The following is a 144,179-nucleotide window of genomic DNA, read 5'->3' on the forward strand; positions in this document are numbered from 1 at the left end:
TTTTTAACAAACCTGGGGCGTTATTATTATTGTTTCTACTGCTGATTGTCGCTTTAAAGGGATACTTCAGGATTTTGGCAATGAAGACCTTTATCTACTACCCCAGAGTCAAATGAACATTTATGTCTCTGTGTGCTGGAAAAGTAGCTGAAGGGCTTCATTGCCAAAATCCCGAAGTAAATCCCAAAGTATCCCTTTAAGGTTAGGTTTATGGTTTTGGGAAGTCTTACAACAAAATAATAAAATAACAACTCATTATTACCACCAAGTATCATCAAGTATTCTCACGGCTCTCTAGAGCATTGTGAACTGTGGTGGGGCAGTGGTCTGAGCAACATGCTTCGGCTCTGAGCATCACGAGTCCCTGCCCAGCGCTGTGCAATTGTATTTTTATTGTTTTTGTGAGTGCCGAGGAAGGCATATATCGATGTTCTCAGGACCTTTTCAAACGCCCAAAATCGAAGTCTATTTCTAGTGATCAGGCTGAGAAAACAAACAACAGGAAGAAAAGCTGAGAAAACCAGAGCTGACAGACAGTGGCTTGATAAAGCCAGAGCGGTTTGTGTTCCTGCTCCATGTGCTATGCGTGGGATCAGTGCGAGGTGGGGTTAGGAGAGGTGAGGAGGCGAGTGAGCACGGGGTTTGTAGGAGGGGGAGCTCTGAGCAGTCTGGTGGTAGGAGGGGTGGGGGGGGGGCTCTGAGCATTCTGGCGGTAGGAGGGGTGGGGGCAAACGAGAAAGACCTTTTCCTGGACCACTGAGGACATTCACCAGAAACCTCAATCAGAGAGAGAGAGAGAGAGCAAGAGAGAGGAACAGAGAAAGAAAGAGAAATAGACAAGAACAGAGAGAAGAGGGGGAGCGGGAGAAAGATAAAGTTGCAATCAGTTGTGCAACTGACTAGGTATCCCCTTTCCATCGCCCCTGAGAGAGGGCGCAGAGAGCGAGAGAGAGCGAGTGTGAGAGAGAGCGAGAGAGAGGGCACGTGAGAGAGAGATGGCACGTGCGAGAGAGAGAGAGCGCTGCTATCCTCCCACACAATTGCTGTACCAACACTTGTATGCCATCCAGACAGTTACTGTAAGATATTATATTCTGAATACTGTAGTTTCCAGTCCAATACATGCTCATTCTAACTCTTAGATAGATATAGTTCAGTGTTCATCGTCATTGTGTACTGGTGAAGTGGGCTTTCTGCCATAACAGCTGACAGAAGACAGACTTTAAAGAGTTAGCTTGTGCCATAACAGAGGACCCTGCAGTGGCCAGAAGACAGACTGTAAAGAGTTATCTTGTGCCATAACAGAGGACCCTGCAGTAACCAGAAGACAGATAGTGAAGCCTTATCTTTGCCCTTGGTGTCACGTCTACTCTCGCTCCTCCCCTCCGGCATTCTACGTGGCCGGTATGCTAACCACCTGTCCTGGCATCCATCATTACGCACACCTGGCATCCATCATTATGCACACCTGGCATCCATCATTACGCACACCTGTCATCCATCAATACGCACACCTGGCATCCATCATTACGCACACCTGGCATCCATCATTATGCATACTTGCAGATCATCATGATACTCACCTGGACTTCATTACCTTCCTGATTACCTCCCCTATATCTGTCACTCCCTTGGGTTCCTTCCTCAGTCAGTATTGTTACTGTGTTCATGTGTAAACGCCACTGTTATGTTGTCTCATTTAATGTTTGTTGTTTTATTAAACGTTTCACCTGCACTTGCCTCTCGACCCACAGCGTCTCCGTTACAGAATACTGACTCAAGCAATGGAAGTAGCAGGAAAACCGAATATAAGACTCTTTCTCTGTCTCTTGATAACTCTTTATCAATAAAATCAATTTAGCCTCAAATAAATAATGAAACATGTTCAATTTGGTTTAAATAATGCAAAAACAAAGTTTTGGAGAAGAAAGTAATATGTGCCATGTAAAAATGTGTGCCATGTAAAATATGTGCCATGTAAAAAAGCTAACGTTTAAGTTCCTTGCTCAGAACATGAGAACATATGAAAGTTGGTGGTTCCTTTTAACATGAGACTTCAATATTCCAAGGTAAGAGGTTTTAGGCTGTAGTTAATATAGTATTTATAGGACTATTTCTCTCTATACCATTTGTATTTCATATACCTTTGACTATTGGATGTTCTTATAGGAACTATAGTATTGCCTGTGTAACAGTATAGCTTCCGTCCTCCTCCTCGCCCCTACCTGGGCTCGAACCAGGAACACATCGACAACAGCCACACTCGAAGCAGCGTTACCTATAGCTCCACAAAAGCCGCGGCTCTTGCAGCGCAAGGGGAATAACTACTCCAAATCTAAAGGCGAGTGACGTTTGAAACGGTATTAGCGCACACCCAGCTAACTAGCTAGCCATTTCACATTGGTTACACCAGCCATTAGGCTGATAGGCTTGAAGTCAAAAACAACGCTGTGCTTGCGAAGAGCTCCTGGCAAAACGCACAAAAGTGCTGTTTGAATGAATGATTACGGGCCTGCTGCTGCTCAGTGAGACTGCTCTATCAAATCAGACGTAATTATAACATAATAACACACAGAAATACAAGCCTTTGGTCATTAATATGATCGAATCTGGAAACTATAATTTCGAAAACAAAACGTTTATTATTTCAGTGAAATACGGAACCGTTCGGTATTTCATCTAACGGGTGGCATCCCTAAGTCTAAATATTCCTGTTACATTGCACAACCTTCAATGTATGTCATAATTATGTAAAATTCAGGGAAATTAGTTCGCAATTAGCCAGGCAGCCCAAACTGTTGCATATACCCTGACTCTGCGTGCAATGAACGCAAGAGATGTGACACAATTTCACCTGGTTAATATTGCCTGCTAACCTGGATTAGTAGTTATAACTAGTGATTATGATTGATTGTTTTTTATAAGATAAGTTTAATGCTAGCTAGCAATTTACCTTGGCTTCTACTGCACTCGTGTAACAGGCAGGCTACTCGTGGAGTGTAATGGTTAGAGCGTTGGACTAGTTAACCGTAAGGTTGCAAGATTGAAACCCCTGAGCTGACAAGGTGAAAATCTGTTGTTCTGCCCCTGAACAAGGCAGTTAACCCACAGTTCCTAGGCAGTCATTGAAAATAAGAATGTGTTCTTAACTGACTTGCCTAGTTAAATAAAAAGGTATAAAACGTTTTTTAATTTAAAAAAAAAATTATAATCGGAAATCGGCGCCCAAAAATACCGATTTCTGATTGTTATGAAAACTTGAAATCAGCCCTAATTAATCGGCCATTCGATTAATCGGTCGACCTCTACTCTAGAGAGTTGAAAACAGCAGGTCTGGGACAGGTAGCATGTCCGGTGAACAGGTCAGATTTCCATAGCCGCAGGCAGAAGAGTTGAAACTGGAGCAGCAAGGAGTCATCAGGCTAGGTAGTCCTGAGGCATGGTCCTAGGGCTCAGGTCCTCAGAGAGAAAGAATTAGAGAGAGCATCCTTAAATTCACACAGGACACCAGATAAGACAGGAGAAATACTCCAGATATAACAGTGACCCTAGCCCCCGACACAAACTAATGCAGCATAAATACTGGAGGCTGAGACAGGAGGGGTCGAGAGACACTGTGGTCCAATGATACCCCCGGACAGGGCCAAACAGGCAGGATATAACCCCACCCACTTTGCCAAAGCACAGTCTCCACTACAGAGGACTCAATGAGACTACCAAGACGTACCGTTACCCACTCCCGTTGGTGCCGGCAGCCATCGAACAGTTCGGCGGGGCCCAGTACTTTACCAGACTGGACCTGCGGAGTGCTTGCAATCTCATCTGCATCCGGGAGAGGGATGAGTCAAAGACTGCTTTTAGCACAATGGCTGGTCACTACGAGTACTTGGCAATGCCATTTGGCTTAGCCAATGCTCCATCAGTGTTCCAGTTGATGAGTTGTTCAGGGACATGCTTGGACATCAGGTGGTCGTGTATATCGATGACATCTTGATCTACTCGGCTACCCTGGAGGATCACATCAAGTACCATGGAGAGTGGAGAGGTGTGTGTTGTGGTCGAGGAGACGGGAACACAAGGAGGAGGAGAGGAGAACTAGGGTGGATTACAAGAAGGAAACATTAACGGCACATTATTAACTAAATATTGATGAAGTCATATCAAGAGATTCTTGTTCCATTATTCAGAGTTACGGGGGATGTGGGATTTGGGTGGAAAGGGGGATGAGTGGAGGGGGGGAAGGGGGATGAGTGGAAGGGGGAAGGGGGTGAGTGGAGGGGGGAGGAGTGAAGGGGGGAAAGGGGGATAAGCGGGATAAGCGGAAGGGGGAAAGGGGGATAAGTGGAAGGGGGAAAGGGGGATAAGTGGAGGGGGGAAAGGGGGATAAGTGGAGGGAGGAAAGGGGGATGAGTGGAGGGGGGAAAGGGGGATGAGTGGAAGGGGGAAAGGGGATGAATGGAGGGGGGGAAGGGGGATGAGTGGAAGGGGGAAAGGGGATGAGTGGAGGGGGGGAAGGGGGATGAGTGGAAGGGGGAAGGGGGGTGAGTGGAGGGGGGAAGAGTGGAGGGGGGAAAAGGGGGATAAGTGAAGATGGGGAGGAGTGAAGGGGGGAAAGGGGGATAAGTGGAAGGGGGAAAGGGGGATGAGTGGAAGGGGGAAAGGGGGGTGAGTGGAAGAGGGGAAGAGTGGAGGGGGGAAAGGGGGATGAGTGGAAGGGGGAAAGGGGGTGAGTGGAAGGGGGAAAGAGGGATGAGTGGAAGGGGGAAAGGGGATGAGTGGAAGTGGGAAAGGGGGATAAGTGGAGGGGGGGAAGGGGGATGAGTGGAAGGGGGAAAGGGGATGAGTGGAGGGGGGGAAGGGGGATGAGTGGAAGGGGGAAGGGGGGTGAGTGGAGGGGGAAGAGTGGAGGGGGGAAAGGGGGATAAGTGGAAGATGGGGAGGAGTGAAGGGGGGAAAAGGGAGGATAAGTGGAAGGGGGAAAGGGGGATGAGTGGAAGGGGGAAAGGGGGGTGAGTGGAAGAGGGGAAGAGTGGAGGGGGGAAAGGGGGATGAGTGGAAGGGGGAAAGGGGGGTGAGTGGATGGGGGGGAGAGGGATGAGTGGAAGGGGGAAAGGGGATGAGTGGAAGGGGGAAAGGGGATAAGTGGAGGGGGGAAAGGGGGATGAGTGGAGGGGGGAAAGGGGGATGAGTGGAAGGGGGAAAGGGGGATGAGTGGAAGGGGGAAAGGGGGATGAGTGGAGGGGGGAAAGGGGGATGAGTGGAAGAGGGGAAGAGTGGAGGGGGGAAAGGGGGATGAGTGGAAGGGGGAAAGGGGGGTGAGTGGAAGGGGGAAAGAGGGATAAGTGGAAGGGGGAAAGGGTGATAAGTGGAGGGGGAAAGGGGGATGAGTGGAGAGGGGAAAGGGGGATGAGTGGAAGAGGAAAAGGGAGATGAGTGAAGGGGGGAAAGGGGGATGAGTGGAAGGGGGAAAGGGGGATGAGTGAAGGGGGGAAAGGGGGATGAGTAGAAGGGGGAAAGGGAAAGCTGGAGGTGAGTGGAGAAAGGCTTGACTGACAGTGTGCTAACATTACATACATCTGGGCTACACAAATCTACACACTGACACACACACACCTAAATAATAAAATATGAATCTAAAGCACACCCACACACATATAGCAACCGTTATATAAACACAAAACAGGCATACAGTAACTTACAGTATGTATCATCATACAAGCTCACGCACACATATACACACACATATATACACACTCACACACACACACACCACACACACACTAAAACGCATTGAGGGGGAGCTTTTTCCAAACCAGTGATGAGGAAATAACACATAATTGATAACATTTCTACATCATTTTTACCATTACAGAAAGATGAGTGTACAGCTCTCTGCACCTCTAAATATAATTGTTATATCTTTGCCACTCTCTCTCTCTCTCGTTTCACCACCTATCTTTCTCCTCCTTCCCTCCTTCTTGTCTTGCCTAGTTCCTGTCCTTCTGGCTGGGTAAAGCTCAGCGGTGGCCCTGTGCTCTAGTGACTCACTCTGTGTGTGTTCATTGCTCTGGAATGGGGAAACAAATTGGTTTGTTTTCACTTCTCTGCTCCGTACCCTGTGCGATTTTCTAGGCAACTGTCAGAACACGGCTATGTAACCTTAAGCAGGCTTCCCTGCGTGAGTGTGTTTGTGTATGAGGACAATTTCCATCAGAACAGCAGGTTAGAGTCCACAGTAGCCTTCAGATCTAAGACAGCCAGATTCATACTGCAGCACCTTATATCTGGCCTGTTGATGGGCTGTTCTTGATCATCTGAAAGATCATAAGAGCATCTGTATTAGAATGCTTCTGCTCCACTTCTCACAGCCACCTCCCCTAGTGCACACACAATCACACATGCACACGCACACTGCCAGGAAAAGAGAGGAACTATACCACCACCTACAAACACAACCCTCCCCCCACACACATTTCTCTCCCACCCCTCCCTGTTCATCTGTGTCAGCTATGTAAAAAGCAGCGGTGATATGAGAAAGTTCCCTGGAGACTGAGTTTGCCATCATACATGAAACAGCACCCCAGGTCTGACTAAACACTTCTCAGTGGTAAAAAATGAAGAGATGTTAAATATAGATCCTGTCCCCCTCCATCACATATGGAAAGCAGAGGCCGCTTCAGCACTGTGGAGAGCGCCAGTGTGAGGGGTGAGAGCTGGGGGGGTGTGTGTGTGTGTGTGTGTGTGTGTGTGTGTGTGTGTGTGTGTGTGTGTGTGTGTGTGTGTGTGTGTGTGTGTGTGTGTGTGTGTGTGTGTGTGTGTGTGTGTGTGTGTGTGTGTGTGTGTGTGTGGACAGCCCGCCAGGTGTCCTCTCAGTATGTGTTCAACAGTAAACACAGAGGCTGATGACGATGATGTCAAACCCACACCTGACCTTATCTCCTATAACAATCTCTCTCTCCATCTCTCATTCTCTCCATCTTATCTGATTCTCCATCTCTCTCCCTCACCCATCTCTACAACATTCCCTCCTTGTTTTTTCTCCATCCCCTTTTAGCATCACTCACTTTCTCTACCTATTCTCTCTTTACAAACTGTTCCTCCATCCATATTCTCCACTTTACCACTCCATCCCTCCACCTCTGTCCTTTCCCCCCTCACCCTCTCATGCCTTCTTTGTCTCTCATCCTCCATCTCGCTCTTGCTCTTTCCATCCCACTTCTCCATTCTCTCCTCTACCCTCCTCTCCCCAAGCCCTCCTCTCCCCTCCTCTACCCTCCTCTCCCCAAGCCCTCCTCTCCCCTCCTCTACCCTCCTCTCCCCAAACCCTCCTCTCCCCTCCTCTCCTCTACCCTCCTCTCCCCAAGCCCTCCTCTCCCCTCCTCTACCCTCCTCTCCCCAAACCCTCCTCTCCCCTCCTCTCCTCTACCCTCCTCTCCCCAAGCCCTCCTCTCCCCTCCTCTACCCTCCTCTCCCCAAGCCCTCCTCTCCCCTCCTCTACCCTCCTCTCCCCAAACCCTCCTCTCCCCTCCTCTCCTCTACCCTCCTCTCCCCAAGCCCTCCTCTCCCCTCCTCTACCCTCCTCTCCCCAAACCCTCCTCTCCCCTCCTCTCCTCTACCCTCCTCTCCCCAAGCCCTCCTCTCCCCTCCTCTACCCTCCTCTCCCCAAACCCTCCTCTCCCCTCCTCTCCTCTACCCTCCTCTCCCCAAGCCCTCCTCTCCCCTCCTCTACCCTCCTCTCCTCTAACCTCTCCCCAAGCCCTCCTCTCCCCTCCTCTCCTCTACCCTCCTCTCCCCAAGCCCTCCTCTCCCCTCCTCTCCCCTCCTCTCCTCTACCCTCCTCTCCCCAAGCCCTCCTCTACCCTCCTCTCCCCAAACCCTCCTCTCCCCTCCTCTCCTCTACCCTCCTCTCCCCAAGCCCTCCTCTCCCCTCCTCTACCCTCCTCTCCTCTACCCTCCTCTCCCCAAGCCCTCCTCTACCCTCCTATCCTCTACCCTCCTCTCCCCAAACCCTCCTCTACCCTCCTCTCCTCATCCCCTACCCTCTCCTCCTCTCCTCCCCTACCCTCCTCTCCCCAAACCCTCATCTACCCTCCTCTCCTCTACCCAGTGGTGTAAAAAGTACCCAATTGTCATACTTGAGTAAAAGTATAGATACCTCAATAGAAAGTTACTCAAGTAAAAGTGAAAGTCACCCAGTAAAATACTACTTGAGTAAAAGTTTTAAAGTATTTTGATTTAAATATACTTAAGTATCAAAAGTAAATCTAATTGCTAAAAAATGCTTAGGTATTTAAAGTAAAAGTAAAAGTATAAATAACTTAAATGGGCAGATAAATGTATTTTCTCCTTCCTAAAATAGTCAGATAAATGTATTTTCTCCTTCCTAAAATAGTCAGATAAATGTCTTTTCTCCTTCCTAAAATAGTCAGATAAATGTCTTTTCTCCTTCCTAAAATAGTCAGATAAATGTCTTTTCTCCTTCCTAAAATAGTCAGATAAATGTCTTTTCTCCTTCCTAAAATAGTCAGATAAATGTCTTTTCTCCTTCCTAAAATAGTCAGATAAATGTATTTTCTCCTTCCTAAAGGGCAGATAAATCTATTTTCTCCTTCCTAAATGACAGATGTATCTCTTTTCATGAGACCAGAGAGAGGGCAAGAGACAGAGGGGTGGAGCCCAGAGAGATAGAATTTGAGACAGACAAATATAGAAATATGGATAGATACTATTCTGTACAGTTATGTGCAGATAAGGACAGTACATAAGGACACAGTGCATAAGGACATTACATATGGACAGTACACAAGGACAGTACATAAGGGCCCAGTACATAAGGAAACGGTGTATAAGGACATTACAAAATTACACCATGCATAAGGACACCGTGCATAAGGATAGTAGATAAGAACGCAATGCATAAGGACAGTACATAAGGGCATAAGTACATAACGACACAGTACATAACGACAGTGCATAAGGACAGTACATAAGGACACAGCGCATAAGGACAGTACATAATGACACAGTACATAAGAACAGTACATAATGGCAGTGCATAAGGACAGTACATAAGGACACAGTGCATAAGGACAGCACATAACGATACAGTGCATAAGGGCACAGTACATAAGGACACTGTGTATAAGGACAGTACAAAAGGACACAGTGCATAGGGACAGTACATAAGGTCACAATACATAAGAACACAATGCATAAGGACAGGACATAAGGGCACAGTACATAATGACACAGCAGCACTTAATGACAGTGCATAAGGACAGTACATAACAACACAGTACATAAGGACACAGTGCATAAGGACAGTATATAAGGACACAGTGCATAAGGACAGTACATATGGGCACAGTAGATAATGACACAGCACATAAGAACAGTACATAATGACAGTGCATAAGGACAGTACACAAGGATACCGTGCATAAGAACAGTACATAAGGACACAGTGCATAAGGACAGTACATAGGACACAGTACATAATGATACAGTGCATAAGGACAATATATAAGGACACAGTGTATAAGGACAGTACATAAGGACACAGTGCATAAGGACTTAGTGCATACAGACACAGAACATAAGGACACAGTACGTTCTGAGACCGTGCCTCTATGCTTGGATCATAACACTCTTCGTCTGAGCAGATGCTTCTGTGAACACCTGGAGACTTTCAAGGTCAAAGCTCCACACTAGGGTGGCAGCCAGCTGTCTGGCCAATCAACTGGGCGGGCGGGGTAGGGTAAGGTGGGTTCTCTCCCATCTTCAGGGCTTATAGGAGAGAGGGTAAGGTGGGTTCAAAGTCCACAGAAAGCATAAGGCTGAGGGGGTGGGGTAAGGGATTAGAGGGATAGGGTTGAGGGGGGTGGAGTAAGGAGTAGAGGGATAGGTTTGGGGGGGGTGGGGTGAGGAGTAGAGGGATAGTGGTGAGGGAGATGGGGTAAGGGGTAGAGGGATAGGTGTGAGGGGGGTGGGGTAAGGGGAAGAGGGATAGGGTTGAGGGGGTGGGGTAAGGGGAAGAGAGATAGGGGTGAGTGGGTGGAGGAAGAGAGGGTATTACTGGGAGAAGGAGAGGGTGATGGCGGAGGCAAAGAGGAGGTGAGCCAATCATCTTGCTCACTTGACCCCTTCAATTACCAGGGTGACGGTTAATTATCATGGAGGTAAACTCCAGTAATTACTGCGTTGAGTCTCGGACAAAAGGCCACACATACACACAAACACACTTGCAGCTCGCACACAAGTTGCTATGGATACATACAAACTGGAAGACACAGATAGAAAGAGAAATAGGAGAAGATAAAGAGAAGGGAGGAAGAAAGAATACGGAAAAGAGCGAGAAAGCAAACCAGAGGATACAAAGGTGAAATGTCATGGTAACAACCTACATCAGCCTACAGTAGCAGTGTGGTGTAACAACCTACATCAGCCTACAGTAGCAGTGTGGTGTAACAACCACATCAGCCTACAGTAGCAGTGTGGTAACAACCTACATCAGCCTACAGTAGCAGTGTGGTGGTAACAACCTACATCAGCCTACAGTAGCAGTGTGGTAACAACCTACATCAGCCTACAGTAGCAGTGTGGTGTAACAACCTACATCAGCCTACAGTAGCAGTGTGGTAACAACCTACATCAGCCTACAGTAGTAGTGTGGTAACAACCTACATCAGCAGTGTGGTGTAACAACCTACATCAGCCTAGAGTAGTAGTGTGGTGTAACAACCTACATCAGCCTACAGTAGCAGTGTAGTGTAACAACCTACATCAGCCTACAGTAGCAGTGTGGTGGTAACAACCTACATCAGCCTACAGTAGCAGTGTAGTGTAACAACCTACATCAGCCTACAGTAACAGTGTGGTGGTAACAACCTACATCAGTCTACAGTAGTAGTGTGGTGGTAACAACCTACATCAGCCTACAGTAGTAGTGTGGTGGTAACAACCTACATCAGCCTACAGTAGTAGTGTGGTGGTAACAACCTACATCAGCCTACAGTAGCAGTGTGGTGGTAACAACCTACATCAGTCTACAGTAGCAGTGTGGTGTAACAACCTACATCAGCCTACAGTAGCAGTGTGGTGTAACAACCACATCAGCCTACAGTAGCAGTGTGGTAACAACCTACATCAGCCTACAGTAGCAGTGTGGTGGTAACAACCTACATCAGCCTACAGTAGCAGTGTGGTGTAACAACCTACATCAGCCTACAGTAGCAGTGTGGTAACAACCTACATCAGCCTACAGTAGTAGTGTGGTAACGACCTACATCAGCAGTGTGGTGTAACAACCTACATCAGCCTACAGTAGTAGTGTGGTGTAACAACCTACATCAGCCTACAGTAGCTGTGTAGTGTAACAACCTACATCAGCCTACAGTAACAGTGTGGTGGTAACAACCTACATCAGTCTACAGTAGTAGTGTGGTGGTAACAACCTACATCAGCCTACAGTAGTAGTGTGGTGGTAACAACCTACATCAGCCTACAGTAGTAGTGTGGTGGTAACAACCTACATCAGCCTACAGTAGCAGTGTGGTGGTAACAACCTACATCAGTCTACAGTAGCAGTGTGATGGTAACAACCTACATCAGCCTACAGTAGCAGTGTGGTAACAACCTACATCAGCCTACAGTAGCAGTGTGGTAACAACCGACATCAGCCTACAGTAGCAGTGTGGTAACAACCTACATCAGCCTACAGTAGTAGTGTGGTGGTAACAACCTACATCAGCCTACAGTAGCAGTGTGATGGTAACAACCTACATCAGCCTACAGTAGCAGTGTGGTGTAACAACCTACATCAGCCTACAGTAGTAGTCTGGTGGTAACAACCTACATCAGCCTACAGTAGTAGGGTGGTGGTAACAACCTACATCAGCCTACAGTAGCAGTGTGGTAACAACCGACATCAGCCTACAGTAGCAGTGTGGTAACAACCTACATCAGCCTACAGTAGCAGTGTGGTGGTAACAACCTACATCAGCCTACAGTAGCAGTGTGATGGTAACAACCTACATCAGCCTACAGTAGCAGTGTGGTGTAACAACCTACATCAGCCTACAGTAGTAGTCTGGTGGTAACAACCTACATCAGCCTACAGTAGCAGTGTGCTGGTAACAACCTACATCAGCCTACAGTATCAGTGTGGTGTAACAACCTACATCAGCCTACAGTAGCAGTGTGGTAACAACATACATCAGCCTACAGTAGCAGTGTGGTAACAACCTACATCAGCCTACAGTAGCAGTGTGGTAACAACCTACATCAGCCTAGAGTAGCAATGTGCTGGTAACAACCTACATCAGCCTACAGTAGCAGTGTGATGGTAACAACCTACATCAGTCTACAGTAGCAGTGTGGTGGTAACAACCTACATCAGCCTACAGTAGTAGAGTCGTGGTAACAACCTACATCAGCCTACAGTAGCAGTGTGGTGTAACAACCTACATCAGCCTACAGTAGTAGTCTGGTGGTAACAACCTACATCAGCCTACAGTAGTAGGGTGGTGGTAACAACCTACATCAGCCTACAGTAGCAGTGTGGTAACAACCGACATCAGCCTACAGTAGCAGTGTGGTAACAACCTACATCAGCCTACAGTAGTAGTGTGGTGGTAACAACCTACATCAGCCTACAGTAGCAGTGTGCTGGTAACAACCTACATCAGCCTACAGTAGCAGTGTGGTGTAACAACCTACATCAGCCTACAGTAGTAGTCTGGTGGTAACAACCTACATCAGCCTACAGTAGCAGTGTGCTGGTAACAACCTACATCAGCCTACAGTATCAGTGTGGTGTAACAACCTACATCAGCCTACAGTAGCAGTGTGGTAACAACCTACATCAGCCTACAGTAGCAGTGTGGTAACAACCTACATCAGCCTACAGTAGCAGTGTGCTGGTAACAACCTACATCAGCCTACAGTAGCAGTGTGATGGTAACAACCTACTTCAGTCTACAGTAGCAGTGTGGTGGTAACAACCTACATCAGCCTACAGTAGTAGAGTCGTGGTAACAACCTACATCAGCCTACAGTAGCAGTGTGGTAACAACCTACATCAGCCTACAGTAGTAGTGTGGTGGTAACAACCTACATCAGCCTACAGTAGCAGTGTGGTAACAACCTACATCAGCCTACAGTAGTAGTGTGGTAACAACCTACATCAGCCTACAGTAGCAGTGTGGTAACAACCTACATCAGTCTACAGTAGCAGTGTGATGGTAACAACCTACATCAGCCTACAGTAGCAGTGTGAAGGTAACAACCTACATCAGCCTACAGTAGCAGTGTGATGGTAACAATCTACATCAGCCTACAGTATCAGTGTGATGGTAACAACCTACATCAGCCTACAGTAGCAGTGTGGTGTAACAACCTACATCAGCCTACAGTAGCAGTGTAGTGTAACAACCTACATCAGCCTACAGTAACAGTGTGGTGGTAACAACCTACATCAGTCTACAGTAGTAGTGTGGTGGTAACAACCTACATCAGCCTACAGTAGTAGTGTGGTGGTAACAACCTACATCAGCCTACAGTAGTAGTGTGGTGGTAACAACCTACATCAGCCTACAGTAGCAGTGTGGTGGTAACAACCTACATCAGTCTACAGTAGCAGTGTGATGGTAACAACCTACATCAGCCTACAGTAGCAGTGTGGTAACAACCTACATCAGCCTACAGTAGCAGTGTGGTAACAACCGACATCAGCCTACAGTAGCAGTGTGGTAACAACCTACATCAGCCTACAGTAGCAGTGTGGTGTAACAACCTACATCAGCCTACAGTAGTAGTCTGGTGGTAACAACCTACATCAGCCTACAGTAGTAGGGTGGTGGTAACAACCTACATCAGCCTGCAGTAGCAGTGTGGTAACAACCGACATCAGCCTACAGTAGCAGTGTGGTGGTAACAACCTACATCAGCCTACAGTAGCAGTGTGATGGTAACAACCTACATCAGCCTACAGTAGCAGTGTGGTGTAACAACCTACATCAGCCTACAGTAGTAGTCTGGTGGTAACAACCTACATCAGCCTACAGTAGCAGTGTGCTGGTAACAACCTACATCAGCCTACAGTAGCAGTGTGGTAACAACATACATCAGCCTACAGTAGCAGTGTGGTAACAACCTACATCAGCCTACAGTAGCAGTGTGCTGGTAACAACCTACATCAGCCTAGAGTAGCAGTGTGCTGGTAACAACCTACATCAGCCTACAGTAGCAGTGTGGTGGTAACAACCTACATCAGTCTACAGTAGCAGTGTGGTGGTAACAACTTACATCAGCCTACAGTAGTAGAGTCGTGGTAACAACCTACATCAGCCTACAGTAGCAGTGTGGTGTAACAACCTACATCAGCCTACAGTAGTAGTCTGGTGGTAACAACCTACATCAGCCTACAGTAGTAGGGTGGTGGTAACAACCTACATCAGCCTACAGTAGCAGTGTGGTAACAACCGACATCAGCCTACAGTAGCAGTGTGGTAACAACCTACATCAGCCTACAGTAGTAGTGTGGTGGTAACAACCTACATCAGCAGTGTGATGGTAACAACCTACATCAGCCTACAGTAGCAGTGTGGTGTAACAACCTACATCAGCCTACAGTAGTAGTCTGGTGGTAACAACCTACATCAGCCTACAGTAGCAGTGTGCTGGTAACAACCTACATCAGCCTACAGTATCAGTGTGGTGTAACAACCTACATCAGCCTACAGTAGTAGTGTGGTAACAACCTACATCAGCCTACAGTAGCAGTGTGGTAACAACCTACATCAGCCTACAGTAGCAGTGTGCTGGTAACAACCTACATCAGCCTACAGTAGCAGTGTGATGGTAACAACCTACATCAGTCTACAGTAGCAGTGTGGTGGTAACAACCTACATCAGCCTACAGTAGTAGTGTGGTGGTAACAACCTACATCAGCCTACAGTAGCAGTGTGGTAACAACCTGCATCAGCCTACAGTAGTAGTGTGGTGGTAACAACCTACATCAGCCTACAGTAGCAGTGTGATGGTAACAACCTACATCAGCCTACAGTAGCAGTGTGGTGTAACAACCTACATCAGCCTACAGTAGTAGTCTGGTGGTAACAACCTACATCAGCCTACAGTAGCAGTGTGGTAACAACCTACATCAGCCTACAGTAGCAGTGTGGTAACAACCTACATCAGCCTACAGTAGCAGTGTGCTGGTAACAACCTACATCAGCCTACAGTAGCAGTGTGATGGTAACAACCTACATCAGTCTACAGTAGCAGTGTGGTGGTAACAACCTACATCAGCCTACAGTAGTAGTGTGGTGGTAACAACCTACATCAGCCTACAGTAGCAGTGTGGTAACAACCTACATCAGCCTACAGTAGTAGTGTGGTAACAACCTACATCAGCCTACAGTAGCAGTGTGGTAACAACCTACATCAGTCTACAGTAGCAGTGTGATGGTAACAACCTACATCAGCCTACAGTAGCAGTGTGAAGGTAACAACCTACATCAGCCTACAGTAGCAGTGTGATGGTAACAATCTACATCAGCCTACAGTATCAGTGTGATGGTAACAACCTACATCAGCCTACAGTAGCAGTGTGGTGCTAACAGCCTACAGTAGCTCTATGGTGTGTTGTTGGACACAGTGGCAGACACTTCATAAGACAAACTAAGATCTCTAGGGATATAAAGGTGTTTCAGCTTTAAAAACAACTTTCTTCTGTTAGGAAGGAGAATGTAAGGTGATCCAGAAAATGACTCCGACAGAGATGGTCGCTTCGCTTCGCGTTCTTCGGAATCTATGCAGTTTTTAGTTTTATTATTTCTTACATTGTTACCCCAGGAAATCTTCAGTCTTATTACATACAGCTGGGAAGAACTATTGGATTTGAAAGCAACGTCAACTCACCAACTTTATGACCAGGCATACGACTTTCCAGAAGCGGATCTTCTGTTTGGACCTCCACCCAGGACAATGGATCGGATCCCAGTAGGCGACCCAAAACAACGACGCCGATGAAGGGGCAGACGGAGCGGCCTCCTGGTCAGGCTCCGCAGACGGGCACATTCTTCAACACTCCCGAGTATACTACTTGCCAATGTCCAGTCTCATGACAACACCGTAGACGAAATTCAAACAAGGGTTGCCTTCCAGAGAGACATCAGAGATTGCAACATTCTCTGTTTCACGGGAACATGGCTCACTCGGGATATCTCGGGATATCTGAGTCGGTACAGCCACCCGATTTCTTCACGCATCGCGCTGACAGAAACAAACATCTCTCTGGTAAGAAGAAGGGCAGGGGTGTATGCCTTATGATTAACGAGTCGTGGTGTGATCATAACAACATACAGGAACTCAAGTCCTTTTGTTCGCCTGACCTAGAATTCCTTACAATCAAATGCCGACCGCATTATCTACAAAGAGAATTCTCTTCGATTATAATCACAGCCGTGTATATCCCCCCAAGCAGACACCTCGGAGGGCTTGAGAGAACTTCATTGGACTCTATGTAAACTGGAAACCATATATCCTGAGGCTGCATTTATTGTAGCTGGGGCTTTTAACAAGGCTAATCTGAAAACATCAGCATATCAAATGCGCGACCCGGGCTGGCAGCATTCTGGATCATTGCTACTCTAATTTCCGCAATGCATACAAAGCCCTCCCTCGCCCTCCTTTTGGCAAATCTGACCACGACTCCATTTTGTTGCTCCCAACCGATAGACAGAACCTAAAACAGAAAACGCCTGTGCTCAGGTCTGTTCAATGCTGGTCCAACCAATAGGATTCCACTCTTCAAGATTGCTTTGATCACATGGACTGGGATATGTTCTGGATAGCCTCAGACAACAACGTTTATGTATACGCTGATTCGGTGAGTGAGTTTATTAGCAAGTGCATCGGTGATGTGTAAGAATGGTGTTCATCAGCACTTAACACCATAGTACCGTCCAAACTCGTCAGACCCTGGGTCTCGACCCCGCTCTGTGCAACTGGGTCCTGGACTTTCTGACGGGCTGCCCCCAGGTGGTGAGGGTAGGCAACAACATCTCCACCCCGCTGATCCTCAACACTGGGGCTCCACAAGGGTGCGTTTTCAGCCCTCTCCTGTACTCCCTGTTCACCCATGACTGCGTGGCCATGCACACCAACTCAATCATCAAGTTTGCAGACGACACAACAGTGGTAGGCTTGATTACCAACAAAGACGAGACGGCCTACAGAGAGGAGTTGAGGGCTCTCGGAGTGTGGTGTCAGGAAAATAACCTCACACTCAACATCAACAAAACAAAGGAGATGATTGTGGACTTCAGCAGAGGGAGCACCCCCCTATCCACATCGACGGGACAGTAGTGGAGAAGGTGGAAAGTTTTAAGTTCCTCGGCATACACATCACGGACAAACTGAAATGGTCGACCCACAAAGACAGCGTGGTGAAGAAGGCAACAGCACCTCTTCAAACTCAGGAGGCTGAAGAAATTTGGCTTGTCATCAAAAACATTCACAAACTTTTACAGATGCACAATCGAGAGCATCCTGTCGGGCTGTATCACCGCCTGGTATGGCAACTGCTCTGCCCACAACCGCAAAGCTCTCCAGAGGGTAGTGAGGTCTGCACAACACATCACCGAGGGCAAACTACCTGCCCTCCAGGACACATATAGCACCCGATGTCACAGGATGGCCAAAAAGATCATCAAGGACAACAACCAACCGAGCCACTGCCTGTTCACCCCGCTATCATCCAGAAGCCGAGGTCAGTACAGGTGCATCAAAGCTGGGACTGAGAGACTGAAAAACAGCTTCTATCTCAAGGCCATCAGACTGATAAACAGCCATCACTAAAATTGAGTAGCTCCTGCCAACATACTGACTCAATCTCTAGTCACTTGAATAATTAAAAATTGGATGTAATAAATGTATCACTAGTCACTTTAAACAATGCCACTTTATATAATGTTTACATACCCTACATTACTCATCTCATATGTATATACTGTACTCTATGCCATCTACTGCATCTTGCCTATGCCGCACGGCCATCACTTATCATTATATTTATATGTACATATTCCTTATTCATTCCTTTACACTTGTGTGTGTATAAAGTAGTAGGTGGGAAATTGTTTGATTACTTGTTAGATATTACTGCACGGTCAGAACTAGAAGCACAAGCATTTTGCTACACTCGCATTAACATCTGCTAACCATGTGTATGTGACCAATAAAATTTGATTTGATTTGTAACAGCTTGACTGTATAATCAATAGCTATGATTTGCATGTATATACTATGATGAGAATGTGTGGACAAGGTAACTATGAAATGTAAAGAACACAGACGCATACAATTTAACACTTCTCATTACTTCGCTCTCTCTCTCGTTAGTTGGCAGTAGGTGTTGCGTGGCCCTCCACAGCACAGAGCCCAGTAGCTGATGGAATAGGACAGAACAGACTACAGTAACTCCACAACACTACATGTTGCCATGAGCAATCAGGAAGACATGTCACAATGGTGAAATGAGCAACCAGGTGGACTTGTCTGGAAGATTACAAAAGCAACCAGAAAGACTTGTCTGGAAGTTTCAAGAAGCAAAATGATTCAACAAGATACACCCTGGCATATTGACCCTACCCTGCATACATCCTTACAGAGTAGACACCTAACACACACACACACACACAGTTAAACTTTAGACAGATGGGTTAGAGTGTCAAGACCCATCTCCTTACCCCCATGCCAACACCCTTAAACACACACACACACACACACACACACACACACACACACACACACACACACACACACACACACACACACACACACACACACACACACACACACACACACACATTTGAACTTTAGACAGATAGGTCTTGACACTCTAACCCATCTCCTTACCCCCATGCCAACACCCTTAAACACACACACACGATATGCTTAACACGTTGCATAAGCCATCACTGAGCGTATCTCTCCTAAACGGAGTGTATTGGTAACCGTAGTGGATGCTCTTCAGATGCACTTCTAGGAAGTCTATTACCGACTAGATCTGAAGGCTTGTGGGGTATTTATTAAGGTATGAGAAACACAAAGCTTAGCTTCGTTCTTAGCTGTTAGGTTGTGGATGTTTTGCTAGTTGAAAGTGTTTAGGAGAAGGTTAGTTAGACTAAGCAACAAAAGATGCTGTAAAATAAAAAGTACCCATTTACCATACTCTTGATCCAAACTTCCAGGTAAAACTAAGAATAGGCTGTGAAGAGCCTCATTTCATCATTCCTGACAAGACACTTGTCCAATACACTGGATATAGGGATGGCGCATGCCAGGGTATATTCTGCCACCTAGAGACGACATCACTTCTCTTCCAACTTGCCTCCATTCTCTCTCTCCTTAGCAAAGAGCGCCACCTAATGTTCACTCTTCAAACTGAGTGATGTGCGGTGGAACTGAGGATGATTCAGTCAGTACAGAACTGAGGCTGGGACGATTCAGTCAGTACAGAACTGTCATTTCGGTAACTTACTCTTATATTATGAGTATATTTACTAAGAGTTTGCGCCAGTACCAATGCACATATCGTTTCCACGCCTCTATAAGGTGCTATTGTTGTGTTCTGGATTATATGATAGAACCACTTGCACTAAAGCACTGATAGGTAGTGCTCTTTCACACACAGGACCTGTAATCAATATGCTATTTCTACCAAGACTCATAGATCCATGGATATAATCACATTCACAACAGGAGTACAGAGCTATTAACACTGTGGATGGTTACGCAAAAAAATGCAGACCATTACAAGTGTGCTCGGACTAAAATAACAGCACGATTAGTCTGGGTTCACTGTACAGCTGGGTTCACTGAAAAGGAATCTCCAGTCTTTCACTGTTGATCATGATTATTTTATAGTCTTTAAATAGAAGCCTCATAACCTGTGTCTACAAGGAGGGACTCTCCCTCTGGCCTCTCCTCTCCCAGGCAGTCAGTAGTGGGCTGGAGCGGGATGCTCCTCAGCAGCTGTTGTGCAACTGGGGTTTTCTCCCTGATGTCAGCATAGGATCCCCGATACTCACTGCAGCGCTGCAGTGTCAACAGGGAGGACAGGTGGAGGAATGGGGGGATAAACCAAGGAGAGTTGGAGAGAGGTGGGAGGAGGAATGGAGGAGGGAGACACAGGATGAAGGGATATTCCAAAGAGGGGAGAGAGACAGATGAGGGAGCGGTTGAGATGGGGGAGGAGGCATACACCATGGAGAGCTGCTGAGCAAGGATAATTATGAAGGAGAGTAGAGAAAGAGGTCCAGTTGCCAGAACCACAAACACAAATTCCATCGAGACTACATTGCCCTAGAGCACAAAAAAACTATACAGTCGTGGTCAAAAGTTGAGAATGACACAAATATGAATTTCCACAAAGTTTGCTGCTTCAGTGTCTTCAGATATTTTTGTCAGATGTTACTATGGAATACTGAAGTATAATTACAAGCATTTCATAAGTGTTGAAGGCTTTTATTGACAATTACATGAAGTTGATGCAAAGAGTCAATATTTGCAGTGTTGACCCTTCTTTTTCAAGACCTCTGCAATTCACCCTGGCATGCTGTCAATTAACTCCTGGGCCACATCCTGACTGATGGCAGTGCATTGTTGCATAATCAATGCTTGGAATTTGTGAGTTTTTGTTTTGTCCTCTTGAAAATGCTCAATGGGATTAAGGTCTGGGGAGTTTCCTGGCCATGGACCCAAAATAACGATGTTTTGTTCCCCGAAACACTTAGTTAGTTAGTTAGTTATCACTTTTGCCTTATGGCTCCATCGCAAAGTTCAAGGGGGCCGAATACTTTCGCAAGGCACTGTATATTTCCCTCAGATTACACCAGACCCACAAAGAATTTGAAAACAAACCCAATTTTGATAAACTCCCATTCTACTGGATGAAATACCACAGTGTGCCATCACAGCAGCAAGATTTGTGACCTGTTTCCACAAGAAAAGGGCAACCAGTGAAGAACAAACACCATTGTAAATACAACCCATATTTATGTTTATTTATGTTCCCTTTCATACTTTACTATTTGCACTTCATTACAACACTGTATATATACATAATATGACATTTGAAATGTCTTTATACTTCTGGAACCTTTGTGTGTGTAATGTTTACTGTTCACTTTTTATTGTTAATTTCACTTTTGTTTGTTTTCTATTTCACTTGCTTTGGCAATGTTAACATGTTTCCCATGCCAGTAAAGCCCTTTGAACTGAATTGAACTGAGAGAGAGAAACTTCTGTATGTGTAATGTTTACTGTTAATTTTTATTGTTTATTTCACTTTTGTATATTATCTACCTCACTTGCTTTGGCAATGTTAACACATGTTTCCCATGCCAATAAAGCCCCTTGAATTGAATTGAATGGCATGAGGGAGGTGTTGTGTGAGAGAGAGGAGTGATAGTGATTTTTTTCCCCACACCCTTTCATCAACCCCCCTTAGAGGTGAGAGAACAGCAGGGGAGAAGCAGTGATGGTGCCTCGTCATCCTCCCCCTCATCACCGCCTCCTCGCTGAAGAGAAAATAGTGGAATTCCCCCCATCTACAGACTCATACAACACTCCTTCCATGGCCTCCAACTGCTCTTAAACGCTAGTAAAACCAAATGCATGCTTTTCAACCGTTCGGTGCCCACACCCGCCCGCCCGACTAGCATCACTACCCTGGACGGTTCTGACCTAGAATATGTGTACACCTACAAATACCTAGGTGTCTGGCTAGACTGTAAACTCTCTTCCAGACTCATATTAAACATCTCCAATCCAAAATCAAATCTAGAATCGGCTTTCTATTTCGCAACAAAGCCTCCTTCACTCACGCCGCCAAACTTACCCTAGTAAAACTGACTATCCAACCGATCCTCGACTTTGGCGATGTCATCTACAAAATAGCTTCCAATACTCTACTCAGTAAACTGGATGCAGTCTATCACAGTGCCATCCGTTTTGTTACCAAAGCGCCTTATACCACCCACCACTGCGGCCTGTATGCTCTAGTCATCTGGCCCTCGCTACATATTCGTCGCCAGGCCCACTGGCTCCAGGTCATCTACAAGTCTATGCTAGGTAAAGCTCTGCCTTAGCTCAGCTCACTGGTCACGATAACAACACGCACGCGCTCCAGCAGGTATATCTCACTGGTCATCGCCAAAGCCAACACCTCCTTTGGCCGCCTTTCCTTACAGTTCTCTGCTGACAGTGACTGGAACGAATTGCAAAATCTTGCAAAATCGCTGAAGCTGGAGACTTATATTTCCCTCACTAACTTTAAACATCAGCTATCTGAGCAGCTAACCGATCGCTGCAGCTGTACATAGTCCATCTGGGGCAGCAGGTAGCCTAGTGGTTAGAGCGTTGGGCCAGTAACCGAAAGCCACTGTTCCTAGGCCGTCATTGTAAATAAGAATTTGTTCTTAACTGACTTGCCTAGTTAAATAAAGGTGAAAAAAATCTGTCAGTCTCTCTCCTCCCTGCTCTCTCCCTCTCTCATACACACTCTTACTCTATAACACCATTTATTATGGTTGTCTGGCATGACCTCAGGGGTTTTCAGTATCAATCTGACCAAGATCAAAATTAACCTGTGTTGTTCCCCATTTTCAGATTTAGTTGCTTGTTGCTTTTGGATGAAATCTTACACTCACAAAAAATAAAGTTGATTAATTTCTATGAAGCCAATTTGTAATTGTAATAGTATGGTTCAAAACCCTCTATTGAGAGGTTAAGGGGGTTTGGTGTGAGTGGAGTGAGTGGAGTGAGTGGAATGCAATTTAGGGCTGTAGTTTCCTTAAATGTTTGTTACAAATACTTTGGTTGCGTCGCCCAGCTTAGACATTGTATTCATCAACCAATGGTTGCATGCCACGTCCCCGACGGTGCCATCGGGCACCAGGTTGCTATAACATACCGAATGATGTAGTTAGGTGATGCGGAAAATACTAATCCAGGTGTTATAAGATCTGACATGACTCAGCAACTGTCTCACACCCGGTATCAGGACAGGACAGGCAGCATTCCATTCCATGTACTGACACCTGTAGGTCAGGTGATACAAAAAGGAAGATGTGGATCACTAACATAAACATTGATTGGTCAAAATGAGAATGACATTATAATGGGCCAATGGGGAAAAGTAGGTGGAAGGTGGGTATACTCTAGACTGACAGCGAACCGAATGACAAACATGAACGAGATGCCAAGTGTAGACACAAGCGTAACATTTTTGTTTTCAGTGGCAAACAAAAATCCACAATCGAACTTGGAAATGCCAAGCCTTCTGGAGGAACCTAAAAGTGTTGTGATGGCTCACTTTCAGTAAGTATATAAATATATCTTTCCTTTGATTCCTTTCTACAGAAACCCCCCCCCCAAAAATGACAATATGGGTCAACACTACTTGGGGTTTTTCTAAAATTAAAATTGTTTCGTGTCATAACCAGATTATAGCTCCCATCCAAACATTGTGATGAATATATTTGCATGTCATAGTCATCAGTCAACAAATATGTTATATGAGACATTTCAAAGAACATTTCCAACTAATGTGAAAACAGTAATTGAACAGGGCAAACTTGGGCAGATTGTTACTTCTGTTCTCCATTGACCACAGAAACCTCATGCTGGATGTGCTACAGCATCTGATATCATAAAGATTGTCGTTATGACCAATCCTAAAATGACAAAGAAAGATGTTGTTCCTTGTATTTCTGAAAAATGTTTTACTAGATCAAATGTGTGTATGGTGGCACCTGCTACACCTTGAGTAATGACAGCACTGGTGTTATCTTGAAAGTGGAAAAGATCTCTGAGTGACACAGCAGTTTAAAGGTACTACCGCCATCTTAGTAGCACTTTACATTACAGCACGGCATAAAGTGGTGGTGACATGGTTACTCACCATCAAAATAATGCTATTGTGAGTTACAAAACATTGTAACTATACTATTACCATGTTATTACTGTAATGTAAAGTGCTACCAAGATGGCTGTAAAGCAACACATGTAAAGTGCTACCAAGATGGCTGTAAAGCAACACATGTAAAGTGCTACCAAGATGGCTGTAAAGCAACACATGTAAAGTGCTACCAAGATGGCTGTAAAGCAACACATGTAAAGTGCTACCAAGATGGCTGTAAAGCAACACATGTAAAGTGCTACCAAGATGGCTGTAAAGCAACACATGTAAAGTGCTACCAAGATGGCTGTAAAGCAACACATGTAAAGTGCTACCAAGATGGCTGTAAAGCAACACATGTAAAGTGCTACCAAGATGGCTGTAAAGCAACACATGTAAAGTGCTACCAAGATGGCTGTAAAGCAACACATGTAAAGTGCTACCAAGATGGCTGTAAAGCAACACATGTAAAGTGCTACCAAGATGGCTGTAAAGCAACACATGTAAAGTGCTACCAAGATGGCTGTAAACCAGGTGTGCAGGGAACAAGACAAAACAAATGGAACAATGGAAAAATGGAGCGCCGATGGTTAGAAAGCTCCTTCACTCACGCCGCCAAACTTACCCTAGTAAAACTGACTATCCAACCGATCCTCGACTTTGGCGATGTCATCTACAAAATAGCTTCCAATACTCTACTCAGTAAACTGGATGCAGTCTATCACAGTGCCATCCGTTTTGTTACCAAAGCGCCTTATACCACCCACCACTGCGGCCTGTATGCTCTAGTCATCTGGCCCTCGCTACATATTCGTCGCCAGGCCCACTGGCTCCAGGTCATCTACAAGTCTATGCTAGGTAAAGCTCTGCCTTAGCTCAGCTCACTGGTCACGATAACAACACGCACGCGCTCCAGCAGGTATATCTCACTGGTCATCGCCAAAGCCAACACCTCCTTTGGCCGCCTTTCCTTACAGTTCTCTGCTGACAGTGACTGGAACGAATTGCAAAATCTTGCAAAATCGCTGAAGCTGGAGACTTATATTTCCCTCACTAACTTTAAACATCAGCTATCTGAGCAGCTAACCGATCGCTGCAGCTGTACATAGTCCATCTGGGGCAGCAGGTAGCCTAGTGGTTAGAGCGTTGGGCCAGTAACCGAAAGCCACTGTTCCTAGGCCGTCATTGTAAATAAGAATTTGTTCTTAACTGACTTGCCTAGTTAAATAAAGGTGAAAAAAATCTGTCAGTCTCTCTCCTCCCTGCTCTCTCCCTCTCTCATACACACTCTTACTCTATAACACCATTTATTATGGTTGTCTGGCATGACCTCAGGGGTTTTCAGTATCAATCTGACCAAGATCAAAATTAACCTGTGTTGTTCCCCATTTTCAGATTTAGTTGCTTGTTGCTTTTGGATGAAATCTTACACTCACAAAAAATAAAGTTGATTAATTTCTATGAAGCCAATTTGTAATTGTAATAGTATGGTTCAAAACCCTCTATTGAGAGGTTAAGGGGGTTTGGTGTGAGTGGAGTGAGTGGAGTGAGTGGAATGCAATTTAGGGCTGTAGTTTCCTTAAATGTTTGTTACAAATACTTTGGTTGCGTCGCCCAGCTTAGACATTGTATTCATCAACCAATGGTTGCATGCCACGTCCCCGACGGTGCCATCGGGCACCAGGTTGCTATAACATACCGAATGATGTAGTTAGGTGATGCGGAAAATACTAATCCAGGTGTTATAAGATCTGACATGACTCAGCAACTGTCTCACACCCGGTATCAGGACAGGACAGGCAGCATTCCATTCCATGTACTGACACCTGTAGGTCAGGTGATACAAAAAGGAAGATGTGGATCACTAACATAAACATTGATTGGTCAAAATGAGAATGACATTATAATGGGCCAATGGGGAAAAGTAGGTGGAAGGTGGGTATACTCTAGACTGACAGCGAACCGAATGACAAACATGAACGAGATGCCAAGTGTAGACACAAGCGTAACATTTTTGTTTTCAGTGGCAAACAAAAATCCACAATCGAACTTGGAAATGCCAAGCCTTCTGGAGGATGTGTTGTGATGGCTCACTTTCAGTAAGTATATAAATATATCTTTCCTTTGATTCCTTTCTACAGAAACCCCCCCCCCAAAAATGACAATATGGGTCAACACTACTTGGGGTTTTTCTAAAATTAAAATTGTTTCGTGTCATAACCAGATTATAGCTCCCATCCAAACATTGTGATGAATATATTTGCATGTCATAGTCATCAGTCAACAAATATGTTATATGAGACATTTCAAAGAACATTTCCAACTAATGTGAAAACAAACTTGGGCAGATTGTTACTTCTGTTCTCCATTGACCACAGAAACCTCATGCTGGATGTGCTACAGCATCTGATATCATAAAGATTGTCGTTATGACCAATCCTAAAATGACAAAGAAAGATGTTGTTCCTTGTATTTCTGAAAAATGTTTTACTAGATCAAATGTGTGTATGGTGGCACCTGCTACACCTTGAGTAATGACAGCACTGGTGTTATCTTGAAAGTGGAAAAGATCTCTGAGTGACACAGCAGTTTAAAGGTACTACCGCCATCTTAGTAGCACTTTACATTACAGCACGGCATAAAGTGGTGGTGACATGGTTACTCACCATCAAAATAATGCTATTGTGAGTTACAAAACATTGTAACTATACTATTACCATGTTATTACTGTAATTTAAGTGCTACCAAGATGGCTGTAAAGCAACACATGTAAAGTGCTACCAAGATGGCTGTAAAGCAACACATGTAAAGTGCTACCAAGATGGCTGTAAAGCAACACATGTAAAGTGCTACCAAGATGGCTGTAAAGCAACACATGTAAAGTGCTACCAAGATGGCTGTAAAGCAACACATGTAAAGTGCTACCAAGATGGCTGTAAAGCAACACATGTAAAGTGCTACCAAGATGGCTGTAAAGCAACACATGTAAAGTGCTACCAAGATGGCTGTAAAGCAACACATGTAAAGTGCTACCAAGATGGCTGTAAAGCAACACATGTAAAGTGCTACCAAGATGGCTGTAAAGCAACACATGTAAAGTGCTACCAAGATGGCTGTAAAGCAACACATGTAAAGTGCTACCAAGATGGCTGTAAAGCAACACATGTAAAGTGCTACCAAGATGGCTGTAAAGCAACACATATAAAGTGCTACCAAGATGGCTGTAAAGCAACACATGTAAAGTGCTACCAAGATGGCTGTAAAGCAACACATGTAAAGTGCTACCAAGATGGCTGTAAAGCAACACATGTAAAGTGCTACCAAGATGGCTGTAAAGCAACACATGTAAAGTGCTACCAAGATGGCTGTAAAGCAACACATGTAAAGTGCTACCAAGATGGCTGTAAAGCAACACATGTAAAGTGCTACCAAGATGGCTGTAAAGCAACACATGTAAAGTGCTACCAAGATGGCTGTAAAGCTACAACATGTAAAGTGCTACAGATAATGCATTTTAAACTATTACCACTCAGTACAGTTATTTTTTAAAGACAGTATAAATTAACGACTTGTTACATTTATATATTTTCTTTACGAAGGACAAAATAGAAACCTACTCAACCAGGAGGAGGGGGGCACTGAGTGTTTGTGAGTTTGTAATAATGATGGATTTGTTTTTATTTCTCCTTCATGTTTTTCTACAGTAAGAAGAGGCCCCTGTCTGAGGGGAGTGATGTGAACTCTCCCAGCAACACAGACAGTTCTTCTGATAGATGCCCTCCTGAGGAGGATGTGGCTGCTACATCAACCAGATCCCAGAGTGAGGAGAATGAGAACCACCAATGGTATGACCCATTTGTGCCCTCCCACATTGGGAACAGACAATATTGGCAGTCTTGGCTGTAAGCAGGAAGTTAACCCACAGGGTGTGATGATCTATGATCATCTGGTTGTAACTCACCAGGCCAAGTTTACCTTGGCAAATCTGACCATAATTCTATCCTTCTGATTTCTGCTTACAAGCTAAAAATTAAAGCAGGAAGCACCAGTGACTCGGCCTATAAAAAAAAGTGGTCAGATGAAGCAGATGCTAAACTACAGGACTGTTTTGCGAGCACGGAATGGAATATGTTCCGGGATTCTTCCAATGACATTGAGGAGTATACCACATCAGTCACTGGCTTTATCAATAAGTGCATCAAGGATGTCTTCCCTACAGTGACTGTATGTAAATACCCTAACCAAAAGCTGATGTATGACCTTTAAACAGGTCAACATTCACAAGGCCGCAGGGCCAGACAGATTACCAGAACGTGTACCGCGAGCATGTGCTGACAAACTGGCAAGTGTCTTCACTGACATTTTCAACCTCTCCCTGTCTGAGTCTGTAACACCAGCATGTTTTAAGCAGACCACCATAGTCCCTCTGCCCAAGAACACTAAGGTAACATGCCTAAATGACTACCGATCCGTAGCACTCATGTCTGTAGCCATGACGTGCTTTGAAAGGCTGGTCATTGCTCACGTCACCACCATCATCCCACAAACGCTAGACCCACTCCGATTTGCATACCGCCCCAACAGATACACAGATGATGCGATCTCCATTGCACTCCCTTGCCCTTTTCCACCTGGACAAAAGGAACACATATGTGAGAATGCTATTCATTGACTACAGCTCAGCGTGACTACCATAGTACCCTCAAAGCTCCTCACTAAGCTAAGGATCCTTGCACTAAACACCTCTCTCTGCAACTGGATCCTAGACTTCCTGACGGGCCGCCCCCAGGTGGTAAGGTTAGGTAACAACACATCCGCCACGCTGATTGTCAACACGGGGACCCCTAAGAGGTGCATGCTCAGTCCCCTCCTGTACTCCCTGTTCACTCATGACTGCACGGCCAGGCATGACTCCACCACCAACATTAAGTTTGCTGATGACACAACAGTGGTAGGCCTTATCACCAACAACAATGAGACAGCCTATAGGGAGGAGGTCAGAGACCTGACGTGTGGTTAAAGGACAACAACCTCTCCCTCAACGTGATCAAGACAAAGGAGATGATTGTGGACTACAGGAAAAGGAGGACCGAGCACCCCGCCATTCTCATCGACGAGGCTGTAATGGAGCAGGTTGAGGGCTTCAAGTTCCTTGGTGTGCACATCACCAACAAACTAACATGGTCCAAGCACACGAAGACAAGAGGGCAAGACAAAACCTATTCCCCTAAGGAAACTGAAAGGTTTTGGCATGGGTCCTCAGATCCTCAAAAGGTTTTACAGCTGCACCATCGAGCGCATCCTGGCAGGTTGCATCACTGCCTGGTATGTCAACTGCTAGGCCTCTGACCACAAGGCACTACAGAGGACCCCGGTGATGTACGGCCCAGTACATCACCGGGGCCAAGCTTCCCGCCATCCAGGACCTCTATACCAGGCGGTGTCAGAAGAAGGCCCTAAAAATTGTCAAAGACTCCAGCCACCCTAGTCATAGACTGTTCTCTCTGCTACCGCACGGAATGTGGTACCGGAGCGCCAAGTCTAGGTCCAAGAGGCTCCTAAACAGCTTCTACCCCCAAGCCATAAGACTTCTGAACAGCTAATCAAATGGCTACCCAGACTATTTGCATTGCCCCCCTCCCCGGAACGCTGCTGCTACTCTCTGTTATTATCTATGCACAGTCACTTTAATAACTTTACCTACATGTACATATTACCTCAATTACCTCGACACCGGTGCCCCCGCACATTGACATTGGCTCTGTACCGGCACCTCCTGTATATAGCCCCGCTATTGTTATTTACTGCTGCTCTTTAATAATTTGTTATTCTCATCTCTTACTTTTGGGGGGGGGGTGGGTATTTTCTTAAAACTGCATTGTTGGTTAAGGGCTTGTAAGTAAGAATTTCACTGTAAGGTCTACACCTGTATTCTCTGTTATTCATCGAATTTTGACCTTGAGTTCAATTGCAAGAAACGCTGTTTTAAAAACCAAATATTTACAAGTTGTATTTGAAACCATCTAAAAGTATTTAAAACTTACTAAATTGCTTTCAACAACTAATAGTTTGTGACATTGATGGTGAATAACATCATTATATTTCTCTACAGTAAGAAGAGGCACCTATCACTGTCTGAGGGAGGCGATCCTGTGTACCATGAGGATGATGTGAACCCTTCCACCAACACAAACTTTTTTTCTAACGGAGGGCCTCCTGAGGAGGATATGGATGCTAATTCAACCAGTAAGGGGATTGAGATCCACCAGAGGTATGACCTACATTTTCACAATATGCTTATTGGCATCAGGAGACAGAAAACAATATATTTTTAAATCTTGAAGCTGATATGCAACATTTTTGACACTGTACCAAAAGTGGACTAATGTTAAACATACTAATTGTGGAGGACATGGTAGTCCTATTGTTATACATTTCCTGTGTAAATCCAGAGTCCATAGTTGTTTTCTGAATCTTTACTAGAAGTTACTATCTTTAGCTCTCTTTTATCTCTTTTGATTCCCCTTACAGAGGAAGCCCCAGTCCTGCTATCATCAACGTTCCAGACCAGTCAATGGACCTCGCAAATCAAGTTGAAAACAAATGTCATGATACATTTTACCTTCTACAAAAAAAAGTTTGCATTCATCTTAAAATGACATGGGCATTCTTAAAGTCAACTGGTGATGTGTTTGTTGCAATTCTGGAACCTAACAATATAGAGAATATGAAAAACAAACCTCCAATAATTAGTCATACCAAAGAGTTACTTCTTGAGGAAACAAAAATAATGTTGGAAAACGAAGAGCAATTGCAAAATACAACATTTTCTATATATTCGCTCAACTCTCCTTCGCAAATTACAGGTCATAAAATAACAGATTTAGCAGAACTGAACAAGTATGGCATAACAACGATTTTTACGGACTGTCCGACGGAAAACCAAAACATCCCAAATCATTTTGAAAACATTTATGAATTTCTTGATAAGTTCTACTCATTACAAACAAAAGGTTGCAAGCAAAAGTTTGATACGCAACATGCATGGGCATTTATAGAGTCACCTTGTGGTGGAGAACCGGTTTTTGTTGGTTTATTTAAATTAGAAGATTGCAAGAAGATGGGTAATGGCAAACATTTAAATATTCATACCGAAAAGTTACTTCTTGAGGAAGTAAAACAAATATTGAAAAACAATGAGAAATTGCAAAATACTAAATTGTTTATCTATACGCTCAATTCTCCTTGTTTGCGAAATTCAGGTCATGATTCATGCATGGATTTACTGATTAAGGATTCAGCAGAACTGTACAAATCTTATGGTATAAAAACTATTGTTGGATACAGCAAATGGTACGGTTTGACTGGAAAGTTGACAACCTTTGTAGATCAATATATCAGCTCATTCAATCACTTTAATTTGATAATCAGTAGTCCTAATTATGAAAACTATTGTGACGAATTTGCCATTTTTAACACTGAGTATAACAATAAGAAAAGCCATGACTCTAAATCAAATTTTGAAGACAGAGAACTTCCCAAGGAACTTTATAATTCGAGTAAACAATTTCTGCCCAACAACATTTCAGAAGTACCTTTCAGATTGCAAACTGATAAAGACATCCATAAGCATGTGATAAAAAAATTTATGTCAATTAGCAATTATCATAAAAAAAGCGATAAGAAAAAAAGTATTGACCTACATTTTTCCATACCCCATTTTGAAACTCTTAATCAATTCCAAAAAGTTGGAGAGTCTCTAGCTGAAAAATTTGACTTGATAAAACACATTGGTAATAAATTAGATCAATCTAAAGTAAATTTCATAAACTGGTGGACTAAAACAATTGAGGACGAATATACTACTTTTCTTCGAGTTTCCATTAATAGACATCTCAGTGAAGATAAACACAGAATCATGGTCCTCGATCACATCAAGAAAAACCCTGCAGAATATTTACAGTTTTGTCACTTACCACTAAGCCCTTTCCACAAACTATTTAATTAATACATGCAGCTTATTCATTTGAGGTTGTGAACTAATGTCACTAATGTCACTAATGTCACTAATGTCACTAATGTCAGGTGCAGAAGAGCAGAGAGTTGTGAACAAGCACACACTTTATTGGGCAGAGGCAATAAAACAGACAGATGCCACTGTGTCAAAACCTCCAGCCAAAGGATAAAGTGCAAGGCACGAAACAGTCACAAAAAATGAGTAAATGTTACAACAAACAACCTTCCTGAAACACCACGGAAATAACGGGAAAAACCCAGCCTGGTGCGTACACACGAAACACATAACAAATACAATTTCACAAAGACATGGAGGGGAACAGAGGAATAAATACATGCAGTGTGATTAGGGAATGTAAACCAGGTGTGCAGGGAACAAGACAAAACAAATGGAACAATGGAAAAATGGAGCGCCGATGGTTAGAAAGCCGGTGACGTCGACCGCTGAACGCCGCCCGAACAAGGAGACTGATTTTCTCCTCGTGACCCCCTGTATCACTATGGCCAAATGGAACAATGGAAAAATGGAACGCCGATGGTTAGAAAGCCGATGGCTCCCTGATTAGCCCGGACCCTAATGGTCGACTATCCAGAGCATGTACCGGGAAAGGTCTAACCACAGGAGTAATGGGGATCCCTAAACTAAGGGCGAAAGCTCTGTCGATAAAATTCCCAGCCGCGCTCGACGAGCACCTTATGCTGGGAATGAGGGGAAAACTCAGGAAAACAAACAGGTACAAACAGGTGGACAAAAGAGGACCCTGGATGAGAGTTGTGCAGACTCACCTGGGGTGATGCCAGAGTGCACTGCCTGCTGCCTCGACTCCCAGAGGAACCAACCCAGCACCGACCGGCAGTGTACCCTCTGCGGCCACAGATGGTGCACGTGACGGCCCCTCCTCCAGCCTCCCTAAGCACAGCCCCTCCCAGCTCCATGGGCACCGGAGCGGGGGTGCTGGAAGATGTACATGACAGAGCCCTCTCAGGACGTCCGCTGGTGACCAGCAGGTTATCCAACCTAATGGACAGATCCATCAGTTGGTCAAAGGTGATGGTGACATCCCTGCAGGCCAACTCCCGTTGGACATCCTCGCACAGGCTGCATCGGTACTGATCGATAAGGGCCCTGTTGTTCCATCCTGTTCCGGCAGCCAAGGTCCGAAATTCCAGGGCGAACTCCTGGGCGCTCCTCGTCCCCTGCCTCAAGTGGAAGAGCCGTTCCCCTCGAAGTGGTCCAATGCCGCGTCTCCTTCTCCCCACACGACGTTTGCCCACTCCAGAGCTCTCCCCGAGGGGAATGAGACGAGGGCGAACACGCTCTCCCTTCCCGAGGGAGCTGGGTGAACGGTGGCCAGGTATAAGTCCAACTGTAATAGGAACCCCTGGCACCATGCTGCCGTCCCATCATACTCCCTGGGAAGGGAGAGACGCATCCCACTGGGACTGGATCCAGGATGGAAGGGTAGAGGTAACCCCGGTTGCGCTGTTCGAGGCTTCCGGTCTCTCCCAGCGGTCCATGGGCTGGACAACGAGATCCATTGTGGCACCGAGATGCTGCAGAATTGCAGAGTGTTCCCGGATGCACTCCTCGACTCCTCTGTCCTGGAGGGGAACAGAGGAATAAATACATGCAGTGACTCAAGGTGGCTGGGAATGGTTATGGGAGCAGGACACGCAGGGACCCAGGTCCTCGGAATGGTTATGGGGGCTGGATATCATAATGATGTCTCCACTCCCTCTATGATGAATTGCTGTACTGGAAACATATGCTTTAATACTAATAAAAATATAATTGATTAAAAAAAGTGTTTGTTTCCTCATTTAGCGCTATATGTGGATTTTTTTTATATACAGTTCGCAAAGTCTGCTGCCTCAGTTTGTATGATGGCAATTTGCATATACTCCAGAATGTTATGAAGAGTGGTCAGATGAAATGCAAAGTCCCTCTTTGCCATGCAAATGAACTGAATCCCCAAAAAACATTTCCACTGCATTTCAGCCCTGCCACAAAAGGACCAGCTGACATCATGTCAGTGATTCTCTCGTTAACACAGGTGTGAGTGTTGACAAGTACAAGGCTGGAGATCAGTCTGTCATGCTGATTGAGTTCGAATAACAGACTGGAAGCTTCAAAAGGAGGGTGGTGCTTGGAATCATTGTTCTTCCTCTGTCAACCATGGTTACCTGGAAGAAAACATGTGCCGTCATCATTGCTTTGCACAAAAAGGGCTTCACAGGCAAGGATATTGCTGCCAGTAAGATTGCACCTAAATCAACCATTTATCGGATCATCAAGAACTTCAAGGAGAGCGGTTCAATTGTTGTGAAGAAGGCTTCAGGGCACCCAAGAAAGTCCAGCAAGCATCAGGAGCTTCTCCTAAAATTGATTCAGCTGCGGGATCGGGGCACCACCAGTACAGAGCTTGCTCAGGAAGGGCAGCAGGCAGGTGTGAGTGCATCTGCACGCACAGTGAAGCAAAGATTTTTGGAGGATGGCCTTGTGTCAAGAAGAGCAGCAAAGAAGTCACTTCTCTCCAGGAAAAACATCAGAGACAGGTTGATATTTTGCAAAAGGTACAGGGATTGGACTGCTAAGGACTGGGGTAAAGTAATTTTCTCTGATGAATCCACTTTCCGATTGTTTGGGGCATCTGGAAAAAAGCTTGTCCAGAGAACACAAGGTGAGCGCTACCATCAGTCCTGTGTCATGCCAACAGTAAAGCATCCTGAGACCATTCATGTGTGGGGTTGCTTCTCAGCCAAGGGAGTGGGCTCACTTACAATTTGCCTAAAATTGGAAATTAATATTTGTGTCATTCTCAAAACTTTTGGCTACGACTGTACATGTCAATTCTACCATTGTACTGATTGATAAATACAATTGGTCCTCCAAAGCGGGGCTGGTAGGGGGGGGGGGGGAGTTATGTAATCATTGCCATTTTCTCAAGTAGAAAGGAGCAGTCAAGATTCAGTAACTGTCAAAAGGGAAGTTCAAGAAATAGTTTTTAGCTAAAAAGCTAAATTTTTAAAGGAAACTATTACTTGTGTCGGGGGTCTAGGGTTAGTCTGTTATATTTGGAGTACCTCTCCTGTCTTATCCAGTGTCCTGTGTGAATTTAAGTATGCTCTCTCTAATTCTCTCTTTCTTTATCTCTCTTGGAGGACCTGAGCCCAAGGACCATGCCTCAGAACTACCTGGCCTGATTACTTCTTGCTGTCCCCAGTCCACCTGGTCATGCTGCTGCTCCAGTTTCAACTGTTCTGCCTGTAGCTATGGAACCCTGACCTGTTTACTGGACGTGCTACCTTGTCCCGGACCTGACTCTCTCTACTGCACCTGCTGTCTCGAGTGATCGGCTATGAAAAGCCAACTGACATTTACTCCTGAGGTGCTGACCTGTTGCACCCTCTACAACCACTGTGATTATTATTATTTTCATCTATGAACATTTGGAGGGGCGCTGTTGGAAGCCAAGGATGTAGAACGCGTTTCCCTATCGCTCCTGAGTGACCAAATTGATATATTTAACCTTGCAAAATTTTTGGGCGAGGCATCTGAAGAGACCCATAAACAATTCAGATCAGGTTTGAGAAATGTAAGTTTGTAATGTTGTCTACCCGGCCAAAAACGGAGTCTGCGAGAGCAGGCCGCAGCTAGCCCCCACCCTCTCCTGATTCACCCCCGCCACCGGACACTGCTAATGCCGGCCCCACGGAAACACTGACAGTGTCCCTGATTGGCACCCTCAAAACCGATATTTCCGGCAAAATTGACTCTCTACGAATCTCAGGTCAGAGATATCAACGGTCAAAGATGAGCTTCAAAAATCTATTGAGATTATACAGAATAAGCTCGACGCACACGGAGTGGCCTTATCGGATTTGGAACGAGGTGCTACAGACCACAGCACTCGCATTAGCGAGCTAGAGGCTAATGTTGACTCATTGATAACTAAGGTGGCATACCTCGACAATCGATGCGAAGATATGGAAAGTAGAATGTGGAGGAACAACATTCATCTACTGGGAATACCGGAGGGAGTGAAGGGCCCAAGACCCACGGAGTTCAAGGCCCAGCTGCTTCAGGAGCTGCTCGGTCTGGAGGAGAAGCCACTGCTAGACCAGGCCCACCGCACTCTGTGTAGCCGAGCCCAGGATGGAGAACCCCCGCAACCATTTGTCATCAGGGTGCATTTCTTTCATGTCCGCAGTGACATACTGAGGAAATCGGGAGAAGCATCCCCTCTCCTCTATAAGAAACGGCTCCACGCACAGATTCGAGGACCCGGCCTTAGTGGCAGATTCCATCAACAAGAACGTGAAAGCGGCTGTTGTACTGCATGGGGTGGAACAGATGGTTGGTTAGCAGGATAGTTAGCAGGCCGAATGGTTTGCTAGCGAAGCCAATTTTGCTGGGTTCATCGACATTTGAATGTCATTCTCTCTTTTTTTTTCATTTCTAACCCAGGTTGCCGCCTCTAATGCCAATATCTGGCTGTTTTCATGGTTCAGTCGTAGTTTTACCATCTGTATTGCTGTTAAACTGCTCTTAACCGAGGTTAGTTTTCCTTAGACTCTGTTGGGGACCAATCCATGTATGCTTGGCTTACTCTAGTTAAATGGTCACAAATCTCAGGTAGCACAGAGTAAGAGTTATCATGCTTTGCTCTAAACTTTTTGTTTTATCCAGCTGGAGGGAATAGCTTTCATTTTCTCACTTGGAACTGCAGGGGCATAAATAATGCAGTTAAACAAAGTAAGGTGCTACACTACCTTCATCAATTGAAAGCTCACATCATCTTTCTCCAAGAAACTGAGGGTATCATCTGAGGGTATCACAACACTCAAATGACTGCCTTGCCTGGTTCACCAATTACTTTGCAGACAGAGTTCAGTGTGTCAAATCGGAGGGCATGCTGTCCGGTCCTCTGGCAGTCTCTATGGGGGTGCCACAGGGTTTAATTCTCGGGCCGACTCTTTTCTCTGTATATATCAATGATGTTGCTCTTGCTGCGGGCGATTCCCTGATCCACCTCTACGCAGACGACACCATTCTATATACTTCCGGCCCGTCCTTGGACACTGTGCTATCTAACCTCCAAACGAGCTTCAATGCCATACAACACTCCTTCCGTGGCCTCCAACTGCTCTTAAACGCTAGTAAAACCAAATGCATGCTTTTCAACCGTTCGCTGCCTGCACCCGCACGCCTGACTAGCATCACCACCCTGGATGGTTCCGACCTTGAATATGTGGACATCTATAAGTACCTAGGTGTCTGGCTAGACTGTAAACTCTCCTTCCAGACTCATATCAAACATCTCCAATCGAAAATCAAATCAAGAGTCGGCTTTCTATTCCGCAACAAAGCCTCCTTCACTCACGCCGCCAAACTTACCCTAGTAAAACTGACTATCCTACCGATCCTCGACTTTGGCGATGTCATCTACAAAATTGCTTCCAACACTCTACTCAGCAAACTGGATGCAGTTTATCACAGTGCCATCCGTTTTGTCACTAAAGCACCTTATACAACCCACCACTGCGACTTGTATGCTCTAGTCGGCTGGCCCTCGCTACATATTCGTCGCCAGACCCACTGGCTCCAGGTCATCTACAAGTCCATGCTAGGTAAAGCTCCGCCTTATCTCAGTTCACTGGTCGCGATGGCAACACCCATCCGTAGCACGCGCTCCAGCAGGTGTATCTCACTGATCATCCCTAAAGCCAACACCTCATGTTCATATAATCCAAGTGTTGTATCTGACCACGCCCCTGTTACTATGGCTCCACCATTCCATATCTTCATGTTCATATAATCCAAGTGTTGTATCTGACCACGCCCCTGTTACTATGGCTCCACCATTCCATATCTTCATGTTCATATAATCCAAGTGTTGTATCTGACCACGCCCCTGTTACTATGGCTCCACCATTCCATATCTTCATGTTCATATAATCCAAGTGTTGTATCTGACCACGCCCCTGTTACTATGGCTCCACCATTCCATATCTTCATGTTCATATAATCCAAGTGTTGTATCTGACCACGCCCCTGTTACTATGAAAGTAGCCTTTCAAAATGTTGTCAATCTGCGACGGCCTTGGTGGCTAAATACCCAACTGCTCAGCAATGAACACTCTGTCAATTTTGTTTTGAGTCAAATCAACTTTTTCATTATTACAAATAGAACCCCGAACATCTCTGCGTCTACTCTCTGGGAAACTTTGAAAGCTTATATCAGAGGTGAAATTATTTCCTACACCGTACATGAGAACAAACTGAAATGGGATAGGCTATCTATGTTAACACGCTGTATTGCCCAATTAAATGACATTTATGCCGTTTCACCATCCCCGGATATTTATAAGGAGCGTTTAACTCTGCAAGCAGAATTTGACACATTATTAACAGACCGGGTTACTGAACTGCTTGTCAAGTATAGGAGCACTTACTATGCACAAGGAGTTACGTCAATTTTCATCATCATTTCAGATTCCTGAAATTCGTAGATCATCTGGAATATCATTAGATCCTAGGGGGATCACTGATGAGTTCAAGAGATTTTACAAGTCTCTATATACAGTGGGGCAAAAAAGTATTTTGTCAGCCACCAATTGTGCAAGTTCTCCCACTTAAACAGATGAGAGAGGCCTGTAATTTTCATCATAGGTACACTTCAACTATGACAGACAAAATGAGAAAAAAAATCCAGAAAATCACATTGTAGGATTTTTTATTAATTTATTTGCAATTTATAGTGGAAAATAAGTATTTGGTCAATAACAAAAGTTTATCTCAATACTTTGTTATATACCCTTTGTTGGCAATGACAGAGGTCAAACATTTTCTGTAAGTCTTCACAAGGTTTTCACACACTGTTGCTGGTATTTTGGCCCATTCCTCCATGCAGATCTCCTCTAGAGCAGTGATGTTTTGGGTCTGTTGCTGGGCAACACAGACTTTCAACTCCCTCCAAAGATTTTCTATGGGGTTGAGATCTGGAGACTGGCTAGGCCACTCCAGGACCTTGAAATGCTTCGTACGAAGCCACTCCTTCGTTGCCTGGGCGGTGTGTTTGGGATCATTGTCATGATGAAAGATCCAGCCACGTTTTTCAATGCCCTTGCTGATGGAAGGAGGTTTTCAAAATCTCACGATACATGGCCCCATTCATTCTTTCCTTTACACGGATCAGTCGTCCTGGTCCCTTTGCAGAAAAACAGCCCCAAAGCATGTTGTTTCCACCCCCATGGTTCACAGTAGGTATGGTGTTCATTGGATCTAACTCAGCATTCTTTGTCCTCCAAACACGATGAGTTGAGTTTTAACCAAAAAAGTTATATTTTGATTTCATCTGATCATATGACATTCTCCCAATCTTCTTCTGGATCATCCAAATGCTCTCTAGCATTAACTTCAGACGGGCCTGGACATGTACTGGCTTAAGCAGGGGGACACGTCTGGCACTGCAGGATTTGAGTCCCTGGCGGCGTAGTGCGTTACTGATGGTAGGCTTTGTTACTTTGGTCCCAGCTCTCTGCAGGTCATTCACTAGGTCCCCCCGTGTGGTTCTGGGATTTTTGCTCACCATTCTTGTGATAATTTTGACCCCACGGGGTGAGATCTTGCGTGGAGGAATGGGCCAAAATACCAGCAACAGTGTGTGAAAACCTTGTGAAAACTTACAGAAAACGTTTGACCTCTGTCATTGCCAACAAAGGGTATATAACAAAGTATTGAGATAAACTTTTGTTATTGACCAAATACTTATTTTCCACCATAATTTGCAAATAAATTCATAAAAAATCCTACAATGTGATTTTCTGGATAATTATTTTTCTCGTTTTGTCTGTCATAGTTGAAGTGTACCTATGATGAAAATTACAGGCCTCATCTGTTTAAGTGGGAGAACTTGCACAATTGGTGGCTGACTAATTACTTTTTTGCCCCACTGTACTTCTGAAAGTAAAGCGGATACAATGGAATTGGATGATTTCTTCCACTCACTTGCTGTGCCTTCTGTCAGCCGGGATTTGGTTAAAAAAATAGAGCAGCCGATCACTGTTGAAGAATTGTCTAATGCTGTCAAATCCCTTCAATCTGGGAGAAGCTCAGCGCCTGACGGCTACTCAGCAGTTTTCTAAAAAATGTATCTCCAAAATAGCCCCTATTCGAATTGAAATGTACAATAAAGCATTTGTAAATTGTGCTCTTCCACAGACTCTCGCTCAGGGAACCATTTGTCTTACTCTTAAAAAAAAACATAGACCCTCTTGACTGTGCATCATACTGTCCAATTAGCCTGCTAAATGTTGACTATAAAATTCTAGCCAAACTTCTGGCAACGCGTCTGGAAACAGTCCTCCCATCAATTATCTCACTGGATCAAAAAGGATTTATTAAAAATAGACACTCATTCTTCAATCTTCGAAGATTATTTAATATTATATAATCCTTCTGTCGTCAATACCTCTGAAGCCGTTATATCCCTGGATGTGGAGAAAGCGTTTGATCGGGTGGAATGGAAATACCTTTTTTCATTCCAAATAAATGTGCTTTTGGCTCCAAATTCATGGCTTGGATAAGACTTCTGTACTCGTCCCCTCAAACCTCTGTCAGGACTAATAACAGTCAATCAGACCGCTTCCATTTTGCAACGATCGACACGCCAGGGTTGCCCTTTAAGTCCCTTACTGTTTGCCCTCGCCATAGAACCACTTGCAATAGCACTTCGCTCCAACCCTTTATCAAAGGTATAGTCAGATATACGGACACGAACACAAACTGTCTTTATATGCAGATGATTTATTATTATACACATCCAACCTTTCTGTTTCTGTTCCTGCTGCCCTTGCCACTTTTGCATCGTTCGGTCACTTACCAGGGTCTCAGTAAAATCGAATTGATGCCGCTGAATATGGCCACAAAAAATTCCCCTCTACATAACTTAACATTTAACATGGCTCACAATAGTTTTATCTAGGGGTACATGTCACAATCAGATTTGAAAACCTTTTTCATGCCAACTTTGCTCCTCTTTTAACCCGTCCTAAGGATGATTTGGAATGCTGGTCTTTGCTACAACTCTCCTTAGTCGCAATAATAATTCAATTAAAATGAATACTCTCCCTAAATTCTTATTTCTATCAGTGCCTTCCGATTTTTCTTCCCAATACATTTTTCAAAAAGATCGACAGCCTAATACTACCCTTTATATGGGACAAAAATCCCCCCAGGATGCGAAAACAGCTTTTGCAGAGGCCCAAACCAGACAGCGGTCTAGCTCTAACGGACTTCAGAATCTATTGTTGGGCCACTAACCTTAGGATCATTCACATACTGGTTGCAGAGCAGAGAGAAATTCCCACCCCTAATTTGGCTAGAGATGGAGGCCGCCTCGTCTATACCAGCATCATTGTCTTCCCTCGCTCACTCCTCCGTTACAGACCCTTACTCCTCCTTCACCAAAAATATGTGTCAAGACAACATTGAAGATCCGGAATCAATTTAGGCGCCACTTTGGGTTTCAAACAACCTCTTCTTTGGATGCGGTGGCCTCAAACCCAGTCTTTCCCCCATCTATGGTTGATGGTGCTTTCTCAACATGGTCTAGTCCCAGTATTAAAAGATTCCGAGATCTATATATTAACAATACATTTAGTACGTTTGAACAATTATCAACCAAATTTGGTCTCCCCAGCCATCATTTTTTTTAGGTTCTTACAAGTCTGGAATTACATCAACAGCATAGATCCAGGATTCCCACCCTTCCTTGTGAAACCCAGTTCGACATTTCTTGTCCCACTTCGTACTCTAAAAGGCACCTTGTCAATAATCTATAGGCAAATTTGCTCACTACAAGTCATCTCATTAAACAATATTAAATCCTCATGGGAGGAGGAACTGGGTGAGGAAATATCTGATGAACTATGGGAAGGGGCACTCAAAATAGTACATAGCTCTTCTATTTGCGCTCGACACGGCCTCATTCAATGCAAACTCATTGGGCCGACTGGACCAAAGCAAGATTATCCCAAATTTACAAGGATGCGAACCCTAATTGTGTACAATGTAATCAGTCTCCTGCTAATCATGTACACATGTTTTGGTGTTGCCCATCTCTTGTTGGTTTCTGGAAAGACATCTTTAACACACTCTCAGAATTAAGCGGGAAACACAGATCGAGCCAGGCCCTGTTATTGCACTATTTGGGGTTTCCTTACCCACATTACAACTGACCAAAGTGAATAAGGATGTAATTGCCTTTGTCACTTTGTTAGCGAGACGATTCATTTTACTTCGATGGAAATCCTCTGCAGCCCCTTCTCATGCTCTTTGGATTAAATCTGTTTTGAATTGCATAAAGTTGAAAAAATTTAACATGCACTCAATGGGTCTGTAGACAAATTCTACAAATTCTATGCAAAGGCTCCCTTCTTTTCTTATGTTAAACAAATATATTTTCCTGCAGTCCCAGAGTGATGTATATGTATATATTGGTGACGTAAGAGGCCAGGTATGTGCATACACGACATCTCGGATGTTAAGGACGGTATTATCTGTACTAGTTGACCCATAACAACTGTATCAGAATATATATTTCTCCTTATTATTATTTTAATTTTGTATTTACATTTTTATGTCTGCCTCTCTATGTTTTGCTGTATTGTTCTCTTTTATGTTTTCTTTATACTACTACCAAATAACTTACAAGTGCAATTATTTTCTAAAAGCTGGTAATTGAAAATTAAATAAATAAAGTATAATTTTTTTATATATATATTTTTAAATCTATGAACATTTCAACATCTTGACCATGTTCTGTTATAATCTCCACCCGGCACAGCCAGACTGGCCACCCCTCATAGCCTGGTTCCTCTCTAGGTTTCTTCCTAGGTTCTGGCCTTCCTAGGGAGTTTTTCCTAGCCACCGTGCTTCTACATCTGCATTGCTTGCTGTTTGGGGTTTTAGGCTGAGTTTCTGTACAGCACTTTGTGACTACAGCTGATGTAAGAAGGGCTTTATAAATACATTTGATTGATTGATTACAGTTCGGCATGTACATCATTGTTATCAGGAAATTATTTGTAAAATGCTATTGAAATAAAAACAGCTGCATTGAATAGAATTTCACTGAACAATTATTAGTTACTAGTTATTGGCGACAAGGTAATACATAATTGAAAAATAATGATAGATAAAGACTTATGTTCTTTATTAGTAGCATTGTCATTGGTATAAGACTGTCATACAGTCCATGTTAAATACCATTGTCTTGTCCTTTACAACAGTGGAGTATTGATAGTTGGCGCAGAATATTCTCTCACAATGAGAGTTCCTGTACACAATATACCAAACACTGATACCAAACACACAACAATAAATCAACAATAAATATGTATTTTTTAAATAATAATAATATTAGGTTAAATAGGTTAAAATAATGTCAAGTAGTGTTGCCATGACAGCAAGAATGTGTTTCCAGTGTGTGCCATCTTTTCTTCTGTGCAAACTGTAGCAAAACAGAAAAGAAAAAAGGAATTGCCATGTTGCCGTGGAGAAGGTAACCAGCCTGATAGTAAGGGAAGAACAGACGGGTTGGGACAACATGACACACAATGTCAGAGGAATTCCCCTTCTCTACTGAGCAATGTCCTGCAGGACTGGGACAAGGAAATCAACTGTTATTTGGCTATCACTGACCAATTAAAATGCCTCTTGTTGAGATAGAAGAGAGCGAGAAATTCAGAAGAGATTAAAAAAAGTTTCCTCCCTGGCACCCTGCAGTGCTTTAAAGCACATGACCCCTCCCTCCCTCCCCCACCCTGTACCAATAAGAGCTATTAGACAATGGGCACATAGTACACAGACAAGTCAGCATACTGTAATGCCATGACTAAAATGGCTGTCATTTCCTGTTTCCTTCCATTGTGACCACTGATCTGACAGGGGAGAGCAGTTCTCTTGAATATTTGTAGTAACTTAAGTAAATACCTGCAGTCAGCTGATGCAATACGTTAGGAGATAAAGCAGATTGCGTTCTTCATTTCACCTGTCACGTTATGAAGCTTACTGTTCCCCAGAACAGTTGAGCAGGTCATGTGTAGGTTTGTAAATAGCACAACAGCAGAAAGCAGGAGCTGGTGAGTCCATAGTGTTTCTATATCAATCAGCGAGTCTGTTGTGCGGCGCACATGAGGTGATGATACACTTGTATGCAATTCACTACTAAATGTTTGCCATCAGATATGTTATAATGTTATAAATGGTTTCCTGCTGTGTTTGAGAAGTCAAAGAGCTAAGGATGAGTTCTGTACAGCAGCCATTTTTTACCAGTGCATGGTACCTACTCTGGCGTGTGGTCTTGGCGCGGGGCAGCGTGTTGGCTCCAGTAGCCATGTCATCCAAGGCATCTCTCCTCATGCGGGGGTCAGAGGAGTGCAGGCCCATCTCCTCCCCATCGTTGATCAGAGTCAGGTCCTGCATGCTGAAACTACGCAGCTTGTCCGACAGCACACCCTGGCCTTGCACACAACACACACACCCCTCAAACACTATGGGGTATAGATGTACGCATATACAGACCAGGGCTTCCGTTAGCTGGTAATGGCCGGCTTTTGGGGCGGCAGGAACCCTCGAGCTGACAAGGTAATAATCTGTCGTTCTGACCCTTAACAAGGCAGTTAACCCACTACAGTAACCCACTGTAGGCCGTCATTGTAAATAATAATTCTTAACTGACTTGCCTAGTTAAATAAAGGTTAAATTAAAAATACAAAAAAAATATTTTTAATTGGTCTCCAATTTTTTTAAATATTAATGAGAAAAATACAAATTGGCGCCAGCTAATTGTCCGGGAGAAGAAATAACACTTTTTATAACACTTTTTTGCCTATTCATTGATGGAAATACATCTGACTGGTCCTGCTTGTCTATTCGGTTGATTTGCATCATTATGTGGCATTAAATTGCTGCGTGTGTATTTTTCTAATTTATCATCACACACGCACAGTATACAGATACAGAGCCTTTATTTGAGAGGAAAATCTGTCCAGCTCCTCAAACAGCTTGTTTGTTGCTGCTGGAGTGAAATGTGCTTTTATAATCCCAATCATTGCACAACATTTCTAAATTCAATCTTGTGTTAATGGCCATGATTAAAAAGAACTACTATTTTTTTTATTTCTCAGCTGGTAATTGAATGAAGCACGCTTCCCATTCGCCATTCAAGTGCAATGACAATGGTAGGCAGGCTTCAGCGCATCACACACACTACTTAGCAATGAGCTGGAGGCAGTATGCATTTTGAAAACATACACATAATTATTTGAAAGCTGAACATTTTACTTCATACTATGAGGCATGTCTTACCTTGCTTCAAAGTAGAACATCCTAAATTATTTTATAAAGACTTCCATATACCATTGAAACCAGTAGACTTTTTCAAATAAACTTTCTTTGTCCAGCAGCCAAACTTGTATCCTAGTCATATTAGCAACCCATGCTTGCTGCATCTTTAGATCTCCCCTCTTTCTACATTTCTAACAGCTATTTTCATCTCTGTCACATGAAACCGCACTGTGTTTTCCCACTAATTGCATTATGGAATGAACATTTGCGTGTAGCCTACTGCCTTGGCCGCATTGCTGCGCTTATAATGTGAAGAAATACTAGTTTTAAGCTAAACATTCTGATCGGTTGCATCAGCCTCATAGCTTTTTCAATTTAATGTATTTTTATGTAGCCTAGACATACTGGTTGTATGACTTTGGGATCCATCATCCCACAACTGTCCCAGAGTGTTTGGAACAGGCCATTTCTTTCTCACACAGATCGACAAGATTAGTAACAGAATAGGTCAACGTTTCTACTATGGAGGATCGTAGATTGGCATAGGCTAGTGATTGTGATGTTTGTTACTTGGCTGAGGAAAAGTGAAATGGACAGTTATTCTAACATCTTCAAAGTGCGCATTGGAATTTGGTAAGGAGATCATCGCGTTGCATGTTCTGTTAAGATGAATTACCATACTACAAATGTGATTTCTGCCATTTTGAGTACCATGGCTGGACGCCCTAATCAGGCTACGCACCCAATCCAATGGGTTTGGTAAATTTCTCAAATGTCCTGTAAATGTAAATGCTGCTGGTCAAATGTCTTGTGCCACATTCTCCTAATGTAAACCCTGACCCAGACAGATGCCCTGCAGCATCACATGATCATAAGAGCACACACACTTCAAGACACTAGGGTTGGATGACTGGATGACACTTCCTCTCATCAACCTGTCCAAACATTGTTGATATAGGATTGTATCATCAATTTATTTATCAGCAAGGGCATTGAAGATGAAACGTGGCTGGGTCTTTCAGCATGACAATGATCCCAAACACACCACCCGGGCAACGAAGGAGTGGCTTCGTAAGAAGCATTTCAAGGTCCTGGAGTGGCCTAGACAGTCTCCAGATCTCAACCCCATAGAAAATCTTTGGAAGGAGTTGAAAGTCCGTGTTGCCCAGCAACAGCCCCAAAACATCACTGATCTGCATGGAGGAATGGACCAAAATACCAGCAACAGTGTGTGCAAACCTTGTGAAGACTTACAGAAAACGTTTGACCTCTGTCATTGCCAACAAAGGGTATATAACAAAGTATTGAGATAAACTTTTGTTATTGACCAAATACTTATTTTCCACCATCATTTGCAAATAAATTCATAAAGAATCCTTCAATGTGATTTTCTGGAGAAAAAACATCTCATTTTGTCTGTCATAGTTGAAGTGTACCTATGATGAAAATTACAGGCCTCTCATCTTTTTAAGTGGGAGAACTTGCACAATTGGTGGCTGACTAAATACTTGTTTGCCCCACTGTATATATTCACACATCAAGTCTTCTCTTGAGTTAGGCTCAGGGATGGAATAGCTGTTGAACATCTGAGCTTGTGGGGTTTTGTGGGGCAAGGGTGGTGTGTATGTGAGAGGAGAGAGATCCTACATCTGTTGCTATGGGGTAATGATGTTAGGAATAATACAGGATGAATCACAGTAATTGTTTGCTAAAAATGTAATTTTTGTAATGCAAATCCAATCGTATTAATCACATGCATCGAATACAATAGAACCTTACTTTATGTAAATGATTAATACCCTTAGCCTTGGCCACTTATCTTTTTGCCTTGCACTCATTTTAGCTTAGTTTCCATTTTCTTATTGGCACAGACATTAGGGCACAGATTCTACTGGTGGGGTGACCATAGCAATGACACAAAAATAAACAGACATGCACACTCCTAATGCAAGTGCATGTCTTATGGTGCCTATAACTGATTAACTAATGTGCCTGTCCAATGGCCTTCACAAGACCAGGCATGACCCAGAATTACTAGACCTGTGTTGATCCAGCTTTGAACTATCAAATGGATTCTTCTTACATTCTGTTTACACGTGCCTAATGCTTAACACTATATTAATTCTGCTTACTACTTCTATGAAACCAGTATAGATATTGGAAAATCCCCACACTATGCATAGATAACAGAGTAGCAGCGGCGTAAAAGAGGGGGTAGGGGGAGGGCAATGCAAATCGTCTGGGTAGCCACTTGATTAGATGTTCAGGAGTCCTATGGCTTGGGGGTAGAAGTTGTTTAGAAGCCTCTTGCCTTGCGGTAGCAGAGAGAACAGACTGACTTGGGTGGCTGGAGTTTCGGACAACTTTTAGGGCCTTCCTCTGACACCGCCTGGTATAGAGGTCCTGGACGGCAGGAAGCTTGGCCCCAGTGATGTACTGGGCCTTACGCACTACCCTCTGTAGGGGCTTGCGGTCGGAGCCGAGCAGTTCCCATACCAGGCAGTGATGCAACCAGGATGCTCTCGATGGTGCAGCTGTAGAACTTTTTGAGGATCTGAGGACACATGCCAATTCTTCTCAGTCTCCTGAGGGGGAATAGGTTTTGTCGCGCTCTCCTCACAACTGTCTTGGTGTGCTTGGACCATGTTAATTTGTTGGTGATGTGGACACCAAGGAACTTGAAGCTCTCAACCTGCTCCACTACAGCCCCATTGATGAGAATGGGGGTGTGCTCGGTCCTCCTTTTCCTGTAGTCCACAATCATCTCCTTTGTCTTGATCACGTTGAGGGAGAGGTTGTTGTTCTGGCCCCACACGGCCAGGTCTCTGACCTACTCCCTATAGGCTGTCTCATTGTTGTTGGTGATCAGGCCTACCACTGTTGTGTCATCTGCAAACTTAATGATGGTTTTGGAGTTGTGCCTGTTGTATAATGGGCTGTTGTATAATTCAAACCCATTTTGAATAGAAAGCTTCGGATTATTCACATTGAGTCAGACAAACATTACCAACTTGGGCCTCCTGAGTGGCGTAGTGGTCTTAGGCACTGCATCGCAGTGCTAGCTGTGCCACTAGAGTTTCTGGGTTTGAGTCCAGGCTCTGTCGCAGCCGGCCGCAACTGGGAGACCCATGGGGCGGCGCACAATTGGCCCAGCATTGTCTGGGTTAGGGGAGGGTTTGGCCGGCAGTGTCCTTGTCCCATCGCGCAGTTGCGACTCCTGTGGCAGGCCGGGCGCAGTGCACGCTAACACGGTAGACAGGTGCACGGTGTTTCCTCTGACACATTGGTGTGGCTCGCTTCTAGGTTAAGTGGGTTTTGTGTCATGAAGTAGTGCAGCTTGGTTGGGTTGTGTTTTGGAGGACGCACGGCACTCCACCTTCGCCTCTCCCGAGACCGTGCTGGAGTTGCAGTGATGAGACAAGACTGTAACTACCAATTGGATACTATGAAATTGGGGCAAAAAAGGTGTACAAAAATATATTTAAATATAAAATAAAACATTACCACCTTCAAATACCATACGAGATCAATTGGTTACCCTTCTTGAGACATCTATGCCACCAAATATTACAAAGCCATATCTGCTGAAAGATCGTTTCGGACAGTTTTGGATATTTGCCAAATCAGCCATCTTCCAGTAAAATATAAGAGACAGCATTGTATGGGCTATGAGTTAGATGTCTAAATGTGTACCCCCGAGCTGAAGGGAGTCTAAACTTTGGTGTCCACATGAAGGAGGGAAAGAGGACCCCAAACAGAGCACCTCCAAGTCGTGCCATCTCTCCAACAACAGACACCAATGTTTCAGGTCAGGCAGTTTCTGTGCCCTCAAAAACACCTTTTAAGCCCAAGTCCACCTTTTGTCCCATTGTCCCGAATGCCACACTACATTTGCCAAGAAGTTGAATTTTGATGTGGAAAACCTGTTGATGGGTAAAATTGTCTTTAACCAAACACAACTTAACCATTCTAAGACAGATAGGGATGCAGTTGAATCATTGACCATAAATGGACGGATTGTGGTTAAAAAGCTGGTGGCGTAAAGATAAATGTGACAGAAGCCTACTGTCAATTAGATAATGATGAAGTCTACCCATCTTAAACCTTCAACCCAACAGAGGACCTAAAAACTGAAGTGAAAGGGATCCTCACAGAAGCTAAGGAGAATGGTTACATTTCAGACAATGAGTTCAAATGTCTTTTCAATGGCAGTCTGGCTTCTTTTTATCTTCTTCCAAAAGTCCACAAGAATCTTGAAAAAAAACCCAGGCAGACCAGTCATTAGTGGTAATGAAAGTAGACAGAACCCATCTCCAAGTACAGTGATTACTTTATTAAGCCTATTCTGCCGTCACTCCCATCTTCGAGATACCACAGATCTATTAAGGAATTTAACAATATAGGTAACACTTCATTTTTAGTCACCATGGATGTGGAGTCTCTATACACCACCATTGAACATGAACAAGGTTTGGCAGCTATGCACCATTTCTTGAGTACCCGGCCTGAGACGGAGATGCCTCCTACAGAATTCATTGTCTCACTGACTGAATGGACTTTTAATAATAACATCTTTGTCTTTCAGGACTGTATTTTTAAACCTCAACGGATGTGCCATGGAAGCTTGCTACAGCCCTTCCTACTCTGGTTTGTACATAGGTAAATGGGAAAATGACTTCATTTTCGATCATTCTAAAAAATAGGACAGGAGCTGTCAATTCACGAACAAAACAAACCTAGTAATAATTTCCAACATGAACAGTTTAGGTAGTTTTTTTCCCCAGGTAACAACTTAACACATTTTGATACTCTCTTCACTTTTACCTCTGTCTGTCAACAATCCCTAATGGGAAACCAACAGATTAAGCATTTTTGGTGGCTGGGACAGACGCCCGCAGCATGAAAAGACAGGGGGCTTGCCTGCGAGGACTGAGGGTTCCCGCACAGGCATGTCACCTGACTGTCGAAGGGGAGTATTGATGGGCAAGAGATCGGCCGACCTGTGATCCCCTGGCTCTTCGCCCAGTGCTCAGGCCCCATGTGACTTGCTGGGGTTCCGTCTTTTGTCATGCGACCCCTTTGACCATCAGGGTTCTGAGTAGGTGCTGGCTCAGCAATCCGAAGGTCAACCCTGTTACGACGGTACAGTGATCCATTCACGTCGACCAAGTAGGAGCGTTGTGCCACTTTCTGTACACAGGATCAGTCTCCAGAGGCCTGTCCGGTCCCCTGGTAGTGGCTTCATTACCACCGTTTCACCCACTCTGAGCTCAGGTAAGTATTTTGCGGATTTGTCGTAGATGAACTTGGAGACCTGTCTTCTGTGACGTAGCTTCACCAGCAAGTCTGTTACCACACATGGCACCAGGCTACTGGCAGAGCTGCTTTTAAGCACCGTGCCATGAGGTGCTGGGCCAGGCTGCTATCCATGCCTTCTGTCGGGGTATTGCGCCACTGCAAGATTGCAAAAAAGCTCTCAGAGCTTGCCTGGAAAGCAGAGGTTCTTTGCGATATGGACTGTGGACTCCGCCTTCCCATTAGCTTTTGGGTGTTGTGGTTTCCATTCTGCAGCAAATTTTCAGAACTCAACTCCGGAGAATTGGGGTCCATTGTCTGAAATTACCCTATCTGGCTGGCCATAGCAGGCAAACTGAGCCTTGCAGCGTTTGATCGTTGTCTCTGCTGAGAGGTCGGGGAGGAGGTCAATCTCCCAGAAGTCTGAGTAATGATCGACTACCAGCAGAAAGTCTTTGCCTCTGTGCTGGAAGAGATCTAGACTTACTATCTGCCAGGGGCACATCGGTAGCTCGTGGGACATCATCGTCTCTCTCTGTTGCTCAATGGCATATTCATTGCAGACTGTGCATTTACTGACAGTCTTTGATTTCACTCTGCATTCCTGGCCAATACAGTGTGTCACGTGCTTGTCTGTAACAGGCCTCACCTATGTGACTTGAGTGCACGCTCGCCAACATCTCAGTGCGCAGAGACCGGGGAATAACGACTCTCTGACACTTGAATATTACTCCGTTTTGAACAATGGGCTCCTCTTTGTCTGGCCAATATTCTCTGATGGCTAAAGCAGCTTCTTCCTTGCAGTCGGGCCAGCCCATCAGAATCAGACCTCAAAGCCCGGAGTTGCTCATCCCTGTCTGTGTGCTGTCTGATTTGTATAAGGCTCTGGTCCGTAACATTGAGGTAGTCAGCCTGGTTGATGTGTTCGATATCCACTTGCTCTGTTTGTAAGCTGCACACTGCATGTCATTCATGCATGGAGCGTGTGTGAGTACCTGATACAGTAGCCCTGCTGAGCGTGTCACTCACATACATCTCTGACCCTGGCTTATACACCACCTTGAGGTTCTAGTTTTGTAGGGCCAGTAGCATGCTCTGCAATCGTTTCGGGGCATTCAGTGGCTTGCTGAATATAGCAATAAGGGGCTTGTGATCTGTCTCTGCGGTAATATTGTCGTGCCCGTACAGGTAGTGGTGGAAGCGTTGGCATGCAAACACAATGCTGAGGCACTCCTTCTCTATCTGGGCATAGTTCTGCTCTGTTGGGGTGAGTGCCCTAGAGGCGAATGCCACAGGCTGGCCCTCCTGCATGAGGCAACAGCCAAGTCCATACTGGCTTGAGTCACTGAATCGTGACAGGTTTTGACACATTGTAGTATCGCAGTACAGGTGTCTGGGTGACCAGTTGTTTTATTTCCCTCACCGCTGAGTCATGTTTGGGAGCCAATGCCAGATGGTGTCCTTGTCCATGAGCCTCCTTAGTGGCTCACACACTTCAGAGAGCCGCGGTAGGAACTTGGCCAGGTAGGTGACGAATCTGACGAAGCACTGCACTCCCTTCACGTCAGATGGGTGGGGCATTTCCAAGACAGCCTTCACTTTTTCAGGATCCGCCTTCAATCCGGTGGAGGACAAGATGTGCCCATGAAAGCGGACCTCTGGCACTTTAAACTGAAGCTTTTTAATGCTTAGCCTTAGCTTGACCTGTCTGCATCTGACCATCAGGGCCAGCAGCTTGAGTCATGGTGACATTCTGCCTTATCACTGTCCCCACAGGCCACTATGAGGATGTCATCTGCTATGGGTTCCACGCCACTGAGTCCCATCAACAGCTCATGCTGTTTCCGCTGATACACCTCTGGAGCCACGGAGACACCAAACGGAAGTGTCAACCACCTATTCCTGCCCCAGGGTGTCCAAAAGGTGGTCATGTAGCTGCTGGGCTCATCGAGCTTGCACTGCAGGAAGGCATCTTCGGCGTCCACGAGCGTGAAGACTCTGGCCTTTGGGAGCTTGTAAAGAACATCCTGCAACGTGGGCATAACTGTACAAATCTTATGGTATAAAAACGATTGTTGGATACAGCAAATGGTACGGTTTTGACTGGACAGTTGACAACTTTTATAGATCCATATATCAGCTCAATCAAACACTTTAATTTGATAATCAGTAGTTCTAATTAAGAAAACTATTGTGATACATTTGCCTCTAAATCAAATTTTGAAGACAGAACTTCCCAAGCAACTTTATATTTTGAGTAAACAATTTCTGCCCAACAACATTTCAGAAGTACCTTTCAGATTGCAAACTTTTAAATACATCCATAAGCATGTGACAAATAAATGTGTCAATTAGCAATTATCATAAAGATTTTTCCATACCCCGTATTGGAACGCTTAATCAATTCCAAAAGGTATGAGAGTATCTAGCTGAAAAATGTGTCTTGGTAAAACACATTGGTAATAACTTATATCAATCTAAAGTAAATTTCATAAAATGGTGGACTAAAACAATTGCAGACGAATATACTACTTTTCTTCGATAAGACAGACGATTTAGTGAAGATACACAGAATCGCAGTCCTCGATCACATCGAGATTAACACTGCAGAATATTTAGTTTTGTCACTTACCAAACCGTTTACAAACTATTTAATGAATACATGCAGCGTATTCATTAGAGGTTGTGAGCTAAAGATAATTTAATTATTTTAATAAATCAAATTGTGTGTGTCACATTAATTTAACAGGTCAGTTAAGAACAAATTCTTATTTTGAATGACATACACATTGTTAGCAGATGTTACTGCAAGTGTAGTGAAATGCTTGTGCTTCTAGTAATCTAACAAATTCACAACTGCCTGTAAAGGGGTGAATAGAATATGTACATATGTCTCCACTCCCCCTGTGTGTTTTACTAAACATATGCTTTAATACTAATAAAACAATTATTGATAGTTTGTTTCCTCATGTAACTGCAGTATGTGGATTTTATTGTATAGAATGTCATTTCTATCACTTGTATTGATTTATAAATAAAATTGGTCCTCCAAAGCGGGGCTGGTGGGGGAGCAAAAAAAATAGTTATGTATCAATGCCATTTTTTCAAGTACAGTCAATGGCCAAAAGTTGAATGACACAAATATTAATTTTCAAAGTCTGCTGCCTCAGTGTCTTTAGATATTTGTCAATACTCTGGAATACTGAAGTATAATGACAAGTATTTCATAAGTGTCAAAGGCTTTTATTGACAATTACATGAAGTTGATGCAAAAGAGTCTATTTGCAGTGTTGACCCTTCTTTTTCAAGACCTCTGCAATCCGCCCTGTCATGCTGTCAATTAATTTCTGGGCCACATCCTGACTGATGTCAGTCCATTGTTGCATAATCAATGCTTGGAGTTTGTCAGAATTTGTGGGGTTTTATTTGTCCACAAGTTCTCAATGGAGTTAAGGTCGGGGGAGTATCCTGGCCATGGACCCAAAATAACAATGATTCCAAGCACCACCCTCCTTTTGAAGCTTTCAGTTTGTTATTCAAACTCAAATAAGCATGACAAAGTGATCTCCAGCCTTGTCAACACTCACACCTGTGTTCACGAAAGAATCACTGACATGTCAGCTGGTCCTTTTGTGGCAGGGCTGAAATGCATTGGAAAAGCTTTAAGGGGATTCAGTTCATTTGCATGGCAAAGAGGGACTTTGCAATTCATCTGATCACTCTTCGGAACATTCTGGAGTATATGCAAATTGCCATCATACAAACTGAGGCAGCAGACTTTGAAAATGAATATTTATGTCATTCTCAAATTTTGGCCACGACTGTAGAAAGGAGCAGTCAAGCTTCAGTAACTGTCAAGGGAAGTTCTAGAAATAGTTTGCTAAAAAGCTGTTTCTTTTTGACAATTGTAAAGAAACTATTACACTTCGGCATGTACTTCATTGTTACCAAGAAATTATTTGAAAATCTATTGAAATTAAACAGCTGCATTGGGCCTAGAATAGAATTTGACTGAATTCCTAGTTAGTAGTTGGCAATAAGGTAATACATCATTGAAAACGCATAATAAAGATGTCTTTTCTTTATTAGTAGTGTAGTTATTGGTATATGACTGTCATTCAGTCCATGTTAAATACCATTATCTCAGCACAGAAACATCATGTCCTTTATAACAGTGGAGTATTGATAATTGGCACAAAATATATTAATGTAGAATATTCTCTCACAATGAGAGTTCCTGTACACAATAACACTGATACCAAACACACAGCAATAAATAAACAAATATTACAAAATAATATGAACACTGGTTAAAATAATGTCAAGTAGTGTTGCCATGACAGCAAGAATGTGTTTCCAGTGTGTGCCATCTTTTCTTCTGTGCAAACTGTAGCAAAACAGAATAGAAAAAAGGAATTGCCATGTTGCCGTGGAGAAGGTAACCAGCCTGATAGTAAGGGAAGAACAGACGGGTTGGGACAACATGACTTCAGTTAGGTAGTTACCAAACACACAATGTCAGAGGAATTCCCCTTCTCTACTGAGCAATGTCCTGCAGGACTGGGACAAGGAAGTGTTATTGTTATTTGGCTATCACTGACCAATTAAAATGCCTCTCGTTGAGATAGGAGAAATTCAGAAGAGATTAAAAACACAAGTAGCACTCTTCACAGCATAAGGCCTTACAGAGGGGCTGAGGTGCCTCTTAAGGAAATGCAATATGATGTCTAATAAGATTTCAGATTCAATTCCAAAGAAAGAAAAAACGAAATCTAGTTTTAAAAAGCAGGAAAAAACAAACCTGTATTCTAGAACAGAGTGATAAGGCAAGCAAACTCATACAGCCAGAGAATGACTACGTACATACAGTGTGTACATGGAAGTACCGCTTGCAGTCACTTCAGTAGTTTTAAAACGGTTGTGTGGGTTATGTCCCCCCCTACTGGTTCAAATCAGTGTCACAATTCAGACAACGACAACACACAAATGCAGTAGTCTCATGCATTCAATTACAGAGCACTCCAAAATAAACCCTGCCGAAAGCAAGGGCATGTCACATAAAAAACAACCCCTTAGCACACACCCAATCCACAATCAACCCCTTAGGTTCCAACCCAAGACACACACTAGATTTGAGAGAAGCACATGGTGGAAACTCAATGTACCCTACAAGGAAGCTAGGTGGAGTTCTTATCACGTTTTTAGCTAAATCCATGCAATCCTTTGCAACCTACTGGAGTACCAGCAGTACCTAGGCAGATTGACAAGAAGTGTCTGAAGATAGAAACTATTGCCTTGTCAGAAATCTAAGGGGCAATGATTAGGTGCCTTGACAGAGTCTAAGTACCCTGCCTGCCTAACCAGTATGCTATTGATGGATGAATGTCTGTCTTTCTGAAGTAAAACACTAGCAGAGCACATCCCTTCAACAGTTTTAGGCCCTATTGGGAGACAGCATTACTTATCCAACTAAGATGTAATGTAATTGTCCACAGCATCCTATCTAATAGGGTAAGACAGTTTTCACCATGTTTGAGGAGGCTACAGTCAGAGATGACACATTAAGAGGATATGCTAGCAGAGCTGCTCTCCTTATGGTTCAGAGAAACAATGATATGATCCAGACCCTAGAATAACACAGATCTGGGCATGTATACATAGAGCGTCTCAGAGTCAAGGGCTGATCTCAGATCAGTTTGGCCTTTCAGACCATAATTGATAAGATCCTATGGAAAGGTGGTTTCCTGATCCCAGATCAGCACTCCTACTCCGATACGCTTTGTGGATATGGTCCCAGAAGTAGAGGTCAATCATGGATAGCTAACCCATTCAGGAATAGAAGTGAAAACACTGGACAAAATACTGTGAAGTGACAGTCATACATTATACAATTCCTAGTTTGACAGTCATACATTATACAATAGGAGTAGATCCCTCAGAAATGTGCCTAGTCAGACTGGGATGACCTGACCCAGGTAAGACCCAGACTTAGCTAAGCCAGGTTCACCTGAAGGTCTTCCTAATAGGGCACTACACCACCCTGACACAGCCAGCTCTGATAATATAAACACATTGAAACAAGACAGGGATCCATAGTGGTGATCCATAATGTAGCCTGGTATCAACAGAGCATTAACATTAGCTTGGTGACCACGAAGCCACTCTTACATCCTATAAGCCAGTCAATTTAGAGTAAACAAAAATAACCCTAAGCACAAGTCTAACAAAGTGAAATTAACTGTTGGTTGTCTGTACTGTTTAGCTATGCTATGAGCTGCAGTGCAAGACCTTGTGGATGGTTATGTTATAAGTGGTCAGAGAACTCTGTCATTGTGTCTCTATGCAGTTGGGAAAACAGAGAGGGGAAAATCAGAAGCTTGGTCATGTTCCAAAAACACACACATGCACATCGTACACACACACAGTCAAACAGAAAAGGTAATGATGCCTGAAGCTGTGTGTCTTTCCCTGGGACCGTTCTGAGCTGAACGGAGTGAGAGGGTAGAGCTGTCCAGAGGGAGAGGAGAGAAAGAGAGAGAACAGAGGGAGGGAGGAGAGGAGAGAAAGAACAAACAGATCTCTTCATCTCTCTGTGGGAGCGTGACCAAGTGTTCATCAGTCTACTGTTCCATTACAGTAGAGTGAATGATATGGGTAACCATGGCATCGGCTTAACACTGTTAGAGACAAGTACTCCCAGAATGTCCTCTGCCTTCCAGAGATCACACGACCCCGTCTATGTAGTCAGACAGACTGCCCAAAAAGGACAGAGACCTGCTCTGTGAACTACTGCTACAACCAATGGTGAGACTGTAGTCTCTGTAGTAAGGACATGTTGAGTAGAGGCCAGTTAGGCCAGGACAACAACACTGATCCTTTGGCGCCCATCCCTCTCTACTCTCTTCCCTCCCTTATCTCTCCTTCACACATGCCTAGTCCACTAGTCTACCTTTCCATTCATGGCAGCCCCCAGCTACCCTCCAATAGAGTTACCATTCTCTGACTGGAATGTAAGTTCATAGAGAATGCATCTCCAGTAAACTAGTGGGGATCTCCTGTTAAGCAGCAAAGCCCTAGCATAGCGAGGGAGGTGGAGAGCCGTGATGGATGCCCTAGCATAGCGAGGGAGGTGGAGAGCCGTGATGGATGCTCTAGCATAGTGAGGGAGATGGAGAGCCATGGTAGATGCTCTAGCATAGTGAGGGAGATGGAGAGCCGTGATGGATGCCCTAGCATAGTGAGGGAGATGGAGAGCCATGGTAGATGCTCTAGCATAGTGAGGGAGATGGAGAGCCGTGATGGATGCCCTAGCATAGTGAGGGAGGTGGAGAGCCATGGTAGATGCTCTAGCATAGTGAGGGAGATGGAGAGCCGTGATGGATGCCCTAGCATAGTGAGGGAGATGGAGAGCCATGGTAGATGCCCTATGCTCCCAAGGGGGCCAAGAGGATTATGTCAAGTCAATCCAGTGTGGGGCCTTGGATGGCCTGGGAGGGCCCCAACACAGAGGGTTATTAACTGTACAGGAGGAAGGAAGCAACTATTTTTCAGGCCAACAGGCCATCACTGAAACACACACACACTGAGGTTAATGACTATAAAACCTAGAATGTAAGCAGCAGGCTAAATAAAACAAGTGTTGTTGACATTAATCTGGCCATCAACAGTAGAACTAAACCCGCTGGCCATCAACAGTAGAACTAAACCCGCTGGCCATCAACAGTAGAACTAAACCCGCTGGCCATCTACAGTAGAACTAAACCCGCTGGCCATCTACAGTAGAACTAAACCCGCTGGCCATCTACAGTAGAACTAAACCCGCTGGCCATCTACAGTAGAACTAAACCCGCTGGCCATCTACAGTAGAACTAAACCCGCTGGCCATCTACAGTAGAACTAAACCCGCTGGCCATCTACAGTAGAACTAAGCCCGCTGGCCATCTACAGTAGAACTAAGCCCGCTGGCCATCTACAATAGAACTAAACCCGCTGGCCATCTACAATAGAACTAAGCCTGCTGGCCATCTACAGTAGAACTAAACCTGCGAGCTGCGCTTAACCAGCGAGGGTGACACTCCAGAGGTCTGTGTGTGTGTGTGTGTGTGTGTGTGTGGGGGGGGGGGGGGACTGGAGACAGAGAGGGCCTGTTACATGGTTGTAGTGGTGTGCAGTAGGGTGGAGATGGGGTCAGTAGATACAGATATCATGGTGACTCAGCGTTGTTGCTGGCTGTAGCTGTGGTGGTTGTCTTCTTCTTTGGTGTCTTTTTCACCGTCTTAGTCGTAGTCTGACAGGAGGAAGAGAGGGGGAAGAGAGATGGGGAAAAGTGAGTTGACACCAGAGGAAATGAGAGAAGTAGAATCTAAAAAGGAGAGAGAGAGATGTTCAGGAAATAACAGACAGGGGCTTATTGTGTCCTACGTGGGTAGACTTCTCAGTCAAACGAGTCGTTTCACAACCTACACACTGCATTCCCGAATTAGTCCATGGCGTGCACACACAAATCTTCAGGTACAGTGTACATAACTCATTACTGATGCTACAGACAGCAGGCCCATATTAGTGAGCCATATATAACCCTGTGTAGACTGTTACATAATGTGTACATCAACATGCTTCTATGACAGCATCTCTTCCATGGGAGCACATCTGATGTAGACTGCTTTAAATACCACAGGCATGTCTGTACTGGAGTAGATGAGGCGGTCTGTGCTGGGGTAGATGAGGTTGCCCTTACAGACTGATGTAAGGTCAGTTTAGCATCTCCCTCTATGGATAAGATAAGGACTGAGGGAGTGTAAGCTGATCCTGGAATGGTGTACAGCACAGCTCCTACACAGCTGCTGGAGAAGGCGTGAGTGATGAGCGGATATTCATTGAGATAATATATTACAGTATTTCTATTGGAGGAGGATTATACAGTCAAACTGTGGGTGTGTGACTTGCACCCATCCACCCTGCATATTTAGACACAGTAGAAGTTAGAGGGGGATGAGACTGCATTACCTTCCTTTTCTACCGTGAGTTAGTGTTGTTACTCCTAGACATAGTGGTGTGTGTCCTTTTTTGATGTAAATATTAGACACATTCACACAATACTGGCACACACACTCTGTGCACTTACAATTATATATATTCTGACTCACCTCCTTAGCGTAGAAGAAGCAGTCACTCTCCTATCAGAATGCATTAGCCCTAGTCCAACTCCATTGTGTGTATGTGTTTAAATATACTTGTGAAGACCAAAAGTCCCCACAGGAATAATGAACAAACAAAACATTTGAGCAACTGGGGACATTTTCTAAGTCCCCACAAGGTCAAATGCTATTTCTAGGGAGTTTAGGGTTAAGGTTAGAATTAGGTTTAGGAGCTAGGTTTAGGGTAGGTTTAGGTTTTGGGGCTAAGGTTGGGTTATGGTATTTTATTGGTCACGTACACATGGTTAGCAAATGTTATTGTGAGTGTAGCAAAATGCTTGTGCTTCTAGTTCCGACAATGTTGCAATATCTAACAATTAATATCTAACAATTCCACAACAAATACCTAATACAACCATCTAAGTAAAGGAATAAGAACGTATAAATATATGGATGAGTAATGTCAGAGCGGCATCGGCTACGATGCAACTGATATTATAGAATACACTATATACATATGAGATGAGTAATACAAGATATGTAAACATTGTTAAAGTGGCATTATTAAAGTGACTAGTGTTCTGTATATAGGCAGCAGCCTCTGCTAGTGATGGCTGTTTAACAGTCTGATGTACTGTTAAACAGTCCTTCTGCATTCAGTTTGTCCGTGACGAGTACGTTGAGGAACTTAGAAACTTTCCACCTTCTCCACTGCTGTCCCTTCGATGTTGATAGGGGGTTGCTCCCTCTGCTGTTTCCTGAAGTCCACGATCATCTCCTTTGTTTTGTTGACGTTGAGTGAGGTTATTTTCCTGACACCCCACTCCTAGAGCCCTCCCCCCCTCCCTGTAGGCTGTCTCGTCATTGTTGGTAATCAAGCCTAGTACTGCTGTGTTGTCTGCAAACATGATGATTGAGTTGGAGGCGTGCATGGTCATGCAGTCATGGGTAAACAGGGAGTATAGGAGGGAGCTGAGCACGCAACCTTGTGGGGCCCCAGTGTTGAGGATCAGCAAAGCGGAGATGTTGTTTCCTTCCTTCACCACCTGGGGGTGGCCCGTCAGGAAGTCCAGGACCCAGTTGTACAGGGCGGGGTTGAGACCCAGGCCCTCAAGCTTGATGATGAGCTTGGAGGTTACTATGGTGCAGAATACTGAGCTGTAGTCAATGAACAGCATTCTTACATAGGTATTCCTCTTGACTAGTGGGACAGGGCAATGTGCAGTATGATGGCGATTGCATCGTCTGTGGACCTATTGGGGCGGTAAGCAAATTGAAGTGGGTCTAGGGTGACAGGTGATATGATCCTTGACTCTCAAAGCACCTCATGATGACGGAAGTGAGTGCTACGAAGGCTAAGGTAATTTAATTCAGTTACCATAGCTTTCTTGGGTACAGGAACAATGGTGGACATCTTGAAGCATGTGGGGACAACAGACTGGGATACAGAGAGATTGAATATGTCCATAAACACTCCAGCCAGCTGGTCGGAGTATGCTCTGAGGACCCGGCTAGGGATGCCATCTGGGCAGGCAGCCTTGCGAGGGTTAACACATTTAAATGTCTTACTCAAGTCAGCCAGAGGAGAACTTGGTAGCTGGTCGCGTTGGTGGCACTGCGTTATCCTCAAAGTGGGCAAAGAATGTTTTTAGCTTGTCTGGCAGCAAGACGTCTGTGTCCTCGACGTGGCTGTTTTCCTTTTGGAGTCAGTGATTGTCTGTAAACCCTGCCACATACTCCTCATGTCTGAGCCATTGAATTGCGACTCCACTTTGTCTCGATATTGACATTTTGCCTGCGATTGCCTTACGGAGGGAACGACTACTCTGTTTTCTTCCCCCGTCACCTTGCCATGGTTAAATGGGGTGGTTCGTGCTTTCAGTTTCACACGAATGCTACCATCTATCCACGGTTTCTGGTTAGGGTAGGTTTTAATAGTCACAGTGGGTACAACATTTCCTATACACTTCCTAATAAACTCAGTCACCCTATCAGTGTATTTGTGTATGTTGTTCTTAGAGGCTACCCGGAACATATCCCAGAAGTTATCCCAGCATCCCAGAAGTTTGAGTAACAACGGTCCAGTATTTTTTCCAGTGCGGGTGCTACAGTCAATATGCTCATAGAATTTAGGTAACCTTTTCCTCAATTTGCTTTGTTAAAACCCTCACTTACAATAAATGCAGCCTCAGGATATATGGTGTCAGTTTGCATAAAGTCCTTGAAGGCAGTCGTGGTATCGGCTTGAGGGGGGATATACATGGCTGTGACAATAACCAAAGAGAATTCTCTTGGGAGATAATACAGTCGGTATCTGATTGTGAGGAATTCTAGGTCAGGTGAACAAAAGGACTTCCGTTACGGTATGTTGTTACAATTACACCATGACTCATTAATCAACAAACTTTCCTCCTCCGCCCTTCTCCTTCCAGGAGAGATGTTTATTCCTGTTGGGCGCAATACACTGAGAATCCAGGTGGCTGTACCGATTCCAAAAGCATATCCCAAGAGAGCCAAGTTTCCATGAAACAGAGTTTGACACAATCCCTGACATCTATCTGAAAAGCAATCCTTGCCCTGACCTCGTCAACTTTGTTATCTAGGGACTGGGCATTAGTGAGTAATATACTCGGAAGCGGTGTATGCACCTCCTAAGTCTGACGAGACTCCGACTCCCTCTTCTCCAGTGGCATTGTTTTGGGTCGGCCTCTGGGATCAGTTCAAATGCCCTAGGGGGTGCGAAGGAAGGGTCCGCTTCGGGAAAGTCATATTCCTGGTCGAAGTGCTGGTAAGTTGACGTCGCTCTGATATCCAATAGTTTTTCCCGGCTGTATGTAATAACACTTAAGATTTTCTGGGCTAACAATGTAAGAAATACATTAAAAAAATAAAATACTGCAAAGTTTCCTTAGGACTAGAAGCAAGGTAGCCCTCTCTGTCTGCGCCATTTACATTGGGTTAGGGAAAACAGAGTTCAGTACCATTCAAAATCCTGTGTCCCTACAAGGTTAGTTATACAAGACTGTGCATGTGTGCCCGTACCTCGGTCTTGGCGGTGGAGGGTTTCTTGTTTGCCTTGACGCTGGGCGTGCGTTTCACAGGGACCTTCTCCACAATGTCCTCATCAGAATGCTCTGTGGTGATGCTCCTGGTGTCTGATTGGTCCGAGCTGTGTTGCGATGATTCGTCAAGATGAGGAGCCGCAGATGAGGAACGAGCTGTGGGATTGGAAATAGGGATTGTAGGCTGTCATAATGAAAAGGGATTGTGAGCTGTCTTTAGGAGAGGGATTGTGGGCTGTCTTTAGGAGAGGGATTGTGGGCTGTCATAATGAAAAGGGATTGTGGACTGTCATAATGAAAAGGGATTGTGGGCTGTCATAATGAAAAGGGATTGTGGACTGTCATAATGAAAATGGATTGTGGGCTGTCATAAGGAGAGGGATTGTGGGCTGTCTTTAGGAGAGGGATTGTGGGCTGTCTTTAGGAGAGGGATTGTGGGCTGTCATAATGAAAAGGGATTGTGGGCTGTCATAATGAAAAGGGATTGTGGGCTGTCATAAGGAGAGGGATTGTGGGCTGTCATAAGGAGAGGGATTGTGGGCTGTCATAAGGAGAGGGATTGTGGGCTGTCATAATGAAAAGGGATTGTGGGCTGTCATAATGAAAAGCGATTGTGGGCTGTCTTTAGGAGAGGGATTGTGGGCTGTCTTTAGGAGAGGGATTGTGGGCTGTCATAATGGAGAGGGATTGTGGGCTGTCATAATGGAGAGGGATTGTGGGCTGTCATAGTGAAGAGGGATTGTGGGCTGTCATAATGAAAAGGGATTGTGGGCTGTCATAATGAAAAGGGATTGTGGGCTGTCATAATGAAAAGGGATTGTGGGCTGTCATAATGAAAAGGGATTGTGGGCTGTCATAATGAAAAGGGATTGTGGGCTGTCATAATGAAAAGGGATTGTGGGCTGTCATAATGGAGAGGGATTGTGGGCTGTCATAATGGAGAGGGATTGTGGGCTGTCATAATGAAAAGGGATTGTGGGCTGTCATAATGAAAAGGGATTGTGGGCTGTCATAGTGAAAAGGGATTGTGGGCTGTCATAGTGAAAAGGGATTGTGGGCTGTCATAATGAAAAGGGATTGTGGGCTGTCATAATGAAAAGGGATTGTGGGCTGTCATAATGGAGAGGGATTGTGGGCTGTCATAATGGAGAGGGATTGTGGGCTGTCATAATGGAGAGGGATTGTGGGCTGTCATAATGGAGAGGGATTGTGGGCTGTCATAATGGAGAGGGATTGTGGGCTGTCATAATGGAGAGGGATTGTGGGCTGTCATAATGGAGAGGGATTGTGGGCTGTCATAATGAAGAGGGATTGTGGGCTGTCATAATGAAAAGGGATTGTGGGCTGTCATAATGAAAAGGGATTGTGGGCTGTCATAATGAAAAGGGATTGTGGGCTGTCATAATGAAAAGGGATTGTGGGCTGTCATAATGAAAAGGGATTGTGGGCTGTCATAATGAAAAGGGATTGTGGGCTGTCATAATGAAAAGGGATTGTGGGCTGTCATAATGAAAAGGGATTGTGGGCTGTCATAATGAAAAGGGATTGTGGGCTGTCATAATGAAAAGGGATTGTGGGCTGTCATAATGAAAAGGGATTGTGGGCTGTCATAATGAAAAGGGATTGTGGGCTGTCATAATGAAAGGGGATTGTGGGCTGTCATAATGAAAAGGGATTGTGGGCTGTCATAATGAAAAGGGATTGTGGGCTGTCATAATGGAGAGGGATTGTGGGCTGTCATAATGGAGAGGGATTGTGGGCTGTCATAATGGAGAGGGATTGTGGGCTGTCTTTAGGAGAGGGATTGTGGGCTGTCATAAGGAGAGGGATTGTGGGCTGTCATAATGAAAAGGGATTGTGGGCTGTCATAATGAAAAGGGATTGTGGGCTGTCATAATGGAGAGGGATTGTGGGCTGTCATAATGGAGAGGGATTGTGGGCTGTCATAATGGAGAGGGATTGTGGGCTGTCATAATGGAGAGGGGTTGTGGGCTGTCTTTAGGAGAGGGATTGTGGGCTGTCTTTAGGAGAGGGATTGTGGGCTGTCATAAGGAGAGGGATTGTGGGCTGTCATAATGAGTGAAATCACATTCCCACTAGTGGGTCAGGTTTCTAGGTTCTCCTATCAGACACATGGGGAGAAACTCAATCGCTCCAACGCAACCCATCTCCTTACCCTCTTTCTCAGAACCTATTGGATGAGAAGGTCAAAGGGGAGTGAACTCTGATCTTCTCATCCAGTGGTTCTGAGGAGGTGAGGAGAGAGGACGTAAGGAATAAAGGAAATGCAACATTCTCCCAGGGTTGTTGAACAAGAGTGAAGGAACAGGCACCAGTCCTACAGCTACTAACAGGAGCCTGCTCTTCAACCACATGAATGTCTCCCTTGTTTTATTTCCTGTTCCGTCTCTTTTTCAGACTGACTATCAGTCTGTCTCTCTGCTACACCAGTTTTCCCCTTTCCTGGCTTTCATCCCACAGTGCCCCTTAACTCAATTTATTCCCTTTCTCCATCCTTTCTCTACTTTCCTCCCTCAGTTTTTCCCCCTGTAGTTACAGACTGCCAACCTCACCGAGACAGAAAGACTGAGCTATTCAGTCAGACAAAGACCCCCCTCCTCCCCACTGACATCACACGGTCCCCCCCACCTCTGGAAAGTTTCCTCCCTGGCACCCTGCAGTGCTTTAAAGCACATGACCCCTCCCTCCCCCCACCCTGTACCAATAAGAGCTATTAGACAATGAGCACATAGTACACAGACAAGTCAGCATACTGTAATGCCATGACTAAAATGGCTGTCATTTCCTGTTTCCTGACATTGTGACCACTGATCTGACAGGGGAGAGCAGTTCTCTTGAATATTTGTAGTAACTTAAGTAAATACCTGCAGTCAGCTGATGCAATACGTTAGGAGATAAAGCAGATTGCGTTCTTCATTTCACCTGTCACGTTATGAAGCTTACTGTTCCCCAGAACAGTTGAGCAGGTCATGTGTAGGTTTGTAAATAGCACAACAGCAGAAAGAGGGAGCTGGTGAGTCCATAGTGTTTCTATATCAATCAGCGAGTCTGTTGTGCGGCGCACATGAGGTGATGATACACTTGTATGCAATTCACTACTAAATGTTTGCCATCAGATATGTTATAAACGGTTTCCTGCTGTGTTTGAGAAGTCAACGAGCTAAGGATGAGTTCTGTACAGCAGCCATTTTTTACCAGTGCATGGTACCTACTCTGGCGTGTGGTCTTGGCGCGGGGCAGCGTGTTGGCTCCAGTAGCCATGTCATCCAAGGCATCTCTCCTCATGCGGGGGTCAGAGGAGTGCAGGCCCATCTCCTCCCCATCGTTGATCAGAGTCAGGTCCTGCATGCTGAAACTACGCAGCTTGTCCGACAGCACACCCTGGCCCTGCACACAACACACACACCCCTCAAACACTATGGGGTATAGATGTACGCATATACAGACCAGGGCTTCCGTTAGCTGGTAATGGCCGGCTTTTGGGGCGGCAGGAACCCTCGAGCTGACAAGGTAAAAATCTGTCGTTCTGCCCCTGAACAAGGCAGTTAACCCACTACAGTAACCCACTGTAGGCCATCATTGTAAATAATAATTCTTAACTGACTTGCCTAGTTAAATAAAGGTTAAATTAAAAATACAAAAATATAGAAAAATTCTAATTGGCGCCAGCTAATTTTTTAAAAAATCGTCCGGGAGAAGAAAAGAAATCCCATTGCAAAATAACACTTTTTTGCCTATTCATTGATGGAAATACATCTGACTGGTTCTGCTTGTCTATTCGGTTGATTTGCATCATTATGTGGCATTAAATTGCTGCATGTGTATTTTTCTAATTTATCATCACACACGCACAGTATACAGATACAGAGCCTTTATTTGAGAGGAAAATCTGTCCAGCTCCTCAAACAGCTTGTTTGTTGCTGCTGGAGTGAAATGTGCTTTTATAATCCCAATCATTGCACAACATTTCTAAATTCAATCTTGTGTTAATGGCCATGATTAAAAAGTACTATTTTTTTTATTTCTCAACTGGTAATTGAATGAAGCACGCTTCCCATTCGCCATTCAAGTGCAATGACAATGGTAGGCAGGCTTCAGCGCATCACACACACTACTTAGCAATGAGCTGGAGGCAGTATGCATTTTGAAAACATACACATAATTATTTGAAAGCTGAACATTTTACTTCATACTATGAGGCATGTCTTACCTTGCTTCAAAGTAGAATATCCTAAATTATTTTATGAAGACTTCCATATACCATTGAAACCAGTAAACTCCCTCATGTTCTATTGGTTTTCAAATAAACTTTCTTTGTCCAGTAGCCAAACTTGTATCCTAGTCATATTAGCAACCCATGCTAGCTGCATCTTTAGATCTCCCCTCTTTCTACATTTCTAACAGCTATATTCATCTCTGTCACATGAAACTGCACTGTGTTTTCCCACTAATTGCATTATGGAATGAACATTTGCGTGTAGCCTACTGCCTTGGCCGCATTGCTGCGCTTATAATGCGAAGAAATACTAGTTTTAAGCTAAACATTCTGATCGGTTGCATCAGCCTCATAGCTTTTTCAATTTAATGTATTTTTATGTAGCCTAGACATACTGGTTGTATGACTTTGGGATCCATCATCCCACAACTGTCCCAGAGTGTTTGGAACAGGCCATTTCTTTCTCACACAGATCGACAAGATTAGTAACAGAATAGGTCAACGTTTCTACTATGGAGGATCGTAGATTGGCATAGGCTAGTGATTGTGATGTTTGTTACTTGGCTGAGGAAAAGTCAAATGGACAGTTATTCTAACATCTTCAAAGTGCGCATTGGAATTTGGTAAGAAGATCATCGCGTTGCATGTTCTGTTAAGATGAATTACCATACTACAAATGTGACTTCTGCCATTTTGAGTACCATGGGTTTACGCCCTAATCAGGTTACGCACCCAATCCAATGGGTTTGGTAAATTTCTCAAGTTAACTTTTAGCTCAATGCGTGATGTGGGAACTTCGGAATGGGGGAAAATGTCATGGTTTGTCTGTCTAACTTGCTATCAGCTTGTGAATAATGTAAACTGAAGCTTTCAGTGTTACCTACGCTTGTAAAAACACTACACGTTGCTGCTGCTGTATGTCTCTGCAGACTCTATTCACCCATTGCACACGATAACACGTTACGTAGTTTAGTTACGTAGTTTAGTTAGGTAGTTTAGTCAGCCAAACAACATATTTTGTTCATTTAAAATCCGGCAGTTGTCGACTTGGTTGTAAAAGTGTTCCAACAGGAGAAACACTAGAGACTCCTATAAAAGACTCTTGTATTTATGTCAATTGTTGAGCTCATTACAATTACTATCACTGTCTTCTTAAGACTCATTTGTATTTATGTCAATTGGGCATGGGGTCATTGCATATACACAAATGCATCACAGCAAATAGACTGCGTGTATAATAATAATGATAAAGTAACACCAATAATACAGTTGTGACACAGACACTCCAGTAAGCATTTAAAAAGGCAGGCTGCTTATGTACCCACATCAAAGAATGCTCAAGACCTCACTGCAGCCCTTTCATATCACATCGCAAATGACATGGTGCCTTCTCAAAATGTTGAGAGGCCTGGCTTTCTAAGGCTGATGAAGGTTGCGGTGCCTTACTACAACGTGCCATCACAAACATTATTTTCCAAGACTGAAATCCCAAACCTGTACAACCAGGTTCAAGCTGATGTTGGAAAAAGTTTGGCACATGGTTTGCTGCCACTACTGACCTCTGGACCAGCGAAAGCAGGGGTGGTCAACCCTACATCAGCTTCACTATCCATTACCTCACCCCACACTGGCAACTGGAATCAAACTGCCTGGAAACACAGTTCTTCCCAGAAGATCACTCAGCTCAACAGTGTTTTTTGAGAATATGCTGGAAGAGTGGGGGATCAACAAGAAAGACCTGGTCTGTATAACCACAGACCACACAACAAACATGACCAGGGCTTTTGAAGAGCTCCCAGATCTGTGGCTTGGGTGCTTTGGCCATCATTTGAACCTGGCCATCTCAAAAGGATCTGAAAATTCAGAGAGGTGACACAGCAGTCAAGGCCTGCCGTCATCTGGTCCAAGGCTTCTCGTGGAGCTGGAAGAAGAGAACTGAGAGAAAAGCAAGCTGCCCTCAACATACCACAGAAGGCTCTGATCCATGATGTTGCGACCCGATGGGGGATCTACAGTCGTAGCAAAACATTTTGAGAATGACACAAATATGATTTTTCACAGGTTGCTGCTTCAGCATCTTTAGATATTTGTCAGATGTTACTATGGAATACTGAAGTATAATTACAAGCATTTCATAAGTGTCGAAGGCTTTTATTGACAATTACATGAAGTTGATGCAAAGAGTCAATATTTGCAGTGTTGACCCTTCTTTTTCAAGACCTCTGCAAATCACCCTGGCATGCTGTCAATTAACTTCCGGACTGATGGCAGCCCATTCTTGCATAATCAATGCTTGGAGTTTGTCAGAATTTGTGGGTTTTTGTTTGTCCACCGCCTCTTGAGGATTGACCACAAGTTCTCAATGGGATTAAGGTCTGGGGAGTTTCCTGTCCATGGACCCAAAATATCAATGTTTTTTCCCCGAGCCACTTAGTTATCACTTTTGCCTTATGGCAAGGTGCTCCATCATGCTGGAAAAGGCATTGTTCATCACCAAACTGTTCCTGGATGGTTGGGAGAAGTTGCTCTCGGAGGATGTACCATTCTTTATTCATGGCTGTGTTCTTAGGCAAATTGTGAGTGAGTCCACTCCCTTGGCTGAGAAGCAACCCCACACATGAATGGTCTCAGGATGCTTTACTGTTGGCATGACTCAGGACCGATGTGCTCACCTTGTCTTCTCCGGACAAGCTTTTTTCCGGATGCCCCAAACAATCGGAAAGGGGATTCATCAGAGAAAAGGACTTTACCCCAGTCCTCAGCAGTCCAATCAATGTACCTTTTGCAGGATATCAGCCTGTCCCTGATGTTATTCCTGGAGAGAAGTGGCTTTTTTGCTGCCATTCTTGACACCAGGCCATCCTCCAAAAGTCTTTGCCTCACTGTGCTTGCAGATGCACTCACACCTGCCTGCTGCCATTCCTGAGCAAGCTCTGTACTGGTGGTACCCCGATCCCGCAGCTGAATCAACTTTAGGAGACGGTCCTGGCGCTTGCTGGACATTCTTGGGCGCCCTGAAGCCTTCTTCACAACAATTGAACCGCTCTCCTTGAAGTTCTTGATGAGCCGATAAATGGTTGATTTAGGTGCAATCTTACTGGCAGCAATATCCTTGCCTGTGAAGCCCTTTTTGTGCAAAGTAATGATGATGGCACATGTTACCTTGCAGGTAACCATGATTGACAGAGGAAGAACAATGATTCCAAGCACCACCCTCCTTTTGAAGCTTCCAGTCTGTTATTCAAACTCAATCAGCATGACAGAGTGATCTCCAGCCTTGTCCTCGTCAACACTCACACCTGTGTTAACGAAAGAATCACTGACATGTCAGCTGGTCCTTTTGTGGCAGGGCTGAAATGCAGTGGAAATGTTTTTGGGGGATTCAGTTCATTTGCATGGCAAAGAGGGACTTTGCAATTAATTTCAATTCATCTGATTACTCTTCATAACATCCTGGAGTATATGCAAATTGCCATCATACAAACTGAGGCAGCAGACGTTGTGAAACATGGGATGTGTTGTGTTAATATTTGTGCCATTCTCAAAACATTTGGCCACGACTGCACAGACTTGAGCTTTTCCTCAGCCAACAGCAGCCAGTCTGTGCGACCCTGGTTGGAGAAAGAGGAATATGGCATCTGATGCCCAAGGATGCCGACATAAGTGTAATGGAGCAACTGTGCCAGCAAGTGCCATGCACTTGCCTCAGAGACACGAGTGACACTGTCAGTCATCAAGCCTGTCCTAGACCACATCACCCGTGATGTTCTGGTGGAAAGGATATGGATCCATCCCTGACCAAGGAGATGAAAAGGGTAATGAGAGAAGGCCTTAACAACAGATGCAAAGAGAGTCATGCACATGGCTTGTTTCATTGACCCCCACTGCAAAATGAGCTTTTTAGATGAGGCTGCAAAAGTTGACACTGACAGCTGTGTCCAGGAGGCCTTGAAGCAGGCAGGTGCACCACCAACACCCCCACAGCGACATCGGAGGGGAAAGGCATGGCTGGGTTGCTGAGAAACATTACCTCAACAAGGCAGCAGAGAGATGAAGAGGGTCAGATTCCGACCTCCCCAGAAGACAGAGTGAAAGAAGAGATCAAGGTCTACCTGTCTCTGCCACCCATTCCAGCAGATGAGGATCCACTGGTGTGGTGGAGGGGCCCTGCATCAGAGCTGCCTCACCTTGCCAGGGTTGCCAGGAAGATTTTGTGGATCCCAGCAACCAGTGTGCCATCAGAGAGAGTGTTCAGTGCCAGCGGGCACATCGTCTCCTAGCAGATCACTACTTAAACCGGGCAAAGTAAATATGCAGACATTTTTACATTTCAATCTCAAGTGAACAAAGATGCAAACATACAGGATGTTAAGGCCAGCAGCACTGGATGTATTTATGAAGGAGAGAACGGACATACAATCAGTGCTGTTCATTGGATGCGTTTACATATATGGTTGTGTTGTTCTTACATGCACATTGGATGCGTTTACATATATGGTTGTGTTGTTCTTACATACACATTGGATGCGTTTCATATATGGTTGTGTTGTTCTTACATGCACATTGGATGCGTTTACATATATGGTTGTGTTGTTCTTACATGCACATTGGATGCGTTTACATATATGGTTGTGTTGTTCTTACATACACATTGGATGCGTTTCATATATGGTTGTGTTGTTCTTACATGCACATTGGATGCGTTTACATATATGGTTGTATTGTTCTTACATGCACACTGGATGTGTTTACATATGGTTGTGTTGTTCTTACATGCACACGGGATGTGTTTACATATGGTTGTGTTGTTCTTACATGCACATGGGATGTGTTTACATATGGTTGTGTTGTTCTTACATGCACATGGGATGTGTTTACATATGGTTGTATTGTTCTTACATGCACATGCGATGTGTTTACATATGGTTGTATTGTTCTTACATGCACATTGCTTTACTTGTGTTGCTTTCATATGCACATTTGATTTGCTTACTTAAGGTTGAGTTCATTTAAACCTGCACTAGGGAAAACATGTACCTCTCATGGCCACATGGTGCCATCTTTAATGTTAATGTTATTATTTTAATGTTTATGCAGAAAGTGCATAGTGCTGCCCATTTTATTTGTTGCTTTTCAATATAAAAATGGGTGAAATCAATTCAGTGTGTCAGCACTAAGAAAATTAACAGCACATTTTAACAATATCGCGATAATACTGATAACCGTGATCATTTGGGACACTGTAATCGTGGTATGAAATGTTAATAGCGTTTCATCTCTAATAGTAGGCTAAGTCTACCTACATATTTATTGAAAAAGGCTACGGAAAATAGGGATAGGCAAGTAATTTGGCATGTCGCCCAGCTGTGCACTGCCAGTCTTGTTCAAATAGGTTAAGCTATCTGTAATAAAATCTAAATATATAAAAACTATCGTCTGTCACATCATGATGTCATTGCCATCGATGTCTGTCAAACATAATTGATTTCCGATTACATCGTAAAATCGCTTAACCCTACAAGACACCAGAGTTATTTATTGGCAAGAGCTCTCAAACTATACAATAGACACTATCACTAACATTGATATACAGACTTATTGGTATGACTAGGGCTGTTACTGTGACCATATTACAGCCACACTGGCAGTCAGGAGTCATGACCGCAGTCACATTCCACATGAAGTTTAGTCGGTAACTAAGCTTCTCAAACTGCCCTCTGATGCAGTTGGTCATTAGTAGCTTAACAAACTTGCTAACAGCCTGGTACTCAGCATTCTATTGGCCGGTACTCAGCACCTCTAATCACTCTGACATCAATGCAAATGCATCCGAACATCACACAGCATGGTACATGCCCATGGGACACAATATATCTTCACACTACCACAAGGAAACACCATATGCAGACAGACACACATATTACCCTGCAGAGCATACACATCTCAAACATGATGACACATACACACACCTCTGGCCAGGGCCTTGCTTACCTTGCTAGCTGCGGTGACGGCAGCAGTAGCAGCCAAGTTCAGACCTCTCTTTCCAAACTTCATCATAGTCTCATAACTACGGTCTTTAGCTTGGGTGATGTACTGATCGATCTCCTACAGGACAGAAGAGGGTGGAGACAGAGAAACATACTGTATGAGTCAATGCATCTAAAGTTGAATTTGCAGGCTGACAGAGAGCTGGATCTTATTGTGACCTCTAACCTTCTCCTTGTTGGACAGGGTTAGACGTTACCGCTATATCGTGCATCCCTAAAGGTAAATATATCGGAATCAGACGATATTAACTAAAAATGCCAGTATCAGCCCGACGTCTAGTTTAACGCCAATGTGCAAAACCGATGTCAAAGGTGACGTGCATACCTATACGACGCAGGTAGGTGACGTGCATACCTATACGACGCAGGTAGATGTCGTGCATACCTATACGACGCAGGTAGATGTCGTGCATACCTATACGACGCAGGTAGATGTCGTGCATACCTATACGACGCAGGTAGATGTCGTGCATACCTATACGACGCAGGTAGATGTCGTGCATACCTATACGACGCAGGTAGATGTCGTGCATACCTATACGACGCAGGTAGATGTCGTGCATACCTATACGACGCAGGTAGATGTCGTGCATACCTATACGACGCAGGTAGATGTCGTGCATACCTATACGACGCAGGTAGATGTCGTGCATACCTATATAACGCAGGTAGATGACGTAATGACACCATGAAAAATACAGCGCTACACAGCATTCCTAACCTAGTCCACAATGTCTGCTGTGTGGATCTATTTAAGTTTCAAAGGAAGATAAGAAAAGGGCCATATGCAACGTTTGTGCTGCTATCACTTCCCGAGGGGAGAGAGTGAAACCTTTCAATACCACAAACCTAATTGCTCATTTGAAAGTGCATCACCCCCAGACGTTCAGCGACTACTTAGAACAAAAGCAGAAAAACTAAGAGCACACTTCCAACAACTAAACAAATTTATGTCGAGTTGTCAATTGAAAGAGTATGACTCAGAAGTGAAATCCATTAATGCCAAGAAAATGGAATTCCTTGCCCTCGACAATCAACCGTTCTGTCGTGGATGATGTTGGCTTTCGCCGACTGGTGGAGCACCTCGAGCCCCAGTACACACTACCAAGTACGCGTTATTTTTCAGATGTTGCCCTGCCAGAGTTACACAGTATTGTTTAAACTCACATCAATGAGCTCAGGGATGCAAACTAGTGAGGGCCCAAAAAGTTTCCTTTTTTGTTATTGCAAAAATCCCTTCTAGGCTGAAATGCAGGTTAACTAATTATAGAAAATAATATGATCTAAATGATCAGTCTCTGTGTGTAAAATAAGTTGTTCATGTGAACTTAACTCACAGCTAAACAAATGTAAAGAAAGCAATCCAATGTTATTTGTTGCCTAGACTTTACTGCAAATGACACTCAAGCCCTGAGAAAAAAGCAATACACTAATATTGCAGTTAGCCATGACAGCCTTTATAATAGAACACTTCTGACCACACACACACACACACACACACACACACACACACACACACATCTAAATATTGCACTTGGGGAAAAACATGTCAAGTAGAATGAATGAAACAAACAGGCACTCTGTTTTTGCTCTATTATAATGGCCACTATAGTAGACATCGATCAACAGGCTGTGTGTGCAAAAATAACATGCACCGATTACAAAATGTAATAATCCCCCCCTTACTAACACACGTGTTATTGTCAAGTTCAACACAACAAAAACAATATATTCGGGCTACACTGCATTGTACACTTTCTGCCTGTAGACATGTGTTCTACAATGTGCCAGCAGAGCATGCTGCCCTTTGTTGTCATAATTGAGAGTACACCTTGCATTACCCTTTTTATCCACTGTATAGAAGTGAGAAAGCGGGAACATGTGTGCTGTTCCTTTCACCTCTAGTGGCATCCAGCTTAAGCCAGGCCCAGCTCCAGCTACACTTGTTTAATAACAAGCAACTCATTTCCACATAATTCTCGCATTCTGAAAACTAACCACATACTGTAAAGGGGAAAAAAATTATCCACAGATAGTAGTTAGTTCATTAGCTAGTTAACATGCCACACAGATTGCCAGGGTCCAGTAAGCAACTAACACGTTATAACTTGAGAAACGGCAAGGAGTCGTATAACGTTACCAGTTAATATTATAGCGAATTGGTTAGGTTACTAACGTTAGCTGTCTGACTTTATTAGCCAGCCAATTTTCCCACTTTGATCAGAAATGTTGGCTAATGTTGCCGAACATTTCTCTGGCTGGCAAATGGATCATTCGATCCAGCTAGCAAGACACTTAACAATGCTAACGATACTTGTTCCACCACACTTTTTCCCTCACCTCAAACTTTCCAAATGCCAGTTGTTTTTGGTTACAGCTCATGAAGTACGCTTCATCACCTTCTCAACCTCGTCTCAGTGGTCAGACTTCTCACCTACCTCTTAGTTATTGTTCAGGGGACGTGCTGCTGTAAGTTAACTGGTAAAGTGCCTTTCAACTCTCCCTCATCTTTCCAGAGCGAGCGCTGATGCTGTAGCTAGCCAATTTCGTCTCCTTCAGTTGCGTGCTGCATTCTATTATGTGAACAATTGGCTGAGCCTTGGATACAGCCAGTATTGCTCCAAACGCACATCACTAGTTCGCATACAGCCAGTAGTGATCCAAATCCCCCACCCAAACTTTCCTCATCGGATCTACACAAATCACGTAGGTCACCTTTGTTCGATTCAAAACTGTGCATTTTGCCAAAAGGTGACTGGTTTGCATCCCTGATGAGCTATTAGCTTCACGACTGACATTTGGACCAGCGATATCAGCCCTATGAGCATGCCGAGCCTGACAGCACAGTGGGTCGACGAGGATTTCGTACTGAGGAAAGCCGTATTGCATGTTCAAGAATGTGCTGGTTTTCATACCACTGCTGCCATTTCAATGGCATTTGAGAACATGTTTGAAACATGAACACACTAGGTAGCTCCATTCGAACAACTGACTGGAGAAATAAGCTCTTCAACTGTGTCTGTAGCAGACACGATACCTTCTGTCATGGCATTGAAACTCCTGCGCAACAAAACTGCCGACACAGACCTTGGGGTTAAAACTTGCAAAAGTACTCGAGGACTTAAACAAGGGATTCCGTGGCATTCTCTCTGAGACTCTTTACTGTGTCGCCACCATGCTCCAAGCTCGGTACACGGACCGCTACTTCGATGCAGACATGAAACAGGGTTTACGTGAAATGTTACAGACACAGCTGGACAAGATGGAAATGGACACTGTGACAGTGCGCACCGAGGAAGAGGCCACGGACAGAGAGCTGAAACTGCTTGACATGTATGATGAAATCCTGGTTGAGAATGAAACGACAACAACGAAACAGCACAAGTAAGTGAAAGAAATAGGTTTTGATTATGTTTTACTGGTAATGTGGGACATGGATAAATGCCAACAAAATAACATTTTGGTCAGTGTGTATTTCAACTATTTAACTGTACTAGAATGCATAAAAAGGCTGCTAAAAATGGTAAGAATCTATCGGTATCTTTTTTTTGGCAAGGAAAATATCGGTATCGGCCCAAAATGTAATATCGGTGCATCCCTAGTTACCTTCTCCTTATTAGACAGGGTTAGACGTTACCTTCTCCTTATTGGACAGGGTGGGGTGGACAAACTTGCGGTAGAGCACACTGGAGCCCTTAGTGTACGGAGACAGGAGCCAGATCACAAAGGCTATCTTCAGCTCAAAGTAGAAAGGAAACCTGCATGAACAACCACACCAAAAGGAGTGTTAATAGACAGGAAAGAAGAATGGTTGTGGGCTACAATTGTACTGAAACAATAATTATTTTCTCTTTCAGGCATTAAAGGGTTTACCAAGTGTTTGCTCTGATATCCTGGTACATTTCTGAAGGCAATACCACGACAAATGTAGACAATCAAATCGAAGTTGATTTAAATATATCAAATCCTAGTGAGCACAACATATTAAATACTTTTAACAGCTTGTCAACCAAAATAGGTCATTTCAATGTACAGTACCAGTCAAAAGTTATCACACCTACTCATTCAAGGGTTTATCTTTATTTGTACTCTTTTCTACATTGTAGAATAAGTGAAGACATGAAATAAAACTAATGAAAAAAACACATGGAATCATGTTGTAACCAAAAAAAAAAAGTGTTAAATATATAAAAATATGAGATTCTTCAAAGTAGCCACCCGTTGCCTTGACAGCTTTGCACACACTTGGCATTCTCTCAACCAGCTTCATGAGGTAGTCACCTGTAATGCATCTCAATTAACATGTGTGCCTTGTTAAAAGTACATTTCTGGAATTTCTTTCCTTAATATGTGAGCCAATTAGTTGTGTTGTGACAAGGTAGGGGTGGTATACAATAGATTGCCCTATTTGGTAAAAGACCAAGTCCATATTATGGCAAGGACAGCTCAAATAAGCAAAGAGAAATGGCAGTCCATCATTACTTTAAGACATGAAGGTCAGTCAATCTGGAAAATGTCCAGAACTTTGAAAGTTTCTTCAAGTACAGTAGCAAAAACCTTCAAGCGGTATGATGAAACTGGCTCTCATGAGGACCACCACAGGAAAGGAAGACCCAGAGTTACCTCTGCTGCAGAGGATAAGTTAATGAGAGTTACCAGCTTCAGATTGCAGCCCAAATAAATGCTTCAGAGTTCAAGTAACAGACACATCTCAACATCAACTGTTCAGAGTAGACTGCGTGAATCAGGCCTTCAGGGTCAAATTGCTGCAAAGAAACCACTAAAGGATACCAATAATAAGAAGAGACTTGCTTGGGCCAAGAAACCCAAGCAATGGACATTAGACTGGTGGAAATCGGTCCTTTGGTCTGATGAGTCCAAATGTGAGATTTTTGGTTCCAACTGCCATGTCTTTGTGAGATGCAGAGTAGCTGAATGGATTATCTCCACATGTGCGGTTTCCACCGTGAAGCATGGAGAAGGAGCTGTGAAGGTGTTTAGCTGGTGACACTGTCAGTAATTTATTTATAATTTAAGACACTTAACCAGCATGGCCATCCCATTTGGTTTGTGCTTAGTGGGATTATCATGTTTTTCAACAGGACAATGACCCAAAACACACCACCAGGCTGTGTTAGGGCTATTTGACCAAGGAGAGTGATGGAGTGATGCATCAGATGACCTGGCCTCCACAATCACCCTACCTCAACCAAATTGAGATGGTTTGGGATGAGTTGGAACACAGAGTGAAGGAAAAGCAGCCAACAAATGCTCAGGACATGTGGGAACACCTTCAAGAATGTTGGAAAAAGCATTCCTCATGAAGCTGATTGAGAGAATGAAAAGAGTGTGCAAAGCTGTCATCAATGCAAAGGGTGGCTACTTTGAAAAATCTCAAATATAAAAATCTATTTTGAGTTGTTTAACACATTTTCGTTACTACATGATTCCGTGTGTTATTTCATAGTTTTGATGTCTTCACTATTATTCCACAACGTAGACAATACATAATAAATAAAATAAATAATAATACCTTGAATGAATAAGTGTCCAAACTTTTGACTGGTACTGTAAATATACACTACATGGCCAAAGGTTCGTCGAGCGCCGACGCGGTCGCCAGGTGTGTTTCCCCCGACACATTGATGCGGCTGGCTACCGGGTTAAGCAAGCAGTGTGTCAAGAAGCAGTGCGGCTTGGTTGGGTTGTGTTTCGGAGGATGCACAGCTCTTGACCTTTGCCTCTCCCGAATCCGTACGGGAGTTGCAGCGATGGGACAAGATTGTAACTACCATTTGGATACCATGAAATTGGGGAGAATAAGGGTTATATAAAAATAAATATTAGGTTCGTCGAACATCTCATTCTAAAATCGTGGGCATTAATATGGAGTTGGACCCCCTTTTGCTGATATAACAGCCTCCACTCTTCTGGGAAGAATGTCCACTCAAGCATTAGGGAGGTTGGGCACTGACATTGGGCAATTAGGCCTAGCTAACAGTCGGCGTTCCAATTCATCCCAAAGGTGTTTGATGGGGTTGAGGTCAGGGCTCTGTGCAGGCCAGTCAAGTTCTTCCACACCGCTCGATAAACCATTTATGTTTGGACCTCGCTTTGTGCACAGGGCCATTGTCATGCTGAAACAGGAAAAGGCCTTCCCAAAACGGTTCCAACGAAGTTGGAAGCACAGAATCGTCTAGAATGTCATTGTATGCTGTAGCATTAAGATTTCCCTTCACTGGAACTAAGCGGCCTAGCCCGAACCATGAAAAACAGCCCCAGACCATTTTTCCTCCTCCACCAACCTTTACAGTTGGCACTTTGCATGCGGACGGGTAGCATTGTCCTGGCATCCGCCAAACCCAGATTCATCCGTTCGGACTGCCAGATGGTGAAGCGTGATTCATGACTCCAGAGAATGCGTTTCCATTGCTCCAGAGTCCAGTGGTCGTGAGATTTACGCCACTCCAGCCGACACTTGGCATTGCGCATGGTGATCTTAGGCTTGTGTGTGGCTGCTCGACCATGAAAACCCATTTCATGAAGTTCCCGACAAACAGATCTTGTGCTGATGTTGCTTCCAGAGGCAGTTTGGAAATCAGTAGCAAGTGTTTTTTACACGCTATGCACTTCAGCACTCGGCAGTCCCGTTCTGTGAGCTTGTGTGGCCTACCACTTCGCGGCTGAGCCGGTGTTGCTCCTAGACGTTTCCATTTCACAATAACATCACTTAAAGTTGAGCGGGGCAGCTCTAGCAGGGCAGAAATTTGACAAACTGATTTATAAAAGGTGGCATCTGATGACAGTGCCACGTTGAAAGTCACTGAGCTCTTCAGTGCTGCCAATGTTTGTCTATGGAGATTGCATGGCCGTGTGCTCAATTTTATACACCTGTCAGCAACTGGTGTGGCTGAAATAGCCGAACCACTCATTTGAAGGGCTGTCCACTTTTGGCCATGTAGTGTAAATTGTTTTTCATATGGATGATCCTAGGGGCTATTGTTCTAAATGGCTGTAGGGCAGTGGTCAGAGATGACCCACGTGACTCACCAGGACATGAACAAGTCTGTGAGGGTCTCCACCGTCGTGAATAATGCAAACACTATCCAGTACATCATCCATTTCACCTGGACACACATGATATAGATGGGAGAGAGCATCACATATAGACCAAAGCATAGCCTACAGTAAGCAGTCACTGCCAAACAAAGGACAGAGAGAGTATCAACACCGACTGCAATGTAAGTAGTGAGATGTGGATGAATCCTAAAATGTCACACTGACAGAGTGAAAACATCTCATCTAAATATATCGGCATATGAAAAATATAAAGCACTAAACCCAGCGAGGGAATGAATTGAATAGGCTGAGAGGATGAGTCACATTTTAATGTCATACAGTGCATTCGGAAAGTATTCAGACCTTTTCCACATTTTGTTAAGTTACAGCCTTATCGCAAAATGGATTAAATGTTTATTTTTCCTCATCAATCGACACACAATATCCCATAATGACAAAGAAAATACCGATTTTTAGAATGTTAAATTCAAATATATTTACATAAGTACTCTACTCAGTACTTTGTTGAAGCACCTTTGGCAGTGATTACAGCCTCGGGCCTTCTTGGGTATGACGCTACAAGGTTTGCACACCAGAATTTGGAGGTTATCTAATATTTCTCTGCAAATCCTTTCAAGCTCTGTCAGGTTGGATGGGGAGCGTAGCTGCACAGCTATTTTCAAGTGTCTTCAGAGATGTTCGATCGGGTTCAAGTCTGGGCCACTCAAGGACATTCAGAGACTTGTCCCAAAGCCACTCCTGCATGTTCTTTGCTGTGAGCTTAGGATCGTTGCCCTGTTGGAAGGTAAACCGTCACCCCAGTCTGAAGTAGTGAGCACCCTGGACCAAGTTTTCATCAAGGATCTCTCTGTACTTTGCTCCGTTCATCTTTCCATCGATCCTGAATAGGGTTGCACATTTTGGGGAATATTCAGAGGTGGAAACTTTCCGTGGGAATATATGCAAATTAATATTAATACCATTTAAATGTAGATGTTTTTTTGCATTGGATATATTTACCAAATCATATGGACACAGAAACATAAACCTTTCCCTTAAAATAAGTAGACCATTGCAAAGGATTAAATCCTTCCAATATTTAAAAAAATATTTAAAACAATTTAGTTACGAATTGAACTTTAATTAAATATGAGTTGACTCTTCACATGGGATGATTTCACTGAACAACAAAAGGGAATATTGAATGATGCATCGCATCTCCCAAAAACGTTTTCAACATACATCTGTAAAATGATAGTCGAGAAACTAAAGCTTTGGTTGTCTTCCTCTCAGGCTTCCATGTCTTCTCCCTGGACCTCAATGTCCACCTCTTGAAAGTTAGACTCTGAAGCCTCATCTTCACTGTCGCTTTCCAACCTTGTTGAGGATGGCTCGTTGTCAGGCTCAAAAAGACTCAAATTTGCCTGGATGGCCACCAATTTTTTAACCCTTGCATTGGTCAGCCTGTTGCGTGCTTTGGTGTGCGTGTTCCCAAACAAGGACCAGTAGCGCTCTGAGGCGGCTGATGTTGGTGGGATTTGGAGGATGATGGAGGCAACAGGGGAAAGAGCCTCAGATCCCCAAAGTCCCTTCCACCAGGTGGCTGATGAGATATATTGGCAAGACTGCCATATTGCATCTCCATCCCAAAGCCCTTGCTTGGAAGTGTACTTCGCCAGACTGCCAAGAACCTTGCCCTCATCCAGGCCAAGGTGGTGAGACACGGTAGTGATGACACCATAGGCCTGTTGATCTCTGCACCAGACAGGATGCTCTTGCCAGCATACTTGGGGTCCAACATGTATGCTGTGGTTGTGTATGGGCTTCAGGCTTTTTGATGTATTTCAGAACTGCAGTTTCCTCTGCTTGGAGCAACAGTGAAGTGGGCGGGGCAGTACGGATTTCTTCTCTTACATCTGCAAGCAGTCTGAACATCAGACAGGATGGCATTGTCTCCCTCAATCCATGCAATGGCTACTGCTATAGGTTTCAGGAGTTTCAGGCTACTTACCACTCTCTCCCAAAATACATAATCCAGGAGGATGACAGCACCACCCCAACGGTTGTTGCTGGGCAGCTTTAATGTGGTGCTCTTATTCTTCCCACTTCGCTTGGTGAGGTTGATTGCTGCTATAACTTGATGGCCCTTCACATACCTAACCATTTCCTTGGCTCTCTTGTAGAGTGTATCCATTGTTCTCAGTGCCATGATGTCCTTGAAGAGCAGATTCAATGCATGAGCAGCACAGCCAATGGGTGTGATGCGAGGGTGGGACTCCTCCACTTTAGACCAAGCAGCCTTCATGTTCACAGCATTGTCTGTTAGCAGTGCAAATACCTTCTGTAGTCCAAGGTCATTGATGACTGCCTTCAGCACATCTGCAATGTAGAGACCGGTGTGTCTGTTGTCCCTGGAGTCTGTGCTCTTGTAAAATACTAGTTGAGGGGTGGCGATGATGTAATGAATTATTCCTTGCCCACAAACATTCGAACATCCATCAGAGATGATAGCATACAGTCTGCTTTCTCTATGACTTGCTTGACCTTCACTTGAACTCTGTTGAACTCTGCATCCAGCAAATTAGTAGATAAAGCATGTCTGGTTGGAGGGGTGTATGCTAAAACCGCCCTGGTTGTAAAAACTAACTAGCAGAAATTGTTAACAAGTTAGAAATGATTTAAACACACTTTGCTGTAGGCTATGATTTACTAGTTAACAAAAAATCATGCATGTCCTATAAAATATATTCACCCCACCCAGTATTGTAATAAAAAAACTTACCTTGACTCAGACAGTGTAGTAGTGTTGGCTCAATAGCATCTCATCAGTGTGCAAGATCTTGAGAGCAGTACATGTGATGGAATAATGCACTGTGCATGCAGAGGGTTGAAATTCCATTGAATTGTGGATAGTTAAACCAAAATATGCCACAAGACCTAGAATTGCCTTATGTGTATCCCACAAAAAAAGATTCACTGTTTTATAAGCTAACGTTTTTGATGAATTTAAGCAAAAGTCCCGGGCTTAACTTCCCATGGAAAATTTCCGGAAAGTTTCCTACCCTTTGCAACCCTAATCCTGAGGAGTGGCTTCCATCTGGCCACTACCATAAAGGCCTGATTGGTGGAGTGCTGCAGAGATGGTTGTCCTTTTGGAAAGTTCTCCCATCTCCACAGAAGAACTCTGGAGCTCTGTCAGATTGAACATCGGGTTCTTGGTCACCTCCCAAACCAAGGCCCTTCTCCCCTGATTGTACAGTTTGGCCGGGCGGCCAGCTCTAGGAAGAGTCTTGGTGGTTCCAAACTTCTTCCATTTATGAATGATGGAGGCCACTGTGTTCTTGGGGACCTTCAATGCTGCAGACATTTTTTGGTACCCTTCACCAGATCTGTGCCTCGTCACAATCCTGTCTCGGAGCTCTACAGACAATTCCTTTGATCTCATTGCTTGGTTTCTGCTCTGACATGCACTTTTAACTGTTGGACCTTATATAGACAGGTGTGCCTTTCCAAATCATGTCCAATCAATTGAATTTACCACAGGTGGACACCATTCAAGTTGGATGATCAATGGAAACAAGATGCACCTAAGCTCAATTTCGAGTCTCATAGCAAAGGGTCTGAATACTTGTGTTTTTTTTATACATTTGCAAACATTACAAAAACCTGTTTTCACTTTGTCATTATGGGGTATTGTGTGTAGATTGATGAGGAAATGTTTTTATTTAATCTATTTTAGAATAAGGCTGTAATGTAACAAAATGTGGTTAAAGTCAAGGGGTTTAAATACTTTCCAAATGCATTGTAGGTACACAGCACAGGTCAAACGTGTGATGTTATATAAATAGGTATTTCTACTGTTAAACCATTACAGGAAAGAGAAAAGGATAGCGAGGGAAAAAGAAGAGATGGGAGGGGGGAAAAAATGTCCTCTGCATCTCTTCTCCCTCTCGATCTATCCCTTCCTCTCTCTATCTGCATGTGCCCCAGCTCAAATATTGAGGGGGTGGGGTTCCATAGCAACCAGAGGGAGGAGAAGGCTCAGGAGACGAGAGAGCTTGGCAGAGCTAGGCAGAGGGCCAGAACACAGAGTTCCACTCCTCTTTCTCATCCCTCTGCTCCCTAACAGGAATGAGGTAAGCTGGGAGGCTCCCATTTTAAACAGATACTGTTTAAACTTGTTTAAAATGCTCTCCCATCCTCAGAAACAATGGAAACTGGCTGCAGCACATTGGAGAGGGTGAAAGCCATTTTAAAACCATCATAACTTTGTCCATTGTATAATCTCAATATGAATATATGAAATAACTACAAGAGACTTCAAATATTTAGCCCATGACTGAAGATGTTGTAAAGACATACTAATACACTGCAACAATAGAGTTACAGTATTCAAGTACAAAACTCACATATTCCTTCACATTCTTTGTCTTGACGGCCTTGTATGAGGAGTAGGCCGGGTAGAGGGTCCCGAAGGCCAGGCTGAAGAAAGAGGAAAGTCAGAGAGGAATGGGTCAGAGGTTAGGGGTTAAGGTACAGTAAACATCATCACCCGGGCAACATGACCTCAGGGTAGTAACACTGACCAAATGTTTCCCTCTGTTTCAATATGTATCCAGTAAAATATGGCCTAACACCTGATTCCAGTCTAAAACCCATGATCTCAGAGTCTACATAAATAGGTTGCTTTGAGGGAAAGTAGGCCATATTCTGGGCAGTTCTCAAAATATCACTCTAGGTTAGCCTAGTTAGGGCACCTGACCCGCTCTATTGCAATAACAGATGGTTACATTTAGACAAAGGCAGTGGTTTGTTGGAACAAATAATCAGTTCATTGAAGCAGAAGATTGAAAAAGAATGGAAAACGCTTCTGCTACTGATAGATGGACCAAACACACAAGGATAACGGCAGGTCATCGTATGTGAATCTGGCTGCAACACACATGGTAATAAAAGCCACAGTCACACACACATCGCACTCTGTCCTGTCAGCCCGGCTGCATGGCAATTACTGCTGATGTGACAGGAAACTGAATGCTGAGGGAGGGGAGAGCTGGGAGGACCACGCCTGCTACCTTTCTGCCCATCTGCCACACACCCATGTGAAGGCTATGGGCATTTCTACCACTCTAGGTTCATGTATTCCCCCTTTCTGTCCACATTTTCTCACCTCTCGGGCTTGGAAATATTTCCCGCTATGGGTTTCCCTTGTTCCATCTGTGAGTTTCTCATGTGCACAGAGTGTGAGTCTGTCTGGGTCTTTATGTGTCTGTGATTTGCCCAGTCATGCTGCCAGGGCTGCTTTGCTCTACTCTGCGCTGTAGCTGTCCAGTAAGAGGAGACGCATGGCAGGCCAGAGGCAAGGTTCAGACTCCCACAGCAGGCACCCAATGTCTGTCTCACTCCCAGACTCCTCTCTGCTCTGTCCCATATCTCAACTCCATGCTGTTCAATGCACTCAAGGAGACACAGATGAAATGGCTACCAAGCACTGAGCAGGCTCAGATTCCCAACTCTTCTGTGATTAGACCTATCGACTGTAATTATACACGCAGATTAAGTGGAAATGTATAGCCATCTGTTGTTGGGCACTTTGGCTTGTAGTGTCCAATTCAGTTTTTACAAGCCCAGCAACACAGAGTTTATGCTAACATATATACCGAGTGTGAATGAGTATGACAGTGACTTTCATACTAGTACACAAAGATAAAGACAGGGTTGGCCAATCCCTGGGATAAGCATCATCTTGTTTACAGGACCATTCAATCATGTTTGTTTGGTCTCTAACACATGATTACCTGCCACACAATGAGCCTTAAACCCTCTACACTAAAGTAACGGTTGGCTCAGATGTTATTGGTTATGTAATCCAATGCAAAATCACCTACATCAATGACATCTATTCAGCACAACCTGTGCATTTAAAAAATAGAAGGCAGGCTCCGCTCTTTACATCTGAGATTTAGGTAACTATAAAACTATTAAAGTTGTGGCTCTCATTTTATGCCGAGATGACAATTGCTACTGATGACATGATGAAAACAAAACCATTGTTTGACAGAAACTGCCCACACAAATCCTACCACCTGAATACAACACTGACTAACAAACACAAAGAGCTGATATTCTGGGGGTTTGTAGGGTAATGACTGTGTGTGTGTATGACTCAACAGTATAAACAGCTGTTGACTAATCTAGCTGTCAGGGTACAGGTAGGCCTATCCTAGCTGGCTCATTACAACATCTGTGCCTCCCTCTTGAGTCTCACCCCTTATCGACACGTTTCATGAATAACATCATGAGAATCAGGTAAGATCTTGACGTTATCGGTCCAGGTGACACGCAGTGGGAATGGAAGAGCTTCAATGATTTCTCTGGATGTCAGTGTCATGCTAGCAATGCAGTTTCTGCCATATGTTTTGATGATCATCACGCAAACCTTACTAAAAATGCACTATCCACCGTGCGTGATTAGCAATATTCAAGACTAGAGCATTTTGTTTTACTGATTTACAATAACAACCACTATATGAATTGACTAATTGGCTTCAGTGGATGGCATAAGCACGCATGTTAGCTAGCTAATTAATTCCACCTTCCCTTGGCTAGCAGCGTTATCATTTGTGCTAACTACCTAGCTAGCCAACGTTCGCACTGGTAACGGTGTTGCTCTTTGCCTACAAAACTGTTTTTGTGAAACACCAGTGGTCAACACACCCATTTCAGCACCATGGGCTATAAACCAACAACGACAACTCAATTGCAAGCAAATTAGCAGGTTCGCTGTCATTCTGGCTATCGAGATAACTGGCCGCGCACGATCTGGACACAAGCCATGGCAGCAGTAGTTAGTATAGCAGTAGAGCGAATACAACAAACTGACGCTGCCGAGTCCATACTCACACTACCATCCTGGAGATAATCCACGACACCATCTTGATTGTAGTGAGCTTTTCCTTATTCTCGGAAATCTAACTACCTAGCTACCCCCCATTCCTCTGCCAACGACCGTGTTGTTGTGATGCGAGTGTCTGCTGCTGTTCTGATGTGCTATATGTTACTGACAGGTAGCTAGGCTACTGTGTGGCGATGTGCAGCTCGCGAACGATTCGTTCTTTTTTGAACGACTCTTTTTACTGACTTGAGTCATAATTCTATTTTCCGAGTGACTCGTTCATTTTAGTCGTTTATTTGACCTGCTGGCCTCAATGAATTCTAGCAGGGTTATTACACGCACCGATCAACTGTCTATCACACAGCAGACAGCATAGAAAATACGTCTTTAGAACTGATAACTGACCCATAGTGCAATAATGAATGCAATTAATTTGTTTGGATGTAGAACAAAAACATACTCTGCTCATCAAACTCCAATTTAAGAACGAATCGTTTGGGGTGCTGCAGTTCACGAACGATATTGTGATTATCATCAAGGCAGTCAAGCAATGCATTCTGCCAAGAGTCGTCCTGTTGCGGCCACAACTAGACCTCGTTTCAAATGTACCAAGAAAACATCTTGTGTGTCTAGCAATCAACAAATGTACATTGTTTATAGAACGCTTTTCAAAGTCTCAGTCGCATGACAGCTGCAATAAGCCGTTGGGTGAAACGAGACTGCTTGACGAATCATGACTATTTCAAGTTTTCAGTTCATTGTTCGCGGGGTAGGCGGTCCTGCGTGCTCTGGGCATTACTGACTCAAATGAACGAAATGAGTCGAAAGATTCGTTCTTTTGACTGAACGAGTCGAAATGATCAGAGTCATTAAAAAGAGCCGAACTTCCCATTACTACCATTGTGATTTTGAATCCGCTGTATTCAAATCACTGGAATTTCTCTTAACGGGGCACGTCCACCCTGTTTTGTCTACCCCGCAGAAGGCAACTGGTTACTGCCATAATTAAATTGGTCCTATAACTAGGAGTTAATTAATTAGTGTAGCTATGCAGACAAGACCAAAAGGCTATGTACAGTCAGATGCACCGATGTCCCAGACAGTGCTTATACTGTGTGTAGGCACCAATGATGTATATAAACCCTGGACTGCTGAAGCTTTGTATTGGCCACAGAGGCTTTAAAGCCATGTTTCGGCCATATTGGCAGTCACCAGAAGGAGAAGTCCTCTATAGAGCCCAACAGTGGAGGTGTCATAATACCTATAAAAACCTAGCGGTCAAACAGGGAAATGGTTCCAATCGTTTTTCCCATATGGGATTTTAGGAACACTTAAAATAAGGTCTGTGTTTTGTGAAGGCTTACCCTGGTGTGATGTTTTGTTAACCATGTAAATCTCTCTCAAACAAGGTGACCATTAATATTCAAATCTATTTACTCTCAGATTTTGAAAATGCTAATTAGCATCAAAGTAGGTATCATGCAAAACAACAAATCCCTGCAAGCTCCTGAAAACCATCTCTTGCTGACACCTTTGCTAACAGGTATTGTGTCAATTGAAAATTTGCACAAGGTTCACAGAATTGTCAATTTGAAGAAATGTAGCCAATTTATTACTACATTTAGATAGTTAATCCAGAGCACAGACAGCTGGTGGCACCTTAATTGGGGATGACAGGCTCATAGTAATGCCTGGAATGGCATTATTGGAATGGTATCCACCACATCAAACAAATGTTTTCCATGTTTGATGCCATTCCATTTACTCCATTCCAGCCATTATTATGAGCCATCCTCCCCTCAATTGCTTCCTGTGATCCAGAGATTCTTACATTTATCTTGATTCAGAAGTCTCGTCATGTGTCATAGCCACATTAACGTTTCCTTTTTGGGGAGGCTAAATACAGACAAATATATTGATGAAAATCACCTTGTCCTTGAGAGATTTACACGTTTATCAAAACGTCACACCAGGGGCCTGTTGCACAAAACTAGGATAAGGGATTAAGCCAGGATATCTTGGTGATCCTGGCTCAATTGATCCGTAATCCGGTTGCACTAAAGATGGATAGGGGGCAGGAGGATATGTTATGGTATAAATTACCATGGAGATTTATTCTGTGGAGCTAGCCTGCTCCAGACCAGGCTAAATTCCAGGATCTATTTAATCTCATCCCTAATGTCAGTCAGCAGTCACCACAAATGGAAACCAATAGTTATTTCACTGCTCACTATACATTATCACATATAACTAGACCCACTGTTATTTAAACGTTTGTGATCATTAATTTCAATGATTTTGGATAAAAAAGGATTTTTAGATGTTGCTATCATTAGATAATTTACAGTTTCCCATAGACTATAAGGCTATATATAAAATGATAGAATATTAGGGCCACAGAGGGGGAAAAAAACACAAGTCATAATATTGTAACCAGTTGTTTTAAAGGAGGACAGTTGTTAAAATGACAGATGTGGGGCATTTCGTGAAATTGTACTTCAGTATGGTTTCATAAACAAAGACATGCTGATGTGCCAGAATATTAAGTATCACATTGTCATAAGTATCAAAACTGTAAAAACAATATGTAGCTTTTCTGCAGAAAGAACCAGCCTCATAAATTTATGACTTTATCCTTTTTCTTCAGTGTGGCCCTAGTACTCTGTCATATAAACAAATACACATTCCATATGAATATAAAAACACAATGTGTAACATTATGTTCCTTTATTGAATAAGGACAAAACAAAGCAGGTAAACCATCAGCTCCTTTCGAAACTGAAGTCAGTGACTCTACAAGATGGAAAGCACAGAATCCAAGCATATTATACAAAATGATACATACACATGCAAAGGTCTGTATATAACACACCCTGCATGTCTGCACACTAAAATAAATGCAGGACAAATCCATACACATCAACTGAACAGACAAATGAATGGATGCAGTAGCCTCCCTGCAGCCTTGTATTACACACAGTATACCGCACAAACATCATAAGAGGCCAAATTCGTCAAAAAACGAACCCAAAAAAAACCAAATTCCTCTGCCACCGCAGGACATATTTAACCAAAATTGAAAGCACACATACTAACTAAAATAATTCAACACATATTGGTCCCTCAGCAGCCGACCACTGTCGTCATCAGGGAAGATTGCCGGATTGTCCCAGTCCATGGCTGGTGGCACTCTGGGGGCCCTCTCCTTCCTCAGGCAGGCCACATTGTGGAGGACAGCACAAGCCACAGTAATATCACATGCCCTAACAGGGCTGACCCTTAATTTGTGAAGGCAGTGAAAGCGTGCCTTCAGGAGGCCAAAGGTCATTTCAACTCTGGCCCTGGTCCTGGCATAGTTGTAGGCCTGCTGTGCTTCCTGGGGGTCTGTGAAAGGTGTCAGGAGAAAAGGCTGGCAGCCATACCCCCTGTCTCCCAGCAACACACCAGAGAATTCACCTGTCAACACAAAATCTCATCATTACTACCTCATAAACACAGTGATATTCTTGACACAGCCATGATGGTTATAAATAGGGGTTGTGTGGCTTACCTTGTGATAGATTTCAGAGGCCCGAAAGATTCTGGAGTCATGGACTGAGCCAGGCCATTTTGCCACAACATTGCTGATCACACAGTCAGCATTGCAGACCATCTGAAATCATAAGATGAGGAATATTACACCAATCAATGCACATCACTGGCAATGCAGAGTGTTTGTCAATGGACAATATCAAAAAGTTATGTTCACCTGAACATTAATGCTGTGAAAGGATTTCCTATTCACAAAATCAGCCTCATGGGCACCTGAGGGGGCTTTTATCCTTATGTGTGTGCAGTCCACTGCACCAATGACATTGGGGAAACCTGTCACACAAAGTAATGAGTATCCTACTATGTGTTAACAGTTGTCCTGTAATTTGTAGATCCTCTTACCTGCAATCCTATAGAACTCCTCTTTGATGTCACAGAGTCTTCTGTGGCCAGGGAAGGAGATGAAGACATCTGCTAATGCTTTGATAGCCAGACACACACTCCTTATTGTGCGGCAAATTGTGGCCTTGTTCAGCTGTTCTGCATCCCCCACTGAGTACAGGAAGGCTCCACTAGCAAAAAAGCGCAAGGCCACACAAACCATTTGCTCCACACTCAGTGCATGGCTCCGTGCAGTGCGGTGCTTAATCCTGGGACCCAGTAGTCTGCATAGATACCTGATGCCATCTGCAGAAAACCTGTATCTTTCATATAGATGGTCATCAGGGAAGGCCAGTGGGTCCAACCGGTCCCTGAAGACCCTTTCTCGCCTGAAGGCTCTCCTCAGCACAAGTGCTTCTTCATCCACCACATCTCACACGAATGGGCATGCCATTGTCAGAGCAGAAAGGAACACACAATTTTGGGCCTTCATATAGGCTAGTGGCCACACCTGGTGCTGGGGGGGTGGGCAAAAGAGGGCGATGCCTTATAACGATGACTTGGTTGTACTGATTGCTGGGAAAATAAAAAAAACCTTAGAAAGATGCCACCGTCCTGTGTGCTCACAATAAGAGCTCATATGTCATGGCTCACTTGACTTTACGAGAATATACCTAATTTTTATTTTGAGCTGTGTCATCTTCTTGGAGCTGGGGGAGGAAAGAAAAATAATGATTAATACATTTGTGTTACAGTTAGCATACAGTGTACATTGAAGGCATATCTCACCTCCCTCTCAAGTTTTTTTATTTCAAGGTCCAGTTTCCTAATTGTCCTCTTTTTTATTTCGAACTCCAGTGCAAGATTTTCCATCTTTTTCTTCTTGTACTGAATGTCTATGTCTGCCAGTTCTATTTGGCGCCGGAGGTGGTTGCCATACAACTTTCTGATAGCTTGTGAGCTCTGTGAACACAATACAATTAGCGCAGCTGGAATTTGGCAGGATGTGGTGTCCTTTTATTAATACGCACTATGTTGCCAGGCTGGTTTTCCCACTGTATAGCATCTGGGTCCTGTAAAAGAAATTAGATTTTTTGATTTTGATGAGGACTCCTCACCATTGTAGAGTAAATAGTACTTTCACAGTCTTAACATGATACCTCATGCCTTCTGGAATCCAGAGAGATGGTCTCCTCCTCATCATCGTCTCCATCATGTGCTGTTGCTGCTGCACTGGGGCCTTTCACCCTATCACATTTAATCGGATTCATATTGAAGCTAGTAGACAAGACATGCCAGGCCTACAGTATGCCTTTGATGGAGTACTCACTGGATCAGCATCGTCTGGTGCTTGTGCTGGTGGCTCTAACAGGAACACAGTGCTGCCAGACACTGCAAGGCAATAGGTAAACCAAAGTCAGACAGTCCAAATTGATTCAATATGAATGTGGTTGTATCCCATGTAGAGATGGAAGGACATACCTTGAATGAAGCGGGTGGCATCTTGGGAGGAACCTATGCTCGTCTCTTTCCCCCCAGGGATCCCCTCTAAGACGGGCCTGCCTTTATTTAGCTCCAAGGCCATGTCCTCTGCTGGGGTAAGGTCAGCCTTTGGTGACCCACCACCCGTGCCTTGTCTGTGGGTATTCTTTTTCACTGCTAAAACAGTACAGACAGTGTGAGAGCAGGCACCTTCTGGGTACAATATATGCTTGTGCTTTGTTAAATATTAGTCAGGGACCATACCATTCTGCAGAATGTTCTTGTATTTGATTTTGACCTGCTGCCATGTCCGTTTTGGCCCGTTCATGTTTAATCTACACACACACACACACACACACACACACACACACACACACACACACACACACACACACACATTTAATGGAGTCACACTGCAAAAAATTACTTGGTATTTTTGTCTTGTTTTCAGTAAAAAAATAAAAAAAATTATCATAGCTTTATACAGTGTGATGGAGTTACTTTACACAATTTCACTCATATCTGCAGTGCATTTCAATAAAAAATGTAACCGTTTCATAATTACAGTACAACTGCATTTTTGGAGATGTGAATTAAATATTTGAATTGTAATTGTGATGTTTCAGCGGAGCGGTGAGTGTGTAATTGTGCACTACTTACGCATTCAGGCGGTCTGCAATACTTTGCCACGCTTTTTCTCTTTGCTTTATCACTGTGGCGGTGTTGCCTTTCTTCTTAATTATATATTTTACCTCCTCGTATGCCTCCATGAGGATTTGTGCTTCCGACGGGGAAAAGTACGCGGCTCTAGTTGCCATGGTAAATCAGTTAATCTGTGATCTGTGGCGGGGTCTATTTGAGTGAGCCGTGAGCGCGCACCTATCCAGGATTGGTTTCACCTGGCTTAATGAATCCGTGTCTGCTCATCCTGGCTTGGTCTTTGTGCAACCAATTAAGCCTGGACGCACATGTTTTGGCTTCATTGAGCTCAGCTGAGTCATTTATCCCGGATGTCTTAATTCTACTTTTGTGCAACAGGCCCCAGGGTAAGCCGACACAAAACACAGCCCTTACTTAACATGTTTTTAAAATCCCCTATGGGAAAAACGATTGGAACCATTTTCATTGTTTGATAAAATTACATGTTTTAGTTTTTTTTGCTGTGGTGAAGACAGTAACATTAATCTCAAATTATACTTTAAGGAAAATGTTTTTACATTTTTGAATTTTAAATGTTTGTTTTAGCTCACATAATAATTTTAAAGTATGCATTAAGCGGTCTAATATACACGGAACAAAAATATAAACGCAACATGTAAAGTGTTGGTCCCATGTTTTGTGAGTTTAAATTTAAAAAATCAGACATTTTCTATACCAAACAAAATGCTTATTTCTCTAATGTTGTGCACAAATTTGTTTCCATCCCTTTTTAGTGAGCATTTCTCATTTGCCAAAATAATCAATCCACCTAACAGGTGTGGCATATCAAGAAGCTGATTAAACAGCCTGCTCATTACACAGGTGCACCTTGTGCTGGGGACAATAAAAGGCCACTTTAAAATGTGCCGTTTTGTCACACAATGCCACAGATGAATCAAGTTGAGGGCATGCTGACTGCAGGAATGTCCACCAGAGCTGTTGCCAGATAATTATATTTGAATTTCTCTACCATAAGCTGCCTCCAATGTCGTTTTAGAGAATTTGGCAGTATGTCCAACCGGTCTCGCAACCGCAGACTACGTAACCACGCCAGCCCAGGACCTCGACATCCGGCTTCTTCACCTGCGGGATCGTCTGAAGTGGGGTGCTGAGGGGTATTTGTCTGTAAAAAAAAAAAAGTGTTTTAACTAATTGATTGGCTGGGCCTAGCTCCCCAGTGGGTGGGCCTATGCTCTCCAAGGCCCACACATAGCTGCACCCCTGCCCAGTCAGGAGAAATCCATTGTTTGGGGCCTAATGAATTTTACATTTGACTGATTTATATAAACTGTAACTCAGTCAAATCTTTGAAATTGTTGCATTTATATTTTTGTTCAGTATAAATGTGGCCAAAACAAATGTAGACAATATACACTGCTCAAAAAAATAAAGGGATCACTAAAATAACACATCCTAGATCTGAATGAATGAAATATTCTTATTAAATACTTTTTTCTTTACATAGTTGAATGTGCTGACAAAAAAATCACACAAATTATCAATGGAAATCAAATTGATCACTCAAAATTAAAGTGGAAAACCACACTACAGGCTGATCCAACTTTGATGTAAGTCAAAATGAGGCTCAGTGCTCCCGATGAGGTGGCGGATGGTCTCCTGAGGGATCTCCTCCCAGACCTGGACTAAAGCATCCGCCAACTCCTGGACAGGCTGTGGTGCAACGTGGCGTTGGTGGATGGAGCGAGACATGATGTCCCAGATGTGCTCAATTGGATTCAGGTCTGGGGAACGGGCAGGCCAGTCCATAGCATCAATGCCTTCCTCTTGCAGGAACTGCAGACACACTCCAGCCACATGAGGTCTAGCATTGTCTTGCATTAGGAGGAACCCAGGGCCAACCGCACCAGCATATGGTCTCACAAGGGTTCTGAGGATCTCATCTCGGTACCTAATGGCAGTCAGGCTTCAAAAGTGACCAAAACATCAGCCAGGAAGCATAGGAACTGAGCAGTGGTCTGTGGTTACCACCTGCAGAACCACTCCTTTATTGGGGGTGTCTTGCTAATTGCCTATAATTTCCACCGGTTGTCTATTCCATTTGCACAACAGCATGTGAAATGTGTCAATCAGTGTTGCTTCCTAAGTGGACAGTTTGATTTCACAGAAGTGTGATTGACTTGGAGTTACATTGTGTTGTTTAAGTGTTCCCTTTATTTTTTTGAGCAGTGTATTTCGATAGCTTCCACAAACATTTTCAGTGGCGTGCCAGATTGGAGGCACGCTGGCTTCAAAACAGCGCCCCCTATCAGTCATCTAGTGCAAATACAAATGATTGGCAGGCACAAGGCAGCAGCCACAGCTTCTGTTTGTCTTCATTTCCTCCTAATAATATGGCAAGGTAATATGTATTTTGTTCTTTAGGGGATTGAGTTCAACATTTAATAATAATCTCTGGGCATTGTAACTGATTCTGTTAAATCATATTCTATGTGATAGAAAACAGCTGTTCAGGGTTTAGTCAATTAATTAGGACCACATTATTTGCATGTGAAAATACTAGATATTCCATTATGCAGTGTCTTGTTCTCCGGGAATAGAGACTTCAGTGGGAGGGTACAAGAGCCTCTGCCTGCACCGTTTCTGCCATCCACTTTTGAAAATCCAATTTATGCTTGATCCAAAAATGTGGTCGGAGGCTCCATATGGAGAGTGACACAATTGCACAACGCTGTGCACCTCTGGAATTTTCAAACAATGTGGATGGCTCTGTATAGTTCCACATTGACATGATTGGTTGACAGTAGGTGGGGGCGGGAGATCCTGTATAAAACGCAAACTCCCTTGACAATAGCTCTGCGCTGCTCCACGAAGCGCAATAAGTATGAATGCCGACTTCTGCAGAGGCTGTATCACCGTAAATGCTGCATGGCCAATGCAGTGGTCAGATTGACCATGCAGCCCCTTTAATTCAGAATCAGGCAGGTGATAGCGAGGAGGCATAAAAACATGGCCTATGAGCAAAAGACTGTCTTTTTGGTTAAATGTTGTGGTCTTGTGCTCAGTGGGTGGGGTAAATCATGTTGACTTATATGGATGTATTGTTAACAGATTGCATTTATTGACATGGCGAGTGGGACATTCCCTTGGCTATAGGCTTATAGATGCCTCCCACCCTTTCCTATCGAAGGCCCTGATGAAGGAGATTACACCGAAACATAATAATAAACATCAGATTTATGCAGAAACAGAGCTCTCCTTTTTCGTTATATTCCCCCTATTGATCCATAAGCATTACGATGTGATGACGTGTTCACAGTTGGTGTTCAGCAATAAATGACAGTTGTATGAACCAGCTGAAATTAAGACACAAATCAATTGTATTTTTTGTCAACTTTATTTTGAAAAATCAAAACAGACTGCTAATATCATTAATATATATATATATATATATTGATACACTTAACGGCCAGTTGTTTCTGTTCAGTTGGAATCGTGATTCTTGTACAACGTTTTGAAGTCTGCAGTTAATCTATTCAAACCTTGGACAACATGTGACCAAACCAATGGAGACGTTTCTCTAAGCAACTCTGTCAAGCATTCAAAGACAATTTGAATTACACCCCCCCCCCCCCCCCCCCCAAAAAAGTCCTTGCTTTTAATTGAAAAGAAAGACAACAAAAATACAACCTTTTGGTCTAGTTTCCTTCAATGCTTGTTTCTTTCAAATGTCCCAATTCCACCACTGAAGGTGGAAGGAAAACAGATTTTAAAAAATTATCTACAAAAACAGGTGAACGGTTATCGCAAAAAAATAACAGCCCAGTGCTCACATTTAGTCAGACGCTACACAGAAGCTGAACTCCCTCTAACGGCACGTCAGCTCACATCACATGCTCCCCTTCTCTTCCACACACAAACAGGACCCGCTCTGACCTTAAATACAGAGTTGATCAGAAGTAAATTGGAAAACAACTAAGTCGTGTAGAGCATGTCATAACAGCAATGACTATAGACCCCCCCCCAACAAAAATAACAGTTGTGTGAGCACATCACCCCCCCCCCCCCCTGCACACCTACTCTATTCTGTCACTGCAGATTGTGTGTGGAGGGCTCTAAGAGCGTGCTAGCTTGGGTTCGTGGGCCCTCAGTGTCCCCACAGCGTCCTTTACGGCATGGTAGATGATGTTCTTCACCTAGAGAACAGAGATTACAACAATACGTTACTGATTGTTTAGCTGATTGATAATCAATTCAAACCTTCTCACAGCAATGACCTATACATTTGTGGCGGCATAGTTAGTGCTCTACTTTTGAGCAGAGCCCTAGTCAAAAGTAGTGCACTACATAGGCTACCATTCGGGAGGCAGACAAAGTGTACCTGCAGCTTGTCCTCGTGGTTGGAGTGTGTGGTGGACAGGTGTCTGAACTCCTGGGTCAGTCTGAAACAGTGCTTCACATGCTCAGGAGACACAAAGTCCTCCGCCACCTTGATACAGCTGTACAGGTTATGGACCTGGGGGGACAGCCAGGAGACAAGAGGGTAGCGTGAAAGGTGTGTGAGAGGTGTCGTGACAGAGAGAACGTGTGTGTGTGTGTGTGTGTGTATGAGAGAAGCAAGAGTATAAATATTATACAGCAAAAGGAAAACCACAAGTGTACCCTCTGTCCCTATGTAACCATTAAACAACCCAAAACGTCTATCAAACCTCCCCTGTTACGTCCAGCGTTTCCCCTAGTACCCACCTGGTGGGGAGCCCCGGCAGGAATGAAGACTGCGTCTCCCAGGAACTGTACGATGGCCCAGCCCTGCACACCATACTCCTCATACAGCCTCCTGCGCAGCACCCCGTCCAGGTACCAGCTCTGGTCGTGGATAGGGTCATGGTCCGGCGGATTCTCCTGGCCCTGCTCCTCACCCACCTGACACAGTCGGGGGGGGGGGGGGGGGGGGGGGGGGGGGGAGACACACTAATGGTAAAGCATATTGACACTAATGGTAAAGGATATTATTAACTGGGTGGTTCGAGCCCTGAGTGGTGATTGGTTGACAGCAGTCATATCAGACCGTATACCACAGGTATGACAAAACATATTTACTGCTCTAATTACATTGGTAACCAGTTTATAATAGCAATAAGGCACCTTGGGGGTTTGGAATTTATGCCAATATACCACGGCTAAAGGCTAAGAACAGCCCTTAGCCATGGTATATTGGCCATATATCACATCTCCTCGGGCCTTATTGCTTAAGTAACATGCTATATCAGAGACATAGGGTGCCATTTAGGACACACAATTTCCTATATCAGGGCTCTCCAACCATCCTGTAGGTCCACTCTAACCCTGTTCCTGGAGAGCTAGCCTCCAGTAGGTTTATATTCCAACCCTGTTCCTGGAGAGAGAGCCTCCTGTAGGTTTATATTCCAACCCTGTTCCTGGAGAGCTAGCCTCCTGTAGGTTTTTACTCCAACCCTGTTCCTGGAGAGCTAGCCTCCTGTAGGTTTATATTCCAACCCTGTTCCTGGAGAGAGAGCCTCCTGTAGATTTATACTAAAATCACATTTCTCATGGGAACAGTAGAACTACAAAAAAAAGGCCAAACAACCATTTTAGTTTCTTCCCTGAAAATTTCCCAGATATAATGCATTGCCTGAAGATGAATGTGCAGATATACATTACAATGAATGTGGTGATTGTGAACCCTGACCTTGCGGAGAAGCTCGCGGATCTTCTCGGCGTCCTTGGCAGAGTAGATGTGCCAGAGTGCCCCGGGCTTCTCCTTGGCCTCATACACCCTCCTCTTGGTCATCTCATCCACATCACCCTCCTCGATGGTGGTCATCACCTCTGCAGGACCAAACAAACAGAGATGAGCAAACATGGGCAGTCTCAGAGTGAGCATGAACTCTTAGGGAAGGATGGAGGAAAGAAGAAACTAAACATCACACATTGACATCCTGAGGTTGTGGGCACAGGAGAGAAAACACTACACGTTCTAACTTGGAGAAGTGCTGCTTCACTATGTCAGAATCATGAGGCGCCATCTCAAAGGGACACTCTATTCCCCCGAATAGTACCCCATTTTGATCATAACAGTATGTGGCCCTGGTCAAAAGTAGTGCAGCACATGGGAAATAGGGTGTCTTTCAAAATGCAGTCAGGTTAAGTGCGGAGTCATCATCCAGAATCAGATGGACACTGAGCTGGCAGGGGAACTGTACCTTCCTTGCTAAGCCATTTGAGACAGAGTTTCTTATATATTACTAATCAAGAAAACATTCAGATGGCTAATGAGGAACGGGACTAAAACATTACACTAGTGGAACTACATGTATTTTTCACTTTCTGGTCACTTGGACAAATGACCCCCAGGGCCATAGGACAAATGACCCCCAGGGCCATAGGACAAGTTGCCTGCAAGTGGGCGAGGGAGAGATGGGCGGGACTAAATGCGTGTGAGTTTATTTGCTCAGACTTTCCTCCAGGCTAGGCATCTCTAGATGCCCATCTCCAACAGTCAAAGCCAGAACACCCGTCACCCCAGACAACATAAGATGCAAAACATGAAAAATCTACTAGCGTAAAACATTAACAATAATAAGTTGTGTTTAAAGGATTTAAACAGAGTTTGACTCTGGCTATCCGAGGGTTAATGAAGGTCTACACAGGGTAGAAGACCATAGAAAGACCCAACTCAGACCACAGATAAACCACAAAGGCTTTTAAATTGATGCACCCCTGTAGTGTTCTGGCCCCGACCCCATGTGGGAAAGGACATGGGATGGGGGAGTAGAGGAGGAGAGAAAAGGGGGGTGTTAGTCAAGAAGGCCATGCTAAAGAGGTGACAATGGTATAAAATTGCACAGACCTTTACATCCAGCGATATCCATCTCTGTGAACAACAAATGTTCACACAATCAACATGTGAGACCCATGGGAGGGTCTTTCTACCAGAATCCTGTCCATTGATGCATGGGGGGGGCAACTCCCATTGGGCTTGTCAGAGGCCTCCAGTGATATAGTCCAGGGTCCATATCCACAAAGCATCTCAGAGTACGAGTGCCGATTTAGGATCAGTTTTGCCTTTTAGATCATAATGATTATATAGATCAGAACACCGGAGATGCTTTGTGGATACAGGCACAGGGTGGGAAACCTGGGAGAGGCCACAGGAGTGCCTGACGACAGGCTAAAATGGAACATTTACACCATTGTTCTGTCTCAATGCTGAGGAATGGCTTCCTTTTCTTAGTTCAATGGGACAGTATTTGATCTTGGTCAACCTATCGACATTCCTTTAGAATATTTGGGAGCTTCTCAAACACAATTATACAGGACTGGTTTTAATATTATTCCAAATATTTTCGGCCCTTTTTTTTTAAATACATTTTTTATTTTTTTGGGACACTTTCTTTAGATGTAAGGTGTTTAAATCTGTCGTAATGAAACTCCTGAAAAACAATGCAACAAACCCAAAGATAGTGCGGCATTAGATGGAATAAAAGCATGACTGTCCAAGGACAAAGATCCCAGGACAACCATTAACGTACCATACAGAAAAGTGTTGCTGGATGGAGGTGCTGATGTCTGTGTGTGAGTAGCAGTGTGATATAGCGGTTTGATATAGAAATGCACTTAGTAAGAAATGGACACTTGTGCTAAATTGCTAGCCATGCTAACACTTACATTGTATAGCGCAATGTACGTCAATGCTGTAATGTGTCTGCTCTGCTGTGTGTTCTACCTCACTGTGTGGGTTGGTCCTACTCACCCTTGACGTGGTCTCCCTCTCCCTCAGGGATGCCCACGTACACCATAACGTTGACGGCATCAGACACGTCCAGATGCAGGTTGGTGGTGCCAACACTCCGGTCTTCTGTCTCCATCAGACCTGAGAGGGAGGAAGACAGGACAAAGCCGGATGATAGTGGCGAGAAAGAGATGGGAGGGGGTTGTGATAAATGGAAAGAAGGAGAGACCAAAATCAGAGATGCTGCCATCGGACCTACTGCTAACTAGCCATCTATTGACCAGCTATGGGATCCCAGTGTTAGTCTGTCGGGTTTCTCTCACCATAGGCATTATACATCTTAGGCCCCAGGTCTGGCCTGACAAAGAAGTTGGGCAGGCGGGAGGCCAGGTTCAGACGGCCGTCTCTCTTAGTGTACTCTGGGAGGGGGAGGTTGTCCATTAGGTCATCAAACCGTGTGGGCATCATGTCTCTGAAGTCTTCTCCAGGAGGCCAGTCCTTCAGCTTCAAAACCATGGGCTGACCATCACTACCCTTCAGACGCTCTGGAAAGAGAGAGAAATTAGTGAGTGAATGAGTCAGTGAATAAATGGATGAACGAATTAATGATCCTGTTACTTACTGGAGATGATCTGGAAGCCGTCCCAGAAGTCTCGAACCTTGACGTCAGAGATGATGGCACAGTTCCGACAGTTGACCAGGTCAACATCCTGGTCCCCAAACTCCTCGCTGAAGGCCTCAGGCCGCCACAGAGCCCCCTTCAGACGCTTATGGATACCAGACACCAGCACCGGCTAGAGGGGGGGGGGAAGGGTTCAAACAACCAGCTTCTCTCACACTGCACATCCCCCTCCCCAACTAATCTATTACATGGCATGGCGTAACAATGTACATATTGCCGAAGTGAGTCTCCTTTGCTCTTTGAAATAAAATAACACCATACCCACAAAAACCTCTTATGTGTACATCCCTGTTAGTGACAATTTCTCATTTTGCCAAGATAATTCATCCACCTAACAGGTGTGGCATATCAAGAAAATTATTCAACAGCATGATCATTACACAGGTGCACCTTGTGCTGGGGACAATAAAACACCACTGTAAAATGTGCAGTTGTCACAGAACACAATGCCACATATGTCTCAAATTTTGAAGATGCGTCCCATTGGCATGCAGACTGCAGGAATGTCCACCAGAGCTGTTGCCAGAGAACCTAAAATGTTCATTTCTCTACCATAAGCTGCCTCCAACATCATTTTAGAGAATTTGGAACCTTCACAGGGAAGCTCATCTGCATGCTCGTTGTCTGTTAAGTTCATGTTTTAAGTATCCCAATATTTCTGTTATTACAGGGCTATCACTCAGTCAAGAGTGCGCATGCGCAGGAAGTCTAGTCGTTGATGGACCTAGCCTTGAGTGTAATGGCGACCTTTGAGGGTGTTCATACGGTATAGTAAACTTTGTTAAATTGGAACCTTGTCGCTGTGTCATTTCGAGTTAACATTGTTCACAAGGTTCTTGGCCAGACTACGGTTTGGCATCGTAACCGACTTCAGAGGGCAAATGCTCCACATCGATGGCCACTGGCATGCTGGAGAAGTGTGGTCTTCCCGGTTTTAATGGTACCAAGCAGATGGCATGTATGGGGACATGTATGGCATTGTGTGGGTGAGAGGTTTGCGGATTTCAACGCTGTGAACAGAGTAGGGTTATGATAGGCAGGCATAAGCTATGGACAGCCAACACAAATGCATTTTATCGATGGCAATTTGAATGAACAGATACCGTGATGAGATCGTGAGGTCCTTCATCCGCCACCATTACCTCATGTTTCAGCATGATAATGCACGGCCCCATGTCGCAAGGATCTGTACACAATACCTGGAAGCTGACAATGTCCCATAAATCACCATACATCAATTGAGCATGTACGACAGCGTGTTCCAGTTCCCACCAATATCCAGAAATTTTGCACAGCCATTGAAGGAGTGGGACAGCATTCCACAGGCCACAAATCAACAGCCTGATCAACTTTGCGAAAGGAGATGTGTCACGCTGCATGAGGTAGTATGACACACCACCACATATTACTCACACCACCAATACTACTTCCACCATCAATTCTACTACCACCACATATTACTCACACCACCACCATCAATACTACTACCACCATCACCATCAATACTACTACCACCACATAACTCACACGACTACTACCACATAGTACTCACACCATCACTACTACATATTACTCACACCACCAATACCTACATATTACTCACACCACCATCAATACTACTACCACCACCACATATTACTCACACCACCACCATCAATACTACCACCACATATTACTCACACCATCACCACATACTCACACCATCACTACTACTAACACCACCAATACTACATACAGTGGGGCAAAAAGTATTTAGTCAGCCACCAATTGTGCAAGTTCTCCCACTTAAAAAGATGAGAGGCCTGTAATTTTCATCATAGGTACACTTCAACTATGACAGACAAAATGAGACGAAAACAATCAAGAAAATCACATTGTAGGATTTTTAATGCATTGATTTGCAAATTGTGGTGGAAAATAAGTATTTGGTCACCTAAAAACAAGCAAGATTTCTGGCTCTCACAGACCTGTAACTTCTTCTTTAAGAGGCTCCTCTGTCCTCCACTCGTTACCTGATATAATGGCACCTGTTTGAACTTGTTATCAGTATAAAAGACAAATGTCCACAACCTCAAACAGTCACACTCCAAACTCCATTATGGCCAAGACCAAAGAGCTGTCAAAGGACACTAGAAACAAAATTGTAGACCTGCACCAGGCTGGGAAGACTGAATCTGCAATAGGTAAGCAGCTTGGTTTGAAGAAATCAACTGTGGGAGCAATTATTAGGAAATGGAAGACATACAAGACCACTGATAATCTCCCTCGATCTGAGGCTCCACGCAAGATCTCACCCCGTGGGGTCAAAATGATCACAAGAACGGTGAGCAAAAGTTCCAGAACCACACGGGGGACCTAGAGAATGACCTGCAGAGAGCTGGGACCAAAGTAACAAAGCCTACCATCAGTAACACACTACGCCGCCAGGGACTCAAATCCTGCAGTGCCAGATGTGTCCCCCTGCATAAGCCAGTACATGTCCAGGCCCGTCTGAAGTTTGCTAGAGAGCATTTGGATGATCCAGAAGAAGATTGGGAGAATGTCATATGGTCAGATGAAACCAAAATATAACTTTTTGGTAAAAAAACTCAACTCGTCGTGTTTGGAGGACAAAGAATGCTGAGTTGCATCCAAAGAACACCATACCTACTGTGAAGCATGGGGGTGGAAACATCATGCTTTGTGGCTGTTTTTCTGCAAAGGGACCAGGACGACTGATCCGTGTAAAGGAAAGAATGAATGGGGCCATGTATCGTGAAATTTTTAGTGAAAACCTCCTTCCACCAGCAAGGGCATTGAAGATGAAACGTGGCTGGGTCTTTCAGCATGACAATGATCCCAAACACACCGCCCGGGCAACGAAGGAGTGGCTTCGTAAGAAGCATTTCAAGTCTCCAGATCTCAACCCCATAGAAAATCTTTGGAGGGAGTTGAAAGTCCGTGTTGCCCAGCAACAGCCCCAAAACATCACTGCTCTAGAGGACATCTGCATGGAGGAATGGGCCAAAATACCAGCAACAGTGTGTGAAAACCTTGTGAAGACTTACAGAAAACATTTGACCTCTTTCATTGCCAACAACGGGTATATAACAAAGTATTGAGATAAACTTTTGTTATTGACCAAATACTTATCTTCCACAATAATTTGCAAATAAATTCATAAAAAATCCTACAATGTGATTTTCTGGATTTTTTTTTCTCATTTTGTTTGTCATAGTTGAAGTGTACCTATGATGAAAATTACAGGCCTCTCATCTTTTTAAGTGGGAGAACTTGCACAATTGGTGGCTGACAAAATACTTTTTTGCCCCACTGTAATATATATATATGTCTCCAAAAATGTCATATCGGTGCATCACTACTACATATTACACACACCATATTACTACAAACTCTTCTCTACCCCCCCCAGAAAGGTCTCTCTCACCTGGCCCTGTTTCCAACACTCTCTGAAGATCTTCCAGTTGTTGGTGTTGGAGGGGTCCTGCAGGCAGAGCAGGCGTCCGTCACAGAGCCAGGAGTGGGAGGTGTGGGGGTCTAGCACGCTGAGGCCCATAACCCCGTCCCTACGGCCAATCCCGCCTAGCTCACTGCCGCCCTCCCCCAAACGACGGCCCTCCGCCTTCTTGGTCTCCACCACCGAGGCGATGATATGGTCCAGGAAGTTAGGCAGGCTGCCCTTCAACTTGTCCCCCTGATGGAGGAGGAGGGGTTAGACATGCAGTCTAGGGCCCTAGGGCTCTGGCCAAAATAGTGCACAATATAGGGCATAGGGTGCCATTTGGGACACAAACTAGAACTCTGTGTAGATTCTATGAATTCTGGAATGCCCCTTTAATATGAGCATTCTGAATGATCTTAGTTACTGTGGTAAGCTGACAGACACTCACAGCTACTGAGGTGGAGAAGACAGATGGGAAGGTTACTCCAGAGTCTCCGGGGCCCTGGGGGAGCCTCCCGGGTCCAGAGTTGAGCAGGTCTCGGAGGCTGGAGCCCTCTGGTTTGGGCTGGCTGTTGTTGGAGCCCAGCAGCAGGCTGTTGAACAGTTTAGGACTGGAGGAGGAAGACGAAGGCTTGGACAGGGCGCTGAACGAGTCCAGGCCGAAGGGAGAGCGTGTGTCCCGGCCCATCACAGAGCGCATCGACCCAGAATCTGGAGGGGTGGACAGGAGAGGAGACAAACAACGTTAGAAGATGGTTAGATACCTCACAGATCATCTCATATTAAACACATGTACAATAAATGTTGAGAGTACCGTCCAGAATATGACGTAGAACTGAGAGTACAGAGAGATAAGATGGAGTCACCTTTTGGGTCCTCCACCTTGGCTTTCTGAGTGGCAAGGTCTGCCAACCAGTGCAAGGCGGTGGAGTTTCCCTCACCCGTGGAGGGGCGAGGGTCTTTGGGGGTGGGGGTCTGGGCAGGGTTTGGGGTGGCGCTGGTATGGTTGGCCCCATTAGTATCAACCCCTCCTCCCCCTTCTGACGTTGTGGTGGAAGTAGGCTCTGTTTTGACCACTGTCATCTCCGCCCCCTCTGGCTTAGGAGTGGTTGAACCCGCTGGACCCCCGCCACCTGTGATTGGTCCACTACCACTGCTCCCCGTGCTGGAAGAGACAGCAGACTGCTGGGACATCAAAAAAGGAAATATTAGCATTATACTGTATACTAATAATGCCCCATGATAACCAACATGTAAAACAAGTGAGAACTATGTACAGTGCTTTTGGAAAGTATTCAGACCCCTAGACTTTTCCCACATTTTGCTACAGCCTTATTCTAAAATGGATGAAATTGTCTGAGGTCCTGTGCGCTCTGGAGCAGGTTTTAATCAAGGATCTCTGGACTTTGCTCCGTTCATATTTCATATGTCCCTGCCGCTGAAAAAACATCCCCACAGCATTAAGCTGCCACCACCATGAGTCACCGTAGGGATGGTGCCATGTTTCCTCCAGACGTGACACTTAGCATTCAGGCCAAAGATTTCAATCTTGGTTTCATCAGACCAGAGAATCTTGTTTCTCATGATCGGAGGGTCCTTTAGGTGCCTTTTGGCAAACTCCAAGCGGGGTGTCATGTGCCTTTTACTGAGGAGTTGCTTCCGTCTGGCCATTCTTCTCTGATCGCTGAGTTTGGCAAGGCTGCCAGCTCTAGGAAGAGTCTTGGTGGTTCCAAACTTCTTCCATTTATGAATGATGGAGACCACTGTTCTTGGGGACCTTCAATGCTGCAGACATTTTTTGGTACCCTTCCCCAGATCTGTGCCTCGTCACAATCCTGTCTAGGAGCTCTACAGACACATCCTTTGATCTCATTTCTTGGTTTCTGCTCTGACATGCACTTTCAACTGTTGGACCTTATATAGACAGGTGTGCCTTTCCAAATCATGTCCAATCAATTGAATTTACCACAGGTGGACTCCATTCAAGTTGTCGCAACATCAAGGATGATCAATAGAAACAGGATGCACCTGAGCTCAATTTCAAGTCTCATAGCAAAGGGTCTGAATACTTATGTAAATAAAGTATGTTTCGTGTGGTATTTTTTTTTATAACTTTGCAAACATTTCTAAAAACCTGTTTTCACTTTGTCATTATGGGAAATTGGGTGTAGATTGGTGAGGAAAATGTAAGTAAATCCATTTTACAATAAGTCTTTAACGCTACAAAATGTGGAAAAAGTAAAGGGGTCTGAATACTTTCCGAATGTGATGTATAAATGTTATACATATTCTGTCTATTGGTACAACATTCAAAAAAACAAAGATGCAGCACCTGTGAGATGCCATTGGGGGCGCTAGGGCGCACTAGGGGCCTGTGGTGCCGGCTGGTGCAGGGGCAGTTTGCCTTGATGCCCCATTTGCCCCTGGCTGAGTGCACCATATCCCCTATGTTATAGAGAGCTGTGGGAGAGAGTACAGAGAGAAGTCAACATGGGATGAATTAATGAGAAAGATACAACACATGTTGGATGTCAAGTTCAGGCTGGGAGTTTTTCCAGACAATGTGACATGGGCCCGTATGCACAAAGCATATTAGAGAAGGAATGCTGATCTAGGATCAGGTCCTCCCTGTCCATAATAATCTGATTCATAAAAGGGAAAAACTGATCCTAGATCAGTAGTCTTATTCTAAAAAACATTTATGGACCCGAAGCAGGAAATACTCCAGACCCTAGTTCAAAGCTCCTATAGTTATGATGATGTTACCAGTTCCAGGTATGATCTGTGTGGGCATGAGGTTCTGAGGCTCGTGTCTCTGGCCCTTTACACACTTCAACCAGGAGAACACCTCGTCATCAGGCCCCTCGTCCACCTCTGAGAGACAAAACATGTGATGGAAGATTAATTTATACACACACACTCCCTTCAGCTCAATCTTCACTTCTTCAAAAACATAATCACTGAAAGAAAGAGCAGTCCAGGCCAATCACTGTACGTAGTCGAACTGGACAATACCATGCCCCAGTCCGTCCCTGTGTGTGGAGTCACCATAGAGATCCTACAATCCACAATGCAAAATGTTATAAAGACTCCAGGATGTAATTCTGACTCACCCTCCATAGGGCGGTTCCTGCGTTGCCGGTAGCAGTCCAGGCACACCCCGAAGCCACACTTCCTGCAGACCCAGTGGATGTTGAAGACGGTGGTCTCACATACGTCGCACATCTCCCTGACACCGCGCACCGCACGCTTCCATGCCACTTTCTCTGTAGAAGAGGAGACAGACAGACACAAGGTAAGCACAAGTCACCTCACTGAAACCAATGCAAAACAGCAGGGGTTTATTTATTAATGCACACTGTAGCAAAACACTTTGCAACGGAAAACGAGAGTTTCAATTGCACAAATTCAGGTAGGTCTCTCCCCGTTTGCTTCCTAGTGAATCCAGTGCAGCAGTGTGCCTGCCCAGTCATGTCAACCGTCACAGAGATCTTGGTTTGAACAATAAAGAAGTGATGGGGAGAAAATAATGAGACAAACACAGACCAACATTAAAAATACATGGCTACACACACTCACACACACTGAACACGTGTCAGACTACTCACGGTGTGGCTCAACCATCATCATGGCCTCCTTCTCAGACATGACGAGCTGACAGAACTGGTCTCCCACGTTGGCCAGAATGTACTTGGAGGTGTCCAGGTCCAGGCCCTCCTGTACGGATGGCGAGGGAAGCCACAGTCCCATGGCCATGGCATCGCTCTGCTGGGGGCTCAGGAAGCCCTCCACACGCAGAATGCCCTTACGCGTGAATGCCAGCCTGGGTAGGGGGAAAAGGTTTGATGAGTGCAGACGAGTGTGTAGAAAACGTTTGAGATGATGGTGGTTGATGAAATGACTGATATTCCTTATTGTAGCATTACATAGAAGAGGATATACCTCACAACCCATCTCTCATACACACATGTACCTGCGGAAGTGGAAGAAGCGACAGGCCACGTTGGGGTCGTCGTCGTCAGGCTCCTGCTCCCGGTACTTCCTGTAGCGCTCCATGCGACACTCGCGACACTTGTGGAGGTGAGGCGCCACGTTGATACAGGAGCCGTCCTGCAGGAACGACTCTCCTGACTGCTTCAGACGACGCACCTTAGTCACGTCCTTCAGCACTGACTGGCCCACTGGATGACACAAAGGACCAGAGAGTACCTTACATCATGAAGGGCTACAAAACTATGCAATGACAACCTATTTATGAGTGCAGAAAGGGGTAGTCCAAACAACAGCTTTACCATCAATCTTGTTAAAAGGTAGACTCAGCGATATGACGTAGATGCAGAAAGTAAACATCATAGTGGGTCAATTTCCACAACAACTAAGAGCGTTGAAGCGGGAGGCTCTACTCCTCTGCCGTTTTGGTTCCCTGGCTAACACTCAAAACGATGAAGCGATCCCGCGCACAGATACTGTGTGAGACTGTGTGTCAGTGAAGTCTTATCTCGCTCATCTCAATATCTGCGGTGCTGCTCGTGGCAACATCATTTCTCTGAGTCTACCTATTAATGTTTCATGATCCTGACCAAAATGGAATGATATTGATGACTGACATGTTACGCGCATGATGGAGAATCTCATTTACATACTGCTAATATCCTGAGGCTCCAGGTCTTACCTTTGAAGGGCTTGTTGCGTGGCCGGCTCTTGGCCACCCCGGGCCCTTTACCCTTCTGCAGCAGCATGGCTCCCTCCTTGACGGGCCCCACGAGGCCCCCAGGTGCATGGCCCCTCTCCAGACCCTCCTCTGTCTCACTTAGGTCCGACAGGTCGCTGTTGTCGCTGGAGTCAGAGTCACGTTTAGATGCCTGACATCGCTCCTCCAGGGCAAAATTTTGGGCCTGGCCCTGGTCAAAAGGCATGGGTGCATTCTCACCACTCCCGCCAGCGACTGCACTCCCAAACATGGGGAAGCCTGAGGTGGAGCTGGGTCGGTCATCCAGAGAACCACCCTCAGCTGAGGAGCCCTGATCTCCTGTGGAGGAACTCTCCTTGGGCTTGGAGGAGGTGACTGACTGGGGCCTCTGGGTGAAGCCAGGGGCTGGGGAGGAAGAACTGGAGGCAGCGGCAGCTGAGAGGGAGACGAAGGGGGAAGACAGAATGCCCTTGGGCAGCTCGACCATGGTGAACAGGTTGGATTTGCTCTCCGAAGCTGAAGACGGGCCCAGGGTCTCAGGCTCCAGAGGGGCTGGTTTGCCACTGAAGGGACTGTGGGAGAGCTTCTCCCCGTATGCCAGGAAGGGGTTGGAGGGCTCTTTGGAGCCCTGGAGGAACAGGTTCTGGTGGCTGTCTGTCTTGGTGCCGAAGCCGCCCACCACGACACCGTTAGTGCCACTCCTGTTGTTAGCACCACACAGAGCTGGGGTGTCCATCGCCCCCATGACCAGACCAGAACACCTCATCCCCCCAGAGCCACTGCTGAAGGAAGGTGAGAGTTTGTCCCCTGCAAAATTCTTGTTGAGCACTCCGTTGCCTGCCGATTGGGTCTCAGGCACTTTGGACTGCTCTTTGAGAGAAGCTGTAGCTGAGCTAAACAGGCCAGCTGATGCCGGGGCCAGAACGGAGGGCTTGAACAGGCTAGGAGGCTTCTTACTCAAGCTCTCTGACACTGCTGTGAAGTAGTTGGTGTCTTTAGACTGGCTCTGACCTGGAGTCTGGTTCAGACCACCAGGGTTCTGGCCAGTCTTCTGACCCGTCATACACTGGAAGAATAAGTTCTGGTCTTGCTGCTGCGGTTGGGCCTTGTTGTTCTTGGTGCCTCCAAAGGCAAATCCGAAGGGTCTAGAGGAGTCCTGGGAGGCTGATGGTGTGTTGGAGGAAGCGCTGGTCTTGGAGCTCACCTCTCCGAACACGGAAGCCCCAGCAGGCTTGGACTGGGGAAGCCGGAACCCAGCCGCAGCCAGGATGGGAGTCTTAGAGCCCTGAAGAGCAGGAGGAAGAAATACAGGATATTAGTGACAGAACAATGATGGTTAGTAATTACTATGAAAGGTATAAGACCAAGGTCATGTAAAGTGTTACTAACTCACCTCCGACTGGTTGGTTGTTGCTTTCCAGACAGGGGGTTTGGGGCTGAAGCCAAGGGAGGCAGAGACAGCCATGCTGGGGGCACTGGCTTGAGATGGGGATGAGATGGTCACCGGGCCTGGGGAGACTAGGGCAGCCATCTTGGGGTTGGTAGACTGGGATGGCTCTTCTCTTTCTAGGGTGGGTCCTGCTGGGGAGGGCTTTGGGGCCAAAGCTCCAGGGACCAGGCTGGGCATCTGGCCCAGAGAGGGGAAGGAGGTGTTGGAGAAGGGGGAGGGGGCTTGTTTGAGGGGGGGTGGAGTGGGGGTAGCTGTGGTGGTGGAGTCAGCAGACCCCTGTCTGTCTTGTGTGGAGAGGGCACGTCCGTTCTCCTTGGTGTAGCGAGGCGGAGTGTTTGATTGGTCCATCTGGGAGGAAGTGCTGTTCGGGGAGGCGTAAACCTGTGTGACTTCAGAGGAACTGCTGTTCACTCTGCGTCCTCCTCCTGCTGCTAACTCTGCTCCCCATGTCACCATCCCCTCTTCAGAGGCCTTGGTGGAGCCGCTCCCATTCTGTCCATCTGCGGCTCCCTCTCCCGAACCCTTAAAGCGCTTCAGGGTCATGTCCTCCTCGCCCTCCGAGGCTGTCCTCCGTCTACGGCCGCTCTCGCCCTTCCCTCCGTCGCTCTCCTTCCTCCGTCGAGCATTCTTCCCTTTCTGACCGAGGAGAGATCAATGTAAAGGGATTAGATAAGGGTGTGCAGAACAATTACCCAAGTCAACCAAAAAATGTAATCCTTTAAAACAAAAGCTAGACGAGAGGAATGGGACTGTATCCTTCATCCAACTTACCTCATCAAAGTGATCTTCAGCCAGCATCACATGTATTACCCGGGGATCCACCACCTGAGTCTCCTCTCCCTAGAAAACCACATCTGGCACATTAACAGCACGTAGCTAACTACTATCAACACATCTGTTACATTAACAGCACGTAGCTAACTACTATCAACACATAGCTAACTACTATCAACACATCTGTTACATTAACAACACATCCAAAGAGGGAATAGTAAAAGCAAATCCAGGCAGTGTGTGTGTGTGTGTGTGTACCTGGTCCATGGTGATCTCCATGATGTGTGATTTGGGGTCGTGCCGAGAGACCAAGCCCAGGGCCCAGTGCTCCTCAAACTCACACTGGTACACCTGAACCTTCCGGCCCTGGACGGTGTAGGAGCCTGGAGACACACCAGCAGGACAAGGGTTAAAGTCTCCTACACCTAGAGCAGTGTGCCAGAAGGATATTATGGTGGGACTGAAAAGTGGGAAGAGAGAACAGTACTGAAGAGTAGAGACTAGCTAAGAACCGTATTGAAGAGTAGAGACTAGCCAAGAACCATATTGAAGAGTAGAGACTAGCCAAGCCCAGTATTGAAGAGTAGAGCCTAGCAAAGCCCAGTATTGAAGAGTAGAGCCTAGCAAAGCCCAGTATTGAAGAGTAGAGGCTAGCAAAGCCCAGTATTTAAGGGTAGAGGCTAGCAAAGCCCAGTATTGAAGCGTAGAGGCTAGCAAAGCCCAGTATTGAAGCGTAGAGGCTAGCAAAGCCCAGTATTGAAGAGTAGAGGCTAGCCAAGACCAGTATTGAAGAGTAGAGGCTAGCCAAGCCCAGTATTGAAGAGTAGAGGCTAGCAAAGAAACATATTGAGGAGTGCAGTGTAGGAGAACATGGGTGAGCATGAAAGCAGGAGGAAAGTCAAAGTGCACCATACACAGGTCATTGTACAATAGGTTTCTAGTCATTCCATAGTCTAATAGACTCACCCTTCCTGAGGATCTCCTGCAGCTCAAAGTCACTGTGCCAGCTGGAAACTGCAGCCTGCAGAGAAGGCTGCTCCAGTAGGAGAGAGTGCCTCACGTCTTTCGCTGTCTACAAAGGGAAAGACCATGAGACAGTGATAACACACTCAGTGTATAATACACACATCAGATGAAAGTTGACACACACGACTTTGAGCAATGTAAGCCCACCTCAAATCTCTGGAGTGAATTCCCGTCAGGGAGGAAGTCCAGGGTTCTGCTCCCAAAGAACTCCACTGGGACCAGGGAACCCAGACCCACACGGTCCACTAGACACCGGAATGCCTAGCAGGGGAAGAGGAACATTGCTAGGACAGGAGCCACTACATTTGAAGGGTGAGATATTATATAACATTCCCATCTGGTTTAAATGGTGGAGTGGCTGGATAATGAGTGTTTGATATCGCTAATGATATTATCATCTGGAAAACCATGAAAGGGTCCATGTTGAACTGTACGATAGAAAAGAGCAGCAGGTTGGTGTGTGTGTGCTGTCTTCTTCTTCTTGTGTAAATCTAACAGGACCTAAAAACATCCCCTGCTAGGACCATTTCATTTCCACCAGCTGGTCTGGCCTCACTTCAAGGTGCAGGTGTGCCTTAGGGAGCCAGCAAGGTTTGGTGAGAGGAGAGCGCATACATATTACATACACCCTCTGTGAACTAACCATGACCCAATACCCTCCTCCACCAGGGGCATTCACCGGAATATGTCCAATAGAAACAGTAGTTTTGGTGTTTCATCTCTGGTTATTTGGACAGATTACAATTTTGCAGGCATTAGCATATTTCGGAAGGAGAGAGGACATTCGGCCCATAAAAGTGCAAAGAGAGACATGAACTCCTCATTCTCTTAACATGTTTGGGCCCAGAATTGAAATTCGACCAGCTGACCCATTATGTGAGTCTTTATTTCTGGGTTAACTGAGAATTAGGGTTTACCAAATCCTGTTGTGGCGATAACATGATGAGCTAAGCATCAGCATGATCTGGGGTGTATTCACAAGAGACCATCGTAGCAAAAATAATGCGCAAAGAGAACAATAATTCCTCTTACCCTGCACATCCTATTCATTCCTGACTGATTCTCTCAGTTTACACCCATAATCTTTCCAGGAGAGATTAGGTCAATCCTAACCCAGTGAGGTTGCTACTCACCAAAGCTGGCCAGGCTGTCCCAGAGGTTACTCCAGCTGCAGGGTGGTTCTGGTTGGGCTGACTGCAGTTAGCCCAGACAATGGCACTCTCTACCAGTACAGCTCTCACCTCCTCCCCATACACCTGTACCCAGGAGCGCCTGCGCCACGCACAGTCCTCAAACTCCACAAACACCTACAGGATGGGGGAGAAAATGGAGGGGAAAAATGGTGGGAGAGTGGTGCATTTCTGTTAGACTAGCTATATTAACTTAGGCTAGGTTCAGAGGCCATTTTCAAAATAGCAGAGGTAAGACAAACACAGTATTTGGTTGATGGGAAAACAGAAGCCAAAGGCAGGCAGGCTACAGACAGACAGCAGGACAGGCCTTGGTAGGGTCATAGTCAGCAGAGCCCAGGCAGCACTGGCTCACAAACACAGCCCATCTACTCCTCTAAGTCTAAGCAAGGCCATTTCTATCAGGAAGACAGGTCAATCATTACAAATAGGCTTGTCAATTCCAAACCAGTCTCCCTTTCTCATTAACCCCTCATGTCAATTAGTAGTCTAGAGCAACTTTATTGATGAGGATTACAATGTAACAATGGATTGCATTTATATGGGTTAATGCTTTACTCAAGGGGCAATATATAGTTGTAAGCAAAAGCCCATTTTAAATGTGTAACTTGCTGACTCACTCTGCATACAAAGCCAAATAGTACAGTCTATTGGATTTTAATTGTGTGGATCTGTGAGAGGATCAACAACTGCTGTGCCTTGAAGAGTGCCCTCCTACCAAGACCTGAGAAGCTGCAGAGAATAATTGGTGTTAATTATGATGATCGATACAAACAGAGGCTAGTCCATGCAAAAACAAAACCACATTTACAGCCAGTTACATCAACCAGCCCACCCCAAAGACAGTAGACACATAACAGAAACAAGAGCAAGAGCAGGGGCTGAGTGGAGAGCATTGAGGTGTCGGTAGCAACCATCTGCACCTTTTTTCTAAGAATGGTCCTGGAGACTTCCTTGAAAATCGCATAATCTGGATTAACTACTCCATGCAACACCAGTCCCTTTCTAAAAATCTGGATTTTGGCAATTGCTTTGGTGCATGCCTTGCTTTGTCATCAAATCATGCAAGATAATGCATGCATCAACAAATTACACCGGCTAAAACTACTGTTCGGCCTAACGTTAGCTACATCTTCCCAAACAATAATCTAGCCGACATTTGGTTATTTAAAGCATGCAAACCTATTAGACTGACATTAAAATTTTAATGAGGCTATGGCACATGATTTTAATTCTGGATACTATGCTAAAGTTGGTTAGCTAGATAACAAGTTGGGAACAAAATATGTCAAAGGCCCAAAATCATCGGGATAAATTATGGAGGCCGCTGCTATCAGGCAAGCGAAACACAGCGGCCCCCATTGCCTATATTTTAGTAGCTAGATAATATCAGCAAAGCCCAGACAACCGGCGACATTTGAATTATTCTGCTTAAATCAGTTTAGTTAAATACGTAGTCAGGTTATTAGCTTGTTAGGTAACGTCAGCTGCCTTTATTCACATGTAAACACTGACCGTCAGCCCCGCAGCTGCTGTTGTTGTCGCCTCTCCTCCGCTCACCTCTACCCCTGGGCTGGCCAAACCTATGACGCTGACAGCCCGGACGGTTCCCCGGAGCCAGTCGCGAGTCCAAGTGGACTGCTCCGCTTCGGGTCCGGCTGCGGACCTTCCATCGCTGAGGAGCAGTAGAAGTCGCTTCCCAATCAGTTCAAGAGAGTCCCCCATATTTAACTAGCCACCATGAATTGTAATATAAACTTCCTTCTCTGTATTTCTGCTGAGAACTCCGATGCACTTAGCTAGCTAGTCAGGTTATATCCGCCTATGTGACAGATTTAAGCCTCAACTACCGCAACTTTGCTGCATGCGCGGCCGATCAAGTCACGCCACAAATAGAGAAGTACCGAGATGTTATTGTCCTCAAAGCTACTGTCCCGCTCTATCCGCCATTGAGGCTCTCAACAATCAAACGCACTCCTCGTACAAGGCTCCACTGCGGCGATAGCAAGCGTGTGAATTGCGACAGCGACTCATGCTGGTTCATATCAGGCACTACACATAACCTGTTTCATCTGGAATAATGCCAAGTAAAATGCTGAGTTCACACCGCCAGCCCAATTGTGATATTTTTTTCAATAATTGTATTTTGACAAATCAGATCAGCTCTAAAAAATAACTGATGCGTAAAATCTGATGTGATTGGTCAAAAGACCAATTAGTGGGAAAAAAGATCCGAAGTTTGCTGCCTTTATAAACGCAGCCAACGTGTCTGGATATCTGGTGAGAAAAAATCAATTTAGCCTAAAACGTAAATCAAAAGATTGTATTTATTTTTTCCTGACCAAAATTATTTCTGTCTGGACACAACAGAGATGCGGTATACAGACACACAGTGTTTAGAAGCAGTCATTTTTTTTTAACCTTTTGCTCTCCTTAATCCACAAACTGTAAATCTGTCAATCTGTTTCACAGTCTACCACATGCATTTTAGTGTGGGGTTTTACCAGTTGGCCTATTCCCCCTTGAGACTGAAAAGATTTGGCATGGGTCCTCAGATCCTCAAAAAGTTCTACAGCTGCACCATCGAGAGCATCGAGAGCATTGCCTGGTATGGCAACTGCTCGGCTTCCGAGCAAGGTACTATAGAGGGTAGTGCGTACGGCCCAGTACTGGGGCCAAGCTTCCTGCCACCCAGGACCTCTATACCAGGCGATGTCAGAGGAAAGCCCTAAAAATGGCCATGGACTCCAGCCACTTCTCATAGACTGTTCTCTCTTCTACTGCACGGAAAGCAGTGACGGAGCGCCAAATCTAGCTCAAAAGGCTTCTTAACAGCTTCTACCCCCAAGCCATAAGACTCTGGAACTGTTCATTAAATGGCTACCCAGACTATTTGCATTGTCCCCACCCTACCCCCCATTTGTTTGCTTCTGCTCTCTCTTATTATGCATGCATAGTCACTTTACCTCTACCTACAGTATATGTACATATTACCTTGACTAACCGGTGCCCCTGCACTGGAACCCACTGTTTATAGCCTCGCTACTGTTATTTTATTGCTGCTCCTTAATTATTTGTTTTATATATATATATATACTTTTTTTTCTTCTTAAAACTGCATTGTTGGTTTGTAAGTAAGCACTTCACTGTAAGGTGAACCTGTTGTATTCGGCACATGTGACAAATCAGATTTGATTTGATTTGTAGATTTGAAATAGTCATCTACAACAGGGGTTCCCAAACTTTTTCCGATCAGGCCCCCATCCTAGCATTGGGGAACATCTCGCACCCTGTCTATTTCTATGGGTACAAGTACTGTCCATGACATGAACCGTTGACACCCCTCTTGTTGGCAGATAGAACATTTTGCGGATTAAAGCTTATTTCATGCAGTTCTACACATTTTGTCATGGTGTGCAGAGAACATTTAGCAGTTTTAAATCAAATTTGATTTGTCACATGCGCCGAATAAAGCAGGTGTAAGTACAGTGAAATGTTTAACTTACAAGCCCTTAACCAACAATGCAGTTTAAAGAAAAATAAGTGTTAAGTAAAAAAATTGATATGTAAATTAAAGAGCAGCAGTAAAATAACAATAGCAAGGCTATATACAGGGGATACCGGTACAGAGTCAATGTGTGGTGGCAAAGGTTAGTTGAGGTAATTGAGGTAATATGTACATGTAGAGTTAAAGTGACTAAGCATAGATTATAAACAGAGAGTAGCAGCGTAAAAGAGAGTTCTGGATATGCAATGACCAGTGATGTAAAGCACTTAAGTAAAAATACTTGAAAGTACCACTTGCCGTGCGGTAGCGGAGAGAACAGTCTATGACTAGGGTGGCTGGAGTCTTCGACAATTTTTAGGGCCTTCCTCTGACACCGCCTGGTAAAGAGGTCCTGGATGGCAGGAAGCTTGGCCCCAGTGATGTACTGGGCCGTACGCACTAGCCTCTGTCGTGCCTTGCGGTCGGAGGCCGAGCATTTGCCATACCAGGCAATCATGCTCTCGATGGTGCAGCTGTAGAACCTTTTGAGGATCTGAGGACCCATGCCAAATCTTTTCACACAATTATCAAGAGAACATCGCTGGTCATCCCTACTGCTTCTGATCTGGCAGACTCACTAAATACTTGCTTCGTTTGTAAATTATGTCTGAGGGTTGCAGCATGCCCCTGGCTATCCATAAATACATTTTAAAAAACAAGAAACCGGTGCCGTCTGGTTTGCTTAATATAAGGAATTTCAAATGATTTATACTTTTACTTTTGATACTTAAGTATATTTAAAACCAAAATATTTGACTTTTACTCAAGTAGGATTTTACTGGGTGACTCACTTTCACTTCGTTTTCTACTCACTCTTCATTTTTCTTTTCAGAGTCATTTTCTATTAAGGTGTCATTAATTTTACTCAAGTATGACAATTGGGTACTTTTCCCCCACCACTGGCAATGACTGAAATGACAAGAAGAAAACTGATTATGCACTACCCAATTTCAAAATTGTATCTTGTGCATTCTACTATTACAACTTTCAAGAGTAAGTTGAAAGCCTGACTGAGTATCTTTAAAAAAAAAAACATTTATTTGTTTTTTTTGGGGGGGGTGACCCCACGCCGAATCCTACAAGATAATTCATGTGTCCCAGTGTCAACCACAAGGTGGTGCCATAACATTTAAAAACACACTGCATGTCCAAACACCATGTAACAGCACAATTGTGACACAGCCTGGGATCGAATCCGGGTCTGTAGTGGCGCCTCAAGCACTGTGATGCAGTGCCTTAGACCGCTGTGCCACTCCATAGGCCCCATCTTTAATGCTTAAACTTAACAGATTGAATAGAGACTTTTAGCGTCCTGTCCAGGGGGTGTACTTGTACATCAAGCTTCATTGTGGCTTGAATAAGGCCTACTGAATAGTGATACAAATGCATTTTCTTTCATTCATTTAATGTTAAGAGTGTAGTGCTTTGCCCTCTTGTATATCTGTTGATATAGCCTTCATTTACTGAATCAATGTCCATGTCGTTTAGTGATATTTATTAGTGACTCCATGTCTTTATTTAGTAGGTAAAGGCCTTAGCCAGACCAATAAAGTAGTGTCAATACTGTTAAAATTACACGACATAAATAGTGGATTACTGGAACTCCTATTAGACATAATTCAAGGGCATTCTTCAGTGTGACAGCGGTTTCGCATTTGGACAAGGCCTTTTCATAACTAACACATTAAGACTGTTCAGCTCCCTTGGCATTGGCAGAAATCAAAGGAAACAGACGTTTCGATTTACTGAAAACTCCTCCATTTGTATTTATTTCATCATGAGTTACACAAGACACAACATAACATACAGTATATACAAAATGTGTCCTACAAATTAAAAGAGTGAACAGATATAACTGCAAAAACAAAACCTGTATCCCTTTTTATTTTATAAAACTGTCCCTCTCTTGGCTAGGGTTTCTGACATGGGTTTCTGACATGGGGTACTGGGCTATAGTTAGCCTTCAGTTGTGTCTTGTGAAAAGGGTATTTATAAATCTGTCTGTGTGGTTGTTGAATGATGGCTGTGCGCTGAGCTGAGCATCATGTAAGATTCCCATATAAATCAATGCCCCAGGTTCCACAAAGTAAGAGAGTATTATTTATGTGCAAGGACATACTCAACATAGCTGTGTCTCTCTTATGTCCACTGATAATGTCATTGGTCTCTTTTGTCATGTGGGTGCTTGTCATCGATCAACAACAGTGTTTCTTAATACAAGTCCTCAAGGAAAAGTATTAGAGGACTGGTTTGACTTTAGTACTCTATACCAAGACCACATCAAAAAGTAAACTCCATTTAATAAAACACTGGCATTCTGCAGTGAAAGAGTCCCTTGCTGGCATTATTGTGGTCTGTTTGTGGTGTGGCAATGTGTATGAGTCCCAGTGTTAACTTGGAGATGGGCATGGGAGTCGCTCCAACTAGAAATGGCCCCTGTTCTAGGATCAGCTTACCGTTCCCAACCTAATCCTAACCTTACTGGCCTGAACCTGAAAGGCTTTAGATCGGTGTCTAGGGGCAACTTCACCCTACTCTGTCAGGGGTCACTGGGGCTTCAGGCAGTTGTGTGCCGTGCACTCGGTCTGCTCCTCCATCTCAGGACAGGGGGCTCCAGCGTTAGCTGGCCACAGGAGGATGTAGCGGGTACGGTGGCGGACCCCTCCACTGGAGCAGGGCCCCAGACACAGACCCCAAGATGACCACAGAGACACCTCACAATCCAAAGGTGTCTCTGAGAGGTGGATAGAGAGAGAGAGAGAGAGAGAGAGAGAGAGAGAGAGAGAGAGAGAGAGTGAGAGAATGTAGTGAATTAATAGCACATAAATACAGTGAATTGTGATAAACAGAGTGAGAGAAAGAGAGAGATTTGAAAGAGGCATGCACACGACTGTGTCCATGTCAACCTACCTGAGAAGCGTTGAGGGTGGATAGGGTGAGGCAGAATGTGATTGGACATGGGAGTTTGACGGGAGGATGAACGTCTCTGTCTGGTTAGCCGTATGGAGGCTATGGGCGGCAGCTCTGTGAGACGGGGGTAGTAGAAGGAGTTGGCTGGGTGCTTGGGCATCTGGGAAGTAATCTGGAGGGGGACAACAGCACATAGAAAACTGTCAACAACAAACTCTAAAACACAAAATAAAATCCGATTATTACCGGTACTCATTAATAATTCAAAGCTGTGTGCTTGAACTGTGACATTATGTTAGTGGGAAAAATAAATTAGGCCTACACTTTCAAGTCTTTCATATTGGGGTAATGTTAGCAGCATACCTACATAAAAAGGGGTGGGCCGCTTCCCCGAAACAGGCTATGTTTGGTCTATTTAAAGCCTAGTCATTACAGAGGAAGGGGTAACCTCCATGGCCCTCTTTCCCCCTCAGGTGAAAGTGAAAAGAGGGGCGAAGTCATCTATCTCACCCGTGTGATGTTTTCCTGGGGGACAGTGGGGTAGTTGGGAGAGGAGAAAGTGAAGCCGCTGTCCGTTCCTGCATCAAAGGGTTGAAGGTCAAGGGTCACTTCCTGTTTCCACTTGCCGCCTTCACAGAGGTTGAGACTGTCCACCCCCACGAACCAATCAGGGCTGGGGATCACTTTCACCATCAGAGAGAGCTGTGTCCATAGAGGGAGGGAAGGAGTGGGAGAGTGGGAATGAGAGAGTTAAGTTCCAGTACACTATTCAGATCCTGTTTGTGTAATATTGGCTGTGCTAATAAGACAGGGTTATAGCTGATGCTAACACACACATGGGTGGACAAAATTGGTCCTAGTTGTGTAAAAGCCTGAAGTGTGTCCGCTGTTTCCTGTATGAGGTTAAATGCCCGCTATTCAGGGCTCTAGGCAGGGCTGGGACAAGATTGGGTGGGGTGGACAGGCTTGGGTAGGGGAGGATGGATGGGCTTGGATGGGATAGTGTGGCACCTATATACCGCCTAGTATATAGGTCCTGGAAGGGCCTCCCGAGTGGCGCAGTGGTCAAAGGCTGTGCCACTAGAGATTCTGGGTTCGAGTCCAGGATCTATCGCAGCCTGGCCGACACCGGGAGCCCCATGGGGCGGTGCACAATTGACCCAGTGTTGTCCGGGTTAGAGGAGGGTGTCGCCGGGAGGGATGTCCTTGACCCATCGCACACTAGCGACTCCTGTTGAGGACACGGTGTTTCCTCCAACACATTAGTGTGGCTGGCTTCCGGGTTAAGTGGGCATTGTGTCAAGAAGCTGTGCGGATTGGCTGGGTTGTTTTTCGGGGGACGCACGTCTCTCGACCTTCACCTCTCCCGAGTCCGTACGGGAATTGCAGCGATGAGACAAGACTGAAAAGAGACAAGACCAATTGGATACCATGAAAATGGGATAAAAATTATAAAATAGGTCCTGGATGTCAAGAAGCTCGGCCCCAGTGATGTACTGGGCCGTACACACTACCCTCTGTAGCGCCTGGTCGGATGCCGAGCAGTTGCCATACCAGGCGGATGCAACCAGTCAGGATTGTCATGACGTTGGCCTGGGGATAGGTTTATGACAGTCATAAATACCTCTTTCCCACTTTTTCCTCTCTCTACTCTGCTGATGTTACATTTGCAAAACCCTTGGTTAACATAGAGATTCTGGGAACATCAGAAGGTGGGGGGAAATTAACTATAATCTGGTAATCCGACCAATTGAACATATGCGGTGGTACTTAATGAATATGATGTCAGTTCGGTTGTCATCTGAGACATTCTCATCAATGATAAGATGACATAAACTCTACAGTGGAAAGTCTTCACATCAGAGTTATCGGATTCACATGGAATTGTTGTTCAATTTAAATGTTTGAATATAAAATTATTCGTGATGGGATGAAATGTGATTTTAGCTTCTAAAATGTGAGATTTGGGTTTTCATAAGATAGGGCTCTCCTCATTCAGTGGCCCGCCCCTGTGAAGGGACATGGGCTATAAAACTTTTCAAACACACCCTCCTCTCCCTTCCTATATAAGCCCTTGATGACAACATAACCTCCTGTTCCGAGGACGTGAGGACGACGGTCCGATGTCAGAATGGTTCAGATAATAACTACAGAACGAAGCCAACATCAGCGTGAGCTTTGGTTGCGAATGGTATGAACTTTGAACTCATATTCACTGCCGAAGTGATACCTCCTAGCCGTTGAGTTAGCAACAGCAGATGCAAACGAGGGTTAGGAAGGAACAGACAGAGTATTAGCTCAATCAGGTAATATTAATTACGGATAAATTATTTTATAGAATAGCATGTCATATCACTTAATCCGGCATAACCGAAGACACGACAGGATGCTCTCAATGATGCACCTGTAGAACCTTTTAAGGGACCCATGCCAAATCTTTTCAGTCTCCTGAGGGGGATAAGGTGTTGTCGTGTTGATCAAATTTGATTTGAAGGCCAGAGACACTCACTGACACACACTGATACCTAATATTGACACTCCATCTAGGCATGATCTCCCCAGGGCCCACAGAATCCCAGGCCCCAGTCAAGAGAATGAAAAATCCCCAACCTCAACCCGCCCAAACCTGGCAGTACCAGAAGTTTAGGGGAAATATGCATGACTGTCCGATTTTCTCTGGAAGCACTAGTCTGTAGAAATGCAGTGGTTTCCTCATGCAAAGTAGATCGGATTGGTTCTGGCTGCAGTAGATTTACACATAATTTGTGCCTACCAACACGCACAGATCAGCAACATTGTGTGTGTGTGTGTGTGTGTGTGTGTGTGTGTGTGTGTGTGTGTGTGTGTGTGTGTGTGTGTGTGTGAGCGAGCGTGCATTAGCCTACGTGTGTTTCTCTTTGTGTATTTCCAGATGCGGACAATTTGATCTATCATTGTCAGTTCCACACAAAGGCTGACATCTCCATCCCCGTTCTCAGCCTTGTTGCCCGCTGATCTAAAAACAGATTGGCTAGACCAGCACAGACATCACAGTCAGACGCCAGCACAGATCAGAAAATGCCAGACAAGCGCTAGCCTTCAGTATGGGGCAGCCAGCACTGGAGGGAGATGCTTTTCATGGGGGTTGTTTTTGCTCTAGGCGAAGACAGGCAGTGGAATTACTAATAAACAAAATGTTGGTCACCAGGACCTCACCTTCAGGAACTACCCACCGTCCACTCTCCCCCTCTCTCCACACTTCTCACCCATCTCTTCCCCCTCTCTCCACTTGTCTCGCGCCCTCTCTCCACTTGTATCGCGCCCTCTCTCCACTTGTATCGCGCCCTCTCTCCACTTGTATCACGCCCTCTCTCCACTTGTATCGCGCCCATCGCGCCCTCTCTCCACTTGTATCGCACCCTCTCTCCACTTCTATCGTGCCCTCTCTCCACTTGTATCGTGCCTTCTCTCCACTTGTCTCGCGCCTTCTCTCCACTTGTCTCGCGCCCGCTCTCCACTTGTCTCGTGCCCTCTCTCCACTTGTCTCGCGCCTTCTCTCCACTTGTCTCGCGCCATCTCTCCACTTGTCTTGCGCCCTCTCTGCACTTGTCTCGCGCCCGCTCTCCACTTGTCTCACGCATGCTCTCCACTTGTCTCCACTTCAGTCCTCAACTAAGTGTGAGGGCGAGGAAAAACATACATCCACCAGAAGCAGACAGCAGCTCCAGGCAGCCCAGAACCCACCTAGCCTGGCTAACATCCCTCCCAGTCCCAGCCCAGAACCCACCTAGCCTGGCTAGCATCCCTCCCAGTCCCAGCACCAGCACCAGCCTCAGCCCAGAACCCAACTAGCCTGGCTAGCATCCCTTTCAGTCCCAGTCCCAGCCCCAGCCTAGAACCCACCTAGCCAGGCTAGCATCCATCCCAGCCTCAGCCTCAGCCTAGAACCCACCTAGCCTGGCTAGCATCCCTCCCAGTCCCAGTCCCAGCCCCAGCCCAGAACCCACCTAGCCTGACTAGCATCCCTAATAGTCCCAGTCCCAGCCCCAGCCTAGAACCCACCTAGCCAGGCTAGCATCCATCCCAGCCTCAGCCTCAGCCTAGAACCCACCTAGCCTGGCTAGCATCCCTCCCAGTCCCAGTCCCAGCCCCAGCCCAGAACCCACCTAGCCTGACTAGCATCCCTAATAGTCCCAGCCCCAGCCCAGAACCCACCTAGCCTGGCTAGCATCCCTCCCAGTCCCAGCCCAGAACCCACCTAGCCTGGCTAGCATCCCTCCCAGTCCCAGCCCAAACTCAGCCCAGAACCCACCTAGCCTGGCTAGCATCCCTCCCAGTCCCAGCCCAGAACCCACCTAGCCTGGCTAGCATCCCTCCCAGTCCCAGCACCAGCACCAGCCTCAGCCCAGAACCCAACTAGCCTGGCTAGCATCCCTTCCAGTCCCAGTCCCAGCCCCAGCCTAGAACCCACCTAGCCAAGCTAGCATCCCTCCCAGTCCCAGCCCCAGCCTAGAACCCACCTAGCCTGGCTAGCATCCCTCCCAGTCCCAGCCTAGAACCCAACTAGCCTGGCTAGCATCCCTCCCAGTCCCAGCCTCAGCCTCAGCCTAGAACCCACCTAGCCTGGCTAGCATCCCTCCCAGTCCCAGCCCCAGCCCAGAACCCACCTAGCCTGACTAGCATCCCTAATAGTCCCAGCCCCAGCCCAGAACCCACCTAGCCTGGCTAGCATCCCTCCCAGTCCCAGCCCAGAACCCACCTAGCCTGGCTAGCATCCCTCCCAGTCACAGCCCAAACTCAGCCCAGAACCCACCTAGCCTGGCAAGCATCCCTCCCAGTCCCAGCCCAGAACCCACCTAGCCTGGCTAGCATTCCTCCCAGTCCCAGCCCAAACTCAGCCCAGAACCCACCTAGCCTGGCAAGCATCCCTCCCAGTCCCAGCCCAGAACCCACCTAGCCTGGCTAGCATCCCTCCCAGTCCCAGCCCCAGCCCAGAACCCACCTAGCCTGGCGAGCATCCCTCCCAGTCCCAGCTCCAGCCTCAGCCAGCCTGGAACCCACCTATCCTGGATAGAATCCCTCCCAGTCCCAACCCCAGGCAGCCGAGAACCCACCTATCCTGGCTAGCATCCCTCCCAGTCCCAACCCCAGGCACCCTAGAACCCACCTATTCTGGATAGCATCCCTCCCAGTCCCAGCCAGCCTAGAACCCACCTATTCTGGATAGCATCCCTCCCAGTCCCAGCCAGCCTAGAACCCACCTATTCTGGATAGCATCCCTCCCAGTCCCAACCCCAGGCAGCCTAGAACCCACCTATTCTGGATAGCATCCCTCCCAGTCCCAGCCCCAGCCCTAGGCAGCCTAGAACCCACCTATTCTGGATAACATCCCTCCCAGTCCCTACCCCAGGCAGCCTAGAACCCACCTATTCTGGATAGCATCCCTCCCAGTCCCAACCAAAGGCAGCCTAGAACCCACCTATTCTGGATAACATCCCTCCCAGTCCCAACCCCAGGCAGCCTAGAACCCACCTATTCTGGATAGCATCCCTCCCAGTCCCAGTCTCATTCCTAGCTTCAGCCCAAGCCCCAGAATACCGCTCCAGTCCCAACCTAACATTGCAGCCTAAGCCTCAGCCCGGGCCCTAAGTTCATCAGGGGAGACAGCAGACATAGACCAGGCAGGACGGATGAGGGAGTTTGTGGCCACAGGGCTGGATGCTAAACTTAGCCTGATTGGAACACTGGAAAAGACTAGCGAAGTGTTTGGTCAGGGAGGGTGGATTGAGTTAAGGGGTTTGCCTTTGGTGGGGCCGGGTCATGAGTTGACTATGGATTGAGTTGAGGAGTGTTTGTTGCTAAGGTTTTGTGGTAGGAGCGGAGAGCAGAACAGATTTGATAAAGTCATGGCGTGTCTGTATATTTAGAGAGAGAGAGAGGAACTGGACCTTGGAAAGGGTTGTGGAGAGGTTTATGGAAAGCAGTAACGTGTGTGTAAATGGTGGTGTGTGGGCGCGTGCGTGTGTGTGTGTGTGCCTGTGCGTGTGTATATCATGCCTACCAGTGGGCTCCGTGGTTGCAGCAGCAGTTCTGTGGAGCTGTGCCCGATGCCAGTGGCAATGCCTGCTGTTCTGTACATGGCACCGACCACTCGTCTCTTCCTGGCATCCTTCGCCCCCTTCACCAGATCTACCGTCACCCCTACCTCAGCAAAGTTCTGCACCCCTATACTAGCCAGCGCCCCCTCCTGAAACAGCCGGTGCTGCTTATTATGGGTGATAGCTGTTGGGAGAGGACAGGGAGACAAGTTATTTTTTAATCCTGTGAAAATGCATCTCTCCTTCCTTAATGTCATCACCAATACCTTTACTAATACTAAGACCTTTAAACACACCAATACCTTTACTCACACCTCACACCAAGACCTTTACTCACACCAAGACCTTTACACACAACAAGACCTTTACTCACACCAAGACCTTTACTCACACCAAGACCTTTACTCACACCAATACCTTTACTAATACTAAGACCTTTACTCACACTAAGACCTTTACTAATACTAAGACCTTTACACACACCAATACCTTTACTAATACTAAGACCTTTACTCACACCAAGACCTTTACTCACACCAAGACCTTTACTCACACCAAGACCTTAACACACACCAAGACCTTAACACACACCAAGACCTTTACACACACCAAGACCTTTACTTACATCTCACACCAAGACCGTTTCTCACACCAAGACCTTTACTCACACCAAGACCTTTACACACAACAAGACCTTTACTCACACCAAGACCTTTACTCACACCAAGACCTTTACTCACACCAATACCTTTACTAATACTAAGACCTTTACTCACACTAAGACCTTTACTAATACTAAGACCTTTACACACACCAATACCTTTACTAATACTAAGACCTTTACTCACACCAAGACCTTTACTCACACCAAGACCTTTACTCACACCAAGACCTTTACACACACCAAGACCTTTACTTACATCTCACACCAAGACCGTTTCTCACACCAAGACCTTTACTCACACCAAGACCTTTACACACACCAAGACCTTTACACACACCAAGACCTTTACACACACCAAGACCTTTACACACACCAAGACCTTTACTTACATCTCATACCAAGACCGTTACTCACACCAATACCTTTACACACACCAAGACCTTTACTCACACCTCACACCAAGACGTTTACTCACACCAAGACCTTTACACACACCAAGACATTTACTCACACCAATACCTTTACTCACACCAAGACCGTTTCTCACACCAAGACCTTTACTCACACCAAGACCTTTACTCACACCAATACCTTTACTAATACTAAGACCTTTACACACACCAAGCAATTTACTAATACTAAGACCTTTACACACACCAAGACCTTTACTCACACCTCACACCAAGACCTTTACTCACACCAAGACCTTTAGACACACCAACACCTTTACTCACACCTCACACCAAGACCTTTACACACCGATACCTTTACTAATACTAAGACCTTTACACACACCAATACCTTTACTAATACTAAGACCTTTACTCACACCAAGACCTTTACTCACACCAATACCTTTACTCACACCTCACACCAAGACCTTTACTCACACCAAGACCTTTACTCACACCAAGACCTTTACTCACACCAATACCTTTACTAATACTAAGACCTTTACACACACCAAGACCTTTACTCACACCTCACACCAAGACCGTTACTCACACCATGACCTTTGCTCACACCAAGACCTTTACTCACACCAAGACCTTTACTCACACCAAGACCTTTACTCACACCAAGACCTTTACTCATACCAAGACCTTTACTCACACCAATTCCTTTACTACAACTAAGACCTTTACTCACACCAAGACCTTTACTAATACTAAGTTCTTTACACACACCAAGACCTTTACACATACCAAGACCTTTACTCAGACCAAGACCTTTACTCAGACCAAGACCTTTACTCACACCAAGACCTTTACTAATACTAAGACCTTTACACACACCAAGACCTTTACTCACACCAAGACCTTTACTCACACCAAGACATTTACTCACACCAAGACCTTCACTTACACCAATACATTTACTCACACCAAGACCTTTACTCACACTTCACACCAAGACCTTTAGTCACACCAATTCCTTTACTAATACTAAGACATTTACTCACACCAAGACCTTTACTAATACTAAGACCTTTACAGACACCAAGACCTTTACTCACACCAAGACCGTTACTCACACCAATACCTTTGATCACACCAAGACCTTTGATCACCACAAGACCTCTACTAAGACCTTTACACACACCAAGACCTTTACTCACACCAAGACCTTTACTCACACCAAGACCTTTACTAATACTAAGACCTTTACAGACACCAAGACCTTTACTCACACCAAGACCGTTACTCACACCAAGACCTTTGATCACACCAAGACCTCTACTAAGACCTTTACACACACCAAGACCTTTACTCACACCAAGACCTTTACTCACACCAAGACCGTTACTCACACCAAGACCTTTGATCACCACAAGACCTCTACTAAGACCTTTACACACACCAAGACCTTTACTCACACCAAGACCTTTACTCACACCAAGACCTGTACTAATACCAAGACCTTTACTCACACCAATTCCTTTACTAATACTAAGACCTTTACTCACACCAAGACCTTTACACACACCAACACCTTTACTCACACCAATACCTTTACTAATACTAAGACCTTTACACACACCAATACCTTTACACACACCAATACCTTTACTCACACCAATTCCTTTACTAATACTAAGACCTTTACTCACACCAAGACCTTTACTAATACTAAGACCTTTACACACACCAAGACCTTTACTCACACCAAGACCTTTACTCACACCAAGACCTTTACTCACACCAACACCTTTGCTCACACCAAGAACTTTACTCACACCAAGACCTTTACAATCACCAAGACTTTTACAATCACCAAGACTTTTACACACACCAATACCTTTACTCACACCAAGACCTTTACACACACCAAGACCTTTACTCACACCAAGACCTTTACTAATACTAAGACCTTTACTCACACCAATACCTTTACTAATACTAAGACCTTTACACACACCAAGACCTTTACACACCAAGACCTTTACTCACACCAAGACCTTTACTCAAACCAAGACCTTTACTCACACCAAGACCTTTACTAATACTAAGACCTTTACTCACACCAATACCTTTACTAATACTAAGACCTTTACTCACACCAAGACCTTTACTAATACTAAGACCTTTACTCACACCAATACCTTTACTCACACCAAGACCTTTACTCACACCAATACCTTTACTCACACCAAGACCTTAACTAATACTAAGACCTTTACTCACACCAATACCTTTACTAATACGAAGACCTTTACTCACACCAAAACCTTTACTAATACTAAGACCGTTACTAATACTAAGACCTTTACTAATACTAAGACCTTTACCTTTACTAATACTGAGACCTTTACTCACACCAATACCTTTACTAATACTAAGACCTTTACTAATACTAAGACCTTTACTCACACCAAGACCTTTACTCACACCAAGACCTTTACTCACACCAAGACCTTTACTCACACCAAGACCTTTACTCACACCAAGACCTTTACTCACACCTCACACCAAGACCTTTACTAATACTAAGATCTTTACACCCCCCTTTCTGATATCTTACAGTCCCACTGTTTTCTTTACTTTGGGACGGATGGTTGCCTTTGTTCTCTCAATGCCCTTAAGAACTGATGTTCTTATGTTCTTTGTTCCGTCACTTCCCATTATAAGCCACATGTGACCTGGCCCAGGATCAGTTGTTATTTGGCTTGCAGAGGGTCAGCAACCACAGTCTCAGTCTGTCTCATAACATCTCTGCCTTACCTCACCACACGCACACAAGTAAACACACACTCCAGACGCACCCAAAAAACACACATGATCCTGTTTCTCCTCAACCGCTGTCACTTACACACTTAATTTAATTTCCATAGTAACAGGTTTCCTACAAGCATCAAGTCCCTGAAACCCAATAATAACATGTCACGTTTCAAATTATTCCTGCAAATAAATGATCCCCCTCCTCAACTCCCAGACCCCTAATGGGTCACGGTTTTCTTCTCTAGCTGTAACAAACTCCATTCATTGGCCCCTCTGACTAATGACTCTCTTGAATAACTTTCTTCCCTGGGCACCATGTCCCTGACCCCTGGTGGCCTCCAGTCTAAAGTCATCAGAGACGTGTCCATGTCCCCAGGGCCTACAGCATGTGCAAGGTTACTGTCTCTATATGCAGAAACAGGCCATCCCCCTCTGGCAGGCCGACAGGGCATGGCTGGTAGTTCTGGAAGCCAGACAAACCAACGGCGGCCACAGACAATGATGCAGAGATCAAGTCTGGCGCACACACATCTCTGGCACACGCATCTGCCATCCATCCACGCTGGTAAGGCAGGGCAGCAGAGCCAAGTAGATCCTGATCCCCCTTTCCCCCCTCCCTGAGTGAGGTAAGATATCTGACCCCACCACACCCTAAAAAACATCTTAGCACTCATATGCCTCCAGGACACCAGCAGCCCCCAGATGGAGAGAAAATGAGAGAGGGACAGAAGGAGAGAGAGAGTAGGGGGAAGAGACAGAAGGAGAGACAGAAGGAGAGAGAGAGTAGGCCGAAGAGACAGAAGGAGAAAGAAGGAGAGACAGATGGAGAGAGAGAGTAGGGGGAAGAGACAGAAGGAGAGAGAAGGAGAGACAGAAGGAGAGACAGAAGGAGAGAGAGAGTAGGCCGAAGAGACAGAAGGAGAAAGAAGGAGAGAGAGAGTAGGCCGAAGAGACAGAAGGAGAAAGAAGGAGAGACAGATGGAGAGAGAGAGTAGGGGGAAGAGACAGAAGGAGAGAGAAGGAGAGACAGAAGGAGAGACAGAAGGAGAGAGAGAGTAGGCCGAAGAGACAGAAGGAGAAAGAAGGAGAGAGAGAGTAGGCCGAAGAGACAGAAGGAGAAAGGAGAGAGAGAGTAGGCCGAAGAGACAGGAGGAGAGAGAGAGTAGGGGGAAGAGACAGAAGGAGAGAGAGAAGGAGAGACAGATGGAGAGAGAGAGTAGGGGGAAGAGAGAAGGAGAAAGAAGGAGAGACAGATGGAGAGAGAGTAGGGGGAAGAGACAGAAGGAGAGAGAGAAGGAGAGACAGATGGAGAGAGAGAGTAGGGGGAAGAGAGAAGGAGAAAGAAGGAGAGACAGAAGGAGAGATAAGGAGAGACAGAAGGAGAAAGAAGGAGAGAGAGAGTAGGCCGAAGAGACAGAAGGAGAGACAGATGGAGAGAGAGAGTAGGGGAAAGAGAGAAGGAGAAAGAAGGAGAGACAGATGGAGAGACAGAAGGAGAGACAGAAGGAGAGAGAGAGTAGGGGGAAGTGACAGAAGGAGATAGAGAGTAGGGGGAAGTGACAGAAGGAGAGAGAAGGAGAGACAGAAGGAGCGACAGGGAGAGACAGAAGGAGAGAGAAGGAGAGAGAAGGAGAGACAAGGAGAGACAGATGGAGAGACAGAAGGAGAGACAGAAGGAGAGAGAGAGTAGGGGGAAGTGACAGAAGGAGATAGAGAGTAGGGGGAAGTGACAGAAGGAGAGAGAAGGAGAGACAGAAGGAGAGACCAGGAGAGACAGAAGGAGAGAGAAGGAGAGAGAAGGAGAGACAAGGAGAGACAAGGAGAGACAGAAGGAGAGACAAGGAGAGACAGAAGGAGAGAGAAGGAGATAGAAGGAGAGACAGAAGGAGAGACAGAAGGAGGCAGAAGGAGAGAGAAGGAGAGACAGAAGGAGAGAGAAGGAGAGAGAAGGAGAGAGAAGGAGAGAGAAGGAGATAGAAGGAGAGACAGAAGGAGAGAGAAGGAGAGACAGAAGGAGAGACAGAAGGAGAGAGAAGGAGAGACAGAAGGAGAGACAGGAGAGAGAGAAGGAGAGACAGAAGGAGAGACAAGGAGAGACAGAAGGAGAGAGAAGGAGATAGAAGGAGAGACAGAAGGAGAGAGAAGGAGAGACAGAAGGAGAGAGAAGGAGAGAGAGAAGGAGAGAGAAGGAGATAGAAGGAGAGACAGAAGGAGAGAGAAGGAGAGACAGAAGGAGAGACAGAAGGAGAGACAGGAGAGACAGAAGGAGAGACAAGGAGAGACAGAAGGAGAGAGAAGGAGATAGAAGGAGAGACAGAAGGAGAGAGAAGGAGAGACAGAAGGAGAGAGAAGGAGAGACAGAAGGAGAGACAGGAGAGAGAGAAGGAGAGACAGAAGGAGAGACAAGGAGAGACAGAAGGAGAGAGAAGGAGATAGAAGGAGAGACAGAAGGAGAGAGAAGGAGAGACAGAAGGAGAGAGAAGGAGAGAGAGAAGGAGAGAGAAGGAGATAGAAGGAGAGACAGAAGGAGAGAGAAGGAGAGACAGAAGGAGAGACAGAAGGAGAGACAGAAGGAGAGACAAGGAGAGACAGAAGGAGAAAGAAGGAGAGAGAGAGTAGGCCGAAGAGACAGAAGGAGAGACAGATGGAGAGAGAGAGTAGGGGGAAGAGAGAAGGAGAAAGAAGGAGAGACAGATGGAGCGAGAGAGTAGGGGGAAGAGACAGAAGGAGAGAGAGAAGGAGAGACAGATGGAGAGAGAGTAGGGGGAAGAGAGAAGGAGAAAGAAGGAGAGACAGATGGAGAGACAGAAGGAGAGACAGAAGGAGAGAGAGAGTAGGGGGAAGTGACAGAAGGAGATAGAGAGTAGGGGGAAGTGACAGAAGGAGAGAGAAGGAGAGACAGAAGGAGCGACAGAAGGAGAGAGAAGGAGAGAAAGAAGGAGAGACAGAAGGAGAGACAAGGAGAGACAGAAGGAGAGAGAAGGAGAGACAAGGAGAGACAGAAGGAGAGACAAGGAGAGACAGAAGGAGAGAGAAGGAGATAGAAGGAGAGACAGAAGGAGAGACAGAAGGAGACAGAAGGAGAGACAGAAGGAGAGAGAAGGAGAGAGAAGGAGAGAGAGAAGGAGAGAGAAGGAGATAGAAGGAGAGACAGAAGGAGAGAGAAGGAGAGACAGAAGGAGAGACAGAAGGAGAGAGAAGGAGAGACAGAAGGAGAGACAGGAGAGAGAGAAGGAGAGACAGAAGGAGAGACAAGGAGAGACAGAAGGAGAGAGAAGGAGATAGAAGGAGAGACAGAAGGAGAGAGAAGGAGAGACAGAAGGAGAGAGAAGGAGAGAGAGAAGGAGAGAGAAGGAGATAGAAGGAGAGACAGAAGGAGAGAGAAGGAGAGACAGAAGGAGAGACAGAAGGAGAGACAGAAGGAGAGACAAGGAGAGACAGAAGGAGAAAGAAGGAGAGAGAGAGTAGGCCAAAGAGACAGAAGGAGAGACAGATGGAGAGAGAGAGTAGGGGGAAGAGAGAAGGAGAAAGAAGGAGAGACAGATGGAGCGAGAGAGTAGGGGGAAGAGACAGAAGGAGAGAGAGAAGGAGAGACAGATGGAGAGAGAGTAGGGGGAAGAGAGAAGGAGAAAGAAGGAGAGACAGATGGAGAGAGAGTAGGGGGAAGAGACAGAAGGAGAGAGAGAAGGAGAGACAGATGGAGAGAGAGAGTAGGGGGAAGAGAGAAGGAGAAAGAAGGAGAGACAGAAGGAGAGATAAGGAGAGACAGAAGGAGAAAGAAGGAGAGAGAGAGTAGGCCGAAGAGACAGAAGGAGAGACAGATGGAGAGAGAGAGTAGGTGGAAGAGAGAAGGAGAAAGAAGGAGAGACAGATGGAGCGAGAGAGTAGGGGGAAGAGACAGAAGGAGAGAGAGAAGGAGAGACAGATGGAGAGAGAGTAGGGGGAAGAGAGAAGGAGAAAGAAGGAGAGACAGATGGAGAGACAGAAGGAGAGACAGAAGGAGAGAGAGAGTAGGGGGAAGTGACAGAAGGAGATAGAGAGTAGGGGGAAGTGACAGAAGGAGAGAGAAGGAGAGACAGAAGGAGCGACAGAAGGAGAGAGTAGGGGGAAGTGACAGAAGGAGAGAGAAGGAGAGACAGAAGGAGCGACAGAAGGAGAGAGAAGGAGAGAAAGAAGGAGAGACAGAAGGAGAGACAAGGAGAGACAGAAGGAGAGAGAAGGAGAGAGAAGGAGAGACAAGGAGAGACAAGGAGAGACAGAAGGAGAGACAAGGAGAGACAGAAGGAGAGAGAAGGAGATAGAAGGAGAGACAGAAGGAGAGACAGAAGGAGACAGAAGGAGAGAGAAGGAGAGACAGAAGGAGAGAGAAGGAGAGAGAAGGAGAGAGAAGGAGATAGAAGGAGAGACAGAAGGAGAGAGAAGGAGAGACAGAAGGAGAGACAGAAGGAGAGAGAAGGAGAGACAGAAGGAGAGACAGGAGAGAGAGAAGGAGAGACAGAAGGAGAGACAAGGAGAGACAGAAGGAGAGAGAAGGAGAGACAAGGAGAGACAGAAGGAGAGACAAGGAGAGACAGAAGGAGAGAGAATGAGATAGAAGGAGAGACAGAAGGAGAGACAGAAGGAGAGAGAAGGAGAGACAGAAGGAGAGAGAAGGAGAGAGAGAAGGAGAGAGAAGGAGAGAGAAGGAGATAGAAGGAGAGACAGAAGGAGAGACAGAAGGAGAGATAAGGAGAGACAGAAGGAGAAAGAAGGAGAGAGAGAGTAGGCCGAAGAGACAGAAGGAGAAAGAAGGAGAGAGAGAGTAGGCCGAAGAGACAGAAGGAGAGACAGATGGAGAGAGAGAGTAGGGGGAAGAGAGAAGGAGAAAGAAGGAGAGACAGATGGAGCGAGAGAGTAGGGGGAAGAGACAGAAGGAGAGAGAGAAGGAGAGACAGATGGAGAGAGAGTAGGGGGAAGAGAGAAGGAGAAAGAAGGAGAGACAGATGGAGAGACAGCAGGAGAGACAGAAGGAGAGAGAGAGTAGGGGGAAGTGACAGAAGGAGATAGAGAGTAGGGGGAAGTGACAGAAGGAGAGAGAAGGAGAGACAGAAGGAGCGACAGAAGGAGAGAGAAGGAGAGAAAGAAGGAGAGACAGAAGGAGAGAGAAGGAGAAAGAAGGAGAGACAAGGAGAGACAGAAGGAGAGACAAGGAGAGACAGAAGGAGAGAGAAGGAGATAGAAGGAGAGACAGAAGGAGAGACAGAAGGAGAGAGAAGGAGAGAGAGAAGGAGAGAGAAGGAGATAGAAGGAGAGACAGAAGGAGAGAGAAGGAGAGACAGAAGGAGAGAGAAGGAGAGACAGAAGGAGAGAGAAGGAGAGACAGAAGGAGAGACAGGAGAGAGAGAAGGAGAGACAGAAGGAGAGACAGAAGGAAAGACAAAAGGAGAGAGAGAGTAGGAGGGAGAGAGAAAGGTAGCCGCCCTGCTTCATCTGGTAGTGTTTTGCTTGACTGCCTCACCACTCTCTACCTCCCCTTCACTGTTTTCCTCATTAGTGTCTCTCTGTCTCTCCCCATGTGTGTGGGGCTGGGGGTTGGCTGGAGCAGGGGGACCGCAGGGCCAGGCTATGGGGGGAAAGAGAGGCCCGAGGCGGGTTAATTGGCCAGCTGTGAGCCCTCAAACGTCCAACACTTGATCAGGTGAGGAAAGGAGCAGGCCGAGCCAGTATCCCTGACAGGCCTGCTTTCCCGGACTGGCCTGCTTTCCCGGACTGGCCTGCTTTCCCGGACTGGCCTGCTTTCCCGGACTGGCCTGCTATCCCGAACTAGCCTGCTATCCCGAACTGGCCTGCTATCCCGAACTGGCCTGCTATCCCTGACCTGCTCTCTCTCAAAATAGCCCTCCTCGGTCCCCCTTTTCAATTGGGAGCCCTGAAGTGAAAGGACTTGAGAGATGAGTGAAGGCATGAGTGTCCTTTCCATTCACCAACCAGTTGCCATGAGGGGAAAAAGGCGAAGAGATGAGGCCATTATAGATAATTGAGACAATACCAATATGGGTTGGAATACTGTAAGGAGCTTATGCTGTATATGTGATCACATCCACTTCTTTCTGATCATCAAGGGGATATCATGAAGTGTCTGGTAGTGGTTAGGGCCTGATTTTGGACTCAGTTGGTGGCTCATCTTACCCATGAGTTTGGACCACTGTGCGGGGGGACGGAACAGTGGGTACTGTTTAGGGAACGTCTGGGGGCTCCAGTGACCCGTGAAGACCAGAATGTAGGAGGCAGGGCCTTTGACTGTACACTCTGTCCCATTGGTCGGTATGGCGAAGGACAGGGTCAGCTTCAGGAGCACCACCAGCAGCTGCTGCAGCCAACCAAAGGACAGGAGCTCCGATGACATCATCTAATGTGGACACAGAGAGAAGTAAAGTGTCAATCTATAGTGTCCTCAACAGGAAAATGGTTAGGGTTTAGACTCAAATGATGTCAATTAGCCTATTAGAAGCATCTAAAGCCATGACATAATTTTCTGGAGCTGTTTAAAGGCACAGTCAAATTAGTGTATGTAAACTTCTGACCACCTGGAATTGTGATACAGTGAGTTATAAATTAAATAATCTGTCTGTAAACAATTGCTGGAAAAATTATTTGTGTCATGCACGAAGTGGATGTCCTAACCAACTATAATTTGTTAAACAAGAAATTTGTGGAGTGGTTGAAAAACAAGTTTTAATGACTCCAACCTCAGTGTAAGTAAACTTCGACTTCAACTGTACTGTACTGCGCGTGCGTGCATGCATGCGAGAGAGAGGAGAGAGAGAATGTGTGAGAATGTGAATGTGTGTGTGCCCCAGTTCTCTGTACTTTTGCCATTGTCCAGCACAGCTTTAGCGCACAGGGCTACTCTCAACAGCACCACATTTGTTATATTTGCACCAAATGTAAAAGTCAGTTAAGAACAAATTGTTATTTACAATGATTACCTATCCCGGCCAAACCCTAAACCGGACGACGCTGGGCCAAATTGTGCGGCGCCCTATAGGTCTCCCAATCCCTGCCTGTTGTGATTCAGCCTGGAATCGAACCAGGGTCTGAACTAGGCACATCTCCCGGCAAGCCGAAGATGTCCATCAGCCAATTCTTGGGCTACAACACCTCTTTTGCCAATTGGCCTGGACCCGTTACTGGCGACACGGAGCCCCGCCGATCCATCAAGACTGGTCTGTCGACGTAACAGTCCGAGGTGGTTTCAACAGGCTCGCCCGTTGCGACGTCCCCCGGAAGCCCATCTGCTAGCCCCGGCTCAATAGCTGTCTGAATCATCGTGTCTCCAGCTCGCCTAGCTACTCACTGGACCCTATGATCACACGGCTACACATGCCTCTCCTTAATGTCAATATGCCTTGTCTATTGCTGTTTTGGATAGTGATTATTGTCTTATTTCACTATAGAGGCTCGAGCCCTGCTCAATATGCCTTAGCTAGCCCTTTTGTTCCACCCCCACACATGCAGTGACCTCACCTGGCTTAAACGGTACCTCTAGAGACAAAACTTCTCTCATCGTCACTCAATGCCTACGTTTTCCTCCACTGTACTCACATCCTACCATACCCTTCTCTGTACATTATGCCTTGAATCTATTCTTCCGCGCCCAGAAACCTGCTCCTTTTACTCTCTGTTCCGAATGCACTAGACGACCAGTTCTTTTAGCCTTTAGCCGTACTCTTATTCTACTCCTCCTCTGTTCCTCTGGTGATGTAGAGGTTAACCCAGACCGTGCAGCCCCCAGAATCACTCCCATTCCTCAGGCGCTCTCATTTGTTGACTTCTGTAACTGTAAAAGCCTTGGTTTCATGCATGTTAACATTAGAAGCCTCCTCCCTAAGTTTGTTTTATTCACTGCTTTAGCACACTCTGCCAACCCTGATGTCCTATCCGTATCTGAATCCTGGCTTAGGAAGGCCACCAAAAATCCTGAAATTTCCATCCCTAACTATAACATTTTCCGACAAGATAGAACTGCCAAAGGGGACGGAGTTGCAATCTACTGCAGAGATAGCCTGCAGAGTTCTGTCATACTTTCCAGGTCTATGCCCAAACAGTTTGAGCTTCTAATTTTAAAAATGAATCTCTCCAGAAACAAGTCTCTCACTGTTGCCGCTTGTTATAGACCACCTTCAGCCCCCAGCGGTGCCCTGGACACCATATGTGAATTGATTGCCCCCCATTTATCTTCAAAGTTCGTACTGTTAGATACTGTTTGTATTGTTAGGTGACCCAACTGTTAGGTGACCTAAAAAATGTAGAACATAGCCCTTGGTTCACCCCAGACTTGACTGCCCTTGACCAGCACAATAACACATCCTGTGGCATTCTGCATTAGCATCGAATAGCCCCCGTGATATGCAACTTTTCAGGGAAGTCAGGAACCAATATACTCAGTCAGTTAGGAAAACTAAGGCTAGCTTTTTCAAACAGAAATTTGCATCCTGTAGCACTAATTCCAAAACGTTTTGGGACACTAATGTCCATGGAGAATAAGAGCACCTCCTCCCAGCTGCCCACTGCAATGAGGATAGGAAACATTGTCACCAGCGATAAATCTACGATAATCGATAATTTAAATAAGCATTTTTCTACGGCTGGCCATGCTTTCCACCTGGCTACCCCTTCCCCGGCTGACATCTCAGCACCCCCTGCAGCAACTTGCCCAAGCCCCCCCCCCAGCAAAATCTGGATACCTAAAAAGCAGCACAATCTGGACCCTCTCTTTCTAAAATGTTCCACCGGAATTGTTGCAACCACTATAACTAGTCTATTCAACCTCTCTTTCACATTGTCTGAGATCCTCAAAGATTGGAAAGCCGCCGCGGTCATCCCCCTCTTCAACAGTCCCAAACTGTTATAGACCTATATCCATCCTCTCTGCCTTTCTAAAATCTTTGAAAGCCAAGTCAACAAACAGATCACCGACCATTTTGAATCCCACCGTACCTTCTCCACTATGTAATCTGGTTTCTGAGCTGGTCATGGGTGCACCTCAGCCACGCTCAAGGTCCAAAACAATATAACCGCCATCGATAAAAGGCAGTACTGTGCAGCCGTCGTCATCGACCTGGCCAAGGCTTTCGACTCTGTCAATCATCACATTCTTATCGGCAGACTCAATAGCCTTAGCTTCTCAATTGACTGCCTCGTCTGGTTCACCAACTTCTTCCCAGATAGAGTTCAGTGTGTCAAATCGGAGGGCCTGTTGTTCGGACCTCTGGCAGTCTCTATGGGGATGCCACAGGGTTCAATTCTCGGGCTGACTCTTTTCTCTGTATACATCAATGATGTTGCTCTTGCTGCTGGTGATTCTCTGATCCACCTCTACGCAGACGACACCATTCTGTATACATCTGGCCCTGCTTTGGACACTGTGCTAACAAACCTCCAAACAAGCTTCAATGCCATACAACACTCCTTCCGTAGCCTCCAACTGCTTTTAAATGCTAGTAAAACGAAGTGCATGCTCTTCAACCGATTGCTGCCCGCACCCTCCCTTACCGACTAGCATCACTACTCTGGACGGTTCTGACTTAGAATATGTGGACAACTACAAATACCTAGGTGTCTGGTTAGACAGTAGACTATCCTTCCAGACTCACATTAAGCATCTCCATTCCAAAATAAAATTTCGCAACCAAGCCTCCTTCACTCATGCTGCCAAACACACCCTCATAAAACTGACGATCCTACCGATCCTTCACTTCGGCGATGTTATTTACAAAATAGCCTCCAACACTCTACTCAGAAAACTGGATGTAGTCTATCACAGTGCCATCTGTTTTGTCACCAAAGCCCCATATACTACTCTCCACTGCAACCTGTATGCTCTTGTTGGCTGGCCCTCAATACATATTCGTCGCCAAGCCCACTGGCTCCAGGTCATCTATAAGTCTTTGCTAGGTAAAGCCCTGCCTTATCCCAGATCACTGGTCACCATAGCAACACCCACCCGTAGCACGCGCTCCAGCAGGTATATTGCACTGGTCACCCCCAAAGTCAACACTTCCTTTGGACGCCTCTCCTTCCAGTTCTCTGCTGCCAATGACTGGAACGAATTGCAAAAATCACTGAAGCTAGTCTTATATCTCCCTCTCTAACTTTAAGCATCAGCTGTCAGAGCAGCTTACCGATCACTGTACCTGTACACAGCCAATCTGTAAATAGCACACCCAACTACCTCATCCCCATATTGTTACTTATCCTCTTGCTCTTTTGCACCCCAGTATCTCTACTTGCACATCATCATCTGCACATCTATCACTCCAGTGTTAATGCTAAATTGTAATTTTTTCACCTCTATGGCCTATTTATTGCCTACCTCCCTACTCTTCTACATTTCCACACACTGTACATAGATTTTTCTATTGTGTTATTGACTGTACTTTTGTTTATGTGTAACTGTGTTGTTTTTGTCGCACTGCTTTTCTTTATCTTGGCCAGGTTGCAGTTGTAAATGAGAACTTGTTCTCAACTGGCCTACCTGGTTAAATAAAGGTGAAATAAAATAATAATAATACTAATGTGTGTGGCTAATATGGCCAGTCCCTCCTCCCTGCAGTATTGGAACAGCAGAGCTGCAGCCGCTGAGATGATCAGATGACAGAACTGTGCGATCAAAGCAGGTTCCTCTCTGCTTCCATACTCATGGTATTTTTATGGTTGCCTGTTAAACTTTGCGGTTCATAATATACGTTTAGAAGGGAATGGGAATGCTGACATATACGGCTGCAAACAGTGACTTGTCGCTGGAGCCTACTGGTGATACACCATGAGTAGAAAAGTAGAGGTTTGGAGCAGCCTACATTAGAGGTAACATTATATGGCACTAGAAATAGGCTTCAGGGACAATGTGTTGTATGATGGGTTTGTGTGTTGGCTCATTTTAACTGTCTGCATTCTGTGCTTGCCAGCTGTTTAGGGGGCTCAGATATGTTAACCTATAGAAACATCACATACCATGCAGATAGGTTAACCTATAGAAACATCACATACCAAGCAGATAGGTTAATCTATAGAAACATCACATACCATGCAGATAGGTTAACCTATAGAAACATCACATACCAAGCAGATAGGTTAATCTATAGAAACATCACATACCATGCAGATAGGTTAACCTATAGAAACATCACATACCATGCAGATAGGTTAACCTATAGAAACATCACATACCATGCAGATATCTTAACCTATAGAAACATCACATACCATGCAGATATGTTAACCTATAGAAACATCACATACCATGCAGATAGGTTAACCTATAGAAACATCACATACCATGCAACAACCTTTCAATATCCCTCTCCCTTTCGAGTCTTGACAGTGGCAATGTAAAGTTGTTTTGTGCAAATCTCTCAACAATCAGTATGTCATCGTATGGGACTAACTGACATTAGAAATAGAAGGGTTGGGAGTGCAGTCAGGATACAGGATGAAATATACCAGAAACCGACTCACCAAGATTAACACACCACAGACACACGACAGATAGACCACTGACACACCACAGACAGACCACAAACCACTGACGTGCCACAGACCAATGACAGACCAGAGACACACTACAGACCACTGACATACCAGAGACACACCACAGACCACTGACAGACCAGAGACACACCACAGACCACTGACACACCACATCACAGACCAGACACACCACAGACCACTGACAGACCAGAGACACACCACAGACCACTGACACACCACATCACAGACCACTGACACACCACATCACAGACCACTGACACACCACATCACAGACTACTGACACAGACTAACAGCACAGGTACATTCATTGTCATCAACACAGAAACAGCACCAACATATTCATTATCATCAGCCAACCCAGACACAGCCCAGACACTTTGTATTGTTTATTTAACTAGGCAAGTCAGTTAAGAACAAATTCTTATGTACAATGACAGCCCAGACACAGCCCAGACAGCCTCATACTCAGCCCAGACAGCCTCATACTCAGCCCAGACTGCCTCATACTCAGCCCAGACAGCCTCATACTCAGCCCAGACACAGCCCAGACTACCTCATACTCAGCCTCATACTCAGCCTCATGCCCAGACAGAGCCCAGACAGCCTCATACTCAGGCACATCCCAGACAGCCTCATACTCAGGCACATCCCAGACAGCATCATACTCAGCCTCATACTCAGTTTTACATTCAGCCCAGACAGCCTCATACTCAGACACAGCCCAGACAGCCTCATACCCGGATGCGTCCCAGACAGCCTCATACCCAGACACAGCCCAGACAGCCTCATACCCGGATGCGTCCCAGACAGCCTCATACCCAGACACATCCCAGACAGCCTCATACCCAGACACAGCCCAGACAGCCTCATACCCAGATGCGTCCCAGACAGCCTCATACCCAGACACATCCCACTCAGCCTCATACTCAGCCTCATACCCAGACACATCCCAGACAGCCTCATACCCAGACACATTCCAGACAGCCTCATACCCAGACAGCCTCATACCCAGACACATCCCAGACAGCCTCATACCCAGACACATCCCACTCAGCCTCATACTCAGCCTCATACCCAGACCAGACAGCCTCATACCCAGACAGCCTCATACCCAGACACAGCCCAGACAGCCTCATACTCAGCCCAGACTCAGCCTCATACCCAGACACAGCCTCATACCCAGACACAGCCTCATACCCAGACACAGCCCAGACAGCCTCATACTCAGCCTCATACCCAGACATAGAGGAGGAAAGAGGCAGCACTCAGACAGCCCTCTCACCATTGCCTTTTGGTAACAGGAACATACACACGAACATAGCATCTTAAACACACACTGTACCACCCCACACACACAGGGACACACAAATCCAGACTCACACACAAATATAAAAACATTTAGAGACGTGCAGTTTTTACCAGTACACACATGCACACACACACGCTCACTAATACTCATGCCGGTACTCAGTGTCTGAAGGGATGCAGACTGAATTTCTTTCCTGGTCAGGACGAGTCGGTCAGTGACAGAGGATATATCAGCAGGACAGCTCCAGCCACTCTCTCTTATTCTCTCTCTACTCCGTGTGGTTGCAGGATCAGGGAGCCTTATCACAGTCTCTCTCTCCAGATATACCTTTCTTACAACCCTCCTCCTTCATTGTATCCCCTTGTATTCCCCTTCTCTCCTCCCCCCCTCTCTTTGGCTCTCGCCCCCTACCTCTCCTTGTATGGGAAGGCACTGCATAGCCCCCACCCTCCTCTACAGTAGCTCTCTCTTCCTCCCTCCCTCCCATTCTCTCCCACTCTCTGTGTGTACACACACACACACCTTCTCCCACTTGCCCTGTGTTGCTGTGTAAACTCAGTAGCCCCTAACCTCATATTGCTGACAAGGTAATGAACACCATGTAACACACAAATGAATAGACCTCACTTGGCAGTCAGTGCATTCCTATTGTACAGTATGTATGTTTTCCATGGACCATTTAAAATCTTTTAATTGTTACAGTTGGAGCGGAGAAATCCCGACCGTCTGCTTGTTTAATGACGCCAGATCAGCAGTCTGGCTCTGGAAGAGACAAGTCCATGTAACAATAAATAGA

General features: G+C 45.1%; 4 protein-coding genes across 11 annotated transcripts; 1 reads left to right on the forward strand and 3 right to left on the reverse strand.

The window, feature by feature from the left end:
- The first annotated feature begins 23,175 nt into the window (after positions 1-23,175).
- On the forward strand, positions 23,176-33,741 carry LOC109878759 (uncharacterized). 2 transcript variants are annotated; one of them, XM_031789883.1, is made up of 4 exons: positions 23,176-23,389; positions 27,674-27,814; positions 30,082-30,240; positions 30,501-33,741. In XM_031789883.1, the coding sequence occupies exons 1-4, from the start codon at positions 23,190-23,192 to the stop codon at positions 31,975-31,977; spliced, it is 1,977 nt and encodes a 658-aa protein (XP_031645743.1). In that variant the 5' UTR covers positions 23,176-23,189; the 3' UTR covers positions 31,978-33,741. The 2 variants fall into 2 exon arrangements, with proteins under 2 accessions (XP_031645743.1, XP_031645744.1); XM_031789884.1 differs by lacking the exon at positions 23,176-23,389 and adding an exon at positions 25,953-26,068.
- Positions 33,742-54,700: 20,959 nt separating this feature from the next.
- On the reverse strand, positions 54,701-88,616 carry LOC109878753 (receptor expression-enhancing protein 2-like). Of its 3 annotated transcripts, none has more exons than XM_031789887.1 (8): positions 88,436-88,616; positions 84,586-84,658; positions 80,168-80,244; positions 76,755-76,875; positions 73,062-73,175; positions 66,067-66,241; positions 62,814-62,989; positions 54,701-58,921 (listed from the first exon to the last, which is right to left on the reverse strand). In XM_031789887.1, the coding sequence occupies exons 3-8, from the start codon at positions 80,233-80,235 to the stop codon at positions 58,838-58,840; spliced, it is 738 nt and encodes a 245-aa protein (XP_031645747.1). In that variant the 5' UTR covers positions 80,236-80,244; positions 84,586-84,658; positions 88,436-88,616; the 3' UTR covers positions 54,701-58,837. The 3 variants fall into 3 exon arrangements, with proteins under 3 accessions (XP_031645747.1, XP_031645746.1, XP_031645745.1); XM_031789886.1 differs by lacking the exon at positions 88,436-88,616 and adding an exon at positions 87,532-87,806; XM_031789885.1 differs by lacking the exon at positions 88,436-88,616 and adding an exon at positions 87,080-87,477 and having other exon boundaries at positions 54,809-58,921.
- A 7,885-nt stretch (positions 88,617-96,501) lies between these two features.
- Positions 96,502-116,149, reverse strand: LOC109878758 (lysine-specific demethylase 3B). Of its 5 annotated transcripts, none has more exons than XM_031789890.1 (24): positions 115,645-116,149; positions 114,073-114,246; positions 113,087-113,200; positions 112,880-112,985; positions 112,172-112,296; positions 111,911-111,979; positions 111,083-111,775; positions 109,672-110,974; positions 108,973-109,180; positions 108,608-108,822; positions 108,113-108,265; positions 107,766-107,873; positions 107,332-107,459; positions 105,866-106,181; positions 105,448-105,710; positions 104,985-105,251; positions 101,498-101,669; positions 101,199-101,420; positions 100,897-101,016; positions 99,994-100,017; positions 98,833-98,972; positions 97,869-98,045; positions 97,504-97,638; positions 96,502-97,318 (listed from the first exon to the last, which is right to left on the reverse strand). In XM_031789890.1, the coding sequence occupies exons 1-24, from the start codon at positions 115,852-115,854 to the stop codon at positions 97,238-97,240; spliced, it is 5,523 nt and encodes a 1,840-aa protein (XP_031645750.1). In that variant the 5' UTR covers positions 115,855-116,149; the 3' UTR covers positions 96,502-97,237. The 5 variants fall into 5 exon arrangements, with proteins under 5 accessions (XP_031645750.1, XP_031645753.1, XP_031645749.1 ...); XM_031789893.1 differs by having other exon boundaries at positions 96,504-97,318; positions 105,866-106,184; positions 115,690-116,149; XM_031789889.1 differs by having other exon boundaries at positions 96,504-97,318; positions 105,866-106,184.
- Positions 116,150-119,411: 3,262 nt separating this feature from the next.
- Positions 119,412-143,746, reverse strand: LOC109878754 (spondin-2-like). The gene is made up of 6 exons (XM_020470966.2): positions 143,577-143,746; positions 136,714-136,933; positions 126,627-126,847; positions 121,097-121,288; positions 120,587-120,758; positions 119,412-120,410 (listed from the first exon to the last, which is right to left on the reverse strand). The coding sequence occupies exons 2-6, from the start codon at positions 136,931-136,933 to the stop codon at positions 120,223-120,225; spliced, it is 993 nt and encodes a 330-aa protein (XP_020326555.1). The 5' UTR covers positions 143,577-143,746; the 3' UTR covers positions 119,412-120,222.
- Between the last annotated feature and the right edge of the window lie 433 nt (positions 143,747-144,179).

Source organism: Oncorhynchus kisutch, linkage group LG15 (genome assembly GCF_002021735.2).
Source record: "Oncorhynchus kisutch isolate 150728-3 linkage group LG15, Okis_V2, whole genome shotgun sequence".
NCBI classification, from domain to species: domain Eukaryota; kingdom Metazoa; phylum Chordata; class Actinopteri; order Salmoniformes; family Salmonidae; genus Oncorhynchus; species Oncorhynchus kisutch.

Coding starts and splice junctions, on each gene's coding strand:
- LOC109878759 (XM_031789883.1), top strand. CDS start 23,190: ATGGGCCAATGGGGAAAAGTAGGTGGAAGGTGGGTATACTCTAGACTG. Junction 23,390..27,673: donor GTTGTGATGGCTCACTTTCA/GTAAGTATATAA, acceptor GTTTTTCTACAG/TAAGAAGAGGCCCCTGTCTG. Junction 27,815..30,081: donor GAGAATGAGAACCACCAATG/GTATGACCCATT, acceptor ATTTCTCTACAG/TAAGAAGAGGCACCTATCAC.
- LOC109878753 (XM_031789885.1), bottom strand. CDS start 87,111: ATGGTGTCGTGGATTATCTCCAGGATGGTAGT. Junction 66,242..73,061: donor CCGTCACCGCAGCTAGCAAG/GTAAGCAAGGCC, acceptor TGTTGTGTGCAG/GGCCAGGGTGTGCTGTCGGA. Junction 62,990..66,066: donor CGCCAAGACCACACGCCAGA/GTAGGTACCATG, acceptor CCAATCCCACAG/CTCGTTCCTCATCTGCGGCT.
- LOC109878758 (XM_031789889.1), bottom strand. CDS start 115,854: ATGGGGGACTCTCTTGAACTGATTGGGAAGCGACTTCTACTGCTCCTC. Junction 111,980..112,171: donor TGGAGATCACCATGGACCAG/GTACACACACAC, acceptor GTGGTTTTCTAG/GGAGAGGAGACTCAGGTGGT. Junction 106,185..107,331: donor CCCCCAATGGCATCTCACAG/GTGCTGCATCTT, acceptor TTGATGTCCCAG/CAGTCTGCTGTCTCTTCCAG.
- LOC109878754 (XM_020470966.2), bottom strand. CDS start 136,933: ATGATGTCATCGGAGCTCCTGTCCTTTGGTTGGCTGCAGCAGCTGCTG. Junction 121,289..126,626: donor TGCAACCACGGAGCCCACTG/GTAGGCATGATA, acceptor CTATGGACACAG/CTCTCTCTGATGGTGAAAGT. Junction 120,759..121,096: donor CCCAGGAAAACATCACACGG/GTGAGATAGATG, acceptor GTCCCCCTCCAG/ATTACTTCCCAGATGCCCAA.